The 144,179-nt window shown below is 43.3% G+C and overlaps 2 protein-coding genes and 1 long non-coding RNA gene across 10 annotated transcripts in view; 1 reads left to right on the plus strand and 2 right to left on the minus strand.

Moving 5' to 3' along the window:
- Positions 1 to 1,079: 1,079 nt before the first annotated feature.
- Positions 1,080 to 83,629, minus strand: LOC141173674 (uncharacterized). Of its 2 annotated transcripts, none has more exons than XR_012252653.1 (3): positions 83,416 to 83,629; positions 81,593 to 81,901; positions 1,080 to 8,580 (listed from the first exon to the last, which is right to left on the minus strand). It is a non-coding gene; the product is annotated as an uncharacterized lncRNA (long non-coding RNA). The 2 variants fall into 2 exon arrangements; XR_012252654.1 differs by lacking the exons at positions 81,593 to 81,901; positions 83,416 to 83,629 and adding exons at positions 26,761 to 26,942; positions 29,231 to 29,353.
- LOC141173673 (fatty acid desaturase 2-like) lies at positions 29,301 to 62,258 on the plus strand. Of its 4 annotated transcripts, none has more exons than XM_073657991.1 (13): positions 29,301 to 29,453; positions 30,194 to 30,468; positions 37,602 to 37,712; positions 46,461 to 46,658; positions 46,779 to 46,880; positions 48,085 to 48,210; positions 48,382 to 48,442; positions 48,813 to 48,889; positions 52,391 to 52,488; positions 56,793 to 56,889; positions 57,044 to 57,123; positions 58,534 to 58,659; positions 62,105 to 62,258. In XM_073657991.1, the coding sequence occupies exons 2-13, from the start codon at positions 30,259 to 30,261 to the stop codon at positions 62,154 to 62,156; spliced, it is 1,338 nt and encodes a 445-aa protein (XP_073514092.1). In that variant the 5' UTR covers positions 29,301 to 29,453; positions 30,194 to 30,258; the 3' UTR covers positions 62,157 to 62,258. The 4 variants fall into 4 exon arrangements, with proteins under 4 accessions (XP_073514092.1, XP_073514093.1, XP_073514094.1 ...); XM_073657992.1 differs by lacking the exon at positions 29,301 to 29,453 and adding an exon at positions 29,493 to 29,590; XM_073657993.1 differs by lacking the exon at positions 29,301 to 29,453 and adding an exon at positions 29,567 to 29,685.
- A 17,261-nt stretch (positions 83,630 to 100,890) lies between the features above and the next one.
- Positions 100,891 to 144,179, minus strand: part of RAB3IL1 (RAB3A interacting protein like 1) — a 47,204-nt gene continuing 3,915 nt past the window's right edge. The window contains exons 3-12 of one of the 4 annotated variants that reach the window (XM_073659419.1): positions 130,111 to 130,206; positions 129,228 to 129,305; positions 128,920 to 129,129; positions 126,280 to 126,402; positions 123,013 to 123,141; positions 119,194 to 119,306; positions 118,921 to 118,944; positions 112,913 to 113,012; positions 104,122 to 104,188; positions 100,891 to 101,918 (exon numbers count right to left, since the gene is read on the minus strand). In XM_073659419.1, coding sequence (XP_073515520.1) covers positions 101,836 to 101,918; positions 104,122 to 104,188; positions 112,913 to 113,012; positions 118,921 to 118,944; positions 119,194 to 119,306; positions 123,013 to 123,141; positions 126,280 to 126,402; positions 128,920 to 129,129; positions 129,228 to 129,305; positions 130,111 to 130,206 — 1,023 coding nt within the window. In that variant the 3' untranslated portion in view covers positions 100,891 to 101,835. The remainder of the gene's footprint in view (positions 101,919 to 104,121; positions 104,189 to 112,912; positions 113,013 to 118,920; positions 118,945 to 119,193; positions 119,307 to 123,012; positions 123,142 to 126,279; positions 126,403 to 128,919; positions 129,130 to 129,227; positions 129,306 to 130,110; positions 130,207 to 144,179) is intronic. The other 3 variants (XM_073659420.1, XM_073659421.1, XM_073659422.1) reach the window with 3 other exon arrangements.

The following is a 144,179-nucleotide window of genomic DNA, read 5'->3' on the forward strand; positions in this document are numbered from 1 at the left end:
AAGCTCCAAGAGAAATTAGACACAGCCAGCTGGTTTGTGGATTATGGAGGCTCAGGTGTCTTCAAACATCTGAACATAACACACGAGAACATTAATAAAAGCAATTAGCAGCTCGAGGATAAACATGACAATCACAGCTATTAACTAGAGATTACAATGTAAAGAGTCTGCACTGCACCACTCAATGTATGGAATTAATGTATCAAGGCAGTGCTGCTAATATGGGCTCATTGCGCAGAAAGGCTGGGTGCTGGGATAATGCCTATTTTATTACCCTAAAGGGAACCTGTACTGCCAAAAAGCGCTATTACCCTGCAGACGTGGGGTTAATCTGCAGGTTAATAAAGTTCTAAAGCCTTTTGCTCACCGCTCTGAAGACTCAGCTACAGGGGGGAAATACACTTTATTCCTCTCGGTAGCCTCAAGTCACCGCTCAGTACATAGCGAGTGTCAGTTATAACCACACCCCAGCATGGATTGACAGCCGTCTCAGCAGTGCATCAGTACAGAGCTGGCTGTCAGTCAGTGCCAGTCCGTTATTACAGCCACCGCTCACTATGTACCAAGTGGTGACTGAAGCTAAACCGGCAGCGCCTCGATGACTGAAAGCTGGAGGCTGCTGGGAGGAAAAAAGTTAGTTTCCTCTTGGTAGCTCGGTCTTCAATGCAGTGTCCACAAGGCTTTAGAACACTATTAACCTTCAGATTAACCCCATGTCTGCAGGATAATAGCATTTTTTGTCATGACTGGTCCCTTTTAAGCTCACCAGCAAAATGGGACGCTATACATGCATCTTCCAAATTTGCCAGTCATGAGCCAACTCCACCCTTCTTTTTGGGGGGCATCACCAGGGATCTGGCACTTGTGGCTTGTGCCAACTACAAAATTAGATTGCTTTATGTGGGGAGCTGTTTATTACTCACTGTATGGTGGTTTTATTTGAGTACTGTATGGTGGTACTTACTTGGCATTGTGTGATGTCCAAAGAACACCACAAGAAAGATTCAAGTACGGCACAGCAGACGAGAAGACTGAAACAAAACTCCGGCTTTATTATGTACAAAGGAATTATATGCCGGGAGATGAAAATAACAATATTTACAATAACGATATTATCAACATGAACATAGGAAGATATAGCTGGAGCGAGTCACAAACTATGCCCCAGCTATGGCAATGAAAGCTCAGAACAAACAGTGCAAAACCAGTTTCACAAATTACTCTGAGCTAATCCCCTATCTGGCTTTCCGCTATTTGGACCACGCTGCTACAGCGTCTTAGCTACAGAAAACTACACTAAACCCTAACACAGTTCACATCGATGGCTCACTCACACATGTGCAGATCAAGCGCAGAAGGCGGCCGCTGCTTGTTTCTGGTGGGAAAGAGCTGGATGAATTCACTTGAGTCCTTTTCTTGTATACAGGATCTATTTCTTGCAGCCAGCAGGCAAACCTTGCTTCACTCTCACAGAAATGGCTGACATGCTGTGTTATGTGTTATCTCAGGTCCTCAGTCTCCAGGGAAAACGGTCTTCAAGAAAAGGATAAATTCCTCTACTCATTGACACAGTCCCAAACAACAAATCTTGCTATAGTCCGTAATCTTCTCTTTCCATAGATTAACAGTGTCTTCTTTATAGTCTCTGCTGATCAGAGAAGCTGTCAGCGTCTCCTTGTTACCTCAGACACACACATCCACAGGAGGTCTCTACTTACTGGTTCTTCTCTCTCTCTCAGCACATACCAACCACAGCAGGGGGAGGCGACTAGTCCAAACACAAGACTCAGAGGGGAGCATGATGCCTTAAAGTCACAGTGTATTCAATGTCCAGTAAGGGCCGATCCCCTACAGTGGCGCAACCACTTGTGCGCTGTTCAGTATTTGCAGTGACTGGTGGTGGTGGCCCTTCACAGCATTTTGTACTGAAAGGAAGTTTTTTGTTCAGTGTAATGCTTTTTTATTTGGACACAATATTGTATCATGCAATTAATTTGGCACTGTACAATATGGTTATTTCTACGCAGTATGATAGTACAGTAAATTAATAGCGGGCGGGTGGTAACAGATAATTGTGTGCAGGGCACCAGTCAGCACCGGAGTCATTGGCCATCAACTTTTGAATTAACTAAAAGCTTCTCATGTTTGATTCAGGCAAAATTAAAGGCCTGGAGTTTTCTAGGAATGTTACGGTAAGAGGGTGTATAGAGATATGTGTGTTGGTGATGACTGTGAGTGGAGGCCACTGTTAGAACCCTCCTGTTTGTTTTTTTTCTTCTTGTGTTTTGCGGTCAAGTGACCATCTGCCTTTATATTCCAGCTCCACCCTTTTGGCTGTGCTGGACTTCAGTTTCGTTTGACTGTTTCTCTAGCCAACTGCTTCGGTGCCTATCTCTGTCAGTTCGCTTGGTCCTTCTGGGACCTCTGGGACCTTTTGTCAGTTTGTCTTTTGTGTTCTGCAACAACTTCTCTGTTTAGGAGGTGTCCCATTTTTGTTCCAGTCCTTAGTTCTTTTAGGGACCCCTCCCCTTATGCTATAGGTCTTTGTTCAGACTAGCCGAGGACTAAGGCGGGTCTGTTCGCTAGGAACAGGCAGCCCGCTACATCGTAGGGATTCAGCTTAGTCTTACTGTAGGGACAGCTTTCCCCTTCTTTCCTTAGTTCATGTTGCAGATCATAACAGCCACACCTGTAACGATGACATCTGACCACTAGATGTCAGTGACACTCACTGTTGATCTAAATTTTATTAAGTGTTAACAAAACAATACTTGAATAATTTTATGAATGCTGCGATGCAAATAATAGACAAACTGTGCAGTGAAAATGCAAGTTTGCTGCTTGAGTTATAAAATACTTTCACTGCATCATTGCTCTGCCACTCAAGCTGAGGATGGATAAAGTCTGTTTGGTGGAGAGGGGTTGGGTTGCCAGACAGACGGAGCTGGGATGTGACACGTGTGGTCTGGGAGCTCCTGGAGGATGAGAAAAAAAGGAAGGTCCGGAGTAGGCGAACCTGGTTCCCCCTTGGAGTGCAGCGGTTTCGTGCTCCTGTGATTGGTGACATCTGGGACAATAATCCTCTATTTCTGTTCAGTGAAGAGCGCGGGGAAGTGCAACAGTGGGATAACATTGAAAAGAACCGGCCATCTTCTGAAGTGTGACACGGCGCCCGCGGAGGGTAAAGCACCCTATGTTTTAAACAAGGATGGGAATTGAATGTGGTTGTTTATTTTATATGTTATTCTTGTTAGGTGAACTTGGGCTGTAATCCGCCTCGCTGTACAGCTGAATTTGGTCATATTGGGATCCCAGAAATTTATTGATTGGGAATAGTATTAAGATTGTGAACCAGGAGAAAATACACATATTACGGCTTCCCCTTAGGAACTAGCCCTGTTTAAGAAAAATAAAACATAATTCTTTTGTACGAGTTGTTGGATTAAAAATGTTACTGTTTATTTTATTCACTTTTCTTCCCCATACAAACAGGGGCGAGTTTTGTTACAATGAATCTTGTTATTGTTTTACCACCGTTTTTCTTTTAAAGCTCATCTGTCCTGTCAGTGGCATCACTGTATCAAAATTGAATCTTACCCCCATCGTTAGTAGTCGGGGCCTTTTACATTATCAAGATGTAATAATTTTCTAGAACAAGCATGTCCAAACTTCCAGTCCTCCAAATCATCCAAAATGCAAAACATTGCAGAAACACTGCAGACTGTTTCTTATATTACCAAATTGTTATCATTAGAAAGAGCACACATAGAGAAAAGAATCATAAAAAAATGCTTTCTCTGCATAATACTGTATAATCTTTATGATAGCCAAGTCCATTATGTAATGTTCCTGACTTTACAAAGCTCCAGAGTTACCCATGCACACATTCAGTATTTGGTCAGTATTTTACCTCAGTATTTGTAAGTCAAAACCAGGAGTGGGTGATAAATACAGAAGTGGTGACGTGTTTCTATTATACTTTTCCTCTGATTGTTCCTCTCCTGGTTTTGGTTTACAAATACGGATGTAAAATACTGACCAAATATTGAACGTGTGAAGTAAAAACGCAGTAAAAAAAATTTTTCAACATGACAACAACGGGCCACATATTTATCATGCTTCTGTGAGCAGCCTGTATGGCCTAAATGTTCTACCATAGCCTGCAGCATCTTCCAGACTTGTCACATCTGGGTTATTGGTCCACAATTACAAAGGCTGCTGCCAGCAGAGGATCTTGATGATTTGCCCAAGTGAATTCAGCACGACAGAACATTTCTTGGACATCCATTAATAACTTGATTGATAACAGCCAAAGTGTCTAAGTACAGGGATTTCTGAGGGTGTTCATACTCCATACTGAATAAATTAAGATGTTTAGAAAATGTTGTTTCCATTTCTTCATTAATAGGACATCCTAGAATGTTAGAGTTGGAGGGGACCTCCTGGGTCACCGTGTCCATCCCCCTGCTCAATGCAGTAACATGTCTATCCATCCTGTGATTTCCATAATTCCACAACTTTTCCTTCTCGGTGTTGCAATTTGTTTGTTGAGGAGTGTATAATGTTTCATTGAACACATTGTAATAATAATAATAATAATCTAATATATAAAGCTGAATGTGTGTGTGTATGTATGTATGTATGTGTGTATGTCCGGGATTGGCATCTGCACCGTCGCAGCTACAGCCACAAAATTTTGCACAGTCACACGTCTGGACCCCGAGAGCGTCATAGGCTATGTTGTGAGGCGAAATTTTAACCCTGCGCATTCCAATTCACCAAACAATTTTGCCCCTATCTACATCATGGGGAAAAAGGAAAAGGAAAAGTGTTGGAGGCAAATTGACAGCTGGCACATGTGAACAAGGGAGAATTAAAGAATGAGAGCGATGGCGCCAAAGAGTATATACCGTACAGTTGCTAAGGTGGGACCCCGACATGGGATACTCATACTCACAACACACGGGGATATGAACACACACACAAAATGCGCCACACACTACCACGTGCTTGAACACATATACCACCCTCAGCACACACAAAACTCATCTCACAAAGATTTATCAGGCTGACAATAGCAACCAATCACAGCTCTGCTTCTATTTTGCTACAGTTAATTAATCTGGGTTTTCAAACAGAAACTTTCAAAAATGATTAATCTCATCACAAAATCACATATTTATGGTGAGACGCAGTGCTGGATGTATTCAGTTGCATGGCAAAAAAGAGGCCTTCCTCACGCCCACATCTTGATTTGGCTGAAGCAAAAAATACAGCCTACCGAAATTGACAATATCATCAGTGCCGAATTGCCAGACCCTCAGATTGACCCATTGCTGTTTGACACCATCACAAGAAACATGATCCATGGTCCGTGTGGGAGTCTGAACAAAAATTCTCCCTGTATGATTGATGGCAGGTGTTCAAAGCATTACCCACGATCCCTGGTCCAAGAAACCCAAACAGGACAAGATGGATATCCAGTCTACCGAAGAAGAAAGCCAGGGGATGGTGGTTTCATAGCAAAGCTCAAAATGCGTGTTGGATCATCACTCCAAGAGATAGAAATTGACAACAGGTGGGTAGTGCCTTACAACCCTTTGCTCTCAAAAATCTTCCAGGCCCACATAAATGTCAAATCTTGCCACTCTGTGAAATCAATCAAGTATATCTGCAAATATGTCCACAAAGGAAGTGATCAAGCAGTTTTTGAACTCCAGAAAAATGGACCTATTATTATTGATGAAGTGGAGGCATTCCAGATGGGCAGGTACATAAGCAGCAATGAAGCTGTTTGGAGAATACTAGGATTCTCCATTCATGAGCGCTACCCACCAGCACTTGGAAAATGGACAGAGAATTTACTTTAACCCAGCAAACTTGCAGCAGCAGCTCCTAACACCACCTAAGACCACCCTCTTGCCATTTTTTGAGCTGTGTCAACAAGACCCTTTTGCAAAAACTATTCTCTACTGTGATTTACCAAAGTACTACACTTGGAATGCCTCCAGAAAACACTGGAACGGAGGAAACGGGGGCTTGATATTGAAGGCTATCCAGGGGTGAAAGCAACTGATACTCTTGGTCGCGTCTACACAGTTCATCCGTCAAAAGCAGAGTGCTTCTACTTGCGCATGTTACTTCATGCTGTCAAAGGCCTTACATCATTTTCTGACCTGAAGACCGTCAGAGGCCATGTGTGTGAAACATTCAGGGAAGCTTGCCAAAGAAAAGGACTTTTGGAAAATGATGGACACTGGGACATGACCCTCAGTGAAGCAGCTGCCACACAAACCCCAAAGGGACTAAGACACCTCTTTGCTATTATTCTAACAACCTGTAGCATTTCAAATCCTCTTGAGATTTGGACAAAGTACAAAACTGATCTCAGTGAGGACATCCTCATGCAGATTAGAAGGGAAAATCCATCAACTTCACTGAGGAAATGTTCAATGAAACTTTAATGCTCCTTGAAGATCAGTGCATAGCAATGTCAGGAAAAGCCTTACAGTTGCTTGGTTTGCCTGCTCCAATAAGAAATCCTGAAGGCATCCAAATGTGTAGGTAGATTTTCCTAGAAACAAACTACAATATTGATGAACTGACAGCATTTGTGTCTCAGAACGAGCCAATATTGGTACCAGATCAAAGGGACACCTATAACTACATTTTAAGTTTCAGTGAAACCAACAAAGGTGGGATTGTCTTCCTTGATGCTCCAGGTGGAACAGGAAAGACATTTGTAATCAACTTGCTCCTGGCAAAATTTCAACAACAAAAAAAGATTGCACTTGCATTGGCATCTTCTGGAATTGCAGCTACGCTTTTAAAAGGTGTCAGGACAGCACATTCGACATTCAAACTACCACTTAACCTGTCTCATAGTGACAGCACCGTGTGTAATATTGCCAAGGGATCAGGACTGGCCAAATTGCTTTAAAAATGCAGTGCCATCATTTGGGATGAATGCACCATGTCACACAAAAGGGCTCTGGAAGCAGTGGGCAGTCTGCTGCAAGACCTGCGTAGCAGCAAATACATCATGGGAGGAGTAGCTGTTGTTTTGGCAGGTGACTTCCGCCAAACACTACCTGTTATTCCAAGATCAACCCCTGCAGACGAACTGAATGGCTGTCTCAAAGCATCGTACCTTTGGAGAAAAGTAAAGAAAATGTCACTGAACACAAACATGAGGGTCTACATGACAGGCGATGTTTCTGCTGGACTGTTTTCGAGCCAGCTGTTCACTATTGGAGATGGCAAGGAACCAGTAAACTCAACCACTGGACAGATCACCATCCTAAGCAACTTTTGTTGCATTGTGACCTCCAGTGAGGAGTTGAAAGCAAAGGTTTTTCCAAACATTCAACTCCACTTCAAAAATTCTGGCTGGCTGTGTGAAAGGGCTATTCTAGCTCCCAAAAATGACAGTGTCAACAAGATCAATCTTCAAATTCTAAATCTCCTTCCAGGTGTGTGCACAACCTACAAGTCAGTGGATACAGTAATAGACCCTGCTCAAGCATTATTTTATCCAACTGAGTTCCTCAATTCCTTGGAGCCACAAGGACTTCCTCCTCACAACCTCTTTCTAAAACCTGGAGCACCAATTCTGCTATTGAGAAATTTGGATCCACCAAAGCTGTGTAATGGAACAAGACTCTTGATTAAGAACCTGTTTCCTCATGTAATTGAGGCAACCATTTTGACAGGATGTGCCACAGGAGAAGATGTTTTCATTCCAACAATTCCTCTCATTCCATCTGATTTGCCTTTTGATTTTAAACGCCTCCAGTTTCCTGTTCGACTGGCATTTGCTATGTCCATCAACAAGGCTCAGGGACAGTCCTTGAAAGTAGTTGGAATCGATTTACAATCTCCATGCTTTTCTCATGGTCAACTTTATGTAGCCTGTTCAAGAGTTGGAACAGCCAAAAATCTGTTTGTGTTTGCACCTGAAGGAAGAACTAAGAATGTCGTTTATCAAAAGGCTCTCGAATAAGGAGTAGAAGAGTAGAAGATTACTTCACATTACTTGGCCAATTTAGTTAAATCTGTGTGGAATATCTCTGGTGTTGAAATATATGTTGTGAAATGCTTCTATTAGCTTAGTTTTTGCCTTTTAATAATTACATTTCTATCTATTTGTTTTGTGGTTTTTGCGTGGAGAATACATTTTTGTTAACACATTCTATTTTGCTAACAGCAGTTATTAACCCGGGCGAAGCCGGGTAGTACAGCTAGTAATAATATAAAATACATACAATCTTGCTGAGCTTTACATATCGTGAAGTAATTTCGGTAACTAATGCTGACATAGGTTTGCATTGTACCTCTGCGGCTCAGTCCAAAGAACAACTGTAGCCATGTTAATATGCAGCGCTGCTCCCTGCTTCAGATCTTTTTCCCTTTCACCCACTTGGCCCTTGTAGCTGGTCCGTCAGAAGCTAGAGGGCGACGTGGCTAGCCGAGATACAAAGGATCGCTGATAGAATGTCCATGGGAAGTTAACCCGCAGTTCTGGGTATCCGCGCTCAGACATTTTATGGGCTTCACATAGAATTCTGTCTTTGTGGACCTCTGTGATAAAATATGAAGAATGTGTTATATTTAATTCAATATATGGAAGGTGGCCAAAAATAAAACAATATAACAATAAAATAACATTTTTTTTAACCATCTCAGTCTGCACAGCGTTAACATTTATATACAGGGCAGTTCTCATGGTAAGTCCTAATTACTCCATTGAATTTACAATTCACTGGATTTGGGTATTTAAAGGGTTTCTCCACTGCTTCTATATTGATGATCTATCCTTGGGATAAGATCGGTGGGTGTCTGACAGCTGTTATCGCCCCCAGCGGCAAGATGAGAGCAGTGTTTATGTTGTGTAGTGGCTGCTCCTGGGTACAGCAGATCAGATCTTATTAGAACTGCCAGAAGTATTAACACCTGATTTATGACTGTGATGAATTTCGCATACCCTGTATTAAATATTAACATTATATTTAAGGGGTTTTCTGATATAGAAAACCCATTTTCACATACCCTATTATGAAATTGTGACCCTTCTGTCTACAATGAGTAATTACAACGGGCATCGCTTCATCTGGAGGACTCAACCCATTGTACATTGCATGAATTGATGATGTCCCCACTGATTTTCATGGCTTCTGTGGAATACTTTATTTTACATGGGGTGTGGTTGCAGGGGATTTTAATATGATATCTTCTGCAGGACTTCCTGTGATTAGTTTATTATGGTGTGATCCTTAAAAAAAAAAAGTGGACAACCCTTCAGTTTTTCAAAGACTAAGAGTTACCTGCTACCCACAGTAGAGAGGATGACTTAGTGATCACTGGAGGTCTGAGCACTGGGGTATTGATCGGAGGACGGGGTACTGAATGGATCGGAGATCGAGCATGTGCGACCCAGCGACTTCCAGAAAGAGCCAAGTACAGTGCCCCACCGATTTTTTGGGGGGAGAGGCATTTTTGAATCAGTGGGGCTCAAAGCATTTGGACCTACTTTAAATCTTGGTAAAACCCCTTTTAGGAAATTAGGCTTAGACAAGTATCTAATATATCTTTTACAATTGACCATATATAATACCAGTTGTCACTTTATTTAAAGAGTAATTCTACTTTTTGTGTCATAAATCAATAATACACATGGAAATAAGCAACTTTGTAATATATCTTATCAGAGAAATCTACTTCTTTTTCCCCCTGGACAGACATTCATTCTCAATTCATGGGTAAAATCTGTGTTCAGTGAAAACAAATATTCACATTACTGAGAGAGGAGATGGCAGTTGGTGCTTTTAAAATTCTATGCACTAGAGGCAGGCAAAAGCAAGTTCAATAGAATGTTAAAAGCACCATCATCTTCTATCTCAGTAATGGGAAAATCTGTACTCACTGAAGATACATTTTACCCATGACTTGAGAATTTTGAGAATGAATGATCAGTCCAGGAGGAGAAAGAAGCCGATTTCTGTGATAAGATACATTACAAAGTTTTTTTTTTATTTCACACGTACTATTGATTTATGGACAAAAAAAAATAAAACAACAGTTGCCCTTTAAGAAGAATTTTATTTTCAAGAGTTAATTTTAATATTTTTTATAAATTACAGAGCAGCAGGATTTCATGTAATCTGAAGTCGTCCTGACACTTTGTCAGTGAGGTGGTGACGACTTCTCATACTTATCACTTAGACAAGGAAGATGGGTGTCTGCAATGATCAGACTCTGCAGTTTCTATTTAAAATAAACCAGCATCTCCAGATTAGTTTTATTATTAATATCAACTTTTTATCTCACACTTAAAGTTTCCTTTCAGCACATTTGACGCCAAAGACCAATAAAACAAACCAGGTCCATCTACATGCATAGTAACACTCTGACCTCTGGCATGTTCTTAGAAACTTTTATTGGTCGAATCCTTAAAGTGACATTGCACCTCTGGTTTTGACAACTCCTTTTTTCATATTGTAGATCACCACCATATAAACTGATCTCAGGGGGTCTCATTATCTGGAGCCCCTGTTTTCAAATATTAGCAAGCCTTTGTGGAAAACAAAATAGCACAACAACCATTAAAGAGTAACCATCATTTTATTTATTTATTATAAATCAATAGTACACATGAAAATAAGAAACTTTCTATTATATCTTATTAGAGAAATCTGCTTCTATATCCTCCTAGACTGATCAGTTATTGTCAATATTCTTAATTCACTGGTAAAATGTGACTTCAGTGAGTACAGATTTTCCTATTACTGAGATAGGAGATGACAGTTGGTGCTCATAAACTTCTATGGAGAACTGTAACTGTCATTTCAGGAGAACTTGCAGCAGAAAGTCTGTCGGCCTCTAGCTCCTCCCCTCTCCATAGAATGTTAAAAGCACCAACTGCCATCTCATATTTCAGTAATGGGAACATCTGTCTTCCCTGAAAATGGATTAAACCTGTGAATTGAGCACCAAAGATTAATCCAGGAGGAGAAAGAAGCAGATTTCCTTGATAAGATATAATATAAAGTTGCTTACTTTCATGCATACTATTGATTTGTAAAATTCCAATTAAAATGAAGGTTAGGCTTTAAAGCTGATAGGTATCAAGTGATTTCTATAGACTCCTATGTTCCTGATATTAGCACATGGAGTATGGAGACACCTCTTATTCAGGGATTATACCATTCTACATAGCAGCTGTATATTTTCATGACCTTCAGAGCAGTATTCAAAAATTAAACTAGCATTTGTACAATTCTGTATGTAAGCCACATAATTACAAGGCTTAAAAACCGTGGGCACACACTGAAAGATACTGGCTCATCCTTTTGGGTAAACCTATGCCAGACTAATAACTAGGATACTGTATATAGGTGATGTTTATAGCCTATAATTGGGTCACTGCAATCAGCTAAGACTTCAAGAACCACAGAATCCTTATATTGTTCCAAGAGAGGCCCCGCAACAGCTAAAGGAGGGGCGATTGCTCTTTGACCCATTAATTTAGAGGCTTCTTTAGGGTATTTTGCCAGTAACAAGTAAGAATCACAAACTACTGAAGTTTAATTACTTTGCTACATTTTTTTTGTGATATTATTTATCTTGGAGCCAGGCTTAGGCCACATGCACATAGCAATATATTCAGGATCCAAGAGCCATAAAAATCATTAACCATTGTTTGCCTTTAATTTTATAAGGAGACACAACAAAGGTTTTAACATGGAGGCACCACACCATGGCACATAGTAGGAATAGCCATGTGCATGAGGCTTTAACCCCTTAACCCCCGAGGGTGGTTTGCACGTTAATGACCAGGCCAATTTTTACAATTCTGACCACTGTCACTTTATGAGGTAATTACTCTGGAACGCTTCAACGGATCCCCCTGATTCTGAGACTGTTTTTTCGTGACATATTGTACTTCATGATTGTGGTAAAATTTCTTCGATATCACTTGTGTTTATTTGTGAAAAAAATGGAAATTTGGCGAAAATTTTGCAATTTTCAAAATTTGAATTTTTATGCCCTTAAATCAGAGAGATATGTCACACAAAAGAGTTAATAAATAACATTTCCCACATGTCTACTTTACATCAGCACAATTTTGGAACCAAAATTTTTTTTTGTTAGGGAGCTATAAGGGTTAAAAGTTGACCAGCGATTTCTCATTTTTCCAACAAAATTTACAAAACCATTTTTTTAGGGACCACATCACATTTGAAGTCATTTTCAGGGGTCTTTATGACAGAAAATACCCAAAAGTGACACCACTCTCAAAACTGCACCCCTCAAGGTGCTCAAAACCACATTCAATAAGTTTAACCCTTCAGGTGCTTCACAGGAATTTTTGGAATGTGGAAGAAAAAAATGAACATTTAACTTTTTTCACAAAAATGTTACTTTAGACCGAATTTTTTTTATTTTCACAGGGGTAACAAAAAAAAACGGACCCCAAAATTTGTTGCGCAATTTCCTCTGGGCACGCAGATACCCCATATGTGGGGAAAAAACACTGTTTGGGCGCACGGCAGGGCTCGGAAGGGAAGGAGCGCCATTTGACTTTTTGATTGTAAAATTTGCTTGAATAATTAGCGGACGCCATGTTGCGTTTGGAGAGCCCCTGTGTGCCCAAACATTGGAGCTCCCCCACAAGTGACCCCATTTTGGAAACTAGACCCCCCAAGGCACCTATCTAGATGCATAGTGAGCACTTGGAACCCCCGGGTGCTTCACAAATTGATTCGTAAAAATTTTTACGAATCAATTTGTGAAGCATCTAGGGGTTCCAAGTGCTCACTATGCATCTAGATAGGTGCCTTGGGGGGGTCTAGTTTCCAAAATGGGGTCACTTGTGGGGGAGCTCCAATGTTTGGGCACACAGGGACTCTCCAAATGCAACATGGTGTCCGCTAACAAATTGAATGGAAAATCGGCTCAATTTGTAAGCGGACACCATGTTGCGTTTGGAGAGCCCCTGTGTGCCCAAACATTGGAGCTCCCCCACAAGTGACCCCATTTTGGAAACTAGACCCCCCAAGGCACCTATCTAGATGCATAGTGAGCACTTGGAACCCCCAGGTGCTTCACAAATTGATTCGTAAAAATGAAAAAGTGTTTTTTTTCACTTTTTCATTTTTACGAATCAATTTGTGAAGCACCTAAGGGTTCCAAGTGCTCACTATGCATCTAGATAGGTGCCTTGGGGGGTCTAGTTTCCAAAATGGGGTCACTTGTGGGGGAGCTCCAATGTTTGGGCACACAGGGGCTCTCCAAACGCAACATGGCGTCCGCTAACAATTTGAGCCGATTTTCCATTCAATTTGTTAGCGGACACCATGTCGCATTTGGAGAGCCCCTGATGTGCCTAAACAGTGGAGCTCCCCCACAAGTGACCCCATTTTGGAAACTATACCCCTCAAGGATTTTATAAAGGTGTATAGTGAACATTTTGAACCCAGAGGTACGACACATAATTTGATAAAATTAGGTCAGCATATTGAATAAGTTGTCATTAGTCTTGAGCGCAAGTGCTTGCTACTTGAGTTTGCATCAGGTACTCAGGTATGCACCATGTACTGCGTATGCTCGAGTGACATGCTCGAGTCCACGCCGGGATGTTTCACGGTTATTAGACACCCAAAAAAAAACATGCGGGGATCGCTCGTGCATGGCAGGCAATCCCCGCAAAGTTTTTTGGGCCGTGAAGCATATGGGGCGGAGACTCGAGCATGTCACTCAAATACCCACGATACTCAATGCATACCAGAACACCCGATGCAAACTCAAGTAGCGAGCACTTGCACTCAACACTAGTCGCCATATCGTCATCTTTTTTTTCTCTGATCGCCTGCATGGCACAGGAATGCAGCACCATCCCTGTGTCATGCAGGCTGTCAGTGCTGGACAGGGAGAAGATTGTTTGGAGATGCACTGCGCATGTCCAAACAATCTTACTGCTGTCTGGTGACCCGGATGTTGTCATGACGACATCGGGTCGTCATGGCAACATCCTGGAAGCCACGGCAGTCAGCGCTGGAAGCCGGAAGAGGAGGTGAGTATCTGCGATCACCTCCCCTTGCCACCGCAATGCTGCGATCGACTTCGATCGCAGCATCGCGGGGGTTAATGTGCTGGGAGCGGTGCGTGACCGCTCCCTGCAGATAGTACCGGGTGTCAGCTGTGACAATCAGCTGACACCCGGCGGTGATCGCGCCTGCACAGCCTGTGTGCGCGCGCGATCGCCATGACGTACTAATACGGGTCTGGCTCTTAAGTCCCAGGGCACAGACGCGTATTAGTACGTCAAATGTTGTTAAGGGGTTAAAGAGAAACTGTCATTTTAACTTTTATTTCATAAATCAATAGCTCACATGAAAATAAGCAACTTTGTAATATATCTTATCAGAGAAATCTGCTTCTTTCTTCTCCTGGATTGATCTTTCCGTCTCAATTTATCAGTAAATTCTTTAAAATCTGTATATAGTGAAGACAGATTTTTCTCATTACTAAGATAGGAGATGACAGTTGGTGCTTTTAAATTTCTATGGAGAGGAGGGAGGAGCTAGAAGTTCTCCTGGGATGACAGTTACAGTTCCCAAAGACCCAACTGTCATGTCCGATCTCAGTAATGGGAAAGTCTGTATTCACTGAAGACACATTTTACCCGTGAACTGAGAATTTTGGGAATGAAAGATCAGTCCAGGAGGAGAAAGAAACATATTTCTCTAATAAGATACAGTATATTACACAATGTCTTATTTTCACCCATACAATTGACTAATAGAAACTAATGTAAACAATATTTACTATTTAAAATCACCATGCACATTAAATTGGGCTGAACCTAACATTTTTCATTGGATTTGCTGACCATTTAGTCTGCATGGGGCCTTCTGTCTCTTCCCTAACAAAGGATGTCAGGGAATAAGTGGATCAGGTATACTGAATTTCTCCAAAACTGTTTTCTCAGGTAACAGAGGATCCTGACAGCGGCTTACATCTCTTTTCAAATTGAAAACACAATAACCCCTTAACGACTGGCGTAACACATTTTTACGGCATCAGTTAAGGGTACTTCATAGAATCATAGAATCATAGAATGGTAGAGTTGGAAGGGACCTCCTGGGTCATCTGGTCCAACCCCCTGCTCAAAGCAGGATTCACTAAATCATCTCAGACAGATGTCTGTCCAGCCCATGGGCGTACCCACCATGGGGCAGCTGCCCCCCCCTAGAAGCAGGCACGCAGGCCGCACACCAGGGCCGGCGTCAGCACCCGGCGCACCCGGGCAAATGCCGGAGTCCTGAGCAGGTGGGGGGGGGGGCCCTCACCGTCAGCGCCTGCTTCCCCCCGCTTGCTCGGGGCCCCGGCACCCGGCACAATACTTACCCTCCCCGTGCCTCCGCAGCAGCTCTCGCATCCTCCGCGGCTGCTGCACTGTGACGTCTCAGGTCAGAGGGTGCGGTGACGTCTTTACACCGCGGTCTCTCCTGAGCCGTCACAGCGCAGACCGGGAAGACGCCGGCGACGCTGGAGTCCGGAGCAGCGGTAACAGGTGAGGAGTGAGGTGAGTATTTGATTTTTTTTTTTTTATTAATTTATTATATGGAGGCCTGTGGCAATATAAGGGAGGGGGGTGAGGTGGAGGTGTGTGACATCCTGCATGGGGCATTATAAGGGGGGGGTGACATCCTGCATGGGGCATTATAGGGGGGGTGACATCCTGCATGGGGCATTATAAGGGAGGGGGGGTGACATCCTGCATGGGGCATTATAAGGGAGGGGGGGGTGACATCCTGCATGGGGCATTATAAGGAAGGGGGGGTGTCATCCTGCATGGGGCATTATAAGGTGGGGTGACATCCTACATGGGGCATTATATGGGGGGGAACAGCCTGCATGGGGCATTATGTGGGGGGAACAGCCTGCATGGGGCTTTATGTGGGGGGAACAGCCTGCGTGGGGCATTATGTGGGGGGGAACAGACTGCATGAGGCATTATGTGTGGGGAACAGCCTGCATGGAGCGTTATATGGGGGCCAGTATTCTGTATCGAGCGTTATATGGGGGCCAGTATTCTGTATGGAGCGTTATATGGGGCCAGTATCCTGCATGGAGCGTTATATGGGGGCCAGTATCCTGCATGGAGCATTATATGGGGGCCAGTATCCTGCATGGAGCGTTATATGGGGGCCAGTATCCTGTATGGAGTGTTATATGGGGGCCAGTATCCTGTATGGAGTGTTATATGGGGGCCAGTATCCTGTATGGAGTGTTATATGGGGGCCAGTATTCCGTATGGAGCGTTATATGGGGGCCAGTATCCTGTATGGAGTGTTATATGGGGGCCAGTATTCCGTATGGAGCGTTATATGGGGGTCAGTATTCTGTATGGAGCATTTTATGGGGGCCAGTATTCTGTATGGAGCATTATATGGGGGCCAGTATCCTGTATGGAGTGTTATATGGGGGCCAGTATTCTGTATGGAGCGTTATATGGGGGCCAGTATTCTGTATGGAGCATTATATGGGGGCCAGTATCCTGTATGGAGCGTTATATGGGAGCCAGTATTCTGTATGGAGCGTTATATGGGGGCCAGTATTCTGTATGGCGCGTTATATGGGGGGGCAGTATCCTGCATGGAGAGTTATATGGGGGCCAGTATCCTGCCTGGAGCATTATATGGGGGCCAGTATTCTGTATGGAACGTTATATGGGGGCCAGTATCCTGTATGGAGCATTATATGGGAGCCAGTATTCTGTATTGAGCGTTATATGGGGCCAGTATCCTGTATGGAGCGTTATATGGGAGCCAGTATTCTGTATTGAGCGTTATATGGGGCCAGTATCCTGTATGGAGCGTTATATGGGGACCAGTATCCTGTATGGGGCATTTTATGGTGGCCAGTATACTGTGTGGAGCGATTCGCCGGTTTCTGAGCTATTGTGGAATGTACAATAGATATCACTCATGTAATGTAAGAAGTGAAATCTTTGCATTGTACTATACATATATTTCTCTTCGGTATCTGTGACCATGGCTTGCCCCCCCCCTAGTTTTGATCCTGGGTACGCCCATGGTCCAGCCTCTGTTTGAAGACTTCCATTGAAGGGGAACTCACCACCTCTCGTGGCCACCTGTTCCACTCATTAATCACCCTAACTGTCAAAAAGTTTTTTCTAATATCTAATCTGTGTCTCTTCCCATTCAGTTTCATTCCATTGCTTCTAGTCATTCCTTGTGCAAATGAGAATAAAGATGATCCTTCAACAATGTGACAGCCCTTGAGATATTTGTAGACAGCTAGACTTATGCTTCACGCTGCTCTTTCACAGCGCTGAGGAATAAGTGAATAGCACCACCCGGCAGCGGCGATTCCCACGGGTGTCAGCTGTCGGTAACAGCTGACACCCTGCAGTATCGGCCCTGTCTGGTTTCGATGCCGATCGAGGCCGATTAACCCCTTAAATACCGCTGTAAATCGCGACAGCACTATTTAAGTGGTTACTATGGGGTCGCAAGACCCCCTTAGTAACCATTGGACTTCCGCGGGTCCCAATGGTTACTGTAGTACCCTGAGATCATGTGATGATCCCAGGGTACGGTGGCCTGTGAGGTCCAGTAATAAGCTGGATCTCACAGGCACAGTCAGGCTGAGTCAGTGACTCACTGACAGGTCTCATGCACTGCAGTACAGGAGTACTGCGGTGTATGATACCAGCAATCAAAGTGAAAATGACACCACATGTCCCACAGTGGGATTTAGTGAAAAAGTAAAAACAAAGTGTAATAAAATATGTAAAAAAGTAAAAAAAAAAAAGCACAACCAAATTACTAAAATCCGTTTTGCTGCTCAAAATGCAGCGTTTGTGATAAAACAAAAATAAACAAAAAAATGTACGTATAATTGGTATCGACACGTCCAGAATGACCCGCTCTATAAAACTGTCATGGTATTTATTCCGTTTGGCGAATGTTGTAAAGAAAAAAAGAACACTCCAAAAATGTCGCTTTTTCATCATACTGACTCACAAAAAAGTAAATAAAAAGTGATTATATAAATAAACAGACCAAACCGCAAAAAAACAAGCCATAATATGGTTCATTCAGAAAAAAAATGAAAAAGTTACATATCTCAGAATGACAATGCAAAATCAATTTTTTTTTTGTAAAATACTGTTTTTAGTGTGTAAAAATAGCAATGCATAAAACATACAGTGCCTACAAGTAGTATTCAACCCCCTGCAGATTTAGCTGGTTGACACATGCGGAATTGACTTGGCATTGTGACATTTGTACTGTAGATCAGCCTGGAAGTGGGAAATGCACTGCAGCTAATTTTTATTTTTTTTTTAAAACGTTAAAAGTTAATTCAGAGTGTCATTTATTATTCAACCCCTCAAACCACAAGAATTCTGTTTGGTCCCCCTAAAGTATTAAGAAGTAGTTCAGGCACCAAGAATAATGAGCTTCACATGTGTGGATTAAAGATCTCTTTTGCCAGCCTTTTCTGACTATTTAAGACCCTCCCCAAACTTGTGAACAGCACTCAGACATGGTCAACATGGGAAAGACAAAGGAGCATTCCAAGGCCATCAGAGACAAGATCGTGGAGGGTCACAAGGCTGGCAAGGGGTACAAAACCCTTTTCAAGGAGTTGGGCCTACCTGTCTCCACTGTTGGGAGCATCATCCGTAAGTGGAAGGCTTATGGAACTACTGTTAGCCTTCCACGGCCTGGACAGCCTTTGAAAGTGTCCTCCCGTGCCGAGGCCAGGCTTGTCCGAAGAGTCAAAGCTAACCCAAGGACAACAAGGAAGGAGCTCCGGGAAGATCTCATGGCAGTGGGGACATTGGTTTCAGTCAATACCATAAGTAACGTACTCCACCGCAATGGTCTCCGTTCCAGACGAGCCCGTAAGGTACCTTTACTTTCAAAGCGTCATGTCAAGGCTCGTCTACAGTTTGCTCATGATCACTTGGAGGACTCTGAGACAGACTGGTTCAAGGTTCTATGGTCTGATGAGACCAAGATCGAGATCTTTGGTGCCAACCACACACGTGACGTTTGGAGACTGGATGGCACTGCATACAACCCCAAGAATACCATCCCTACAGTCAAGCATGGTGGTGGCAGCATCATGCTGTGGGGCTGTTTCTCAGCCAAGGGGCCTGGCCATCTGGTCCGCATCCATGGGAAGATGGATAGCACGGCCTACCTGGAGATTTTGGCCAAGAACCTCCGCTCCTCCATCAAGGATCTTAAGATGGGTCGTAATTTCATCTTCCAACAAGACAACGACCCAAAGCACACAGCCAAGAAAACCAAGGCCTGGTTCAAGAGGGAAAAAGTCAAGGTGTTGGAGTGGCCTAGTCAGTCTCCTGACCTTAACCCAATTGAAAACTTGTGGAAGGAGCTCAAGAATAAAGTCCACATGAGACACCCAAAGAACCTAGATAACTTGGAGAAGATCTGCATGGAGGAGTGGGCCAAGATAACTCCACAGACCTGTGCCGGCCTGATCAGGTCTTATAAAAGACGATCATTAGCTGTAATTGCAAACAAGGGTTATTCCACAAAATATTAAACATAGGGGTTGTATAATAATTGACCCACACTTTTATGTTTAAAATTTAATAAAATTCAACTGAGCAACATAACTTTTTGGTTTGTAAGATTTATGCTTCATAAAACCTACTCTCGTTTGCAGTTTGAAGGCTCTAACTTATTTGCATCTTATCAAACCAGCTAAATCTGCAGGGGGTTGAATACTACTTGTAGGCACTGTATATATAAATCTGGTATTGCTGTAATCGTACCGACCCGACAAACAAATCGGTCTTATCACTTTTACCACACGGTGAACAGCGCAAAAAATAAAAACAATAACTGAATTGTTGTTTTTTTTTGATTCTGTGTCTGAAAAATCTTAATAAAAAGCGATCAAAAATTACTATATGCCCCAAAATGGTACCAAAAATCTGCAACTCGTCCCGCAAAAAATAAACCTTCATACAGCTCTGTTCACCAAAAAAATAAATAAGTTACAGCCCTCAGAATATAGTGACGAAAAAAACGACTTTTTATATAAAAAAAAAACATTTTTACTGTGTGATTGCAGCAAAACCTAAAACAAACATATAAATTTGGTATCGCTGTAATCGCATCGACCCGAAGATTAAATCCGCCTTATCACTTACACCGCACGGTGAACAGCAAAAAAAATAAAAATAAGGACTATTCTCGTACTGCTGTCTATTTGTTTATTTTGCCTCCAAAATTCCCCAAAACCGCAATTCAGACAAAACCCCAGATGGAACCACTCACTTACGAGGCCGATGGAGTCACTTTGGACTGGTCTCTGTTCCGGTGGTGTCCCGTCATTTTAGGCTTTTTTTAGCACACAAGTGTGGGTGACCACAGATCTGTGCATGCCTAAAAAGATGGAGACCACTGGAGCAGACGTCAAACAGACTCCAAAGTGTCCCCATCTGCCTCATTACGGTGGGTGGTTCCGTCAGGGGTTTCGTCTGAATCACATTTTTGTGAGATTTACACCGAAACCCCAACGTAAGTGCTCAGCGTAGACTGGCCATCCAGTCTTATTCTGGAAGCAATCGAAAATGATGTACCCCAAAATGTTACTAATAAAACCCCTAATTTATCCCACACAAAACCAGCCCCTTCTCAGGTTCGTCATCTGTCACTGGAACTATAGGGGGTCCCACGTTACTGATAGAACAAAGACTCTGGAAAAGCGACGGCTCCCACCCCCTCAAATAAAATCTAGTGAATTCTGCGCTCCCAAATTCAAATGTCCCCCTCTTTCTAAGCCCCACTGTTCCTAAACCGCAGTAAGTAGTCACATGTTTGGCATTATTGTAGAGGAGAGAGAGCACTTAACAATTTACGGGGTGTGTGTCACCAGGAGAAATGTATGGGTCTCTACAATATATGGGGGTACAATGTATGGGCACTAAACTGGCATATTTGGAATTCTCCAGGATAAAGCCCGGCGTGGATGTTACATAATAGTCACTGAAGCAGTAGATGAATTCATTGAGATGTGTAATTTCTACGATGGGGTCACTTTTCATTTTTTTCTGCTGTTCTGGCACCTTCGGGGCTCCACAAATGTCACTGACAAACTATTCTATCAAAATCTGTGCTCCAAAAGTCAAATAGTGCTCCTTCCTTCTCAGCCCTGACGTGTGGCCTAACAGTAATTTCTGATGACATATGGAGCATTTTTGCGTTCGGGAGAAATAGCATGACAAATTATGGGGGTCTGTTTTCTTCGATTATCCATTGTAAAAATTACAAATTTGGGCATAAAACTACATTTTCGTGAAAAAAATTAACATTTTCAATATGATGACCTAATGTCATCAAATTCTGTGTAGTACCTCTGGGTTCAAAATGCTCACTGTACCCCTGGATAAAATCCTTGAGTGGTCTAGTTTCCAAAATAGGGTAATTGTCGGGGTTTTCGCTGTTTAGGCATATCAGGGGCTCTCCAAATGTGACATGACGCCTGCAGACCATTCCATCAAAGTCTACTTTCCAAATGTCACTCCTTCCTTTCCAAGCCCTGCTGTGCACCCAAACAATAGTTTTCCCCTACATATGGGGTATCTCCATACTCAGGAGCAACTGCACAACAAATTTTGGGGTCCATTTTCTCCTGTTACCCTTATGAAAATAAAAAAAATTGGGGCTAAAAGTTAATTTTTGTGGTAAAAATGTGATTTTTTTATTTTCACTGCTCTACTTTATAAACTTTTGTGAAGCACCTGGGGGTTCAAGGTGTTCACCAGATATCTAGATACATTCCTCGAGGGGTCTAGTTTCCAAAATGGTGGGAACTTGTGGGGGTTTCCACTGTTTAGGGACATCAGGGGCTCTCCAACCGCAACATGGCATCCGCTCTCAATTCCAGCCATTTTTTGCATTCAAAAAGTCAAACAATGCTCCTTTCCTTCCGAACCTTGCACCCAAACAGTGGTTTTACCCTACATATGGGGTATTAGCGTACTCAGAAGAAATTGCACAACAAATTTTGGCGTCCATTTTCTCCTGTTACCATTGTGAAAATAAAAAAAAATGGGGCTCAAAGTACATTTTTGTGAAGAAAAATGTGATTTTTAATTTTCACGACTCTACGTTATAAACTCCTGTGAAGCACCTGGCGGTTCAAGGTTCTCACCACACATCTAGATAGATTCCTTTAGGGATCTAATTTCCAAATTGGGGTCACTTGTGGGGGGGTTTCCACTGTTTAGGAACATCAGGGGCTCTCCAAACGTAACATGGCATCCGCTCTCGATTCAAGTCAATTTTGTGTTCAAAAAGTCAAACGGTGCTTCTTCCCTTCCAAGTTCTGCCATGTGCCCAAACAGTGGTTTTCCCACACATATAGGGTATAAACTTACTCAGGATAAATTGCACAACAAATTTCATGGTCCACTTTCTCTCGTTACCCTTGTGAAAATAAAAAAATTTGGGTCTGAAGTAAACATTTTGTGAAAAAAGCTTAAATGTTCATTTTTTCCTTCCACGTTGCTTCAGTTCCTGTGAAGCATGTGAAGGGTTAATAAACTTCTTGAATGTGGTTTTGAGCACCTTGTGGGGTGTAGTTTTTAGAATGGTATCACTTTTGGGTATTTTCTGTCTGATAGACCTCTAAAAGTCACTTCAAATGTGACGTGGTCCGTTAAAAAATGATTTTGTAAATTTTGTTGGAAAAATGAGAAATCCCAGGTCAACTATTAACCCTTATAACTTCCTACCAAAAAAATGTTGTTTCAAAAATTGTGCTAATCTAAAATAGACATGTGGGAAATGTTATTTATTACCTATTTGTGTGACATATCTCTCTGATTTAAGGGCATAAGAATTCAAAGTTTGAAAATTGCAAGTTTCAAAATTTTCTCCAAATTTCCATTATTTTCACAATTAAACGCAAGTCATATTGAAGAAATTTTACCACTATCATGGAGTACAATATGTCACGCAAAAACAATCTCAGAATCAGTGGGATTCGTTGAAACGTTCCAGAGTCATTACCTCATAAAGTGACACTGGTCAGAATTGTAAAATTTGGCTTGAACATTAAGGACATAATTGGCTCGGTCACTAAGAGGTTAAAGCTCGGCTCATTTGTATGGGGAAGTTAGGAAAGATAGCTGATGAGACTGTTCAGATCACTGGAGGACACAGGCCTTGTTCACACCCTGCGTTCCCAATTTGTTTTTGCTGCAATCCAAAAGTGTGTTTTTGGAAAAACCTGGCAAAAAAAAGCATAATCAATGCATCATGTGAACAATGCTTAAACAGCATAATATGGCCTATATTGGAGTCAGAATGAGAGCGGAATACATATGTATACTGTATACAAGGAACACCTTCCTAAGATGTTTCTAGGAAAGAATTTTTGTGATTTTACATGATAAGATTTGATACTATTCTGGACAATAGCGATGTCGTTCTGTGTGGATCCATATTAGAGCAGTGAAAATTCAGGATTATTATTGGAAACTTCTGTAGTATACTGCCTAGCGCAAATGGAAATGTGGCTTGAATTGTACAATGTAACGGTCAACCAAATTTCACTCTATAGTGCAAGAAATATACGGTTGAAACCAGAAATGTACATACACTATATAAAAAGACACGTATCCATGTATTTCTCTAAGTTTACATATATTTCTTTAGTATTTGGTACCATTGCCCTTAAACTGAATGACTTGGGTCAGACGTTTGGGATATCCTTCCACAAAGCTTCTCACAATAGTTGGTCGGAATTTGGGCCCATTCCTCCTGACAAAACTGGTGTAACTGATCTAGGTTTGTAGGTCGCCTTGCTCGCACCTGCCTTTTCAGCTTTGCCCATACATTTTCAATAGGATTGAGATCAAGGCTTTGTGATGGCCACTTCAAAACATTGACTTTGTTATCCTTAAGCCACTGTGTTACCATTTTGGCAGTATGCTTCGGGTCATTGTCCATTTAGAAGACCTATTTCCACCCAAGCTTTTACTTCCTGGCTGATGTCCTGAGATGTTGCTTCAGTATTTACACATAATCTTCTTTTCTGATGATGCCATCTATTTTGTGAAGTCCTTCCTGCAGCAAAACAAACTCACGCCGCTGCCACCCCCGTGTTTCACAGTTGGGATGGTGTTCTTAGGTTCCAAGCTTCTCCCTTTTTCCTCCAAACATAACGATGGTCATTATGCCCAAAAAGTTAAATTTTAGTTTCATCAGACCACAGGACATGTCTCCAAAAATTAAGGTTTTTGTTCCTGTGTGCATTTGCAAACATTAATCTGGCTTTTTTACGTTTCTTTTGGAGTAATGGCTTTTTCCTGGCAGAGTGAACTTTCAGCCGATGTTGATACAGTACTCGTTTCACTGTGGATATTGACACAATCTTGCCAGCTTCTGCCATCATCTTCACAAGGTCTTTTGCTTTTGTCTTTGGGTTGATATGCATATGTCGGACCAAAGCACGTTCATCTCTGGGACACAGAACCTGTCTCCTTCCTTAGTGGTATGATGGATGGACATTCCTATCTTGTTTGTAGTTGTGCATAATTGTTTGTACAGATGAACGAGGCACCTTCAGATATCTTGAAATTGTACCCAAGGATGAGCCAGACTTGCGCAAGTCCATAATTCTCTTCCTGATATCTTGGCTGATTTCTTTAGACTTTCCCATGATGCTACATATAGAAGCAGTGTGTTTCAGGTGTGCATTAAAATACATCCACAGGTGTGTCTCTAATTAACTCAGAAGTTGCCACAAAGAAGCTTCCAAACACATGACATCATCATATGGGCATTCCAGAATTGTTTAAAGGCATAGTAATCTTAGTGTATGTAAACTTTTGACTTTGCAGTAATTAATAAAAAATGCCTTAAAACATTCTCTCTCTCTCATTATTCTGGCATTTGGCAAATATTAAAAATTATGGTAATCCTAATTGACCTAAAACGCAAAGGTTTATTCTGATTTCATGTCAGATATTGAGAAAAACATGTGTAGCGCCCCGAGGGTTCGGTCGCTACAGAGGTATTGCATCTCACCCAGAGGTGTGATATCTCACTTCCAGGTAAGAATGGAGTGTGGCTCAGGACCCTAACACCCACATGCACTACACCACATTTCCGGGGGACAGGGCGACAATGAGTGAGCACAACTGTCCCTGTCCCTGGCTAGAGTGGGGGGAGGGAACACCTAGAAAGGGGGAACCCAGTAGTGTGTGGGTGGGGAGAGTAGATCCAGGGTGCACTGTATAGAGGAGTATATAAGGTGGGCACCATCTTAGAGTGAGTGAGAGAAAAGAAAGCAGAGAGCAGAGAGAGAAGGAGGCTGGGAGCAGAGGCTCAGCATGGGCTCTGCTCCACAGGCAGGCCAAGTCTTAAGGCCTGGGCCTGGAGGAGAACGAAGGAAGGGAGAAGAACGGAGGAAGCTCTAGGAGAAGACTGAAGGGACCCCAGGGATGTGGACCGGCCAGCCGCCACCGCACGCCCGCCGCTACAAGAGTAGGGGGGTCAGGTCAAGAAAAGGGAACCGGATCCCTCATCTAGTGGAGGAGAGCAACTACCCTCAGCTAGCAACCGGAGGCCGTGGCATTGTACATGCACGGCCCCTCATTACACCCGTTAGGAAGGCACCATATAGGACCCAGGGAAACGGAACATACGTTTGCCCGCCAAGGCCCGAGGCAGCTGGACAGAAACGTGGTCAATTGTGGGGTACGACAGGCCAGAGAAAGGACACACGAAGGGGATCCTGAAAAGCACTCCAAAGGTGCCTGGGAGTTGGCCGAGCCCCTCACCTGGTGAGCACAGCACGACGTGGGCAGCCATCATCTGCAGAAGTGGCTTGGAGTGTAAAACTGTGAGTAAAGACCCTGAACTGCATCACTGGACTCTGAGTCATTACTGATGCTCCCGCGCACCATCACCCCCACCATCTGTACTCCCTGCCCTGAGGCTATACTCCTCCCGTGGGGAGTTATACTACCCCCTGCTGCGCACACAACATCAGACTCAGCGGTCTGCCCGCAGCGGCGGTTATCAGTGACCGCAATCCACGGGTGGCGTAGTCGGCCATTTAAGTATTACAAGAACCAAAGAGAGAGATCCGCCACTGGTTTGACCACCCTGAGCCACGGGACCGGGTCGCCGCCACGGAGACTACAACCCCCAGCGTTGCACAGAGACTCGGTTCCGGGTATTCCCCTACACACACACGGCCCAGGGGGCGCGTCACATGCATATGTGTCTTTTTATATACTGTATGTAAACTTCTGTTTTCAACTGTAGTGTACATTGATTTCTACAGTCAGTTACATTGGGTTATACATATCTGATATCTGCGACCAGATGCATTGTATGGTTAAACATGACCTGTCACCAGGTCAAAAGTAGGCAGTTTTTGCACTTATTTTATTCCCCCTATTTCTCTGAGTTTGCTGTTTGTTTGTTTTTTCTTTTTTTTTTCTTAAATCCACCATATGGTTCCAGAGATATGGGCCTTTTATTTAATGCTAATTTAGTATAGCCCTATAGTATAATGGTCCCCCCAAAGCCCTCATATAGTCTGATGTTCCCCTAAAGCACCAATACAGCATGATGTTCCCCCACATCCCCCGTACAGTATGACGTTCCCCCACTGCCCTAGTACAGTATGTTGGTCCCCCACAACCCACAAAAAAACCTTTACACTCACCTAATCCAGCTGCAGCCTGTCTCATCTTCTGTTTTGCAGTGAACGTAGTGCAGTGATGTCATCATGCTGAACGACATCCCCAGTGTCACAATTGATGCAGCCCACGGCCAGACCGGTCCATCTGGCATTTCCAAATTTGTTCGATGGCCGGTCTGGCAATGCCATTAAACAGCAATGAAAAACTGTACACACAAATAAATAGCAGCATTATAGAAACCATACACAGACAGTGCCTTGAACAAGTATTCATAGAACTTTTTCACATTTTTTCATGTTACACCCACAAACTTTAATAAATTTTTGGGGGATTTTATATGATATACCAACACAAAGTAGCAAGTATTTGTGAAGTGAAAAGGAAATGATACATGGTTTTCTAATTATTTAAAAAATATAAATCTGAAAAAGGTGACATGCATTTGAATTCAACCCCCTGTAGTTTGATACCCCTAAATACAATCCTATTGCCTCCAGAAGTCACATAATTAAACTGATTCCACCTGTGTGTAATTTATTATCAGTATAATTACAGATGTTCTGTGAAGGCATCAGAGGTTTGTTTGAGAACATTAGGGATAAAACTGTATCATAAAAACCAAGGAAAAGACCAGACAGGTCAGGGATAAAGTTGGGGAGAAGAGTAAAGCAGGGTTAGGTTATAAAAAAAATAGCCCAAGCTGTGAACATGTCACGGAACACTGTTCAATCCATCATTTAAAAATGGAAGGAGTACGGCACAACTGCCAACCTAACAATACATGGCGTCCGCCTAAACTGACAGCCCAAGCAAGGAGAGCACTAATTAGAGAAGCAGCCAAGGGGCCCATAGTCACTCTGGAGGAGCTGCAGAGATCCACAGCTCAGTGGGGAGAATCTGTCCACAGGACGACTATTACTCATATACTCCACCAATCTGACCTTTATGCCTTTATAGAAGAGTGATAAGAAGAAAGCCTTTTTGGAAAACAAGCCATAAGAAGTCCCATTTGCAGTGTGCAAAAAGCCATGTACGGGACACAGCGAACATGTGGAAGAAGGTGCTCTGTCCAGATGAGACCAAAGTACAACTTTTTGGGCTATATACAGAATGCTATGTGTGGAGGAAAACTAACATTACACATTGCCCTGAAAACACCATTCTCACCATCCGACAGGGTGGTGGCAACATTATGTTGTGGGGAGGCTTTTCTTCAGCAGGGACAGGGAAGCTGGTCAGAATTGACGTGAAGCTGGATGGAGCTAAATACAGGGCAATCCTGGAGTAAACCTGTTAGAGGCTGCAAAGACATGAGACTGGGGCACAGGTTCACCTTCCAGCAGGACAATGGCCCTAAACATCTTGCCAGAGCTACAATGGATGGTATAGATCAAAGCATATTCGTCTGTGAATGGCCCAGTCACAGTCCAGACCTACATCCCATTGAGAATCTGTGACAAGACTTGAAAATTGCTGTTCACAGACACCTCCATCCAATCTCCACCCAATTTTGAGCAAGAGTGCAAAAAATGGGCAAAAATGTCACCTCTATATGTGCAAAACTGGTAGAGACAGACCCCAAAAGACTGCAGCATTGCAATGAAAGATGGTCCTACAAAGCATTGACCCATGGGGGCTGAATACAAATGCACAGCTTTATATTTTTTAAATATTTAGAAGACCATGTATAACTTCACAAATACTTGCCTCTTTCTGTTGCTATATCACATAAAATCCAAATAAAGTATATTTAAGTTTGTGGGTGTAACGTGAAAAAAATTGGAAAAATTCACGAGGTATGAATACTTTTTGGAGGTATTATATACAGTGTAAATATCTGGGAATGGCCCATGAACCAATTCCCTAACATGGTTGCAGAATGTAACCATTATAAGCATCTGCTGCTGGATCTACAGGTCAGTGATAGAGAATTGGATGTCCTCACTATTGTTCAGTTCAGTTATTGGACTACTCCTGAAGTAAAGCTTCAGATATATTTGTTATGCTCATTTAAATGACCACTTCCAGCTCATTTAAAAAGTTGCCAGAGTGTCCAGTGTCTATAAAGTAGCCGATAAGTGTGTACAGGGCTGTGCAGGCCAGTGAGTGCTGGCTGCAGGGGTTATGTGCCCTGCTACAGTGTAGCTGACCCTGACTGACAGATCCCCCTCCGACCTCTGCATCTCCTGAGATAACCTGCTCTGGCATCTGTCTGCACTGTGCAATCTGAGCTGGCCCTCTAGCGCCCCCTACCACATTCAGTAGTATTGCACCCTGCACTGTCTCGCTTCCCTGTAATTTCTGAATTTCCATCAGCAGATGCACATTAACCCCTTATATTCCTATGGCAGACAGTGCCCCCCCCCCCCCTCATCACTGTCTCCTGAGCCTCTCTGCACTGACTAAGCCTCCCTTCCTTCTCTCCCCCCTTGCTCAGGTTGTCGGGGGTGTAATCTGTCTCCCCCCTCCAGCTAAAAAGGATAATTCCCTCACGTCCTCCAGCTTCGAAAGATCCACCAGGGCCAATGACTGGTAGGCTGCCCCTGGTCCCCGGGCTGTGATTGGTCCTCCTCCTCTGCTGATTGCCCTGGAAACCCTAAACAGGGGAGAGGAGGGGAGAGGAGGGGGAGGCTGCTGCGGGAGGAGGGAGAGGTGGGGACTGCCTGCAGCCGGCTACATGTGGAGCTGCCGGGGCTGAGAGCAGCAGGAGCCTCTGGTGAGTAGTAGCAGCAGGTGGAGGACAGGGGGGGACAAAGAGGCAAAGGGTAATAATGGGGGAGGGGGGTCAGGGGCAAGTGACAGAGGAGATGGAATATACAGGGGAGCCAGGCAGAGCAGTGACAGAGGATACAGGTGACACATATATGGGCTGTAATATAGAGGATATCACTGTAATATAAAGACTACAGGTGTTGTATAACATGCACTGGATATCACTTATGTAAAAGGTGAAGAAGTATAATATATCCTAGATAGTATGTAACTAATACTGAGCGTACAATGTAACACTATAGGTGCAGTATACCATCTATAGATACAGGGGCTATAGGTGTACGAGATAATATTCCTAAAATATGATGTGACGGTAAAATACAGAGTATACAGGTAAAATACAGAGTATATAGGTAAAATACAGAGTATACAGGTAAACTACAGAGTATACAGCTGTACTGTGCAGAGAGCAGGCACATAACACGGAGCACAGTACGGAGATACACGGACACCGCTGTAATGTAACAATGTGCTGGTGACAATACAAAACCGTAAATATTTACGGAAACATAATAAACAGCCAGTAATGTAAAGTGTCCTGCAATGGAGGAGCCCCGGACACTGTATACCTGCAATATAGATGATACAGGTGTGATACCCGAGCCACAGGGAAAGAGACAGGACAAGAGGCAAGGAGGACAGAAGGAGACTCAGGAGGATCTGCTAATACTTCTCATCCCACAGAGTGAAGAGGAGGCGGAGGAGGAGAGGGCAGGTTGGCACCAAGTGCCCCTCAGCGAGGATCTACCATGGGTAAGGGGGGGCAGAATGGAGAGGGCTGCAGCTCTGGATGTGTCAAGTCGGAGCCCCGATACTCCTGGGAAGAGGTGCAGAAACACAACACCAAGACCGACAAATGGCTGGTGATAGACCGCAAGGTGTACAACATCACTAACTGGGTGAAGAGGCATCCGGGGGGCCTGAGGGTCATCAGCCACTATGCCGGGGAGGACGCATCGGTGAGTGACCACCCTGACCGAGCCACCAAGCTGACACTTCTATGTACAGGACTGGCCAGCTGACATATGGCCTGCTATATAGTCTAATCACTATAATCTATTATCTATTCATCATTATCTATCTAATGTCTATATTGTATCTATCTATTATCTCCTATTTATCTATCTATCTATCTATCTACTGTCTATATCATATCTATCTATTATCTAGCCATCTATCTACGTATTATCTATCTAATGTCTATATTGTATCTATTTATATATTATCTCCTATTTATTATCTATTATCTATCTACTGTCTATATTATACCTAGCTATTATCTATCTATCTATCGAATGTCTCTATTCTGTCTATCTATGTATTATCTAGCTATCTAATGTCTATATTGTATCTATCTATTATCTCCTACTTATTATCTATGTATCTAACGGTTATATTCTATCTATCTATCTATCTATCTATCTATTATCTTTTACTTATTATCTATCTATCTATTATCTCCTACTTATTATCTATCTATCTAATCTATCTACTGTCTATATTATATCTATTATCTATCTATTTATCTATCTAATGTCTATATTATATCTATCTAATATCTATCTAGCTTATATCTATATTCTATCTATCTATCCATCTGATATCTATATTCTATCTGTCTATCTATCTATCTATCTATCTATCTATCTATCTATCTATCCATCCATCCATCACAGTTTCCCTGACATTTTTACCTCTACAGTGCTGCATCAGTTCTGTACACCCTCACATTATACTTTGCAAGTCAAATTTCTCTGAGGAGTCTCCATTGTGATGTATAGGAGTTTCCTAGTTCATCTTCATGTTGAGGATGTTTTTTTTTTACATATAATTTATTACATCCATTCCATGATATCACCAGCAGGACAGCTCTCCTATCTCTCTGCATTGTCTTTTGTCTCTTACTGCATTGTGCCTGGTTTGGTAATATCACTTGTACTTGTTTTTGCTGGTAGAACTTATTTTCTAACATGACTATAATCTGCAAATAAAATCAAACTAACCAAATAACTATTTTGACTTTGAAGCTAGAAAATAGAATTGTCTGTGTGTAAATCTGCACTGCTAACAATAGGCTAGGAACCATAAATATCAAGAATCTCTCAAAATTTTGAAGAATCTAATTTGTATCACCAGTAGTTAGTTATCTGACCATACAAATATCAGATAAATTTAACATTTCAACAAAGGAAAAGATGAGTGGAAGAAACAAATTTTATACAATAAAATTAATGCTTGATCGTGCATATATGAAGAAAAGGTTATACCATTTTTCCCAGATATAGCACCTCACTTGTCTATAGGTTGTATGGTGCACAGATTAATGGATATACTACTGATTTTCAAACCACAGCATGCTCCAAATGTCATGGATTTGTTCCATGTTCACCACAGATTTCACCCCTTAGCATTCTATACATGTGGATTTTGTTGCAGATTTCTTGTCATTTCTGAAATGTAAATCTCTGTTGTATGTGAACATGGTCAATGTCGCACTGTTGTATGAGATTTGGCTTAAAAGATTTGCAGGGAGAGCAGTTGGGGTAATTTGCACTAGAGAGATATCCAGTAATCACTGAGTGTCGGTCATTGTTTCTTCATTATGGAATTATATTCTTATTTACTGTCAAGAAGTAAATATATTTACACAAATTGTAAATGTTTGCATACCTTTGTTAAAGTAAAATGAATTATAAAAAAAAATTACACCTTAAAAATGTTAAGCATTACTTGACAACCCCTTCTTAAAGGCTAACATATCCCAGAAAAACATATACTTAGTGTCAGACTGTGGTGCCAAGGACTCATCAGTAACACTGACTCTGGAGGCCCACTGCTCAGCTACATAATAATCTTTTATTTTATTTATTTATTAATCTTTTTATTTATATAGCGCCAACATATTCCGCAAATATTACATTACCCTCATTCACAAATTTACTTCTGCTTCTATATAATAATAAAATGGGTAGTTTGTTAAAGAGTTTAGAGTTTAATTTTGCTCCAGTTGTTCTCCTAAGCAATTCCTTTTTTTATCAAATCTGTTATACTGTCCCATAATTATGAGCCTTTGCTCACACTCTGGGGGTGTATCTTTAGACTGCTCTGCATTATTACATCGTGAGCAGCACCATTTTGGCAAAAAACATGAAGAGTACCACCAAATAAAAAGTCTCATATCTATGAGACAGTATAACGGATTTATTAAAAAAAAATACTCAGGGGAGCAGCAGGAATAAAATAAGAGCAAAAGCTGGCCACTTTTGACCTGGTGACAGGTTCTCTTTAAATGAATGATGAGATGCTGACCTTGTACATATTGAATCAAGTATATCAAGTGGTAACTCTTGCTCATATAAGAGGGCAGGGGGGCCTATTCCTGCAAAGGGGCCCTGAGGGGGATTTACCTGTTCCCATGTGGGCCAATTTATATACTCACCTGACTGATGCCACTCCTGCAATGTTGGCGATATGTCCCCCAGCGATCTCATGACATTGTTTATATCATGTGACCGCTGCAGCCTACCAGTAGCCACTGATTAGGTGCAGCGTTCACAGTTGCTTTTGGAGAACAGTGAACGGAGCTCTAGCAATGTTACATGACCACCTGGAGACACAATGCCGACATTACAGGAGTGGTGCCAGTCCGGGAGGTGAGTATGGGTTTTACTATTTAAATTGGGGCACCTTAGCATTTAAGAAGCGGTTGTCCAGTATTGAACAACCAGTTCAAATAGAAAAATAAATCCAAAAAAGTTCTTCAGTTGTCATAATTTGTCAAAATGGTAAAAAAAACTCGAGGAGATTTCTCATTTTATACAATTATGGCTCACTTGCTTAGTTGTTTCTGTGACTTCAATAGGCTTTAGTGAAAATGGAAATCCCTTACCTCCCAACTATGAGACATATTTCTGTGGATATGTCATAAATGAAGCTAGATGACAGCCAATGCTAAGCTATAGCCATAGGATATGCCAAAAATGTCTGATAGGTGTGGGCCGGATCCTATCTCTCTCTCCATAATCAGGTCTCCCGTCTCCATGCTACCTGGTGATGCAGTCGCTGCACTTGATTAGTTGCTCTGTTGTATATAAAACTCCAATGGAAGACAATGGAGAGAGACTCATATGAGCTGCACCTCTCCACTGTCTGCGGTCCCAGCACTACACAGAGTGGTGGGAGTTGTTCCGTCATTTATCAGACTTTTATAGTATATCTTGTGGTTTACCATAAATGCCTAAGATGGGAATAACACTTTAACAATTTGCTTGTGCGCAATCATAAGCAGATTTGATGTTTTGGATTCTGGAAAAGTTGTGGAAAGCTCTTCGACAGGTTATATTAATTGTAATATAGCTTTTTAAAGGGGTTTGCCAGGACTATTTGATTTTTTTACTATGGGCTTAAGAACTATCAGGCAGGAAGTTGCTAACTACCTTCGTCTTCTTCCAAGTGCAGGTTTCTGAGTGCACACAGCGGTCACAGAAAACTTCTGCTGGCGATTCTGCAGCTTCCGCTGATGTAACGTGGACAGATCAGCGGCTTCTCTTTTCCCTCTGCTCTATTGATGGGGCATGACTGCCGGTGTCATGCTGATTGAAAGCCGACTCCCCGCTGCCTAACTGCAGGAAGCCAGCGGTCAGTCAGAATGACATCGGCAGAGCAGCCCAAAAGAGGAAGAGCTGCTCTGTTGACGTGAAGCAGCAGAATTGCCGGCAGGATTGGTCCGTGACTGATCTGAGATGGCGCCCGGTAGAACAGGCTGGTAGTTAACAACTTTCCTGTTTATTCATTCTTAGGCCCATAGTAAAAAAAAAATCAAATAGTCCTAGATAACCTCTTTAAGAAACACACAATTTCAGTGGCATAATTTGAAGCTCATGTGCTCCAATGCAAATTCCCCAATGAGGACCCCAACTATCATGGGTCATTATTAGTACTGGATTTCCTAATTGGCCCACTGAACTCCTCTAGGCTCTAGGACTTGGATGTGACTGCAATCCCTGCACCCATTATAATTACGCCCTGCATACAATGAATCCTATGAATCATTTGTGAATCATCCACAGCTCATAAAATACAAAATAATGTAAAACAAATAGAAAATTCTTATAACTTTGCTCAGAATCACATGTTGGCCTTCCTATCATTCATGGATTGTTTGCCCATCAGAGGCAGCATGTAATATGTAGGAGGAAGCATTGGTCCATGAAATGTTACATTGTATCTATTTTATTTTTAGTGTGCAAATTACATCTGCTGGTTTGGTGTGCTGAAGTCAGTGCAGTGCTGTATAATTAGTAATGACTGCCGGTTATTGTGCCGGGTACTGTAAAACATTTATGAGCTCAGCAGCATCGATTATGTATTTATACAGTACATATGAAATTTCTTTCCCTAGACACATGTCTAATTCTTAAGGTGTTTGGGGCAGTAAACTTTAAAGCAAAAAAAAAAAAAAAAAAAATATATATATATATATATATATATATATATATGTGTGTATATACTATATATATTTAAATATATCATATAATGCAAAGAAGCATTGGGTCAATTTTACTGGTGTACCAGGATCTCAGATTCCATATTCTTCAATGACATATACAGATCTAGCTTGATCTCAAAATATATCTTATCTATCTAAACCTTTTCCATCTATCTATCTAAAATGTATCTTTTCTTTGGAAGTTATGGCACAGACGTTTCATAAATATGGCCATCGGCTCTAGTGCTAAATTTCCTTTTATCAAAGGAAATCAGTCAGCAGGATCAGCCCTCCTAAACCGTCTATATGAAGATATAGGTCATAGAAAACTGAATAAAATGATACCTTGATATTTGCGATCTGTTGTCTTTTTCCAGAGAAATACACATTTTTCTCAATATGTAAATGAGCTGTTAAAATCTATGGGCCGGATATAGATCTCCCCGAAGAATCTGCCTCCGGACCTTATTGTAAATGAAAGGGGATGTTACCAGTATGAGACATGTAATGACTGACAGTCTGCTCTGCTGATCTACATGTCTCACACTGGTAACGCTCCCTTTCATTTAAACTAATCTCAGATTCTCAGAGAGATCTATGTCCGACCCATAGATCTTAACAGCTCATTTACATATTGAGAAAAATGTGGGTTCCTCTGGAATAAGACATCGGATCGCAAATATCAAGGTATCATTTTATTCAAATTTCTATGCTGTACATGCTCATATGAATGGATGAGGAGGATTGATCCTACTGACAGGTTCCCTTTAAGATTTGTGAGATCATGAAAAAAATCCAAACTCCCATCAGAGTATTAGATCCACATGTGAAGTCACTCTAAGCCCTGACATGTCCATATTTTCACTTGACTGAATAATGTGACATACACACATTTACTGGCCAGCAGTTAGTATTTGGATGTGCTTGGATCTGAGAATATGCATATTCTAGGAGTAAGACCTGTGCCACAACGGGGGGCTTGTAAGCTCTGTGGTTTGGTATAGACAGCTGGCGTTACCAGCATGTGGACAAGGTCTGTCCTGGGGAGTGCCCCTGACTGTGGCTCATTGAGGACAACGGCTGCGGAGAACTGCAAGGGCGAGGTTACTCTAGTTCATAGCAGCGCAGGCAACTAAAGATCAGTTTCTGGAGGGGAAACCAGAGGGAAGACTGAAGAGAAGATTATAAAATCAATAGAGCTTCATTGTGTTGAATAATATTATACAACTGCAAAGAACACAAACCAATAGCAATAAACAAGAAACAATACATGACGGAATTAAAATGCACTGCCTCACTGTATCCTGAACAATGACAGATGACAAAGGACTTCAGCTCGAGCACAACCAAATCTGATGTTTGTTACGTCCTACCCATGTAGCGCCAAGTAGATTTCTCCCAATGTACCTTGTGTCACCATTTTATTAAATTAAGTAATGATAAGTACTGAGCAGTGCTTGTCCGTACAGGAGATGTATGGAGAGGTGTAGGGATACAATTTTATGTGGGGGTCTCTTGACGATAAGTGAGTTCAGGATTCTGTTTGCTACTGTGCACAGAGCGCACATCTATTGGTCTCAGGAATAATATCTTTAAATAATTTCTGCTAGGAAGAATGAACATCGTATGTTCCGTTATTGATTTGCATTGACATGATTATGAGGTTTTTTTTGACCATGTTAGATGGTAATATACTAATGGTAATATTATATACTAGATGCTATGATAAGGATGTCCCTGTATGTTCTAAAAATTTATTTATGACATAGCGCACACTGTATGTAAATTACTGTTCAATTGTCATCCAGGTGGTCCCGCTATCCTGGGAAGTCTGGTCTCTAAACATGCTTTTCCAGGTTTGATTGACTTCTCACAGGAACTGGCTTCTAATGACATATTTCAGCCTGTGGGAGACGCCATTGAGGAAAGGCAATGCATGACTCCTCTGGATAGGGACACCACCTAGATTTATTTAATTATCTTACTCACTAAGGGCACAGTCAGACTGCCTTACAATTGGAACAGAAATCGGACTGGCCAGCGGCTCTACCCACCCAAGCCTGACAGCTGCATGGAAATGTATGAAGCTGTCACGCTCAGGTCCGTAGAGTCTCCGGCCAGTCCATGCATTGAGGTTCGATCTTGGTCTGATTTATACGGCCATCTGCTCACTTATATAGCGCCATCATATTTCACAGCGCTTTACAGACATCATCATCACTGTCCCCATTGGGGCTCACAATCTACATGAATGGTAATTTACATACAGAGTGCTCAATGTTTTAAATTTATGTCCAAATTATTTAGGGTATCTTTGTAATGCTATAACCATCCAGTACAGGCGCCTAGAAACTTGTGAATGGTTCCCATTAACGCACTGGTGAACACAGGCAGAAAAGGGCCCTTGTGATTGAACAATATATGGGTCCTTTGCAGTCCTAGAACTCCTCATAATGCACAATTCTACCTGTTTTAGAGGTGGAGATGGGCCCCTTACCTCTTGGGCCCCTGTTGCACCAATGATATGTCCGTCTTTGCCTTAACATTTTTATTAGGATTTATCCATCATATTAATTATATTTATCTGATTTATTTCTTGTTTAGGAAGCTTTCCAAGCTTTTCATCCAGATCTTACTTTTGTGAGAAAATTTCTTAAGCCTCTGTATGTTGGCGAACTAGAAGAGAATGAGCCCAGTCAGGACCGAGGGAAAAATGTGAGTATGTAAGAGATTTATCAGATGATTCACTATATCATTATTTACCAAGTGCTTCACTGCATTGATTAAAGCTACAGGAGAGATTTCCAGAAAGTCTGCGGCATACCCTCTAATACCTATAAAATCCAGTAAGACCAATGACAGCAAAAAGCAGCAGCAAAAGGAAATGGGAAGGAACATGACTTCAGGATTAGCCTACGAAGGATTTACCATGGAGAAATGTAGCACCCTGAGGACTCGGCTGCTACAGGGGTATTGCACCTCGACCCAGAGGTGTGGTATTCCACTCCCGGGTAAGGATGGAGTGTGGAACTGAGCTTAGTAGGCTGCATGCACTACATACATCCCATTTCCGGGGGACAGAACAACGGTACTCCCACCAGTATATGTGCAGGTACGACAGCGTCTGTCCCTGGCTGGAGTGGGAGGGGGGTGGAACATCCCAGTAGTGTAGGGGCAGATAGGGGGAGTAGTCTGGGTAAAGCTAGGAGCCCATTGGGTGCTGGTCACCTGGGTTCACACATAGAGGGAGTATATAAGGTGGGCACCATCTTAGGACAGGGTCGAGTTCAGCCTGAGGAGAAGCAGAGCAGAGGAGCTCAGCCAGGAGGGCTGACAGGGAGCTGTGGCTCCGGCTGGGCCCAGCTCCAGGAGCAAGGCCTGCAGACAGAGAGAGAGAGGAGTAAGAAGGACCCAGAGAGAAAGACAGAGGGAACCCCAAGAACCCAGAAACAGACCAGAAAGGGTGAAGGGTTGGCAGAAAAGGGCACCGGATCCCAAGCTGGCAGAGGCAGAAGTAACCCTTAACCAGGAACCGGAGGTCGTGGTCAAGTTTTGCCACGACCCTCACCATATCCACCAGGAAGGCACACCACGAGTAGGGCCAGGGAAGCCAGAGAAGGTTCAACCACTAAGAGGCCCGAGGGAGCCAGACAAAGGTGGATCCCTGGTGGGGACGGCCAGGAGAAAGAGAGTGAGAGGGAAGCTCAGGACCACGCTCCGGAACTGCCTGGGGGTTAGCCGAGTCCAGGACCTGGTGGACGCAGCACGGCTCGGGTGGTCACTCAAGGCCAGAGTGACTGAGAGAACACCAGTGAGTAAAAACCCTGAAACTGCATCTCCTGACTCTGACTCTTCTTACTGCACCGTCACAACCCTCATCATCTACACCTGCTGCCCTGAGGCCATACCTCTCCCGTTGGGGGTTATACCATCACTGCTGCACATATACCACCGGCCTCAGCGGACTGCTCTGCAGCGGCGGCTTCAAAGCCGCACTCAACGGGTGGCGTAGTCAATCAAATTAACATCTACTGCCATAGACTGCCACTTAGTTTGACACCCTGGGCACGGACCGGGTCACCGCCACAAGGACTACTACCCCCATACAGATCCGGCTCCGGGTATCCCTTGAACACGGCCCAGGGGGCGCGTCAACTTTTGGCGTAGTCGGCAGGATAACGTGCCCGCAACCACCGGGTACTGCGTGCCTGAAGAAAAGTTCACATTTACCTCAAAAAGAAGTCTCCCGCCAATTCCGGAGGGTCCCCGCCATCGGACGCCATGTCGGATCGTTTCCCGCCGTTTGCCCGCCATCTGCAGTCTTTTCCCGCCATCCACAGAGTTTCCCGCCATTGGGAAGCGGTTCCCGCCATCTGAGAAGATTTCCCGCCCTGGCAGAGCGTACGCCATTATGGGCGTGCCAGAGGATGGCAAGAGGCCACCTCCCATCGTGGGCCAGGACCAAGAATGGCGCCAAAAACGAAGACCGCCCCCACCAGCAGAGACTGCAATGATTGAGATGTCCATCAGCGTGGGGGGTCTGCCCCTGGAACTGACAATCACCACGTTGCCCCAGGACCGCCCTCAATGGGGGCGGATACAGAACAAAACAGAGAAGATGGGTGCAGCCTGGAGGAGTCTGGAGAAGCCGTACCCGGCGATGGAGGGAGAGTCAGGCAGCACCGACCCTGTGGTCAGGAGCCTGTTGCAAGCTACCACTCCACAAGACCTGGTGGAGATCCTGGCACAGCTCCCCCGAGACCGGGAGCGTGCACAGACCGCGCTGGAGGGCCTCGCACGGAGGATGGCCCAGGTGCAGCGAGAAACGCTGACGGAGTGGAGCAGGGAGATGGCCCAGCAGGCTGGAACCTGCCAGCGAAGCACACCACCCGCAACGAGGAGCACGCCTGCCCCTGAAGAGGATGCAGAAGGGACGGAGGCCGGAGACGACGCCGCAGAGGGAGCTGAAGAGACGGAGGTAAGTAAAGGGGACGTCACTACCCCAAGCCCGGCCACCGTAAGCCTACCCCCGCTCCCCGTCGCAGAGCCTGAAATCCCACCGATCGTGCCCGTTGCCGCACCGCTACCGCTCCAGACTAGGCCTCAAGCAGGAGCCGCGGCCACGCCTCTTGCGACGTCACGCGCCTCAACCCTGAGCGCGGCCAAGCAGGAGACGCCACCGGCCTGGTCGCAGGGCCGAGTACCCCCGGGCGCCGCAGTACCAACAGCGCCCTCTGCCGAGCCACCGGCCTGGTCGCAAGGTCAAGTAAACCTGGGCGCCGCTACCACCACCGCGCCCTCAACTTCCACTGTGCCGCACCTGGGTGAGGACTTGTTTGCCCAGCACACTTGCCCGGATGGGCAGCCCTTTGTGTGGCCACCGGAGTACCACCATCCCCGACTCCGGAAAGAAAGACCCCTGGATGAGCCCCTGATCCCGGCTCCGGCGCCCGCCAAGATCACCCCACTCTCGTTGGAGGAAGCGCAGTTTGCGTGGGACCCCACTGGAGGAGACCTCATCGGGTTCACTCAAGAGACCCGGGCGGCCGCAGCCCAGCGAGCAGAGTGCTGCCGGCAGCAATTAAAGGTTTTCGACCGGGAACGACGAGAGAGACGGGTCCGCGAGGAGCGGCTGCAAGTAAAGAGTGCAGAACAAAAGAGCCGGACCCGAAGGAACCCCCGTGCAGCCCACGGTCCCCGTGCCACCGGGACTGTAATTAAATTCCAACTGCAGCACGGTTGGGGCTTCATCAGAGATCATCACACCCCCGGCGACGTCTTCGTGACCAGAAGAGATGTCGAGTCCCACCTACCGGAGGGACACAGAGGTCGTGACCTTTACCTGGGTGATGAGGTCACCTTTACCCGGCACCAATGTGCCAAAGGACCCTATGCCCTTCATGTACACCGGCTGACAGAGGAAGAGCTGAGGTGTCAGGAGGAGCAAGAGGACCCGGACGGGTCTGAAGGGTACACGGAGGAAGTATTAGGAGGACGCCGCTACTAAAGTACGGTAAATGGAACTGTAAAATAGTTACCCGTCAGGGTACAGGAACTGTTACCATTATAGTCCCCGTTGGGACCAGAAAATTAAACTGTTACCCGTATGTCCCTTTATCCCACTGGCCGAGGACTGAGAGCGGTCATTCTTTCCTCATCCCACTGGCCGAGGACTGAGAGCGGCCACCTCCCCTTGTATATAGTTGCGCTTTCTAAAGCGCCCCCTACTGGTTTTATAAGGAACTGTGTTTTTTCCAGAAGAGACTGTTGCACTTTACCCGGTCACAAGTTGCACCGTGGCCGGAGGAACAAGAATGTTTATAATGAAAAGTTTTATATGAAGAGTTTATTGCTGCTGATAATATATATAGTGTTTTATATGTTTATGATGTTTTGAAAAAAATTGTATGTTTTTGGAATGTTTATTCTTTTACAGCCCGAGGACGTGCTGTGATTTACCAGGGGGGAATGTAGCACCCTGAGGACTCGGCTGCTACAGGGGTATTGCACCTCGACCCAGAGGTGTAGTATTCCACTCCCGGGTAAGGATGGAGTGTGGAACTGAGCTTAGTAGGCTGCATGCACTACATAATCCCATTTCCGGGGGACAGAACAACGGTACTCCCACCAGTATATGTGCAGGTACGACAGCGTCTGTCCCTGGCTGGAGTGGGAGGGGGGTGGAACATCCCAGTAGTGTAGGGGCAGATAGGGGGAGTAGTCTGGGTAAAGCTAGGAGCCCATTGGGTGCTGGTCACCTGGGTTCACACATAGAGGGAGTATATAAGGTGGGCACCATCTTAGGACAGGGTCGAGTTCAGCCTGAGGAGAAGCAGAGCAGAGGAGCTCAGCCAGGAGGGCTGACAGGGAGCTGTGGCTCCGGCTGGGCCCAGCTCCAGGAGCAAGGCCTGCAGAGAGAGAGAGAGAGGAGTAAGAAGGACCCAGAGAGAAAGACAGAGGGAACCCCAAGAACCCAGAAACAGACCAGAAAGGGTGAAGGTTTGGCAGAAAAGGGCACCGGATCCCAAGCTGGCAGAGGCAGAAGTAACCCTTAACCAGGAACCGGAGGTCGTGGTCAAGTTTTGCCACGACCCTCACCATATCCACCAGGAAGGCACACCACGAGTAGGGCCAGGGAAGCCAGAGAAGGTTCAACCACTAAGAGGCCCGAGGGAGCCGGACAAAGGTGGATCCCTGGTGGGGACGGCCAGGAGAAAGAGAGTGAGAGGGAAGCTCAGGACCACGCTCCGGAACTGCCTGGGGGTTAGCCGAGTCCAGGACCTGGTGGACGCAGCACGGCTCGGGTGGTCACTCAAGGCCAGAGTGACTGAGAGAACACCAGTGAGTAAAAACCCTGAAACTGCATCTCCTGACTCTGACTCTTCTTACTGCACCGTCACAACCCTCATCATCTACACCTGCTGCCCTGAGGCCATACCTCTCCCGTTGGGGGTTATACCATCACTGCTGCACATATACCACCGGCCTCAGCGGACTGCTCTGCAGCGGCGGCTTCAAAGCCGCACTCAACGGGTGGCGTAGTCAATCAAATTAACATCTACTGCCATAGACTGCCACTTAGTTTGACACCCTGGGCACGGACCGGGTCACCGCCACAAGGACTACTACCCCCATACAGATCCGGCTCCGGGTATCCCTTGAACACGGCCCAGGGGGCGCGTCAGAAACATAAGTCTGCAGGGGAGCTGTAAACACAAAGAAAGCATGTAAAGAGGTTGTCCTGGCTTCTGATATTGATGACTTATCCTTAGGATCATCAATAACGGATGGGTGGGGGTTGACCCTTGATCAGCTGTTTTCAGCTCTGGCGGTGGTCAGATGTAAACTGTGAACAGAACTAGAACAAATCCTGATCCATTCACTGTGTAGTGGCCATTACTGAAAATTGCAGCTCAGCTCCTATTCACTTCAAAAGGAGCCAAGCTGCAATTCTCATCTCAATGGCTGGACTGTTCTGGCTACTTTCTTGGTTTACATCCAGCTGCCACCCGAGCTGAAGACAACCATCTATTTTGTTCTATTTGAAGCTGATCCAGTAAGCAAAAAACTGATCCATTTCAAATGAAAGAAAAACTGATGACTATTTAACGGATCTGTTGTCCATAGACTTCAATATTAAAAAAAAACAGATCCAGTTGAAATCAGTTTTTTTTAGCTGGACAAAAAAGTTGTGTCTGCACAACTTTTTTGTTAACGAATTGCTGCCAGATCCATTCTGATGATTACCGGACATGTGAACATAGCCTTACAAATATGTGTATTCTCTGAGGTAACTTTTTATTGCAGACCTGGTAGTCTTTAATGCTATCATGCACCATACTGGTAAGTGTCCGCTGGGCATGGCCAAGCTAGGATAGTGCCCTCTTTCTTGCAAGTAATCTCTTCCCAATAGTTCTCCTTTCATCTTGATTGACCAGTCTATTGTTCTTTTACATCTTCATTCTTTGCACTGAAATCCTGCCCCTGTGCCGTACATTCTGGGGCAGTGCATGTCAGGAACTTTCCATGTTCTTTTACTGAGAACAATTTTTTACTGAGCGCAAAATAGACACCTGACAGCACAGCGCAAGGTGGCATTAAAGCTGATGTTCTCCACTATTCTACCGCTATGAACATTAACACCAGTATTTATCCAATTCTTTTTAAGCTGTGGTAGTGGTTAGGGAGGCTAAAGTCTTCTGACAGCCGTCCTTTACCGTGTCCGTACATATAAACTCCAGTGGTTGATTCTTCCTGCACTTCACGTAGGATTCTAAAACACAAAAGCTAGAATGGACAAACCCCAAGCCATGTCCAATGCAATGAAGCATACAGCAGGTATTACTTCTGTGAAGTGCTCATTGTCTAGTATACTGTTCCCCAACTCCAGTCCTCAAGGCCCACCAACAGATCACGTTTTCAGGATTTCCTTAGTATTACACAAGTGATAATTCCATCTCCTGTGCAATACTGAGAAAATCCAGAAAACACGACCTGTTGGTGGCTCTTGAGGACCAGAGTTGAGGAACCCTTCTAATGTGTGTTCACCTTTCAGTGTTTAGTTGGATTTGTTTTTGGTTGTCTATTGAAGTCATTACATTAAAGGCGTGTTCCACACCTAATACTAACTGATTATGCTCATCATCTTGGGACGGGCAGTGTCCTCTATTAGTCCTATACATGCCATGTTGGAACTTAAAGGGTTTATCCAGGACTATTTATTTTTTTACTAAAGGTCTAACAAGCAGGTAGTTGTGAACTACCTGTCTGTTCTACACGGCACCAGTTCAGGGCGCTCACCGACTGCTCCTACAGGTGATTCAGCTGCTCCACATCAACAGAGCAGCTCTTCTTCTTCTGGGCTGCTCTGTCGATGGGGCGTGATTTCCGGAGTCATGCTGATTGACAGTCGGTTCCCCGCAGTTAGGTGGCAGGGAGCCAAGTGTCAATTAGCATGACGTCAGCATTCACACCCAGTAAACAGAGCGGAAGAAAATCCGCTGCTCTGTCAACATGACATCAGTGGAAACCGCTGAATCTCCTACAGGAGCGGTCTGCGCCGGCAGAGATCTGCGCCGGACACAACAGGCAAGTAGTTAGCAACTACCTGCCTGTTAGTTCTTAGGCCCGCACCAATAAAAATTATATAGTCCGCTATAACCCTTTCAACCTAGTGAAAGTTGTTTAAGTGGAATTTTTCATGTTTTTGGTTGGGATGGGTTGTATTTTTGTGCTGTTGGCGTTTGTGGTGAAAATTCCTATAAAAAGATTATAAATGATTCTAGAAATAAACAAATAGCTCAATATTGAGACCACAATGGGAGGATGAATGGCACCGCAGAGGTAGCAAAGGGTTGATGGAAAAGCGTATTGTGCAATTGGGTAATGTAATCTTCTGTCTCCATTATTGATGCACTGATATTGTTCTAGGGCATATAAATGGCACTCAGGGCTCCTCTATTATTAATACCATTCTTAGTCTGCTTTATTCTCTGGACATTGCTGAAATGCAATGGTTTACTGCAAATCTGTCATAATTGTATGGATTGCTCTAATCTGTGGGAACCAATGCCGATATTTCAGGCACCATTTCCATATCATCTACACTTTTTGCTCTTTTCTATATTTAGGATATGTTAAAGTGTTATTTCCATTTTCATAAATGGGTAATGTCAGATAGTGTAAAAACAAACACTTTTGCAATTTACTGCTACTTACAATGTTCAGCCATTCTTGAGATAGTAACACATTTCTTTTCTGTTGGTTAAAACGTGTTGCCCAGAGATCGGCCATTGCAGTTAAACAGGAGAACGCGTGCAGCGCTTCCAAGCTCTTTGCTATTGAGCTTGTAAGAATTGCTTAGAAGCTGGCCAGGATCGCTGAAGTGCACTGTAACCTCCTAATCCTGGTCAACTTCAGCACAGTGCTTACAAATTAAACAGCAGAGGTGGTCGGTCTCCTAAGCAATGAGTTGTAAAAAAAAATTAGTGTTAATATCTCAAGAACGGCTGCAAATTTTAATAAGCAGTAACTTGCAACGTGTTTGATTTTACAAGCACTATCCGACAATATCCATCTATGAAGATGGGAATAACCCTTGAATGAATAATAAATGGTATTATTATACCAAGGTACAATTCTGATTTTATTCGTGGCCAAGTCACTGGCAGATTGAGATGTTCTTAATAGTCAATGTATAACCTTACTCAATGGCGAACATAAAAGGGAAGGTGCTCATAACAAAGGTCAGATGAGCCTAACCATTATATGGTGGGGTATTCACTCAATAACAGAGGATGGGACCATGCAGGGCTAGGACCCCACTCTTTTGAAGGGCCTTATAGTAACTATGTGGTCTGTCTTGATTGTGCATATGTACTTATATAATATGTAGTGTTTTATAAATACCCGAGTAATTAGGGAGCTGATGACCAATGTTAAATCATGGCCCATTCGAAAAAGAAGAGCTGAAATCACTGATAAAAAAAAGTTGTTGTTAACAAGACAGTGAAATGGAATTCTGACGCGTTTCAACCCTCCGGTCTTAAATGTAAGAATTCATTTGAATAAAGTGGATTATTTTTTTATTGGAGATTTCAGCTTTTCTTTTTTCGAATGAGCTATATTGTTTGCCTTAGTCAACGGGCTTGTTGAATTTCCGAAGCCCTATGTGGTGGTGGAGAGACCATATTTGTGAGCTAATCTTTTCCCTTTTGTTAAATCATGGCACCATGGTAGCTCATTCCTTCTTCTTTCACTGAAATTCTAGATCTTACTTGCACTCACTTCAAGTAGCCTTGTGTCTCCCCACTCCAAAAAGTCATCCTGTACAAATGCGTTAATTGACTTTCTATACCATTGGTCCTAATATGTGAGTAATATAGGCTGACTACATTGGATGGCGGTTACCTGCTCTCATGGTAAGCGTCATTGAACGCGCTCTCACCTTTTACCTTCACACAGGCTCAGCAAGTTGGGGACTTTGAAAAACTACGAAAGACAGCAGAAGAAATGGACCTCTTTAATGCCAGTTGGGTATTTTTCGGCCTTTACCTAGCACATATCCTGGCTGTAGAGTTTCTTGCCTGGGCTACTGTCAGCTATCTTGGTACAGGGTGGATACCAACCTTAATCACCATTCTACTGCTTACTGTTTCTCAGGTGAGCTAGTAAGATTGCCCTACTCATTAGTAACCCGCTTCTCCGCAGTGTATTGTATCGTATGCATTATTATAATGGAGCATAGATCTTCAGACTTTTACTTTAACCTTTTCCATACAGGCCCAGGCTGGATGGTTGCAGCATGATTTTGGACACCTATCTGTCTTCAGAAAATCAAAATGGAACCACATTGGCCACAAGTTTGTCATTGGCCATTTAAAGGTGATGTCATAAGGCTCATGCTATTTGATATCAGATCTATGGGGTTAAGCTTTTCAGTTATTGCCTTTATAGCCTTCTCTGTAATGCTTCCTTTACTCCGTGGCGCTGCAAGGAAATCGAACACTTACTGCCATACTGTCCCACAAATTACGGCCGTTATTATAATATGTCAGGATGTCAGCACGCCATCTTTTCAGCGTAAAACCATCCATCCGTTCTTAATCATGGTTATATCCACTCCAAATCATGCCGATAGTATCAGGTACTCCGGATAATGCCTGTAGATAAAGAGATTGTTCTATGGTCTGTATTCAGGAGTGCACCGCTCCTCTGCCTCCTGGCTTCCTGCTTGGCCGGTGACGGTGCACTCCTGAAGATTGATGGTTTGGGTCAGTAGCTGGGGTGAACCGAGACTGTACAAAAAGAGTATAAAGGCCCTTTGCAGTCCAAGAGCTCATCATAATGCACAATTACGATTGCTGTTGAAGTGGTAGTGCACCCCCTTACCTCTTGGGTCCCTATGCGTCTGCAGAGGTTGCACCTATGCTATGTCTTCCCCTGGTCAGCGGCATGACTGATCTACTAATACAAACTGTGAGCTCTCAGATACTGCTAGTAGGGGCAGCTTTTCAATTCCTGCAAAACAGAACACTGTTGAAGTTAATGCTTTGATGTTGAGATGAGCAATCCAAAGCGCGTTGATCTGGTTTGGTATCCAGTCCAGTCCTCTGTGGTTACCAGTCTTCACTTCTGTGCGTGGCATCCTAGGCCTTATACCCTGTGTGCCTCTGGGGTATTATGGCATGGTGCATATCCTGATATTGCAGTGCCCAGTAAGCCCCAGCTGTGTCCAGAATGCCACGCTGAGAAGTTAAGGCCAGCGGCTCCACGGAGGATCAGAGGAGCAGCATAAATCAAATTGCTCATCTCCACTTTAATGCTGATGTGACTGAATGAAGCTGCAAGCATTTTACATTGACAGGACGGAGTGCTGGACATTTTTTTTCTTTCATTGTTACATGCACTCATGTGACTGTGCAACTATCATTGGCGAGGAATATGTTGCACGTGGAGGGAGCTGGTAACACGTGGACTTTGCATATAAGACTGTATGAATGCCTGGTCCATGACATTAGTCCAAAATGAATACATGGACGGAGACTTGTTCTTGCTTCCCAGCTCATTTGGGTCCATCTGTCTGCAGGGAGCATCAGCAAACTGGTGGAACCATCGCCATTTCCAGCATCACGCCAAGCCTAACATCTTCAGCAAGGATCCAGACGTCAACATGGTACATATTTTCGTGCTTGGAGAAACACAGCCAGTGGAGGTATGAGACTTTTCCAACCATAAGTATCGTTCTAGCATTATATACCTGTCCCACTGATAAACTTCATATAATGTACAGGTGCACAATGACTATATGAATTAATGCATAGAAAGTAGCAGTCTACTGTCGGTCTATGCACATATTGTGTAAATCCATTCCTTTTCTTTGCAGTATGGCAAGAAGAAGATAAAGTTCCTGCCCTACAATTACCAACATCAGTACTTCTTTCTCAGTGAGTAATTGGATTTATAATGGGATTATTGGTTTATGTAGGACTACAGGTTAAAATACACAAGTGTCACAAGGAGAGCAAATCCTTTTTGTATGTTCTGCCCTATATCCCCCTGGAAAGTGACCGCTGGAATCTGAACTTGTCCTAGATTTTATAACACATCTACAGCTGTAAGAAAATGGAAGGTGCAAATGGATAAAACTGTAAAATATATGTTAATCCATGTGGTGCCGATTCATGATTAATCATGCATAATAATATTTAGACTAGATATTGCCAAAAAGTGCAGCAGAATCTGATGATAAAGAAGGATTATTATTATTATAACACAGTATGACAGCAGCAGTAATGTGTCTTTTTTCTCTTGCAGTTTTTCCTCCACTTTTGATACCACTGTACTTCACAGTGCAGATTGTGAAGACGATGATATCTCGCAAGGACTGGGTGGTAAGTATCTTCATTACTACAGAACATAACCAATTATAATTTATATACTTATATATATACACTTATAAAAATAAACAAACAATAAGTTAAGAAAAGTATAAAAGGCCTTGAAGTGATCTTTAGGATATGCGCACATGATGTCTTTTAAATTCGGGCGAGTTCGAGGAGTTTTTTAAGTGTAGCCTACGTCAGTAAGCGACTTCTTTTTTTGCAGCATCTTTAAAATGTTACAAAGGATACCAGTAGGGATGAGTGGACCCGTGGAAGTTCGGGTTCTGGTATCCAACTCAAAGTTCAGTCCAAAGTTCGGTTTGGGTACCAGAACTGTACCCAAACTTAAACATGAACCCGAACCCCATTGAAAACAATGGAGAGCCGAAGTTTGGATCTGGAAAAAAAAATTCTCTCTATCTCTCTCTCTGCAACGCACTTCCCCCAGAACTCTGAAATTTGCAACGGACTTCCGGGAGAAGTCCATGTTCGGCGTTTAGCGCCGGAGGACACTAACTGTCCAGTATGAATCCCGAACTTTTAAGTTAGGGTTCGCTCATATCTAAACACCCTGCATATTCAGTCTTTTTGGGTTCCACACAGGTTCCTTCAAGTTTCAAGCAGAATATGTCAGAAAAACGTTCAGATCAATTCTTTTAACTGCTTGCATCTTTTGAAACGTGAAGAGGTTAAAAGACAATGAAAAGACTGAATATATGAATAGCAGGTCGTTTAGACATAGAAATGTACATGTTTAATCTCTCGAGTGTTTTTAGGGCACTTTTTCAGGCAGATTTCAGAGCGGACCCTCCTGACAAACATCATGTGCACATACCCTAACTTTTTCTTCGTTTTTAAAAGTTTTAGGCTCAAACCGTGAGAGATTGTGGTGACATGTCTCTTTCTGATTGTTGACGTATCGTCACTGACACCTCTTATGAATTTCACATGACCATCTTCATCCGTGCGCACATTGCTGCTTTTCATTTACAATACACTGTAAATGGTGATTTGAAAAAGATCTTTGTGACTCAAATAACATACAGGAAATTAGAATCAGAAAAGTTAGAATCTCTTAGTGGTTCAATTTCAGACTTTGGGCCTATATCTTCAATCCATCATAAAATATACCTTAGAAGAAGTATATTAATTCTAGAAATATTTACTTAACATTTCCTGCCAAATTACTTTGACCCATAATTATCAATGTGATCTTGTTTTTTTGTGGTTTATTTTACTCCAAAATCAATGTGAAAACAAGAGCGGAACCAGCTCTGACTGCCACATGTGCGGTGGTTTCACCCGGCAGGGTTGTGCTCCACTTGCAGCATATATGAACTTTACATCCAGTGGAAGAAAATAAGCTGCACTCACCCCGGATGCGGTGACATGTTAGCGCGCTCGGTGGGAATTGAGTATACAGGCAGCTTTAACAAGACGGCCGCTTCACCCTGTAACTAGCGCTTCATGTGGCCTCCTCCAAAATAATGTCTGATCTGCTGCGGAACACATTTATCACTCATTTGCTCCATAAAACTGCAGTGACACATTAGCATGGCCATTTAGACACATTCATGAATGCAATTTTTTAAATATTTGGTGAGCAGGTTAAAAACTAAAGAAAAGTCTCTAAACATATTTAAGAATACAACAATTGGATCAACACGTGCAACATTTTGATTCATTTGTCGCAAAGAACTGCAACGTTGACTCCAATAAAACTGACTTTAAAAATGCCGCACATGATAAATTCTCCTTATTTAATTCTAGAATAATATGAATTTTCTATGACACTTTTATGTATTATATGGGCCATGTTGTGCACAGTCAGGGACTGTTCTTGTTGTTCAGAGTAGCCAGTCAGATTCTAGCCCATATTTAAGATGCCTTTTTTTAGAAGGAAAGCTGCTGCCTGATTTTTTGCAATGATCAACTCCTCCACTTTTTTATACTTGTTTGGATGAATCGCTCCCAATCAACTTCAGGAACTACTAATGTGCATTTTGTGGGACTGTTGTCAACCAGTGTATTATCTGGTTATTACAGCCTTAGTTTGGAGGAATTTCCTTGGACCAGGGGTTAAGAATAATAGAATATTTATTTCACTGTTCTGCAATATGACCAATTTCAACAGTCCTATTTTTGTCCAATTAAAGAGGTTACAAACCATTTATCACCTCTTCACTGGATAGGTCATTAATGGGAATATGTCAGCATGTTTCCATGTAATCCAAGAGCAGCATGATGTAGGGGCAAAGACCCTGATTAAAGTGATGTGTCACTTGCTAAGCTGCTTGCTGTCATTTTGATACAATCAATGTTTTCTCTGCTGCAGATCTAGCAGAGCTCTGAATGCTGAGCTGTGTATAACCCGACGCACACCACTGATTGGTAGCTTATTGAGTACACTGTGCATTGACAGAAAGCTGCCAATCAGTGGTGGGGGCGGGGTTACATAGAACAGTAGACTAGGAGGCACAAGATACCTAGTCCTGCAGTTATAATCTCCTGCTGATAAAACACTGATTTAATTGAAACGACAACACACATCCTAGTAAGTGATACATCGCTGAAATCAGGCTCTCAGTCCCGACAGCATGATGCTCTCAGATTACATAACAAAAACCTGCTGACAGATTCCTTTTAAAGTCTGATCACTGGGTTTCCCACCATTGAGACCTTATTCATCACTAGAGGCTCCAACTTCCCAGTTAGTCTTCAGAATACAGTGTTTTTCTGCTTTTGTTGGCCATGTAGACTTTGAATGGAGTGCGCATATGTGATTACCACTTCATTCAGTTATGCAGTGTGAAGGGACTGGGGACCTTTAATTTAGTGGTCAGTGGGGTCCAAGACATTTATCTGTGAATAGGTGACCAGTGGTTTTCCTACCCTACCCTACCCTGCTGTTAGAACCCCCCCCTTCCTAAGTCATTTATATGACTTTGTAGCTTTTTAAAAGATAAGTCAGTCGCTCCCATTATGATCCCAAAGAACTGCTCCAGCAGCTAAGAAGTCACAATTTGATGCTGTGTCTGGAAGTTCATTGGGGCGTGACCATGCACTTCTAGCTCCTCAGCCTCATACTGTATTTCCCACCCTTCAGTATCCTCCCCTAGGTGATTGTCAGGTCAGTGGCTGTGTACCAGAGCAAATGACCTGTCAATCACCTGGGGGACGTGCTGCTAGGTAGGAAATAAAGTGTGAGGCTGAGGAGCGAGAAGTGCATGGTCACGCTCCAATGGACTTCCAGGAGAAAACAGCAAATTGTGATTTCTCATTGCTGTACCAGTGCTTTGGGGTCATAAAAGGATCAACTGACTAAGCACAGGGCTACACAATCATATTAATTGTTTGGAGGGGAAGGGGTTGAGGGTGGTAAAGTTTCTAACAGGTTCCCTTTAAAAAAAACAGATCTATTTTCCTAACCTGATTTTGACAAATTCATGGATATGTAGAGAAGTTAATCATATTGGGTAAACTCTTCCTAATATTTCACCTGTTTTGCAGGATATGGCTTGGTCAATTTCTTATTACATTCGGTATTTCTATACATTTGTTCCTTTCTATGGAATTTTGGGATCCATCGCCTTGCTTAATGCTGTCAGGTAAGCAGATTGTATGACCTTGCACACATGTCATCCTGACCCCAGTCCTATCGTGTTTAATGAAGTTATTACAGTTATCAGTGAAACTTTCCCAACTTCGTCTAATGCAAGGCTATAAAATGTGATAAAGAGCAGCAAATGATAAGAGCCAGAAATGCTCACATCGTATGATCTTTGGAGAGAATGAGTCTCGTAGGCTGAGTAATTAAAGCTCTGCTTTCAGAGAACTTTCCCAAGTTTTCTAAGTTTGTAGTTACTAAGTTACCAATTCTATCAAAAGTCCCAAATTGATATGACAATTAATATCCAATAAATAATAAAGTTTGTCAGCCAGCTTCATTCATTCATTCATTCTACTTCTGATTTGTGCTTCTTGTGACGTCTTGAGTCGGGGAAGTCAAGGAGTTTGAGCTTAAGAGCCGGGAGGGTACGCCATTAACAGAGGCAAGAGACAAAGGCGTAGTAAGGTCACAGCTCAGAGTCATTATTCCAAGGTCTGAGTGCGTCAAGGCAAAAGGGGTAATACAAATGGGTAGTCAAAAGGCAAAACCAAGGTCCTGCAATAAAGATCAGAATATCAGAGTTCAGAGCACAGAGCAAACGCGCCACTGAGCTGAAAGCTACAACTGGCAATAGTCGCAGCATAGTCAGCCAGCTAAATGGCCATGCAATCACACTGAAAGGGCAACACCTGGAGGATCTCCAGCAGGCTCGGCCAAATTAGGCTGCAAAAAAATCCCATATGCAAAACTGACAAACCTGCATGCCTCTGCAAACTACAGAACTGGCGAGCTGTCACTCACAGTGCCGACAACCCAGCACACCCTTTCAATCCATAGGACAGCTGAGATGTCACTCACGGCATCCCTAGGACACAGTGAGCGGCAGGATAGTGACACTTCTGATACGGTTCTGCTTGGTCTCTATATTTTGCAGTCAAGTGGCTCTACACATCCATTATATCCACTATAAATTCATGCTCAAAACCTATAACTCTGCCCTTCATCTGGCCAAACAATCCTACTTCACCAACCTCATCACTTCAATGTCCAACAATCCAAAACGACTTTTCGAAACCTTAAACTCCCTCCTGAAACCTAAAGCACAGGCCCCCACCACCAACCTCAGCGGGGAGGATCTGGCCACTTATTTCTTTGAAAAAATCAACCATATCCATCAGGACATCTCAGCCCAATCTCCTCAGTGCCTGGATCCCCTTCCCTGCCGCACTTCAAGCTCACTAGCCATCTTTGAGCCTGTCACAGAAGAAGAAGTTACCCAGCTCCTCGCTTCTTCTCGGCCTACAACCTGCAACAGTGACCCCATTCCTTCACATCTCCTGCAGTCCCTCTCACTGGTGGTCACCACTCACCTGACTAAAATATTTAACCTCTCTCTTTCTTCAGGTATCTTTCCCTCCCCATTTAAACACGCCATCATAACCCCTTTACTTAAAAAGCCATCCCTGGACCAGAACTGCGCTGCTAACTACAGACCAGTATCTAATCTTCCTTTCATCTCTAAACTCCTGGAACGCTTGGTCCAATCCCGTCTAATCCGCTATTTCTCAGATAACTCTCTCCTCGACCCTCTACAATCTGGTTTCCGCTCCTTACACTCCACTGAAACTGCCCTCACTAAAGTCTCTAACGATTTACTAACAGCCAAATCCAAAGGTCACTGCTCCCTGCTGAATCTCCTGGATCTCTCTGCAGCATTTGACACTGTGGATCACCAGCTCCTCCTCACTATGCTCCGCTCTATAGGCCTCAAGGAAACCGTTCTCTCCTGGTTCTCCTCCTACCTCTCTGACCGCTCCTTCACTGTATCTTTTGCCGGCTCCTCTTCCCCTCCTCATCCCCTTACTATCGGGGTTCCGCAGGGCTCAGTCCTAGGCCCCTTCCTCTTCTCTCTATACACTGCCCCTATTAGACAAACAATCAGCAGATTTGGGTTCCAGTATCATCTTTATGCTGACGACACCCAATTATACACTTCTTCCCCTGACATCACCCCTACCCTAATACAAAATACCAAGGATTGTTTGTCTGCTGTGTCTAGCATCACGTCCTCCCTCTATCTTAAATGGAATCTCTCCAAAACTGAATTTCTTGTGTTTCCCCCCTCTACTAACCTAACTCTACCTAACATCAAAATTACCTTGGAGGGGTCAACCATAACTCCCAAGCAGCACGCCCGCTGCCTTGGGGTCATATTCGACACTAACCTTTCCTTTACTCCCTATATCCGATCACTCACTCGCTCTTGTCACCTGCATCTTAAAAACATCTCCAGAATCCGATCTTTTCTCACTTTGGAAACTGCTAAAACTCTTACCAAAATTTCCCCTCTCCAATCTGTCCTGAATGCGGCAGCCAGGGTCGTATTTCTGTCCAGCCGCTTCACCGATGCCTCCACCTTGTGCCAGTCATTACACTGGTTACCCATTCACTACAGGGTCCAATATAAGCTCATTGCTCTCACCCATAAGGCTCTCCACAGTTCTGCACCACCTTATATCGCCTCTCTAATCTCAGTCTATCGTCCTACATGTGCCCTCCGTTCCACAAATGACGAACATCCCCCATAATCCGAACCTCGCACCTCCGTCTCCAAGACTTCTCTCGTGCTGCGCCAGTTCTCTGGAATGCTCTACCCAAGACGATCCGATTGATGCCTAGCCCCGATGTCTTCAAGCGCGCTTTAAAAACCCATCTCTTTAAACAAGCCTACCATCTCAAATACCCAGTAAACTAACTTTCCCCTGTTCCCTCCTAAATACTATTCAGAATCTGCCCCCCACTGTTCATCTGTCTCTACACCCTCCATGCAAACGATAACTGCACTCGGTAATTGAGTATTGCACTTGAACATACAGGCTGATGACCGGTTCATACAGCTTTATATGATAATCCCGACTTATTATAATTGCCTGACCTGAAATAACAAGCATTTTCCACCTATTGTGTCCCCCCATTTCCTTGTAGAATGTAAGCTTGCGAGCAGGGACCTCACTCCTGATGTAACTGTTAAACTGTCTCACCTTGTATTGAATTTATTGTTTGTACATGTCCCCGCTTAATTGTAAAGTGCTGCGGAATATGTTGGCGCTATATAAATAAAAATTATTATTATTATTATAAGAGTTAATAGTCCAACTTTACCTACTAGCAGAATGTTATGGCCACCAGTGCTGATTTCTGCACTGCTCTGGTATCTCGGTCATGTGGCCATAAAGTGTAAGTTGATATATTAATATAACAAGGCTTTTATGGAATATTGGCTGCAGAGCTGATGATAGGATGTAAAGTTTAGATTTTGATTTTCGCCAAGACCAAGGGTGCACTAGTAGAGATTCGTCTCTGGGGGCGTTGACTTTTTCTCCTGTATGATATTGACTACTGATAAGCAGGAAGTATATTGGAAAAAAGTAACAAGCCCCCCAGAGAAAATTAGAACTGACTTTCTCTGTATGAATGAGGTAATGACACACAGCCCTGCTCTCTTCACTGATCTCTGCATATGTTGTGTAGAGTACACCAAAGCTGTGTGTCATTACAAACACCTCTCACAACTTTCGTTTCACAGAAGCCAGTGTGGGGGAAAGAGAGTAGAGCAGAACTGTGTGCCATTACAATCTCTTCTTGCAGCTCTTCTCTCACAGCGCTGTCAGCTCTACTTCCTCTCTCCCTACACTGAAAGCGCAGTGAGATGAGAGCTGCAGATGCAGAGGAGTTTGTAATGACAAGCACATCTGCTCCCCTCCCCACTTCCACTTGTAATCATTGTAGGTTCCTGCAGTGAACAGAGCAGGGCTGTGTGTTATTACTTGTTTCACACAGAGAAAGACAGTTTTTTTCTGCTGTGAAAAGTAGTGTGGCAGGAAAATGGCTGCTTAAAATACCCATATTTTCACCACGTTTTTGATAGCATTTTGATAGCATTTTTTTCCCATTCATTTGAGTGGGTGAAAAACACTGTAAAAACGCTGAAAGAATTGACATGCTGCAGATTTTAAAATCGCTTTGAAAGTTCAAATATGCAAGAAAACAATTAGGCAGCATCTACATGAGATTTTAGAAATCTCAGTCACTTTGCTAGTACTGTAAAACGTTGCGTATTTTCAGCAGTAAAAACACAACACGTGACCAAGCCCTAAGAAACGTCAATGTAAGTAAATGTCCCCCATCTCTTTACTATAGAGAAACATACAACCTCACGACGCAGAGATTACTATGGTTTAATTCTATTCCCCTTTAGGAATAAAATGTATGATAATTAATATTTCTCTTGACTGTTTGTAGGTTTTTAGAATCCCATTGGTTTGTCTGGGTCACGCAGATGAATCACATTCCTATGGAGATTGACAATGAAAAATACAGAGATTGGCTGGAGAGTCAGGTGAGAGGCAGCCTGCTTATAACTGACTTATAGTCTATAGCCACATTACGATCTCTGTATCTTCATTTTTACAACCAACACCCTGTAAGGGCGATGAGAGAGGGGAGCGGAGATACCTGTAGGAGTCTAACTGTAGATCTTTCCATCACCACAGCTGGCGGCAACATGCAACATTGAGCCCTCCTTCTTCAACGACTGGTTCAGTGGACACCTCAACTTTCAGATTGAACATCAGTGAGTAGACCAGTATTATGTGATTATCACTATCATATTCATCAGTGTTTTCCCATCTGTGATTTTTCAAGTTTTGCAAAACTACAACTCCCAGAGTGTCTTTAGCACGCCGTGTCAGGGATGGTGTAACAAAGCGATAAAGCCATTTCTTCCTAAAAAAAAATTAAACCCGATTCCCAATTAAAGGGAATGATGGGCTATCAGGACGTGAATCAGGTTCTTATGTTACATGTATTGTTATTGTTTTTTTATTTTTAGTTTCCAGATCACTACCTTTAATTTTCAAACTGCACACTAGGCTTAAAGGGAACCTATCAGCAGGTTTTGGACCTGACATCTATGAAAAGTCCTGTTTTGTTGATGATATCCCTACCTTTGTTTTTTATAAGTCCGTGTCTCCATTTTACAGAAATCCATCGGTGAATGCTTATGCAAATGAGCTGCAAGTGCAGGGGGCTAGGCCATGCACTTACAGTTCTCTGACTTCTCTCCTCCTTTCCCCACCCACTGCCGGCCTCCTGTCAGTGACTGACAGATCACTCTTCTCTGTACCCTTTCTTCTCCGTGTAGTTCAAGCACCGTTTTTCCCGGGGTTGGCGCATGTTCAGTAAGGTCTTCAAGACTTTGCGAGCACTGGACTATCGATCTGCGCATGGCCACCCCCGGAAATTAAGCTGTTTGCGTTAGATCTCGGGCAGTGGAGCAGATCATACAGAAGACTGACTTTTCAATCAAAGATAGGAGACCATCAGCAAGGCATGGAAATGAGGGAGTGCTGGAGAAGTATAGGGCCAATCCCCATGCATTTATGTCTTATTTTCTTTAAAAAATTGCCAATAGGTTTCTATAAAACAAAAAGGTGGACTTATAAAACAAAGGTATGGACGTAATAAACATTACAAGGACTTTACATAAATGACGTTTATTAGGGGTCCAAAAGTCTGCTGACAGGTTACCTTCAATACTAGATTTGCACTTCATGCACAGATGCCTTTTCAGCAGTCTCATTATCATTACAGGCACGGTTACAATGAAAGATAACCACCTCCTCATATAGATGACACAGGATCACACCCCTCATCACAATAGGTGATGGTCATAGCTCACCTCCACTCCCTCCCTGCAGAATGCCCTTTGCTCAGATCAGAGCATGAGCAGAAAATACTTTTTTAGATGTCAGTAGGGTCTGATCCAGTCTATTGCTGCCTATGAAGAGAACAGGAAGTTTGTCTAATATTAGTGTGAAATTGCAAGCTTTTTTAATGATATAGATAAGGATATTATTAAAAATAATTAAATTTATGATGACTCGTTCAATTTAACCAATGACCATGCCTATGTACTTTTATCGTAATACTGGTATATACTTTTTAGCACAATTTGCCATTGTGTGTTTTTTTCCCTTCCTAGTCTGTTCCCCACCATGCCTCGCCACAACTATTACAAGATCGCTCCCCTCGTGCGTTCTTTGTGTAAGAAGTATAATGTCAGCTATGAGGAGAAGTCGCTATATAACGCAATGTGCGATGTTGTTGGGTAAGACTCATTCCTGATCATACAATCTCTATACTACCCCTCAAGGAATTCTCCATGACTATATAATCAGTATATCCTGTAGGGTTTCTACACGCTCTGCTGTGGTTGAGGTAGGCACAGGAAGCTGTTTCAGTAAAATGTCCAGGCTGGTTTATTAAAACCTCAGCTCAGCTCAGCATAACCAAACAACAGACAGCTTTTTCTGGTACAGAGTGAAATCAGAAAGTAAATAGTTCATACAGTAGTGCAGGTTCATCTGCTTAGGTTAGTGTTCAGCTCTCGAGTGCTTTAACACGAGCACAGCTCTGGAGATCTCATCTCCAGAGACACCAGACTCTGAATGAGTCTAAAGGCTCCACATTTAACTTCTGGACCACACCCTGAAGTGGAGATATGGTGAACAACCTCTCACCCACTCTTCAGCTGTTCACAAAAACCCAGCCCTTAATATGACCAATTAACCCCTCTCAGCACATAGTATGCTGGAGCATTTTTTCAGGTTCATATCACTGATGCTAACATCCTGAGTGACACATATCTCCCCTCCAGTATTTTACCAGTGACAGTCTTACAATCGATAGAGCACACATACGTCTAGTCCTTCAACTTACTGGTATATCTTCTAGTAAGGTTTGCTTCCTTGGTGCTGATACCATCCTGATGTAATCTTTGTAGAATTCATTGAGGTACAGTCATATGAAAAAGTTTGGGCACCCCTATTAATCTTAAGCTTAATGTTTTATAAAAATTGGTGTTTTTGCAACAGCTATTTCAGTTTGATATATGTAATAACTGTTGGACACAGTAATGTTTCTGCCTTGAAATGAGGTTTATTGTACTAACTGAAAATGTGCAATCTGCATTCAAACAAAATTTGACAGGTGCATAAGTATGGGCACCCCACCAGAAAAGTGACATTAATATTTAGTAGATCCTCCTTTTGCAAAAATAACAGCCTCTAGTCGCTTCCTGTAGCTTTTAATGAGTTCCTGGATGAAGGTATTTTTGACCATTCCTCTTTACAAAATAATTCCAGTTCAGTAAAGTTTGATGGTCGCCGAGCATGGACAGCCCTCTTCAAATGATCCCACAGATGTTCAATGATATTCAGGTCTGGGGACTGGGATGGCCATTCCAGAACATTGTAATTGTTCCTCTGCATGAATGCCTGAGTAGATTTGGAGTGGTGTTTTGGATCATTGTCTTGCTGAAAGATCCATTCCCTGCGTAACTTCAACTTTATCACTGATTCTTGAACATTATTGTCAAGAATCTGCTGATACTGAGTGGAATCCATGCGTCCCTCAACTTTAACAAGATTCCCAGTGCCGGCATTGGCCTCACAGCCCCAAAGCATGATGGAACCTCCACCAAATTTTACTGTGGGAAGCAAGTGTTTTTCTTGGAATGCTGTGTTTTTTTGCCGCCATGCATAACGCCTTTTTGTATGACCAAACAACTCAATCTTGGTTTCATCAGTCCACAGGACCTTCTTCCAAAAATAAATTGGCTTCTCCAAATGTGCTTTTGCATACCTCAGCCGACTCTGTTTGTGGCGTGCTTGCAGAAACGGCTTCTTTCGCATCACTCTCCCATACAGCTTCTCCTTGTGCAAAGTGCGTTGTATAGTTGACCGATGCACAGTGACACCATCTGCAGCAAGTTGATGCTGCAGCTCACTGGAGGTGGTCTGAGGATTGTCCTTGACTGATCTCACCATTCTTCTTCTCTGCCTTTCTGATGTTTTTATTGGCCTGCCACTTCTGGCCTTAACAAGAACTGTCCCTGTGTTCTTCCATTTCCTTACTATGTTCCTCACAGTGGAAACTGACAGGTTAAATCTCTGAGACAGCTTTTTGTATCCTTCCCCTGAACAACTATGTTGAATAATCTTTGTTTTCAGATCATTTGACAGTTGTTTTGAGGAGCCCATGATGCCACTCTTCAGAGGAGATTCAAACAGGAGAACAACTTGCAAGTGGCCACTTTAAGTAGCTTTTCTCATGATTGCATACACCTGGCTATGAAATTCAAAGCTCAATGAGGTTACAAAACCAAAAAAAGTGCTTTAGTAAGTCAATAAAAAGTAGTAGGAGTATTTAAAACAAGAAAATGATAAGGGTGCCCATACTTATGCACCTGTCAAATTTTGTTTGAATGCAGATTGCACATTTTCTGTTAGCACAATAAACCTCATTTCAAGGCAGAAACATTACTGTGTCCAACAGTTATTACATATATCAAACTGAAATAGCTGTTGCAAAAACACAAATTTTTATAAAACATTAAGCTTAAGATTAATAGGGGTGCCCAAACTTTTTCATATGACTGTATAAGTGGTGTTATGGATATATTTAAGAGGATATGCGCAAAATGCATTATTGACATACATGTTCCATATTACGTAAAGCTGATCCATACAAGCCAGCACTGCCTCCTTTAAAGATGTTATCCCAAGGACAACATTTATCACCTACTCACAGGGTGGGTAATAAATTTAGGATTGCTGGGGGTCCAACTGATCACAAGAACAGTGGTCCTATGTGCCTCATATGAATGGACCATGACCACCATTCCATTCACTATTGGGAGTGATGGTCTCGTATGTGTGCTACTATTCATGTAGACCTTTAGAAGTGAATGGAGAAGTGCTCACACACGTACACTGCTGGTCCATTCACAGAGGGGATATGGGACCTCCATTTACGTAACCAGCATTCTGACCCGAGCAACCACACATTTATCACCTATCCTGATCGTAGGATAACCCCTTCAAGCTATGGTGATTGAGAGCAGCATGTGTAGTCGAATTCTTGGAGGAGAAATCCACTTACAATGTATCTGACAAATCATATTAGGAAAGGGTTGTGAGATCAGATCCCATCAAATCAATAGAGCACCATAGATTTCAGAAGCAATGAGCCTGATTTATCCTTATCAATTTATTGAAGTCACTTTTCTTTTGTTGTTCTGTGGTATTTGCTAATGTTTTTTGGCACAAAATTCAAACAAAAATATTTTTTTTCTTTAACCAGTTTTTGTGACTTTTTAGCACAAAAAGTCACATATCCTTTAAAAAGTCACAAAAATGTGCTGATTTAAAAAGTCCTCCAGGAACTTTACTCCAAAGGGGGACTGGAGTTAGATGCACAAAATAAATTACATGAGTTTGTGTAAAACACATAGATAAGCAAAGTTGACATGAAAAAATAAAAAAAGAATTAAAAAAGAAAGACAACTTAAAAAGTGGCGCAAAGCGTCTAGGGAATAAGACACAAATAATAAAGCCACTAAAAAGCAGAAACCGCAATGATGAATCGGGGCCATTGTGGTCAGAACATTTGTGAAGAATAGGTTTTCAGTGTTTAGAATACACAAACAATATAGGTATAAGTTTTATCTATTTCTATAATTTTTATATCACCTGATTTCTCCTTTCTTTTAGATCTCTAAGAAAGTCGGGCGAGCTGTGGTTAGATGCCTACCTCCACAAGTGACTGAGTGCTGGATTCTCTCTGTCCAGGAGGGTCGCTGATAATAACACAATTCACATCTATATTTGTTATATTTAGGTTTGTAATAAACTGCCTCAAATTTAAGGTGAGGGAGATTCTGTGTGTTTTTACCGTCTTTACTGCCTGGATGATGTAGTCCATTGGAGTCTGATATCTTTCAGACTGCCCTGGCACTGATGTGGTTAACGGTAAAACTTGTCTACATTTCGGCCTTAACTTTAAATGGCTTTTGTGTGCTACTCTAAGAGATACAATAAAAAAGTTGAGAATGATGACACCTTTCATCATTCCGTGTTTTCCAGTGTGCTGATTGCACGATATCTTTGTAAATAAATGACTATTGTTGAACCCTGTAGTCCCACCATATAGCACAAAGAGAGGCTTGGTGATATTTTTATATCAAATCTCCATAAAGAATCTAAAAAAAGAAATGGAGATATTTAGGGATTTTGAGGAAAGTATAATGAAAAGACAGAGTAAGTGCATACTTCAATAAGGAAGAGCGAAGCAAGTTTAACAGTCATGAGATGTAGCATGTGGACGCTTAGAAAATTGACTGACGATAGTGGGTTGACAAAGAAAGACAATGGACGGATGTTAAGAAAAAGAAAAGACAATGGATGATTGTCCAATAAGTTGAGTGATAGCTACCAATGTCCATAATTTATTGGTTTACTTCAGAAAATCTTAAAAAGAATTAAATTGTATCACAACTTAAGTCTAGATTTACCGGCTTCACCTTTCTTTTACGTTTCATATGACACGCAGCCCTAAAGGACTATTGTGCCATTGACAATAGAATCGTAGGAAGAACTGGTTTCTTTTTACTTCTGGGACCTTGCCGTGTGGATAGTGTCTATTACATGGAAACATAGATAGATACAGAAATTGCCTCCCCCTTGTTTAACCTTCTGTGCCTCTTGACCGAGAAACAAAGTCAAGTCTTAATAGTTAGAACAGGATAAGTGGCCCTACTAGAAGAAGTAAGTCATCTTTATACAAAGTCCGCAGTTAAAATTGTTCTCCAGAATGGTTTTAAAGAATGGATTTTCTTTTTAGAAGTAAATATTACTTTGGAATTTCCAGATCAGCTTTAAGAACTAAGTTACAATCTACCAAATTAACATTTTTGTCATTTTTCATTTCAATTCTTCTTTAAAAATGGTTTCTTCTGCCACCAGACCTAACTAAGGTAACTAAGGTTACAGGAAGTTAATGGAGAATTTACTTGTATAATATACACCACTGTTTTTTTGTGCCCCATTGTTTACCCCATTAACTTTAAACAATGGAGACAATATTTTTAATGGCTGAACAAAAAATTAGAAAAAATGATGTAAAAATGACAGCAATAAAGAGAAATGGTCTAATGGTAAGGCAGCCGGTGTTAGCGTTGTATTGATGGAGTACAAGTTTCCATAAATTAGTCCAGTATTTTTCCAACACTAAACCTATTTGGCTACATTCTCATGAGCTGACACATGTTATCATGGCTCTGAGGTCTTGTATTATTAAGCTTGCAACACTTGTGACTTTTTTTCCAGATTGGTCACTTCCCAATTTCCTGTCTTTGGAACCTATAGGTTTAACATTGAAATGTTGATGTTCCTTAGTCTGACGTTATGATGTATTAATTTAACAAGAATATAGATCAGGCTGACTTCATGTACTTGGTAACCTTTCATCTTCCAGAGGTTAAAGCTTGACCAATGACCAATAATGTGCACTTGACTAGCGCCTTCTCTATGGAGGTCTATGCCTTTTTTCATATGGTGCTCTTACATAATTGTTAAGAATCTGGACATGGAATTTGTAGATTCTATGTGTTGAGATAGAATAGAGAAGCCCATGTATCATAGTTTTATGTAGCATCAAAGTGGTAGCAAAGTCTTCCTTCGCTCGGTACCTAATCTGGCCATGCGCTAGTTGGCCGCATCTAGGGGACACATCCCACCGGCGCCCCTCCACAGATACATCTCTGTGATACATTGAATCAATGTATTATTTAAGGATCAATATCTGGTTGTGTGTTGGTGAGTGGCACAGAGATTTGTATGCCACCGTATTACGTTAGCATTGACTTTGATGTAGACATATCAGACTTGCTCTGATCAGATGCACTTATTTTAATGACTGATAGAATTAGTCCCAGAAAATCCGACTGAATACATTTTTGGATCCAATGTGTATAAGGAGACTGTAGAGCATTATATTACCCTAGGAATGTACAGCAGTATATTAATCCTAGTAAATGAATGTCTCATTATAAGATATGATCTGTTTTATCAATTTTTTTGTGTTATTTTCAGATTTTTTCATGCTCTTTCATTTGGTCCAAAACATCTACTTTTCTGTTCACAGAACATTTCTGACTCTCTAGTGAAATTGAATGTCATTTCTTCTGTTTCTTCAGAAAAGTTTCAATGAATTCTTTAGTATGCTGGCGACGAGAATGTACAGTAGTTCTTTGTATAGCAGCTATTCTTGAGTGAAATATTATATTTGCTGATTTATTCAGGCTGTGTTACTGGAATCAGTAGAGAAGAAAACATTTTCAGAAAAAATAACATTGTCTCCGTGTCATTTCTTTGTCTGTTATTTATAGATACAGTTGTAACATGTGGGCAGAAACACACAGAACTGAAAAGTAGGTGGTCGGTGCATGAGGCCCTCTTAATTGTAGCTGCCCGCTGGCACCAGTCCTATCCCACTGAGACAACCCACTGGTGGCCTCCATGGCACAAAACACTTTGACAGATTGGGTGCAATCATTTGCTATGGGCCACAACTTCACTGTGCTACATTTCATGAATAAGACCCAGTATGACACAAGTAGTAACACAACATTTATGTGCTGAAATAAACAACCAAACAGCTATTAGCTTTTGTCGGTCAGTGGTCATGGTCATCACAAAGGTCAACAAAGTTTTGCATATCTACAGAAGTAGCATTCACATCCAGACCCCCAATGCCTGAGCAGATCCAATACCCCATTGCTAGATAAAGAGAAACTACTAATTTATATGGTGCATGGTTACAGATTTTGCATTGCAGGTCTGGGACTTGCAATCTGTCTAGCAGCAAATACTGTATGTTGTATTTCCACACTTATTATTATCCTTTGCTTATATAGCGCCATCATATTCTGCAGCATTTTACATACATTATCATTACTGTCCCCATTGGAGATCACAATCTAGATTCCCTATCAGTATATCTTTGTAGTGTTGGGGGAAAACTCATGCCAACATGGGGAGAACATGCAAACTCCTTGCAGATGTTGTCCTTGAGAGATACAAACCCTGGACCCCAGTGCTAACCACTGAGCCACGGTACAATGCTAACCACTGAGCCACTGTGCAGTGCTAACCAGTGAGACACTGTACAGTACTAACCATTGTGCCACCATACAGTGCTAAGCACTAAGCCACTGTACAGTGCTAACTACCAAGCCACTGTACAGTGCTAATCACTGTGCCACCATACAGTGCTAACCACTCAGCCACTGTACAGTGCTAACCACTGAGGCGCTGTACAGTGCTAACCACTGAGTCACTGTATAGTGCTAACCATTGCGCCACAATACAGTGCTAAGCACTAAGCCACCGTACAGTGCTAACCACTGACCAACTGTGCAGTGCTAACCACTGACCAACTGTGCAGTGCTAACCACTAAGCCACCGTATAGCGCTAACCACTAAACCACTGTACAGTGCTAAGCACTGAGCCATCATACAGTGCTAACCACTGAGCCACCGTCCTGCCCTACAGCACAACAGTGCCCATACAGTAACCAACTTACAGTATCCAATCAAACAGCATCAAAGTCAAATTTCACCCCAAGTCACCAGCTGCACAACTGATTTTTAGACGTTCTATGCATGGTCTGGCACAGGAAGGTCCGCTGAAGATTGCAAAGTTAAAAAAGCCAAAAAATCATCCAGTTTTATCCTAACATCCTCTAATGTTGATCCTTTGAAAGGCAGAACTCTTTATGAGGATGAAGACATTTTTCCTCATCTTAGGAAAAAAATCCTTCTCTACTCTAATTATAGTTATCGGAATAAATCCCTGAAGCAAAGTCCCAGCTCTAATAATCTACTTCCATAACTAGTAACATTTGTGCACTAAAGAAAGTTATTTAATTTCTATTGTAACTTTTTATAACATTTTATCATTACAACGTCTTTAGTTAGAGTGTAATATACTCTCACTGCTTTTACAGTAAAGAATCCCAGTCTGTGTTGATGTAGACGCTTCCTTTACTCTAGCCTCCTGGTTTTAGCTACAGTAGATGATTACACAAACCTCTGTATTGATCTTTAATATACATCGTTATTAGATCACTGCTCAGCCAAACTATTTTTTTTATAAAACAACCCAGTTTTGTTACTGTTTTTGGATACTATGGTAAACCGATTATAGTATTTACATAGTAACATAGTTTTTTTAAGGTTGAAGGAAGACTAAGTCCATCTAGTTCAACCCATAGCCTAACTTGTTGATCCAGAGGAAGGCAAAAAAAACCCATGTGGCAAACACTAAGCTCCACATTGGGGAAAAAAATTCCTTCCCGACTCCATACGACAATCAGACTAGTTCCCTGGATCAACGCCCTATCAAGGAATCTAGTATTTATAACCAGCAATATTATACTTTTCAAGAAAGGCATCCATACCCTTCTTAAATTTTAGTAGTGAATCACTCATTACAACATCATGCGGCAGAGAGTTCCATAGTCTCACTGCTCTTACAGTAAAGAATCCGCGCCTGTGATTATGATTAAACTTTCTTTCCTCCAGACGTAGAAGATGCCCCCTTGTCGCCGTCTCAGGCCTCAGAGTAAAAATATCAGTAGAAAGGTCTTTGTACTGTCCCCTCATATACTTGTACATAGTAATAAGATCACCCCTAAGCCTTCGTTTTTCCACAGTAAATAACCCCAAGTGTAATAACCTGTCTTGGTATTGCAGACCCCCCAGTCCTCTAATAACCTTGGTCGCTCTTCTCTGCACCCGCTCTAGTTCAGCTCTGTCTTTCTTATACACCGGAGACCAGAACTGTACACAGTATTCTAAGTGTGGTCGCACTAATGACTTGTATAGAGGTAAAATTATGTTCTCCTCATGAGCATCTATGGCTCTTTAATGCATCCCATTATTTTATTTGCCTTTGCAGCAGCTGCCTGCACTGGCCACTAAACGTGAGATTGTCGTCCACCAATACACCCAGGTCTTTTTCAGTTACAGTTTTGCCCAGTGTTTTACAATTAAGCATATAATTATACATTTTATTTCCTCTGCCCAAGTGCATTACCTTACATTTATCCCCATTAAAGCTCATTTGCCATTTATCAGCCCAAGTTTCTAGTTTACATAGATCCTCCTGTAATATAAAATTGTCCTCCTCTGTATTGATTACCCTGCAGAGTTTAGTGTCATCTGCAAATATTGAAATATTACTCTGTATGCCCCCTACAAGGTCATTAATAAATATGTTAAAAAGAAGGGGGCCCAATACTGACCCCTGTGGTACCCCACTGTTAACTGAGACCCAGTCTGAGTGTTTTCCATTAATAACCACCCTTTGTTTCCTATCACTGAGCCAATTCTTAACCCACATACATATATTTTCCCCTATCCCCATTGTTCTCATTTTATGTATCAACCTTTTGTGTGGAACCGTATCAAAAGCTTTTGAAAAGTCCATATACACAACATCCACTGCATTTCCTTGGTCCAGTCCAGAACTTTGATAACACTTTTTTTTGCCAAACACCAGCTGTGAGAGAATGACCATGGAGGTTCCCAAAAGCAAAACCCTTTACAATCAGGCTCTCGATGGAGGAACAGTATAAGAAAGGGTTGCCCAAAAGCTTGTATTCCAATTTCTAGCCCAACCCTATTGTACCCAACAGCAAAAAATGACTAGAAACCACCCTTTTTCATGTACAACTGTTTATAGTTCATCTTTCCCCCACAATTCCCTAATTTTTTTGCTGACTCAACACTTATACAAGGGGAAGGAATATAAGAAGTTGTGAGGTAGGAATAGCGCCAACATATTCTGACTTGCCGTATAGAGGTTGTCAAAAGCTACTGTCCCTAATGCATTGTCTAACAATCTATCTTCCCTATCTCCGTATACGAGGGAGGATTACATAGGAATCTAAGAAATCAGTCTGTATTAGGACTATGGGAAAAAAACAAGGAACACCCGCACAAATATAAGGGGATTTTATAAACTCTGAGCAGATGGTGCCCTTGGTTGGCTTCATACCCAGGAAACTATACTGCAGTACAATACTGATGCCACAATGTAACCCATGTGTGATGAACCTGTAGCCGCCATCTTGGTAATGATAAATCATATCCAGGGATGGCCACACTTCAGCAGCCCCCACCCTTGGGACCTTCTGTTAAAACGTCAACTAGATAGTTTCCCCCCATCCAGGCTCCTGTAAGATAAGAAGCCTACTTAACACTTGAATGCTAGGAGCTTCAAAGACTTCGAGAGGAAACACAGCCAGCAGGGGGGGGTGCTTCGTCTATCTGTACCTGACCATTTGTCCCATAGGACTAGTTTCTTTGTCTGTCACAAGCATGGAGGCATAAGATATAGAAACATGAATAGTACACGCATGTTGCGTGGGATGGGCCAATAAAAAAATATCACGGCGTCCCGGAGCCATTGCGCACACAAGCCTCCGCGGTAGACGTTTGTACGTGCTCTGGAAGCCAAGATATAGCGCGGAGCCATTCCTGAGGACCGTATGGTATCATAATTGATATCAAAAGGTCGGTTACGGCGGCCCGAATCCATGGGAACCCCTGGGGGTATCATGAGACCATCCCAGAAGAAGTTATTGGGTTCCATAGAATTTGGGCTTCTGATCGAAGTTAGACCTGAGGGTGGAGACTGAGCCAGCTGACCTCACCAGCAGTGGGCGGGACGGGGCAGGTAAGATAGCAGGACAGACAAGAGACAAGTCAGTCTTGACCCAAGAGTGGGGTGCTGAACATCTGAGCACCAGCTGAGGCCACCAAGGGGAGGAGCAGTTTGACCATGCGGTGGTAGGCCTCAGCCTGTAACAAAGAACCGTGCCTGCGACCGCAGAATCCTCTCCCTGCGTCACAAGAAAATCAAGAAACCGGTAACTGATATGCTGTGGTGATTCTGTGTGTTGTATTCCATTGTTGTATAGTTTAGCCTGACCTTATACCTGTGTATATTTAGTTGTATATCGTGTATCTAGTGTATTATTATAATCAATTACCTCAAGTAATTGTGGGCCTGCCTTTTATTCTGCATAACGAACGCACGTCCGTGTGAGCTCGGCTCAAGCCAAAACGCTACCCAGGGTTGGTTCCTGACCCGATATAGGCCCATTCACGGACTGGGCGTATATCTAAAATAGGGACTGGTGGCAGCATACCAACTGGGGATTGGGGAAGGCTGGTAGTGACGGTCGGAGGTTCAGATATATATATTCCTGGCGCGGCCAAGGAAGATATATATACCGCCCTCACTACAGAGGGCCCCGATACCCAGTAGGTTACAGGACAGTCTCCCTGGCGACCGCTTATCCTAGGTGCAGTTCCTTGACTGACCTGAGGCTAAGAGGGCGCTAGCGAGTTGTGCTGTGTAGTGACGTTACGGTTTAGTGACGTTGAAGGGATAACACACTACCGTGTTCCCTGCGCGGGTTGCAGCTACCTGGCACTACTTTCTCTAGGTGCAGTACCTTGACTGACCTGAGAGGTAAGGGGGCGCCAGAGAGCTGCACCCACCGGCCGGCTTTCATCACATTGGTGGCAGCGGTGGGATTGCAGAATAATAGTGTTGTGGGACCCCTACTCCCAGGCACTAAAGACTGCCAGTGGTAACTTCCACTGCTGGAGTCTTAAGGTCAGCCCAACGTTAGACGGTCAGGCTAAAAGTATAACAAGGTGTGTGCAAACTCAGGGTTGCAGCGGTGTCGGTTACCAAGATGGCAGACGGCACCAGGAGCAAGACCCTGCAGGAGGCTAATGCTACGGTCCGTGTGGCAGGAGGGGAGGACATTGTTACTCATGGCGAGGAGGAGTCCAGCCCGGGCACCTCAGGGAGCCAGTCCCCAGTATACGGTCCCGCAGTGGGCTGCCCACCACCTACCCAGCCCAGCCTGTCCAGATCACAAGCCCTTTTACAAGCGGCTATGGCAAGTCTCCAGTCTCATGGCGATGCCGTCTACAAAACCCTCCTGGCAGCATCAGAGAAGGCAGCGGAGGAGGAGCGCGAAGCTGCGGAGCGCCGGGAGGCTGCGGAGCGTGCAGAGCGGGCTGCAGAGCGCCGGGAGGCTGCGGAGCGTGCAGAGCGAGCTGCGGAGCGCCAGCACCAACTGGACCTGGCCCAGCGGGGGCTTCCGCTAGAGCAACCAACCCATCAGGAGACCAAGTCGTCCAAAGTCCGAGCTGAGGACTTCCCTCTACTGGAGAAGGATGGGGACCTGGACTCCTTTCTGGTGGCATTTGAACGGACCTGTCTTCAGCACCATCTGGCCCGGGATCAGTGGGCCAGATACCTGACCCCCCGTTTGAGGGGTAAGTCCCTGGATGCCTTGGGGGACTTACCTGCCGGGGAGGTACAGAACTACGACTGCATCAAGCGGGCCCTGATCCGGCAGTACAACCTCACTCCCGAGTCGTACCGCCAGAAGTTCCGGAGCCTGCTGCGTGGCCCCAAGGACACCTGGACCGATCATATGCGGGCGCTGTTGAGAGCCGCAGAGCACTGGACCTCGGGTCTAGCGCTTACTACCCGCCAGGAGGTCCAGGAACTGTTCGTCACGGAGCAGTTCTTGTGGAACTGCCCAGAGGACCTCCGACAGTTCCTCCGTGACCGAAAACCAACAGGGGCTTCTGCTACAGCGGCCCTGGCAGACGAGTATGCCAATAACAGGGCGCCTGAGCTGAAGAAGTCTGCCAGCAGCACCTGGAGAGGGGGTAAGCCCAGTCATGCCCCTGTTTCCCCGGCCCCTAGAACACAAGGGGTGTATCCCCCTGTTGCCCTCTCCAGGCAAGGACCAGACGTAAGACGTTGTCATCTATGCAACAAACCAGGACACTTTAGGGCTGAGTGTCCCCAGCGCCAAAAGACCCCATCCCAGTCCCAGAGAGCGCCCAATGTTTTGTGTGTGGGAGGGGGTGGTGGTAGGTCCCTGGACAACATCCAACCCGTCACCATAGGCCGTTCTGCGGTCATGGGACTGCGGGACACGGGCGCTGAACGAACACTGGTACGGCCTGAGGTGGTGTCCCCCCAGGACTTGGTACCAGGAAAGACTCTTTCCGTCTCCGGGGTTGGAGGCGTGGAGCCGGCACTTCCCGTTGCCATGGTGTATTTGGACTGGGGTGCCGGAAGGGGGATGCGGGAGGTGGGAGTAACGCCAAATATTCCCGCAAATGTTTTATTAGGGACCGACTTGGGGCGTCTAGTATCGCAGTATGTACCCTCTGAACCCCCAAGTTCGGCCCCCCAAGAGTGTATTGATTTGTCTGCTGCTAATGCCAACCATGTTGTATGTAGTGTGTGTCCTGCTGAGGAGGAGGGAGTGAAACCTGAGGGTAACACCTGCACAGACACAACACAAACAGGGTTAGTGAAAGCAGGTGGGGATGCCCGCAGAGGTGCTCAGCCGGCGTGCCGTGACCTCTTGTCCTCCGGTGAGGGAGGGGGCGGGCAGGATTCTGTAGAGGGAAGCTCAGGGATGGAGAGGGGGGCAGCTACCGGCAGTGTAGGGCTCCCAGGGGTATCCAGGCTGCTGAGTATAGGCCCACTGCAGGGGGAGGAACAGGCCATGGGAGGTGGGGGTGTCCCAAGAGAGGAGCCGCCAGGTAAGACCCCAGGGCAGGAGTTCCCCACATCCGAGATGTCCAAAGGCCTAGGAAGCCTGCCTGATCGGGCGGCTTGGTCAGAAACAGAGGGGAAGCAGGCACTACCCACGGTCACAGCGGTCATAGCCGCTGTCACCAGGAGTGGGAGCGCCGGAGCCCAAGGAGCCTTGCAGAGGTCCGACGGCTTCCCCACTTCTGACCAAGTGTCTGCCGGGTCAGACAGCGGCCAGGTGACATGCCCGGAGGGGCTGACAGAGGATGTGGCAGTTTCGTCGATTCTGGCCACATCAAGTCAGGAATTTCAGGCTGCGTTGGAAGCAGACGACAGCCTGAAAGCTCTCAAGGAACAGGCGGCACAGCCTCCCATGGAGTCAGACTGCGAGCGTGTGGTCTGGGACCAGGGACGGCTGTACCGGGTAACGGTCCAGCAGGGTTCACCGGAGGCGTGGCCCAGGGACCGACAGTTAGTGGTACCCTATCCGTTCAGGGCAGAATTGTTGCGGATCGCACACGAGATTCCGATGGCCGGACACCTAGGGATCGCTAAAACCAAGGCCAGGATAGCTCAGCATTTCTACTGGCCTGGGATGGGAGCCGCGGTGGGTGCCTACTGCCGTTCGTGTGACACCTGTCAGAGGGTGGGGAAGGCGGGGCCGCGCCCCAAAGCCCCACTGGTAACTCTGCCAATCATCGAAGAGCCTTTCTCGAGGGTTGCTGTGGATCTTATTGGACCTCTGTCCACTCCCAGCCACTCCGGGAAATGCTTCATACTCACGGTAGTGGACTATGCCACCCGGTACCCGGAAGCGGTAGCTTTGTCGTCCATTCGGGCCGACAAGGTGGCTACCGCCTTACTGGAGATCTTCTCCAGAGTGGGTTTCCCCCAAGGAATGCTCACCGACCGAGGGACCCAGTTCATGTCGCGGCTGATGGAGTCCCTCTGTAAGCAAATGCAGGTGCAACATCTGGTGGCCAGCCCGTATCACCCACAGACTAATGGCCTGTGTGAGCGGTTCAATGGCACCTTAAAGCAGATGCTTAAGATGTTGGTCGACTCCCACGGGAGAGACTGGGAGCGTTACCTCCCACACCTCCTATTTGCTTACCGGGAGGTTCCGCAGGCCTCAACGGGGTTCTCCCCCTTTGAGCTCCTGTACGGGCGACGGGTACGGGGCCCCCTGGCTCTGGTGAAGGAAGCATGGGAAGGGGATTTGGCCACCCCCGAGGTGTCGGTCATCGAGTATGTCGTGCGCCACCGGGACAGGATGATGGCCTTGGCAAAGCTGGTGCAGGACAATATGGCCCAGGCCCAGGCCGACCAGAAGCGGTGGTACGACCAGAATGCTTGTGAGAGGACCTACCAGGTGGGTCAAAAGGTGTGGGTACTGGTCCCCGTACCACAGAACAAGCTTCAGGCAGCCTGGGAAGGTCCCTACTTCGTGCACCAGAAACTCAATGCCGTCACCTATCTGGTCACCCTGGATCACGCCCGTGGAAGGAGGAAGGCCTTCCACGTGAACATGATGAAGGCTCATCATGAGCGGGAAGCGACTGCCCACCCAGTGTGCAACCTTCCCGAGGAAGGAGAGGTAGAAACCCTCCTGGATCTGCTCACCCAAGCCAAGGCGGGTGGGTCCATCGAGGATGTGGGGGTTGGCCACCAGCTCACGGAGGACCAACGGTCCCAGCTGGGGACCACCCTGCACCCCTTCCGGGGGCTGTTCAGCAGCCTGCCCGGAAGGACTGAGATGGCTGTCCACGACGTGGACACTGGCGATCACCCGCCGATCCGGCGTTCAGCATATCGGGTCTCTTTCGAGGTGCAGGGAAACATGCGCCAAGAGATAGACGAGATGCTGAAGCTGGGGGTGATCCAGGCATCCAGCAGCGCGTGGGCCTCGCCTGTAGTCCTCGTACCAAAGAAGGACCGAACTACACGGTTCTGCGTGGACTACCGGGGGCTCAACGCTGTAACGGCCACCGATGCGTTCCCCATACCACGCATCGATGACCTGCTCGATCGGATGGCCGGGGCTAAGTACCTGACCATCATGGATCTGAGCCGGGGGTACTGGCAGATTCCTCTGACCCCCGCGGCAAGGGAACGCTCTGCCTTTATCACCCCTTTTGGACTGTACGAGTCCACAGTGATGCCATTCGGCATGAAGAATGCCCCTGCCACTTTTCAGCGGATGGTCAATACGCTGCTTGAGGGACTTGAAGGGTACGCGGCTGCGTACTTGGACGATATTGCAGTCTTCAGTCCCACTTGGGAGGATCACCTAGAGCACCTGCGGCAGGTGCTCGGTCGGATCCACCGGGCAGGCTTGACCATCAAGCCGGAAAAGTGCCAGCTGGGCATGAGTGAGGTCCTCTACCTGGGTCACCGGGTAGGCGGGGGGGTTCTGAAGCCAGAACCGAGGAAAGTGGATGCCATCGCATCCTGGCCCACTCCTAGGACCAAAAAGCAGGTGATGTCCTTCTTGGGGACCGCCGGGTACTATAGGAGGTTCGTCCCACACTATAGCACCCTGGCCAAGCCCCTGACGGACCTCACCAAGAAGAAGCTGCCCGTCGCAGTCGACTGGACAGTCGCCTGCGAGACAGCTTTCGGGGCACTCAAGGCCGCCCTAAGTAGCTCCCCTGTACTGCAAGCTGCCGACTTCGACCGGCCGTTTGTGGTACAGACCGACGCCAGTGACTTTGGCCTCGGTGCTGTGCTAAGTCAGGTCAACACGACAGGCCAGGAACATCCTGTCTTGTACCTGAGCAGGAAGCTACTGCCCCGGGAGGTGGCTTACTCCACGGTGGAAAAAGAATGCCTGGCAATTGTATGGGCCCTGCAGCGTCTGCAGCCCTACTTGTACGGGAGCCATTTCACCGTGGAGACGGACCACAACCCCCTCAGCTGGTTACACACGGTCTCTGGGTCGAATGGCAGGTTGCTACGCTGGAGCCTCGCTCTCCAGCAGTACCACTTCTCCATTCGCCACAGAAGAGGCCGTGACCACGGTAACGCTGACGGGTTATCCCGGCAAGGGGAGGGTGCAGAAGGACGCACGGGGGAACACAGGAATGTGCTACCCCCTCGCGCCCTCGTATAGGGGGAGGTGTGATGAACCTGTAGCCGCCATCTTGGTAATGATAAATCATATCCAGGGATGGCCACACTTCAGCAGCCCCCACCCTTGGGACCTTCTGTTAAAACGTCAACTAGATAGTTTCCCCCCATCCAGGCTCCTGTAAGATAAGAAGCCTACTTAACACTTGAATGCTAGGAGCTTCAAAGACTTCGAGAGGAAACACAGCCAGCAGGGGGGGGTGCTTCGTCTATCTGTACCTGACCATTTGTCCCATAGGACTAGTTTCTTTGTCTGTCACAAGCATGGAGGCATAAGATATAGAAACATGAATAGTACACGCATGTTGCGTGGGATGGGCCAATAAAAAAATATCACGGCGTCCCGGAGCCATTGCGCACACAAGCCTCCGCGGTAGACGTTTGTACGTGCTCTGGAAGCCAAGATATAGCGCGGAGCCATTCCTGAGGACCGTATGGTATCATAATTGATATCAAAAGGTCGGTTACGGCGGCCCGAATCCATGGGAACCCCTGGGGGTATCATGAGACCATCCCAGAAGAAGTTATTGGGTTCCATAGAATTTGGGCTTCTGATCGAAGTTAGACCTGAGGGTGGAGACTGAGCCAGCTGACCTCACCAGCAGTGGGCGGGACGGGGCAGGTAAGATAGCAGGACAGACAAGAGACAAGTCAGTCTTGACCCAAGAGTGGGGTGCTGAACATCTGAGCACCAGCTGAGGCCACCAAGGGGAGGAGCAGTTTGACCATGCGGTGGTAGGCCTCAGCCTGTAACAAAGAACCGTGCCTGCGACCGCAGAATCCTCTCCCTGCGTCACAAGAAAATCAAGAAACCGGTAACTGATATGCTGTGGTGATTCTGTGTGTTGTATTCCATTGTTGTATAGTTTAGCCTGACCTTATACCTGTGTATATTTAGTTGTATATCGTGTATCTAGTGTATTATTATAATCAATTACCTCAAGTAATTGTGGGCCTGCCTTTTATTCTGCATAACGAACGCACGTCCGTGTGAGCTCGGCTCAAGCCAAAACGCTACCCAGGGTTGGTTCCTGACCCGATATAGGCCCATTCACGGACTGGGCGTATATCTAAAATAGGGACTGGTGGCAGCATACCAACTGGGGATTGGGGAAGGCTGGTAGTGACGGTCGGAGGTTCAGATATATATATTCCTGGCGCGGCCAAGGAAGATATATATACCGCCCTCACTACAGAGGGCCCCGATACCCAGTAGGTTACAGGACAGTCTCCCTGGCGACCGCTTATCCTAGGTGCAGTTCCTTGACTGACCTGAGGCTAAGAGGGCGCTAGCGAGTTGTGCTGTGTAGTGACGTTACGGTTTAGTGACGTTGAAGGGATAACACACTACCGTGTTCCCTGCGCGGGTTGCAGCTACCTGGCACTACTTTCTCTAGGTGCAGTACCTTGACTGACCTGAGAGGTAAGGGGGCGCCAGAGAGCTGCACCCACCGGCCGGCTTTCATCACACCATGCCATATGGTTAAAGGGGTAGTCAACTGCTGAGGAAGAAAGCCAGCTCGCTCACCATAACATGAAGAGTCCAGTATGCAGGGAACAAACTTCTGACAGGCATGAAGATCATGGAAAAATTGAGGTTCCATGTTCTGCTAAAGTTAATTAAAAATTCATCTTTGTTCAATAATTTAAAAATTCATAATAGTGTGCAGGGGACAGAGGAAACACAAAGGCAACGCGTTTCAAATGCAGTCCGGTGTTCTCTCTTAAAGTCCGATGGGAAAGTTTTCCCATCAGTCCTATATTAAACGTGAATAAAACCAGAATGAATTAAAACTGACCTGATATATTATTTAGGAATAGGAAACAGACAAAAAAATATATGGGAAAGGATGAAAAACCAGTGTGAACATACTAAAAACATGCAAATAGAAATGATCATACAAAAAATATACAGTAAAAATGATATAAAATGACTAGAACATTAATAATGAAACATGATGTTTCAACGCAAATTTAGCTTCATCAGGAAATCGAATTCCAAGATTAAATATCCTAAAAAGTTTCTTGAGTTATCAATAGCTTCTTAATATATCTTGCTGGAATGGGTTCCTTAACCCTTTCTATACAGAAGGTTTGAAAACATGATAGCTGTCGTTGATGGTCAAAAATAAAATGTTTGTCAGCAGATGAAATACGTCTATTGGTGCTATCATTATTGGAAATGTCGCTTACATGTTTGGTAAGGCGTATTTTTAATTTACGGCTAATGCATCCAATGTAAAATAATTGGCAGGAGGTGCATCGAATAGAAAATACGACATTTTTGGAGTTACAGTTCATACATTGATTAAATTGGTTTGACTTTGAGTTGTGATGATTACAAAATGTATTATAAGTAGTGATGAGCGAGTATGTTCTGTTAACCCTTTCGGCAAGCATGCTCAGGTGCTCACCGAGTATCTTCAGCGTGCTCGGGTGTTATGTTTTGAGTCACTCGGTACTCATGATTTGCGACTGACAGCTTTAATACATGTGAGGAATGCCTAAGGAACAGGCATTCCTCACACGTATTAAAGCTGTCAAACAGTCGCAAATCATGGACACACAGTGACTCAAACATAATACCCGGGCATGCTGAAGATACTCGGAAAACACCTGATCATGCTCATAAATCTCGAGTAACGAGCATGCCCGTTCAACATTAATTATAGGGAATTGCATAATTTTAAGTTTTGCACCGTCCAGCTCCACATTTAAAGAAGCCTTTATAATTAAAGGGGTTGTCCAGTCAAAAGTGATAAGTCTGCAGTCACTCTGTGTGACTACAGACTTATGAATCCCCCCAGCACACGCACTGTGGTCTGCGTGGATTCGCCGATTTCAGACCCGGGAGCGGAGAGTATGTATGAGTTATACATACCCCCGGCCAGTCACCGCTGCGTGCAGTCTAATTTCCATGGACTCATAAAATGAAAAAGATGAAGACATTTTTTTCTCCATCTTTTCCTCATCCGAGATTGTCGGATCACATTATGCTGACACTCTGATCAAACGCTGATCAGAATTTGACCGGAGTCTGGTTTGTATAATCTGTCCGATTCTCTTGGATGAGAGAATACACAGTCGCCTGTACCTAGCCTTCGACGGATTCCTCAAAAACACAGTTAACAATATCTCACAACTGTGATCAACTGTAATCTGAAATAGGGTGGGGGCAGTGTTCAATTTCCCAGCAGCACCCCCGCAGGGAATGTGAGGAATTGCATTTTTCCTAATATTATCAGTAGGCCATCTGTAATGCACACATATGAGTAGCGACTCTGAGCTTTGGAAAATTGATTTTGGTTACAAGCAGGGAACCACCCTCGATTTACTCTAAACTAGACAACACTTTTAAAACTTCTGTTAATATCTGATGGCCCAAAAATATTAGCTACCATGCATGCCAATTTTTTTAATTTTTCACAAATAATAAGTAAAGCAAGGAAATTCCAATACCTGTAGCTTCATTTTATAAACCATATATCTCCAGCGCTTGTGCCTGTTTATACCCAAAGAAATCAGCTGTTGTCATACACGGGGAGCATTAAATTAGAAAATTCACGGAAAACGTATTAGATGTGGGTATGGTAAATATAGTATATGTACAGTGGGGAAAAAAAGTATTTAGTCAGCCAGCAATTGTGCAAGTTCTCCCACTTAATAAGATGAGAGAGGCCTGTAATTGACATCATAGGTAGACCTCAACTATGAGAGACAAAATGAGAAAACAAATCCTGAAAATCACATTGTCTGATGTGGAAAGAATTTTTTTTCACATTTTGGTGGAAAATAAGTGTTTGGCCAATTACAAACAAGCAAGATTTCTGGCTCTCACAGACCTGTAACTTCTTCTTTAAGAGGCTCCTCTGTCCTCCACTCATTACCTGTAGTACTGGCAACTGTTTGAACTTGTTATCAGTATAAAAGACACCTGTCCGCAACCTCAGTCACACTCCAAACTCCACCATGGTGAAGACCAAAGAGCTGTCGAAGGAGAACAGAAACAAAATTGTAGCCCTGCACCAGGCTGGGAAGACTGAATCTGCAATAGGCAAGCGGCTTGGTGTGAAGAAATCAACTGTGGGAGCAATAATTAGAGAATGGAACACATACAAGACCACTGATAATCTCCCTCGATCTGGGGCTCCACACAAGATCTAACCCCGTGGGGTTAAAATGATCTCAAGAACGGTGAGCAAAAATCCCAGAACAACACGGGGGGACCTAGTGAATGACCTGCAGAGAGCTGGGACCAACGTTACACAGGCTACCATCAGCAACACACTACGCCAGCAAGGACTCAGGTCCTGCAGTGCCAGACGTGTTCCCCTGCTTAAGCCATTACATGTCCGGGCCCGTCTGAAGTTTGTTAGAGAGCATTTGGATTATCCAGAAGAGTATTGGGAGAATGTCATATGGTCAGATGAAACCAAAGTAGAAGTGTTTGGTAGAAACACAACTCATCGTGTTTGGAGGAGAAAGAATGCTGAGTTGCATCCAAAGAACACCATACCTACTGTGAAGCATGGGGGTGGCAACATCATGCTTTGGGGCTGGTTCTCTGCCAAGGGACCAAGACGACTGATCCATGTACATGAAAGAATGAATGGGGCCATGTATTGTGAGATTTTGAGTGCAAACCTCCTTCTATCAGAAAGGGCATTGAAGATGAAACGTGGCTGGGTCTTTCAGCATGACAATGATCCCAAGCACACCGCCAGGGCAACGAAGGAGTGGCTTCGTAAGAAGAGTTTCAAGGTCCTGGAGTGGCCTAGCCAGTCTCCAGATCTAATCCCTATAGAAAACCTTTGGAGGAAGTTGAAAGTCCATGTTGCCCAGCGACAGCCCCAAAACATCACTGCTCTAGAGGAGATCTGCATGGAGGAATGGCCCAACATACCAGCAACAGTGTGTGCCAACCTTGTGAAGACTTACAGAAAACGTTTGACCTCTGTCATTGCCAACAAAGGATATATAACAAAGTATTGAGATGAACTTTTGTAATTGACCAAATACTTATTTTCCACCAAAATTAAAAAAAAATTCTTTCCAAATCAGACAATGTTATTTTCAGGATTAGGTTCCTCATTTTGTCTCTCATAGTTGAGGTCTACCTATGATGTCAATTACAGGCCTCTCTCATCTTTTTAAGTGGGAGAACTTGCACAATTGCTGGCTGACTAAATACTTTTTTTCCCCACTGTAGTCAGTGTTGTACTCTGTATAATAATTCGATGGCTGTATATAAAGGGGCATAGCATTAAAAGCGTATATAGAATATAGTGATATGACAGTAAAATGTCTGTCCAAAAACTAAAATATAGCATGTACAAATAACAAATTCCAAAATTCAATCCAAATGTCAACTTATAACATACCATTATTGTAAAAGAGAGAAACTGATCGGACAATCAAGACCCCAGGACTGCTAAACTGTAATAGATAAATATATAATAAATATATCATAAGCCAGGACATAACCGTCATAAATGTACACTGACCTATACCTCTTATGTCATTCAGTGATGAATGCTGATTTATGACGGTTATGTCCTGGCATATACAGATGTATGGTATCTCTATATTTCTATTACAGTTTGGGTGATCAGTGTTAGTGGGGCAACGGCTGATTGCTTTTATTTCTTTGGACATAAATAGGCACAAGCACAGGAAATATATGTTTTATATACTGAAGTGTCATACATTGGTGTTTCCTTGATGTGCTTCCTTAGTGTGTGCCTGCAGCTGTGCAGTAGGGTAATAGCGCTGGGTATTTATTACATAACATTTGTACAAATTAGTAGTAATTGTGCCATTTGGGACTGAATGATAATTGCATTGTGTACGTTTACGGTAAATCTGTCCAGAGGACAACTTTCCCTCACCTGACCAGCATTCTCATTTTTTTCATTATTAAAGGGAATCTGTCAGCAGGTTTTTGCTATGTAATCTGAGAGCAGTATTATGAAGGGACAGAGAACTTGATTCCAGTGATGTATCACTTACTGGGCTGTGTTTTGCGGTTTCAATTCAATCAGTGTTTTATCAGCAGGAGATTATCACTACAGGACAACTGGCTTTGTGTTCTCAGTCCAACCTCACCACCAGCACTGATTAGCAGCTCTGTCACTATACAATGTACACAAAAAGCTGTAGTGTGGGCTGGTTATACACAGCGCAACAACTGAGCTCTGCTAGATCTGTAGCAGAGAAAACTGTCACTCTATCAGAACTGCTGCACTCAGTAAACTAAGTGACACATCACTGGAATCAGGGTCTCTGTCACTACCTCATGCTACTGTCAGATTACACAAAAATTTGCTGACAAATTCCCTTTAAAGGGAGTTTGTCTCCACATTTGAGCTATCTAACCTATTTATATGGGCGCACAGGTCATAGAGTGCTGAAAAAAATCCTACCTGTATGTTTCACATAAGGTGCCTTGTTGTGGATGAATCAGCTTTTATCACTTTATGTAACTGACCTCTTCCAGGCTATGAGGAGGACATTGCCTGGAAGATAACTCTGCCTCCGCACTTCATTACACTATGTATCGCCTCCCACAGTGTCACTTGGTCCCGGTGATGCCACTTTGTCCGGAAATTTCACACCTGTACATTCCATCTCCCATCATTGCTGTTCAGTGTTCCGCTCTTCTATGGGCACTGGCTTCACGTTGCTTCTGCGCAGGTGCCGGCGAGTCACTGGTACTTCCACTCCCAATGTTTCTGCGCATCAGAGAACACTGTTAAGCGTTAGAATTAGTAATGAGCGAGCATGCTCGTTACTCGAGCTGTCAAACAGTCGCAAATCATGCACACAGAGTGACTCAAACATAAGACCCGAGCACGCTGAAGATACTCGGCGAGCACCCAAGCATGCTCGCCGAAAGGGTTGACAGACCATACTCGCTCATCACTAGCTAGAATCCCTAAAATAGCAAACAGCGCAGGTTCTCACCCTCCCGGGTCCAGCGCCAGCTCCCCACCACTGCTTTGGTCTCGGTCTTTTGATTGCAGCAGTCACTTTGACAGCGCAGATCACAGCTGCAGCCAATTACTGAGCTCATTTCACTTGTGCTGTCTACCTCAGTAATTGTCTACAGCCATGATGTGCACTGTCAACCTGATGTCAGCAATGCTGCAAAAGTACAGAGAGTGGCAGGGAGCTGGCGCCGGACCCGGGGAGGATGAGAACCTGCCCTGTTTGTTATTATAGGTGGAAACCCCCTTTAAGGTTATGGGGTATACACTATGAGATATTGGTCTTCCTTTTCACATGCCCACCGGAAGAAGCAAGTGGGCGAAACGCGCGTTGGGGTGAAGGGGAACAGCGTTCTGCTCTGGGTCCCAGATCTTCTTTCCTTGACTTGCTTTCCTGGTAATATCTCCATATCAGGTATATATATTTTTCACCTTTACCTTTTGTCTCTGGCACCATCATGACTATTATAGCTATATGGTTGGTTGGACATAATTTGTGTGGATCTATGTATATGAGCCTAAGATCCCATATTATATTATATAATATTACCAACATCATTTAGCGCTATTATTGGTTAGGGCAATGCTGGGGAACAAGTTATAAGGGAGCTTAATACATTATATTATATTAGGCTATCTATATTGGTGACCCTCTATTACTTTTGGATCCTTTGCTGAGAATCTGTCCCTCTTACTGGGCACTTTGTTTTTTAACTATGTAGTTTTTTTATATTGTATGTTCTAATTTTATTGATTGATGAAATAAAATGAATTGTTTTTTATAGTTTTCTCAGCACTGTTAATATAGGGCAGTAACGGTTGATTGTGGCTATGGGATATTGGTCTTCCTTTCCAGGTCATATTACTGGTATAAATAAAAGGACTCCCAGTGATCTGGAATGTACCAACTAAGGTTACGTTCACACGTTCAGTATTTGGTCAGTATTTCACATCAGTATTTGTAAGCCAAAACCAGGAGTGGGTGATAAATACAGAAGTGGTGACGTGTTTCTATTATACTTTTCCTCTGATTGTTCCTCACCTAGTTTTGGCTACAAATACTGATGTAAAATACTGACCAAAAACTGAAGGTGTGAACATGGCCGAATAGAAAGAAATTAGAAATGGACATGAGCAGTGGTCATGGTGTAATAGAAATGAATGAGGGGATTGCATTATTGGCCCACAGGACAAACCAATGGAGATCACATCCGCAGCTACATACAATCAGTATCATGCACAGGATGGATTATTCTCACTGATGCCAGCACGTCGACCGCCTCCACAGTCCCAGCGCGCTATTTTCTGTGTGAAAATCTCGGAGGGGCACAGCCAGCCTCAGCAGCCCACGCTGACTTGTCAGATCTGTGGGAAAACATGGAGCAGGCTCCCTCATCACCAGCTGTTGTCATGGAAACAGGATGCAGCGCCAATTCCCGGAGTGATGAGGATGCTAAATCAGGAGCTGTCTCTCTATGCCGGTCCTACATTAGCATGTGGGCCTGACGCCGCGCTATATTTATAGCCTCCACAGTCGTGAGGTGGAGAACTCACTGATTCTGATTCTCATCAGGTGCTGAAAATTACAAGAGTCCAATGTGGGACGACTAATGGCCCCTAATATATGGTGGACATCCCAAAGAGGGGACCATTGTAAACCATGGATTCCAACAAGATAACTTACAGGATACAGTGGGGGGACATTTATCATTGTGTTTTTCGACAAAAGTTTTGTGCAAATTGCAACATTTCATTATCATTAAAGTCAAAGCCAAATTTATCAATGCTTTAAACCATTTATTCCTCCAATATTTAGCACCAAAAACTAAAAAATGATGATCAGTGAGGGCGTGGTTAACCTTTATTGGTGAATTTATGATTGCATTTCTACATCAAAGTCGCATATTTAGACAGGTCAAAGCCATCTTAAAAATGGCTGGCACCTGTTCACACTAAAGATATGCTGGTCAGTTTTTTACTATATTTTAATCAGTTCTACTTGCCCTGACATTGTAGGCTCATAGCCCAGTAGAGACATGTTTGCCCATGTACCTGTAGGCACATAGTCCAAGAGTGGCATATTTAGTAGGATAGGACCCATCAGAAGGTCGAACCTTGCCGTGGTTGATGGGCATACATGAAATGGCCAATTTGTGCGCTAAGAACCTTCATTTTTGTAAGTACATTTCATTGAGTGACAACACAGTCTAGATTTAATGTTCCCAGTGTCTTCATATATTTTGACCCTTATAGAGTGCTGTTGTCCTTTTTTATTTTGTATATCTTAAAAAAGGCAACGGAACAAATACATGCTGCTGCTATAGTTGGTGCGAATTAAATCGCAAGGCCCCCTTCTTTGGCCACGCCAGTAATCAGGTGCTCTGCACGGGAGCCCTAAGAACTGTCTCTAAACTGACCACATCCCCGGCTCTTCTTTTGATCAGCCGGCCTGGTGCAACGTCACTAAGATGATGTCATGCCAGGCCAGCCAATCAAAAGAAAAGTCGCAGCCGCCATTGGGTAAAAAAACAACTCACACGGCTCCTGTCCAGTGGTCACAGATTACTGACGTGTATGTTAGAATCATAGAATGTTAGAGTTGGAGGGGACCTCCTAGGTCATTTGGTCCAACCCCCTGCTCAATGCAGAACTCACTAAACCATCTCAGACAGATGTCTGTCCAGCCTCTGTTTGAAGACTTCCATTGAAGGAGAACTTACCACCTCTCGTGGCCGCCTGTTCCACTCATTGATCATCCTCACTGTCAAAAAGTTTTTTCTAATACAGTGGGGGAAATAATTATTTGATCCCTTGCTGTTTTTGCAAGTTTGCCCACTGACAAAGACATGAACAGTCTATAATTTTAAGGGTAGGTTAATTTTAACATTGAGAGATAGAATATCCCCCCAAAAAATCAAGAAAATCATATTGTATAAAATAGATAATTTTTTTTACATTTTACAGTGAGAAATAAGTATTTGATCCCCTACAAACCATTATGAGTTCTGGCTCCTACAGACCAGTTAGACGCTCATAATCAACTTTACCTGCATTAAAGACAGCTGTTTTACATAGTCACCTGTATAAAAGACTCCTGTCCACAGACTCATTTAATCAGTCAGACTCTAACCTCTACAACATGGGAAAGACCAAAGAGCTTTCTAAGGATATCAGGGACAAGATCATAGACCTGCACAAAGCTGGAATGGGCTACAAAACCATAAGCAAGACGTTGGGTGAGAAGGAGACAACTGTTGGTGCAATAGTAAAAAAATGGAAGAAATACAAAATGACTGTCAATCGACATCGATCTGGGGCACCATGCAAAATCTCACCTCGTGGGGTATCCTTGATCATGAGGAAAGTGAGAGATCAGCCTAAAACTACACGGGGGGAACTTGTTAATGATCTCAAGGCAGCTGGGACCACAGTCACCAAGAAAACCATTGGTAACACATTACGCCTTAAAGGTTTAAAGTCCTGCAGTGCCCGCAAGGTCCACCTGCTCAAGAAGGCACATGTGCAGGCCTATCTGAAGTTTGCCAATGAACACCTGGATGATTCTGTGAGTTATTGAGAGAAGGTGCTGTGGTCAGATGAGACAAAAATTGAGCCCTTTGGCATTAACTCAACTCGCCATGTTTGGAGAAAGAAGAAGGATGAGTACAACCCTAAGAACATCGTTCCAACCGTGAAGCATGGTGGGGGAAACATTATACTTTGGGGTGCTTTTCTGCAAAGGGGACATGACAACTGCACCGTACTGAAGGGAAGATGGATGGGGTCATGTATCGCGAGATTTTGGCCAACAACCTCCTTCCCTCATTAAGAGCATTGAAGATGGGTCATGGCTGGGTCTTCCAGCAAGACAATGACCCAAAACATACAGCCAAGGCAACAAAGGAGTGGCTGAAAAAGACGCACAGTAAGGTCATGGAGTGGCCTAGCCAATCTCCAGATCTTAATCCCATAGAAAACTTATAGAGGGAGTTGAAGCTCCGAGTTGCCAAGCGACAGCCTCAAAATCTTAATGATTTAGAGATGATCTGCAAAGAGGAGTGGACCAAAATTCCTCCTGACATGTGCGCAACCCTCATCATCAACTACAAAAAACGTCTGACTGCTGTGTTTGCCAACAAGAGTTTTGCCGCCAAGTATTAAGTGTCATTGGCCAGAGCTATCAAATACTTATTTCTCACTACAAAATGCAAAAAAAATTATCTAATTTATATAATGTGATTTTCTTGATTTTTTGGGATATATTCTGTCTCTCAATGTTAAAATTAACCAACCCTTAAAATTATAGACTGTTCATGTCTTTGTCAGTGAGCAAACTTACAAAAACAGCAAGGGATCAAATACTTATTTCCCCCACTGTATCTAATTTGTATTTTCTCCCTTTCAGTTCCATTCCATTGCTTCTCGTGTTTCCATGAGCAAATGAGAATAAAGCTGTTCCCTCTACAGTGTGACAGCCCTTGAGAAATTTGTAGACAGCTATTAAGTCTCCTCACAGTCTCCTCTTTTGCAAGCTAAATATTCCCAAATCCTCTAACCATTCTAAGGTCTGTGAGATGGGAATCATGAAATTAAAAATGAATCCCCTACTTATACTGTATGTCCTGAAGTGTCAAAACATAAATGAATAGATACTAACACTATGCAACAGCACTCTACAAACATTATATACATGATTTGTACTATATCCACATACATATATTATGTTCCACACATTTGATCAAACTATGTCACCCCATCTACCATTGACAAAGTAAAAACTCACATTTCGCCATGCCCAGGCCTCATGTCAACTGGAGAAACACTGGATCCAGCAATACTTTGCTCTACATAAATCTTGGGAAGATGAGTGTGTGGGGGGAATGACCCTGGAGGTAACTACTTCTTCCATTGCACACAGCAAAAAATATAGACCTAGGCCAGCACTAAATGTAATAAGAAATAAATAAGCAGGTGCAAGCATGCTGTTGCCCAGATCACATTGAGACCATGGCCAAGGCATAAAAGAGAGAGATGAGTCTTTTGCATTAGGGTCCCATCTAAAAGAGGTCACTTTGTTGTTTGCAGATGGGCTCAAATAGTTTGATCAAATGTGTGCTAAGAACCACGTGTTTTTACGTATGTACCATTAGTTGAAGTTATGTAAGTAATGTTTCGAGAGTGATTCTGCATAGGTTTGTATTTATTTATTCTTAAAAAAACAAATGTAGGTAGAGAGTCTTTAAGGAGAGGAGACAGACTTAAGAATCCTTTGTCAAGCAAAAAAAAGGCTTGATAAAAGTAATTGCTATAATATGTCCCCATTCTTAGCATTCCCTAATGCCACATGTCATATTCATGTCTAGAAGAAAAGTGACCTTTGCTAAATTTCAACTTCATCACCAGGTCAATAAACTGTAAAAGGCGGCAGAGATCCAGATAAGGTCAGTAGAAGAAGAAATATTGCCAATTAATACAACTGGCCAAGTACAACAGTGACTATTAACTCCTATGTCTCCTACTACTGCATTCTAGTAATTTTTAATTGCTTCACTGTATCAAAAATAATAAAAATAAGCAATTTTTCAAAAAGTCTTGGTCAATTTTTTTGTTTAATTTTGCATCTACAGCTCCAATGCAGACCTACAGATGGCAAAAATACTGATAAGTTAGAGATGAGCGAATAAATTCGCAGGACCCTGGTCCAACGGTCACATCAATATTCTGTGGTAGGCAGACAGGAGTCCGGCAAACCGCCTCCTATCTACCAGAATCCTCAGTGTCTCTTCTGGTTTGAGATATACAGTACAGACCAAAAGTTTGGACACACCTTCTCATTTAAAGATTTTTCTGTATTTTCATGACTTTGAAAATTATACATTCACACTGAAGGCATCAAAACTATGAATTAACACATGTGGAATTATATACTTAACAAAAAAGTGTGAAACAACTGAAAATATGTCTTATATTCTAGGTTCTTCAAAGTAGCCACCTTTTGCTTTGATGACTGCTTTGCACACTCTTGGCATTCTCTTGATGAGCTTCAAGAGGTAGTCACCGGAAATGGTCTTCCAACAATCTTGAAGGAGTTCCCAGAGATGCTTAGCACTTGTTGGCCCTTTTGCCTTCACTCTGCGATCCAGCTCACCTCAAACCATCTCGATTGGGTTCAGGTCTGGTGACTGTGGAGGCCAGGTCATCTGGCGTAGCACCCCATCACTCTCCTTCTTGGTCAAATAGCCCTTACACAGCCTGGAGGTGTGTTTGGGGTCATTGTCCTGTTGAAAAATAAATGATGGTCCAACTAAACGCAAACCGGATGGAATAGCATGGCGCTGCGTGATGCTGTGGTAGCCATGCTGGTTCAGTATGCCTTCAATTTTGAATAAATCCCCAACAGTGTCACCAGCAAAGCACCCCCACACCATCACACCTCCACGTCCATGCTTCACGGTGGGAACCAGGCATGTAGAGTCTATCCGTTCACCTTTTCTGCGTCGCACAAAGACACGGTGGTTGGAACCAAAGATCTCAAATTTGGACTCATCAGACCAAAGCACAGATTTCCACTGGTCTAATGTCCATTCCTTGTGTTCTTTAGCCCAAACAAGTCTCTTCTGCTTGTTGCCTGTCCGTAGCAGTGGTTTCCTAGCAGCTATTTTACCATGAAGGCCTGCTGCACAAAGTCTCCTCTTAACAGTTGTTGAAGAGATGTGTCTGCTGCTAGAACTCTGTGTGGCATTGACCTGGTCTCTAATCTGAGCTGCTGTTAACCTGCGATTTCTGAGGCTGGTGACTCAGATAAACTTATCCTCAGAAGCAGAGGTGACTCTTGGTCTTCCTTTCCTGGGGCGGTCCTCATGTGAGACAGTTTCTTTGTAGCGCTTGATGGTTTTTGCAACTGCACTTGGGGACACTTTCAAAGTTTTCCCAATTTTTTAGACTGACTGACCTTCATTTCTTAAAGTAATGATGGCCACTCGTTTTTCTTTACTTAGCTGCTTTTTTCTTGCCATAATACAAATTCTGACAGCCTATTCAGTAGGACTATCAGCTGTGTATCCACCTGACTTCTGCACAACACAACTGATGGTCCCAATGACTCACCCCCTGGGCCATGGGGTACTCGAAACTGGGTCTTCTGGTGTACGATGCTGATGGGGGTAGTAGTGGCAACCCGATCCCGTGGCTCAGGGTGGTCAGACCAATGTTGTGGCAGTCTATTTATAGATTTGTGAATGTCCGACTACGCCACCCGTGGATTGCGGTCAGAGATAACCGCCGCTGCGAGACAGACCGCTGAGGCTGGTGTTGGGGTGCAGCACAGGGGTAGGATAACTCCCCACGGGAAGAGTGTAGCCTCAGGGCAGTGTAGGTGGATGCTGGGGGTGATGGTGCCGGCACAGCAGAAATCACACTGAGTCCAATGATGCAGTCCAGGGTCTTTTATTTACAGTTGTTATCCAAGTCACTTCTGTCAGCAAGGACTGCCCGAGCCGCGCTGCGTCCACCAGGTGAGGAGCTCGGTCAACCCCCAGGCAATTCAGGAGTATGGCACAGGACCTCCTTCCGTCCTTTCTCTGGCCTCTCGTGCCCTAACAGTGTCCTGACTTCTGTCCGGCTACCGCGGACCGTGTCGGGTAAGCGTTGGCCTTCACTTCCCGCTATCCTATATGGTGCCTTCCTAGCAGGTTTAGCGGGCGGTCGCACCAATAAATGGTCACAACCTCCGGTTCTTGGCTGAGGGTAGATTCGCCTCCACCAACTTAGGGATCCGGTACCTTTCCACAGCCTGACCCTTCCACCCGGTATAATGGGGTATGCAACGGTTGCTGACCGTTCTGCACCCTTAGGGTCCCTTCTGCCTTCTTGTTTCTGGAGCCCTTCCACTCCTCTGTCTCTTCTCCTTCCTTCCTTCTCCTTCTCCTCTTTGGCCCCAGCCTTCTCTCTAGGCCTGCCTCGTGGAGCCAAGCTCAGCCTGAGCCGCTGCTCCCTGTCGGTTCTCTCTCCCTTCTGCTCTGACTGAACTACTCCTCCTACTACTCTACTACTACTCACTGACTTAAGATGGCTCCCACCTTTTATCTGCTTCTCTGTGTCTGAGCTCAGGTGACCTGCACCCAATGAGCTCCTTCCTGTGCTCCAGCAACTGACCCCTTTCTGCTCCTACACCACTGGGTTCTCTTCCCCCCTCCCCACTCCAGCCAGGGACATGGTTAGTTGTGCCCGCAGCTGGGAGCACCGTCGAGCTGTCCCCCGGAAATGGGGTGTGTGTGTGTGTGCAGCTAACTGAGCCCTGGTCCACACTCCATCCTTACCTGGGAGTGGAATATCTCACCTCTGGATGAGGTGCAATACCCCTGTGGCAACCGAGCCCTCGGGGCGCCACACCAACCCCATTTATAAGGCAAGAAATCCCACTTATTAAACCTGACAGGGCACACCTGTGAAGTGAAAACCATTTCCGGTGACTACCTCTTGAAGCTCATCAAGAGAATGCCAAGAGTGTGCAAAGCAGTCATCAAAGCAAAAGGTGGCTACTTTGAAGAACCTAGAATATAAGACATATTTTCAGTTGTTTCACACTTTTTTGTTAAGTATATAATTCCACATGTGTTAATTCATAGTTTTGATGCCTTCAGTGTGAATGTACAATTTTCATAGTCATGAAAATACAGAAAAATCTTTAAATGAGAAGGTGTGTCCAAACTTTTGGTCTGTACTGTATATGCATACGCAAACACGATCCTCAACATTGCAATTGTAACACCAAGAAGGAAAAGTCATGGAATTAATGAAATTGCAGGATCAATAGACATGTTAATAATATGGAAATAATGGAAAAATGAAAATCAAATTTTCAAAACTTCTCGATTTATTCAGCATCGAGTATAAGCACCACATACAGGACGTGAAAGTGTCTCAAGAGCCATTTTTAAACACAGCAACACCAGGCCGCAAGTTGCAAGGTCTAAATGTGCTACCATAGCCTGCAGAGTCTCAGGACTTTTCTCTGTCAAGTCATTGATCGGTATTTGCAAAATGGAGCTGACCGCAGTGGACCTTGATGATTTGGCAAAGTGCAATCATTGTGGCAAAACAGACAAACATTAGTTACTTCACTGATAGCAGCCAGGGCGTATAAATGCAGGGATTTCTGCGTGTGGCACTCATACACTATATTGACTACATTGAGATCTTTTTAAAATTTTGTTTCCATCTTTCCATCATTTGCCTATCATTAACATGTCTATCCATCCCGTGATTTCCATAATTCCACAATTTTTCCTTCTTGGTTTTGCAATTTTTATGAATAAAAACCACTAAGTTAAGGTAAGAAAATACCATCAATCTGATTGAGTTTAATAGGAATACTATCTTGGCCTTCAAAGATAACGTGCAATTCCATCTATCGGTTGGGGACATTCTGCCCTTTATATTTAGGAACACATGGCAGTGAATGTAACCATGGAACTTTGATCCCAGTAGTCAGGCAGCAGTGAGACGAGGACAGACTCACGGCCGAGCTATGGTGTGATGTGTATTAAAGTCCAACATCCAACTCGCAACTTAGGCTAGAGTCTCCGTTATCAGCTGGATCTTTCTCTCTTCATCACTGTGTCAAGGGGAACAGAGTTTTCTCCTTAGATACATATGTTATGAATGACCGTATCGCACACTGACAAACATCCAGAGAGCAGACTTCAGCAGAATCAGATTGCCAGCAGTCTCGTCTTTGCATGCACTGTACTTACATCTGTGTGGACCTCGGCACCCTGTACTGTCCACCTCCACGTTCCTCCACGTACCTCTCTGTGTACTGATCTGCACAGCAACGTTCTGTGTATTGGACACAACATTGATTTTCGTTTTCATGGTGTTCATATATGGTGGATTATTATCATCCAAAAAGTATGGCTTACATATACAGTGGTGTGAAAAAGTGTTTGGTCCTTCCTGATTTCTTATTCTTTTGCATGTTTGTCACACTGAAATGTTTCAGATCACAAAACAAATTTAAATATTAGACAAAGATATCACAAGTAATCACAAAATGCAGTTTTTAAATGAAGGTCTTTATTATCAAGGGAAAAAGAAATCCAAATGAACTTTTAGTTGCTCTTTATGGGGAGAAATAGAAGACATCAGCACTTTGATGTTTTAAATTTTACGCTATTTATGTGCAGCACAAATAAAGTGTTATCTTTTCTCTGTGCATCAGTACAATTCCAGGGATACCAAATTCACATATTATTTATTTCTGTTTTATTGCTTCTGTGCAATAAATACATTGTTTGAAAAAAGTAATTTGTTTTCATGCCCCAATATTCTGAGACCAATGACACGGTATGAAGACCTATTTTTTGTATGACAAGATGTATTTTTCATTAGCATCATTTTGTTGTACATTTGACTTTTTGATCACTTTTAATTACACTTTTGATGAGGTGGTACGAATGAGAAAACAGCAATTCTGGATATGTTTTTGTTTTTTTCTGACACTGTGAACTCAATATAATTGACATTATTCTGCAAGTCCCATTTTTGATGGAACACGTTGTTGTGTTCACTGATGCCTTTGGTCACTTTTTATCACATTTTTTTGTGATGTGGGTTGAACAAAAAAACAGCAATTCAGGCATGATTTTTTTCCCTCTTTTTCACAACATTCATCATGCCGGAGAAATAATGATATAGTTTTATATTATGCGCCAATACTATGAGTTTAAAACCCAATTCATACCTTTTTGTTACGTTTTACTACTTTTGCATAAAAAAATAACTTTTTAAAGAATATACTGTATATCCCGACTCTCTCCCATACACAGGATCGCTCACTCTGCCCAGCACTCCTGTGTTCTTTATGAGAGAGTCGCTGCCAGACATGTCTGCCAGCGGCTTATCTCTTAGAAAGCAAAAGATCCAAAATGAGTCCAAAACTAGTCATGCCATCATCTGTTGGGGGACAGTCAAGAGACCCCATAAATACATTAGACTATTGCATGAGCATAAGGATATCGGCGGGTTTGTCCAACATTAGTCTAATGTTTTGGGGGGCTTTATGTGTCTGACTACTATAGCATTCATTTGTCCAGTCTGCAGTGTGGTGATCTCTGCAGACCACATCTGTAGTATCTGACCTCTATGTGATCACTATATTCAGTCTCAGTATGGTGGTAATATTCACTGACAGTATGTTAATCATTTTGGTGATCCTATAATTTGTGCCTAGGTCAGTGGGAGCTGTAAGTAAAGTTCTGTATGCGCCCACTACCCAAAGGCAGGGTTTGATATCATAGTGCCCAGATCTGTTGGCATCTCTAGGAAAGAACTCTGCCTCTGTTTCATGTCAGCTCCACTTTTTCTAGGCACCTTCATAATTGGACATTGACTATAACAGGCCAACAATGCGGCCCCTGAGGTTCAGAGTGATGAATCCTTGCCCATAGGACATGGGTAGAAAATCGTAGCAAAATGCCAGCAAAGAATTTCCAGAAATTAGTTGCCTATCTAGACTCCAGCAGTAGAATGATTATAACTTATTTAGTTATTACAACTCGATCACTCAATTAATATGTAAAAAATTGCAAAATGTCTATTTATATTTTGTTTGGGTAGTTCCAAGTAAAAGATACAAAAAGCCAAACAAATATTTTCAACAAAAATGTGGTTTCGAAAAAATGGTATAATGGTATCTGTCTGGTCAGAGGATATTGATGACCTATTCTCAGGATAGATCATCAAAATCAGATCGGTGGGGGTCCGAAACCAGGTACTCCCACTGATCAGCTTTTATTTGCTCCAGCAGTGACCGGATGTAAACACATGCAATAGAGCTGCAAAGTGCAGCTGCATTCAATGTGTAGCGGCAGCAGTAGAGCACTGCAGAGCAGCTCCTAATCAGAAGTGACTGCTACACATTGAATGGATCCGTTCCATGTGTTTATCCAGCTGCTGCCAGAGCAAATCAACTAATCAGTGGGATAGTGACCACCACTAATCTGATATTGATCAATGAATTTTGTAATATCTAATAATTTTTTTTGTAGATTTATTGTGCAAATTAAAAAAATAAATCTCTGGTTGCTGGCTATAGGTGATCATAATATTCTTATTATGTGTCAATATTTAGTAGCAACATGTGTTCTATACACCACAAAGTAAGAAAGAGGAAATAGTACAAAAAGGCATTAAGATATATCAGCAGAAGATAGATTTTTCATTGGCTGATTAGGACCACAAGTGAAACTTTAGGTTAAAAGGTACAGTTACACTGACACCTTGTGGAAATCTACAGAACTGCTGCCTGTCACCTATTACCAAAAATCGTAATGGAAAATGATGGAAAAGTCTTGTAAATGTAAACTGTGAGTTGAACAATAATAATAAATAGACATGAGAATGGTTTGCTGTACAGAAATCATTTAATGTCATTTCATAGATCAATATACACATGTACTAATTTACCACTTCATGTTGTATAATACTGGTTAGTAACGCCCCCAATAGGGTGCTCTGCAGCATAACATCATAACATTACCCTTCTCCTCCCCTTTGTTACGACACATTACGGCTGTGTGGTACACATAGAAAACACACTCACGTAGGAGTATAATGGACAGTTTTCAGACATTACAACATGAATATGTCATTTGTAAAATAAAGAGGTTGTGCTTTGTCCCCAGTCACAATAATATCCTGTGAGTTTGCAGGGACTATGATTTGTGCCAGCAAGTAGCCCCAGAATGGCATGTCAGATTACTAAAAGACGTGCTATAGAAATAGCACTACAAGTACAAGGATACACACAGGTGCAAGTTCTCATAACATAGAGGCGAGTGCACTATGGCTGTTCAGCTGCTGTTAGCTATAAGCCTTCACACTTGGCATGCTGAGATTAGTAGTTCTACTACTGCTGAAGGCCATTGTTTGTCCATGCTTCTCTTCATTCAATAGATTAGCTCATATATTAAGTTCTGTAAGCGGGTGCTGGGCTATAAGCACCATGGATGAGTGAGTCCCTAGGGCTAAGGCAGGCCCAGGAGAGAGATGTCACAAGTACAAGACATTGTGCCTCATTTATTGAAATTGTCTAAAAGACAAACTGTCTTAGCGACCAATCAAAGTTCAGCTTTCATTTTTTATAATGCTCTGGTAAAATGAAAGCTGCTCTGTGATTGGTTGCTATGAGCAACATAGATATATATTTTTCTTTTAGACCCCAGTAACTGAATAGCTTTGGAGGGGTAAAATGTGTAGTGTACAGGGAAATATATCCCAACCATTAGTCTCTCCCAGGCCGAGGTGCCTAAGGGGGCCTGCGGGGCCCTCCGCCATGTGAGAAGACACCGGTATAATAAATATTGCATAGTAGGTGAGGGGCTTTAATTGGTGCCTCAGTCACTGTCAGGGGAACGTCCCAAGATTGGGAGCAAAACGAACATAGTGAAACCTTTTATTACAAGGTCACTAATTCATTTAAATGAGAGTCATGTAATGTTACATTTCCTACGGCCGCCCCTGGCTTCACAGCTGAGAACCAAGGGGGAAGTGAACGGCGCTGGACAACTCCTTTAAGGCCTCGGCCCCACTATCAGTATTTGGTCAGTATTCGGTCAGTATTTTTTCTCCGGAGTGGGAGCCAAAACCAGGCGAGGAACAATCAGAGAAAAGGTATCATAGAAACAAGTCACCAATTCTGCATTTATCACCCACTCCTGGTTTTGGCTCCCACTCCTGAGAAAAAATACTGACCGAATACTGACCAAATACTGATAGTCAGTGGGGGTCCGGGTGATGACACCCACACAGATCGCTCAGATCACTTGTTTGATGTGCGTTGTTCAGGCAGCTGGAGCGCACAAGGGGTATGGGGGCTCAATAACAAGTCTATGAGGCAATGCTTCATCCTGTGTACTGGCCCACAGACCTTATACAGAGCACCGCTCTGGGCTCACACAATCAGCCGAGGGTCACACGACTGTTTTCTCTCCATCTAAGAAAATCGGTCCGATTATGCTAATTAAATTCTGATCAGAGTGGGATCCAATTTTCTCGGAGGTGGAGAGAAAAAAAAAAAAAGTTTTTCCACTGTCTCCATTATGTCAGTCCTTGAAAATCGGACCACACTTTTATTCTTTTCACCAGCCCATAGACATAAATGGGTGAGTAACATCTGATTCTCACAGGCATATCGTGCATGCTGCATTTTTTTTTCAGACCACTCGGTCTAAGGAAAAAATCGGACATGTGCACAACCCCATAGAATAACATGGGTATGAGTGCTATAAGTCAAGACCACAGATAGCACTCGTCCGATTGAAACGGTTGTCCGCACGAGCCCTTAGGAGCCGGGGTCTCCTGACTCCTGAGCAGCACATCATACAAATGTTTTAAGTGATTGGTGGGGGTCTCAGGATCCGGACGCCCCACAGATCTATTGGGTGTTTTAGCACTTATTACATAGCTAACAAAAAAAAGTGTAAATACTCTTCAGAGGTGATTTCCATTCACTGACAGCGAGGAGAGATCTTGAACTTTGGTCTGGGCAGACTTATTATAGACAAGAACATTTACTTCCTATAACTGTATTATATCTACATGCTAATTACTAACATTTCAGCATTGCCCTAAACAGCAGAATGGTCAGGGATAGAGATGAGCAAACCCGAATTGTAAAGTTTGGGGTTTGTACCGGAGACCTAGTGTCCGGTGCTGAACTCCGAACATGGACTTCTCCTGGAAGTCAGTCTTACAGTTCGGGAGTCTGGAGAGGAAGAGAGTGAGAGGGTGAGAAAGAGAAACTGAGAGAGAGAGAGAAGGAGAGAGAGACAGAGAGAGGGAGAGAAAGAGGGAGAGAAGGAGAGAGAGACAGAGAGAGGGAGAGAGAGAGAGAAAGGGGGAGATAGTGCGAGCGAGAGAGGGGTAAAGAGAGTGGAAGATAGAGAGGGAGAGAGAGAGACAAAGAGGGAGAGAGAGAGACAGAGAGAAAGAGGGAGAGAGAGAAAGAGAGAGAGAGAGAAAGAGGGAGAGAGACAGAGAGAGAAAGAGAGAGAGAAAGAGGGAGAGAGAGAGAAAGAGGGAGAGAGAGAGAAAGAGGGAGAGAAAGAGGGAGAGAGAGAAAGAGGGAGAGAGAGAGACAGAGAGAAAGAGAGAGAGAGAAAGAGTGAGAGAGAGAGAAAGAGGGAGAGAGAGAGACAGAGAGAAAGAGGGAGAGAGAGAGACAGAGAGAAAGAGAGAGAGAGAGAAAGAGGGAGAGAGAGAAAGAGGGAGAGAGAGAGGTATTTTCTAGCTCTAAAGTTCGGGTCACCATTGATTTCTATGGGGTTCAAGTTCAAGTTCTGATACCCGAACTGAACTTTGTACTAAAGTTCGGTGGAACCAGACGAACCCAAACTTCCACGGGTCTGCTTGTCCCTAGTCAGGGGATTTGGTTCTGCCCTTGATGTCAAACCAATGCCTCCTCATCACTCTCAGAAACAGGGGACGCTTCGAAGGAACAGCTTGAGGTAGATCAGCTGAGGGCGACCACTGCAGAAAATGTGTATTATTACATAGTGTTCCTTCAAATGAATAGGCAATCATGTAATATGTGACCATGTAGAATCCAAGAGTGTCCCTCTATCAGGGCTCATATATATCCCTGAGTGATGGATGTTCCACCATAGTCTTGACATGGAGATTGGTTGTCCATATTGGACAACCCCTTTAAGCATTAGCAATTTCCAGATATAGAGATAATACCTGTTGGTAAACTCTCAGATTCAGTTTATCCCTAAAAAATTTCCCAGGGTGACCAGTGACCATTTTCACCTGCTATCATTTTTTAGTGTCTCCTATAGGAACCTCACTTATTGTGGGGCACCATTGTAAATCTGTTAGCTAGTTATGATTTCGTGACCACAATAACATATAGTTGACATTTACATTATGTCCAACAATGTTACTCCATTATGTACAATACTGAGTCCTAAAAACATCATTAAAAAAATAAAATACTACATTTAAGACTAACGAGATGGAGACTGCATTACTTTTCTGTGCTGGTTGGATATTGGGAAAAGGGTTTTCAACACTAGTATAAAAATATTTTCTTTTAAGAAAGTCACAGTGAATAGCAGAAAGCTGGTGTGTATACGGACTGCAGCGAGGGTGATTGACTTGTGTGCTGAGGATCATTGTTACATCTCTGTAAAAAGGAAAAAAAGCAAAAACAAAGGGGAATTAATCTGGCCCAAGATGTGAAAAGAGAGTTTGTCAGCCACTGGGCAACTGTCAATAACATATTATAATTTCTCACCTAATAAAACTTGACTAGGTGGCCCTTTAAAAGTAGAGGATGGTTGATTAGTGATGCCAAAAAGTCCATGGTCATAGGCCAAGAAACCCAAGAACCATAAATCATATGAAGAAGTCAAATATGGGATGAAGAAGTTTCATGGGATATTACATACCTATCCTTAGGACAAACAATCATATTACAGTATATTACAGGGGTCTGGCTCCCAGATCCTCCCCTATTCAATTTGGTACTGATGACCCTTTTTAAGGACTAGAAATAGGATAATCAATAATAAAGTCCTGTAGACCCCTTTAAAGAGTTGTTCCTATTCTTTAGAATTTATCACCTATCCATATAGGATATATTGCTGATTGGTGGAAGTTCAGCAGTTGGATTCCCCTCCAATCCCAAGAACAGGCCTCTCTGAATGGAGCGCTGACCAGGGATAAGCACCATGGCTCCGCTCAGTCTCTATAGGACTGCCGAAAAAGCCAAGCACTGGTCTCAGCTATCTGCAGCAGTCCCATATACAATCAATGGAGAAGCACTGACTTAAATATATAAATGCAGCTATTTTACCAAATGTGATTGAACCTCAGTCAAGAATTGACCCTAGGATTGGGTATTTATGACCGAGTGAACGTGGCCAAAGGCTTCTATTGATGATTTTTTTCCATTTTGCATTGTTTTGATCATCATCATCAAATGAGAACTCATTATGAGTATGGAGTGGATTGGCCTAAGATTAAGTCTTTGAAAACCAGAGTAAAAAATACCCACAAATGCTCAAAACTGTCTTTGCCATTAATAAATTAGACAGAAAAGAAGGATGTAGATTCTACTGACGTTGGCGGCACACAAGAGGGTCTGAAAATCTGTGGTGATGTAAATTAGTTTTTTCAGTTTAATATCGGGTTCAGACAGTGAAACTAAACTGTGGCGAATTGTGGCCATGACTAGCTCGGTGTGCATGTCCACAAAGCGGATGAGTGCAGGAGCTGCCTGCTATTTAGATGCGATTTTTCCACGCAGACCATCAGTCCATGTGGAAAATAGTCCATGTGTAAAGGGTATAATGGGTCCGTTTGCTCTCTATGGACCTTCCTTGGTGAACAAAGACAGCACACAACCAGATAATATGCTCATCCAAACGAGGCCTTAGGCTACATTCACAAATCAGTGGGCCGTGATCCAAGTATGGACCGAAATGCTCAGACTTACTCCAGGTTCCCTGAGCTGAACTCAACAGCCTTATAGATGCCGATGTGGCTGCTCAGTTTGCGTTAGGAGACCCAGCGGCCAGTACGTTGTGGTCTGTACTTGGACCACGACACATTGATGTGTGAATATGGCCCAATTTCTAGTCTTGTCCAATAGTTCAGTGGAAGAAACAAGTGTGGAATGTAGAGATTCCAATTTTATCAGATGCCAGAATAACTGACATTTACTGTATACCATAAAACCATACACTGTTAAGCCTAGTACTGGTCCTAAGGGAGTGGAGCACAACACAATAAATTAAAGACCTCGTGATTCAGGCTACGCCCATCGGGCCCAGCACTATGCATAACACAGTGTATCATTATTTTTTCTTTTTGTACAATTTTTTATTTTACATTTTTGGAATAGCTGCAAATCAAATACTATTGCAGATTTTTAAATGGAAGATTGGACTATACAACTGTTAAGTCCTTTGAACAGTTACAGTGGTTTTCCCATGAACAAAGTACATTTTAATCAAATGATCTTAAAATAAAAATAAGTTCCAAAATTGGATGTGCTAAAAATAATGTTCCTGTGCTGAGATAATCTTATAAATGTGCCCCTGCTGTGTACTGTGTAATGGTCATGGGAAGGAAGGCCGATGGCCTACAGAAGATGAGCCATACTCAAATTTATAAATATAGCAAAATACTTTGTTGATGCAATAACATACAGGTGAGGTAGATAGGGTACATATAAAAAGAAGCACTGGTGGACAACACCGAAGCACACGGCGGAACTAATCATAACATGTATATAGATAGCCCACAATCATGATCACTATGCAATTAAGGTGTTACATACAGACCCCTGTATATTCAGTACGTGCTTAGCACCTAGCGATCACCTAAAGGCTTATCCTATATTAATAACAATCTATAAGGTATGAGAAAATTTACCTAAGAGGAAGGCATTCTGCTGAAACGCGCGTCTGGGTGGAGCTCCGGCGGTTCCTGCAGCACCACGGTCCCTGATTGTCTTAGGTAAATTTTCTCACACCTTATGGATTGTTATTAATATAGGATAAGCCTTTAGGTGATCGCTAGGTGCTATGCACATACTGAGTATACACGGGTGTGTATGTAACACCTTAATTGCATAGTGATCATGATTGTGGCCCATCTATATACATGTTATGATTAGTTCCGCCGTGTGCTTCTTTTTATAAGTACCCTATTTACCTCACCTGTATGTTATTGCATCAATAAAGTAGTTTGCTATATTTATAAATTTGAGTATGGCTCATCTTCTTTTGGCCATCAGCCTTCCTTTCTCTGTAATATAATATGATGAACCAATCACATATCAAGTCCTAGGTAAACAGTACTAAATATGGGTTACAATATCCTGATGATTACATTGAGTGTACTGGTTTTTTTCTGCAAGCTCCCTGTGTAATGGCTGTGTCTGACCGTACAGGAACATGGTCTGATCATACCACAGCTCCTGGGCAGGGGAGGAGAAAAAGAATATACAGACAGGACAGCAGGGGATCACAGCTGATTCTTTCTGTGAGGTAAAACATTTCCCTGCCTGTTTAAAAACAAGCGGCGCAGGAACATTTTTTTAACACATCCAATAGTGTAACTTATTTTTATTCCAAGCTCCATAGATTAAAATGTACTTTATTCGAGGGACAAACCCGGTAAGATCATGATGCTATTTTCTAGATGACAGGGAAAGCAGCATAATGTAAGGTATTGCCACTATAATATAGTTGTATCATATACAGCCCTCATTTCTAGCTTATAAAGTACCATGTGATATACACAGGGCCACTTACTAACAGAGAAGTAATAGTGGACAACCCAAAGCAACCAATCAGAAGTTAGACTTAATCTTTCTTGTGCAAATTCCAACATTGAGAGCAGATATGTAATTAGCTGCTGTGGGTTTGCGCACATTACAATATATTCAGGATATCTGTAAAGTGACTAATTCTATTTCCATTTCATGTTTCATCTCCAGATTGGTTGAGTTTTGTACCATGTAGGAAGGGATAACACACAGTTCACACAGATGCAGTTGTGTTTTCACAAGCGCACACTCATGCCTCCCATTTTACTTGACCCGCAGCAGCAGTTTGGTGATTTATTTAAGTGTTGTTCTGGTGGTTCAGGTCCTGTTGACACCATTAGGACTCGTTGGGATAGAACCCAAGTTTTGCAGATGACATCTCACGCCGGAGCCTCATGATTTCCCAGAATATCAGCTCCGCTGCACAAGTGGAGAAAAGGAGCCTTAAAATCTGTTTCATGGAATGAACCAACAACAACAAAAGCAACACAGCTAACAGCTATTGGAAATGAGAACTTTAATTATGTATAATAGTAAGGTTCCGTTCACACGCAGCTGAAAACCGCAACAGCCCTGTGCGGTCTTTCCACTATTTTCCTGCACAATTGCTGTATTTTACAAGGAAACTGCAGATTATGTTGGAGAAAATCAGTTCCATTTATCTAAATAGAATTGTTGCAGATGAATGGGACAGTTGTAGAATTTTCCGCAACAAAATCTGGAGCAAATATGCAACATGTGAACTTAGCCTTAGGGTAAGTTAACATGTTGCATATTTGGTTTGGGGTTCAGTACGTAATTTGCAGGCAGAAAATCCATAGTGTAATATACATGTTGCTGAAAATTTCTGTGCAGAAACTGAAATGTGCAGATGTAAAACTTGTAGCATGTCAATTCTTTGGGCTTGGATTTCATTTTGCAATAAAGACGGTGAAATCTGCAGCAATTCCACAACAAAATCTGCTGCAAAATTTGCATGTAACAAATACGTTAAGTGTGAACTTACACTTAGGCCACGTTCATACGTTCAGTATTTGGTCAGTATTTTACATCAGTATTTGTAGCCAAAACCAGGAGTGGGTGATAAATACAGAAGTGGTGACGTGTTTCTATTATACTTTTCCTTTCATTGTTCCACTCCTGATTTTGGCTTACAAATAAGTGATGTAAAATACTGACCAAATACTGAATGTGTGAACGTGGCCTTAGAGTGTGAGTTATGTAACAGATGCATATGAGGCTTCATGCAGACGTCTGTGAATTGCATGCATGTTGTACATGGATAAAATACGTGCTCATTATGGTCTATGTGAGATGTCAGTTTTTGATCTGAGTAAAGGCAGGTGCAGACAACTGTGTATTTTCTCATCTGAGAGAATCCGGACAATTATGCAAATGACACTGATCAAATTCTGATCATAGTGTATTCAGATTCTCTTAGATGAGGAGAAGATGGAGAAAAAATGTTCTCCATTCTGTCAGTCAGTGTGAATCGAACTGCACTCAGAGGTCATCCAAGGTTTCCCGTGCACACATAGACTTGCATGGACGAGTGCGAACCGAATATTGGATCAAACTTGGGCAATCAGCGATTTATTTCCCTGGTCTGGCTCTGTATGATGAAAAAAATTGGACATGTGCACTGCCCTATAGAATAATATTGGTCTGAGTGTGATCTGATGATTTATCGGATCGCACATTGACAACAAATACGCTCCTCTGCATCTGCCATAACAAATAAAAATGGCCCATACAAGTCAATTGTCCGTGAAAAATCACCGGCAGCACACATTGCCATCCATGTGCTATCCTTCTGCTGTCCATTTTTAACATTCCAATGTTTAGGAAAAGCTTAACAATTTATTTTTTTATATGAGAAAATCACTGATGGTAAAAACTGACACGCTGACCAAATACAGATCAGATCAAAAACAAATAGGATCGAAAAAAAGATGAAAATGAAACAGTTTTTTTCTTGTGTATCAGAAAAACCACTGCTGTCTGAACGAGGCCTTAGGTAATTGCTTGTTATGCAGTTCTTCAATATACAAGTGAGGAGTGCAAGTCTTCGGTCTGATCACATGTGTTTTTGCAACAGTTTTTCCGCTTCAAACACCATAGTGGTAGCAGGTAAAGCACTGCATGCAATATGCTCATTTTTGCCTCATTTTTACATGCGTTTTTTAATTGTTTTTACTTGCGTTTTTCTCCCATTCCTCTGCAAAAACGCTGAAAGAATTGACATGCTGCGTCTTGGCAAATAGTGCAGAATACGTGCAAAAAAAAAAAAAAGCACCTTGTGCATAAGGTTTCAGAAATTCCAATTTTTAAACCTTATGCTGCACATTTTACACACTAACTATGCTGCATAAAATAAGCAACAAAAACGCCACGTGTGAACATACCCTTACAGTGCATTGGGAACTAAGCAACTTACTGCTCTCAGTTCTCCAATGACAATTCATCACTGGATCTTCATCATAGACGACACGAGCATCTTTACTGTGCTCAGCTCGTCCTGTTATGTTCTTGTTCCTTATGTAGCTAATGATGTCTATTCACAGATCACACAAACTGCACTGAAGACTGTAAAGTATCTGGAGCATAAGACAAGACTACTTACTGTCCTGGCGTACCAGACCTTGCTGTATGTAACGGATGTAAGTGAAGAAATTGCAGACTGCTGTTATCTGTAGGGGAGAGAAAGCCCATGTGAGGAACAAGGCAGTAAAACATAAACAGGTGCATTGCCCCATCTATAGCAGCCTGGGGTGAAAAATTATAAAGTCAAGTACTTAGATCTAGACTTATTGCAATACTGACCAAATACTGATAGTGGGGCCGTGATCTTATTCTATAACTCACTATACACTCTTTTTGAGAAGATGGATATTCTTCATCTGTATTCTGCCAGCACTATAAGTGCTGCAACTCTCCTCTCACTTTCCAGCATTCATTGCCACATTATTGTCATTGTTATGCCTGTATGAAGTGTGACAGACAGGAGAGCAGGAACAGACAGACAAAGACCCTCCTGTAATCCATCTCTGTGTCTCTGCTGCTAGAGACGAATTAATAACAGGTGGTCAGCAGGGCTCAGACAACATAGTTTTAAATTAAAGTGATTTGCAAATTGCCTGTTTATCACATTACATATCAAGTGAGATCACTGTGGTCTGAAAGAACAATTTCCACTTAATATGAACTGGATATACTGTAATTTCTTCATGAACAGTGGCATGCAGAGTGCTGATGGCTAAGGAAAAGCTTGGGTACTAGGCTGGGACCAGAGAACTGCAAACTACATCTTAAGTATCTGATGGTAATTAATAAGTCTGTATATAACAAAAAACCATGGGGCCAATTCATCGAAGCTTTGATGCCAAAAAAAGTGGCATAAAAGCTTTGAAAAGTCACCAAATTTTAGCACAACACAGAGCTGTGCAAAAGTTTTTGGACTTTTGCCGTTTTCAAGCCAGTTTTGAATCAGCTGTGATGAAATGGGCAGAGCGGGGGAGAAGCCATGGCTGGACAGAGCGTCACCACGCCTGCCGCTCCAACTCATAAAAAGTGCGCTACCTGATGAAGAAAGGTGAGTGGACTGCGAATAGTTAATTACCTTTATTAGAATTCCTCAATTCACAAACCGGTTTTCGGATCCGGAGTGGAGCCTTCGCCAGGGGTCTGTACAATGTGAGCGCTAGGCGCTGTTTAAATAGCAGATTTGGTGGTAAAAATAGGTATAAGTTTACAAAAATATTTTCTTTATATAAATATTGGCTAAAAATACTGAAGGAGTTCATATTAAATACATTATAGTACAATTAAATTAATTGTATTTAAAAATTACATAAAAATTGATTATTGTTATACAGGTTAAAATCTATTATTATCGCTGCATTATTAGAAGGTCATTTGGTTTCAATATAAGAAAAAAATGAAAATTCAAGTGTCCATTCTTTATTAATGTTGCTATATTTTTCGGAAATTGTAGTTAATAATATGTAACAATTTGTATCATTATAGTAGCCAATCTGATGTAGTTCTTCTTTGATCCAGCAGGTGCCCTCATTCCCCCATCAGCACAGAATGGATCGGTCATTTAATTTAGCGCACTGTTTCCCAAACACCAGTCCTCAGGGCCCCAACACATCATGTTTTCAGGATTTCCCTAGTATTGCACAGTTGAGAGAACTTGTGCCAATTTCTGATGCCTTCATAATAATTCCATAACCTGTGTAATACTAAGGAAATCCTGAAAATATGACGTGTTGGGGACCGTGAGGACTGGAGTTTGGGAAACTCTGATTTAGACCAAAAGGACGTAATGTTTCAAGCTTGTATATCCAGAAGATCTTTCTCTTTTTTAGTAGGTTAAATCTGTTTTGTGTGAATTTGGGTATCATGGATATAGGTTTTTTTGTGGTTAGGATCAGGGCTGGGAGAAGGGGTAGGAAGGGTAGGCACCAGCCTAGGGCCCTACCTCTTGCCTACCCAAGGGGTACTTTGGAAAAAATTGCTGAATGTCTGCGACCAGCCGATACATTCCTCTGGCCACAGGCTTTTAGCACAGTGACGGCCAGGATGCGGGCACACAGGGGACCAGTGTCACTCACTAACACTGCTCACCCCTCTCTCTGCCTGTGTCCCAGCCGTCACTCCCTCCTTGTATTCTCGTCATTACGACGCAAATACAACTTATGTGATCCTGCCAGGACAGTAGCAGAGGAGCTGAAATCAGACCCTGCTCCCCCAGGAACTCCAGTACAACGCAGCCCACTTCTGGCCTGCGCCCTGTTGGAGGCGGCGCACGCAGGGACATCGGATGGCACAATGCAGTGACTTCATTGTGCCATCTAGTGCCCACTGCTGAACAGGATAGAAGAGGAGACTGTGGATGGGGAGTCTGGATTAGGGTAGTCTATTTTTTTTATTAATTCTTATATTATTTGGCCATGAATTGGGGGCTGTGCAGGGGCTATGAAATTAGTGGCTGTGCAGGAGGCCATGAAATTAGGGGCTGTGCAGGAGGCCATGAAATTAGGGGCTGTGGAGGAGGCCATAAAATTAGGGGCTGTGCAGGAGGCCATGAAATTAGGGGCTGTGCAGGAGGCCATGAAATTAGTGGCTGTGCAGGAGGCCATGAAATTAGGGGCTGTGGAGGAGGCCATAAAATTAGGGGCTGTGCAGGAGGCCATGAAATTAGGGGCTGTGCAGGAGGCCATGAAATTAGGAGGTGTGCAGGGGGGCATGAAATGAGAGGCTGTGCTTGGGATAATTAAATGATGGGCTGTGTGGGGGTCCATGAAATGATGGGCTGTGCGATGAAGGGGGGGTCTGACAGCAAATGAAGAGCTGTGCAGGGGACAGCAGAGTATATGAGGGGCTGCGGTGACGATACTGTATATGGGACTGTGGTGGACATTATACTAGGAGCTGTGGTGACCATACTGGATAGCGGGCTGTGGTGGATATCATACTTGGTGGTGTGCTGTCGAGACCATAATACTGTATGGGATGTGCGGGGCTGTGGTGACCATACTATATATTTGTTTTTTTTTTGTGGATATCATACCATTTGAATGGCTTTGGTGACCATCATAATGTGTAGGGGGACAGTATGATGTGTGGTTAAAGTTTGAAGAGGGTAGCATGCTGGGCAGTGCATAGTGTGAAGAGGGGGCACAGAATGGATATGGAGATGGAACAGTGTGAAATAGAGGCACAGTATGGAGAGAGATTAGAATGGTGTGGGGGAGACAGTGTGGAGATATAGAAAGTGTAATGAAAAATTATAGCCCCCTCTCTAATTTTCCAGTATACATCCAATATCTTCACACTGTCTCCCCAGCCATGCTAACCTCTCTCCATACTGTGCCCCTATTTTACACTGTCATGTTATAGGCCATGGATCATAATGGTGGACGATGTGGCATTTATAGCTGATATTGATAGACAGTGTGGTGGTTATAGCTCATTAAGGCGGAAAGTGTGGAGGCCATATACCATAGGAGGCTTATTTATGGTACAGTATGGACAGATATTTTTATGCAGAGGGCATTTTAATAAGACCGTTTGGGGATGTGCTGCAAAAGTCATCATCGCATCTCGACAAGATAGAGGTGAAACGAATGTTAGAACCCTCCTGTTTGTTTTTTTCCATCTTGTGTTTTGCGGTCACGTGACCATCTGCCTATATATTCCAGCTTCACCCTTTTGGCTGTGCTGGACTTCAGTGTTGTTTGACTGTTTTGCTAGCCAGGTGCTTCTGTGCCTATCTCTGTCAGTTTGCTTGGTCCTTCTGGGACCTCTAGTACCTTTTTGTCAGTTTATCTTTTTGTGTTCTGCAACAACCTTCCCTGTTCAGGAAGTGTCCCATTTTTGTTCCAGTCCTTAGTTCTTTTAGGGACCCCTTCCTTTATGCTATAGGTCTTCGTTCAGACTAGCCAAGGACTAAGGCGGGTCTGTTCGCAAGGAACAGGCAGCCCGCTACATCGTAGGGATTCAGCTTAGTCTTACTGTAGGGATAGCTTTCCCCTTTCTTTGCTTAGTACTTGTTGCAGATCATAACAATGAAAGGGACAACTCCAGAGAAGATGTAATTTATAAGGTACCTGGACGTACGGTAAATGTTTATTTGTGATACTAGCTGCGTTTCATCAGTCCTGTGGTTCATTTATGGTCCGTAGTCTGAGGATGGCTGGTAACAACAACTCCCTGTATCTCCTTACCATTGTTGAGGACATACTGGGAGTTTTGGGGTTGTAGGTTCATGCAATACAATTGTTTATTGGCCGACGTGACATTACAATTGATCGTTGTAGTAAGCTTGGTTCTTGTATTCAAGTACTTATGGTTCTGGTGATGTATTCATTTAGTGATGGTGGTTCTGGTGACGTAATCATGTACTGATAATGAGTCTGTTGATGTATTCATGTACTGATGGTCATTCTAGTGATGCATACATTTACTAATGTTGGCTCTGGTGACGTATTCATGCACTGATGGAGGTTGCGATGACGTATCTATTTTCTGATGATGTTTCTGGTTTCATATTAAGGTACTATTAATAGTTCTGATACACTAATTATGATTATGTACTGATGATGATTTTGGTTTTGTATTCATGTTCTGATGATGGTTCTGGTGATAGATATAATCACCAGAATCATCATCACTACAAGAACACATCACTAGAGCCATCAGAAGTACATGAATAAAGCACCAGAACAACCATCACTACATGAATATGTCACCACAACTGGAATATGTCACCAGAACCACCTTAAGTACATGAATACACCTCCAGAGCCACTATCAGTTTTGTGCCAGCTGTATTTGTCGCATGACGGACGCAAAAACTATCAAACGTATAATGCTGGACACCGTGATTAAAACTAAACAGCCACATTATAGTTAAGCTATATTAGCTTCTATGAGTTTGACATAAAAAATATAGGACATCAGGGATGAATATCGTTATTTTTCCCCCGTATTGTGTAAATGGTCCAAGAAAAATGAATGATTCTAGATCTTTAAAATCGCACTCCCTGTTAAGTCACATCCCTAAAGTACAACACTTTTTTTTACTTTTGCTGAAATTTTTTGGTGAAAAAGGTAACAATTCTAGTTGAAGTGGTCGTCAGATCTTGTTACCTAACTCATCGGTGGGTGAGGACAATAAGGGTGCTGTTACCTTAATCTCTGATCCATTCATTTGCTTTGGGGTGGGGTCGCCATTGGCTTCATCTGCCTAGGCCACAAAAATACCTTGTCAGGTTAGGATATAAAAAGGTGCTGTGTCTTGATAAACTGTGTTGCATAAATGTATTTTTTATATTAGATCTGTGTTTGTTGAGTCTATTGTGGAGCATTTGCATTCTTCTCCCTACCTGTTTTTACAGCAGCATGTTATTGGATAAATGACATATTTGGATTAACAGTTTAATTTCTGTTTGATAGTGAAGGTTTCTTTAGTGCGTTGAGGGGTAAATGTTTTTACATTATTACAGATGGCATTGCAACATCGACATCTAAGGGTATTTTATTTAAAACAAATTTGTGTTGTTTTGTGAAGCTTGGATGGATGTTTTTTTACTTTGCTGGGTGCTAATACATTTTTTCAGTCTTGGCGCTCTTCTAAATATGATAGATGGTGGGATTGTGGTTTTTTTTAGAAAAGGGTCATTGTGGAGTAGATTCCATTTCCAAGCAATTTGCATATTTGTGTATGGGAACTGTTATAGGTAGTGATAAGACTGAGTTTGAATAGATTTGAGTTGCTGATATTCTTTTTAGTGTTGTAGATACAAACAATTTGGCTGACTTGTTTGTTTTTTTCAAAGGCATGTATTATCAGTTTGTATGGATATTCATTTTCTATCAACCAATTTTTCAGGATCTTTGCTTGTTCGTTGAAGATTTCCGTGTCTGTGCAGTTGTTCCGAATTCTTTTGAATTGGCTGAAGGGAATATTTTTTAGCCATTTTTTGTGGTGACAGCTAGTGTAATGTAGATAGCTGTGGACGTCAATGCTTTTAAAGAAAGTTTTCGTTGTAATACTGCGGTTCCTTGTGCAGATGGATACATTCAGGAATTCGATAGATTCTTTTTGAATATTTGGGATCAGTTGGATACCCCATTCATTTTGTTGATCTCTTTACAAAAGTTAATAACCATAAAGATATTTGTGAAAGCTGGTGCTACTTTTGTGCCCATCACAGTGCCTATGCGTTAGTAATAGGTGGCGTTGTCATAGGTGAAATTGCTATTTTCTAAAATGAATTTTAGAACCCAAGAACCCAACCAAAAATACACCCCACCAAAAGATACAGAATATCTGTACATGATTATTAAAAACCTAAAGGAACAGAAATTATTCTCATCGACAAATCTAATGCGGTGTCACAACGATAACACGCACGCCTTTTCAGCACCATCCTACTCACTGCGTTCACTGCTCTGTTCCTCCCTGTATCAGGACATCTTGCTGAGCTCCCTCTTGCAGCATTCCCGGCATTTGTGCATCTTAATGTGGCTGGAGATTCTCCACCTAAATATAGGGAGGCAAGGACAGACTCTGCAGGAATTTAACCCTCGGTGTCCTGCCGAGTCCTGCTTTCCTGGCCTATCACCTGCCAGCAGGGAATATATTAGACAGCTCCTCCCCCCACACCTTGCCTGAACTTAGGTTCCTAGTTGCAGTGCGTCTCTTGTATCCTGTCAAGATGTTTGTTTGTTTTGACTCTCGTGTCACTGACCCGGCCTCTCCGCTCCTGATCCCGGCTTCGTATTTTGACCCTGTGCTGCCGGCCCCAACCTCAGACTTTCCGACCACGTCTCTGTCTTTGCTCTCGGTGCCTCGCATTTGTGCCTCTGACCCGTTTGTCATCTGCTGTAGGTCCAGGCACTGCCCTGGAGTGGCACCTGGTGACTACCCTACCGGCACAAGCCTATCCTCACCATCAGAAGCTCTAGTGAAGACCAGGTAGTCAGTTAATCACACTCCTCCAGGGTAAGCCTGGTCTGTGGCGCAGTGGGTCCACACCCACCACCGTCACATGTTGGATGCAAAGTCACGGTCCAGTTCCTACAATCACACAACAACCAATATACCAACAAATATTTTTTATTCCACTTCCCCACCCACACCAAACCCCTTACGCCTCACCAAACCTTATAACATGCTGCTGTAACTAACAATATGAAGAGAGAAGAACACAAGCGCTCCACAATAGATTCAACAAACACAGATCTAATATAAAAAATAAATTTATGCAACACAGTTTACCAATAATACACTGCACATTTTTTCACTCCAACCACAAAAATCCCATATCCATAATACTTATAGTTCAAATACCCAAAGGCACAGAAAACAGATTAAACCTGTTAAAAAGGAGATATCTTCTGGATATGCAAACCTGAAACATTACGTCCTTTCATACGACCTTACATCTAAATGAAATGACCAATACATTCTGTTCTGATGGAGGAATGATGATACCTGCTGGATTAAAGAAGAACTACATCTAATTGGCTACTATCTGTTAATTTTTGGTTATTTGTATACATAGGCCATCTGACGACGCACTCCACTCATCAGCCTCTGGCGGTTTTAACCACAGCAGGATCCTACTTACCCATATAAATATAGACTATCAGCCCAGGAGAGGAATCACATTAGGTTAGGTTCCCAGCAAAGAGAATCGCCTTATGGCGGCTAATGGGTTTACATAAATTGGTCAATTTATGCGCTAAATATTTTCATTTTTTACTATTTTCTAGAGCAGTAATGCTATTCAAATTTCATATATTTCATGTTTGCATGCCATAGCAGTACAGAATGCAGCTTTATTTGTTAGTTATATATGGAGATGGCTACTCTTAGTTTGCACCTGTACACACCAGTTTTCTGTTTGGAAGTGACTGTCAGTCTTTTGTTATTTATATATAGGCTCTCTGGCTAGCACTCCACCCATCAGCCTGTGGTGGTTTTAATCACAGCAGGATCCTCATATAACTGTTAGCTTCTGCCTAGGACAGGATTCACATTAGGATAGGTTCCCAGCAAAAAGAGTCGCCTTACCATGGCTACCGGGTACACATGAATTGGCCAATTCATGCGCTAAGTATTCTCGTTTTTTTCCTATTTCCTAGAACAGTAATGTAATTCAGATTTCAGATATTTCATATTTCTATGCTATAGCGCCACAGAGTGCAACTTTATCTGTTGGCTACTATACAAACTGATACAAATTACTAACTACAATTTCCTAAAAAAGATAGCAACAATAATTATGAATGGACACTTGAATTTCCATTTCTTCTATTACATTAATTCTCCCTACAATTATTTTGAAACCAAATGACCTTCTAATGATGCAGCGATAATACTATAGAGTTTAACCTGTATAACGATTATCTATTTTTATGTAATTTTTTAAAATACAATTAATTGAATTGTACTATGATGAATTTAATATGAATTCCTTTAGTATTTTTAGCCAATATTTATGCATAGAAAATATTTTGTAAGCTGATACCTGTTTTTACTGCCAAAGCTGCTATGTAAAAAGCGCCTAGCACTCACCTTGTACAGACACTTGACGAAGGCTCCACTCCGGTTTGTGGATTGAAAAATTCTAATAAAGGTAATTAACTATTCGCATTGTACTCACCTTTCTTCATCACTCCGCCGCTGTACAGATCACTTAATGAATTCGACGCCTCGTACTCCAGCAAGACTGGCATAACGCCAGTGCTCACTACTCCAGTCTTAATGAATCTGCCCATAAATGTTTAATAAAGAAATGCAAAAGTGGTCACAAGATTCCAATAGTTTGCACTTTACTGTGCTTTACAGAGTTAGCGAACAAGGATGGAAGTGCACCCTTCCTTTATCCAGCACTTACCCTGTACCGGCAGGAGGGTGAGATAAAGTAATAATTCCCAGAGTCTCCCAGCTTAATGCGGTGGCGGCATGAACGTGACAAACCACTGAGTGCACATTTCCTAAAATGAAATAGATCAGCAGAAATGTAAGATTCTAGATATGTGTTATATCAACCAATCAGAATGCAGTGTTTTTTAGGAGAAACTTTAATGCCCGGATATTTTTTTTTCCATTGACATTGCCAGATGCAGGTTGTATTTTTATGGGATGAGTTTTAGTTTTGAATGACACCATTCATTTTACCATACAATGTACTGAAAAACAGGAAAAAATATCCAACTGGAAAGAAATAATGCAATTCCGCCATTGTTTTTTGAGTTTTGTTTTTACAGGGTTCATTGTATAGTAAAAAAAAAATTACCATATACATGATTCTCCGGGTCAGTACGATTGTAGCGATACCAAATTTGTAAAGTTATTTTTTTTTTAAGTTGTGAAAAAAATCTGAATTTTCCAAAACAAAACATTTTAGTTTGCGTCGCTATTTTTTGAGATGTAATATTTTTATTTTTCTGTCAATTAAGCTGCAAAGGGCTTGTTTTTCTACGGGACGAGATGACTGTTTTATTCATACCTATTTGGAATACATAATACATTTTAATCACTTTTTCTGGAATTTTTTTGAGGGAGGCGTGGTGACCCAAAAACAGCAATTCTGCTGTTTTGAGTTTTTTTCTTTACTGTATCTACCATATGGGTTATTAATTTTATATCTTAATAGACCAGACTTTTATGGATGCGGCGATACCAAATCTGTTTATTTTTTAATGTCTTTAGTGTTAATGGAGCAAAATAGGGGGTGAATTGAATTTGTATTTTTTTTTTATATTTTTAAAAATCTTTTTTTTCTCCCTTCTCTCTGTGTTAGGGTGCAGTCAGTCGGCCATATTACTCTCGTGAGGATCGCATCGCAGTGATTGAACTGGCCGGCACCTCTCCTGACCTGAACACGACAGCATGTATTTCTATGCCGCTGTCACGTTCAGGTCAGGAGAGCCGCTGGTAAGTCCGTGCACTGCGATGCGATCCTCGTGGGAGTAATATGGTCATATGACTGCACCCTTAATGATAGCAGCAAAGAGGGTGTTGTTCTCAGATCTGCAGTGGGAAAGGAATGAAGTAACTAAAGACTTATGGAAATCAGAGAAAACAGGCTATAGACAAGGAGAAAAGCACATGGAGAGGAAATAAGTGCAGTATAAGCAAATGAGAGCAGCAGTGCCCTTTACACACAGAGCTCAAATCCAGCATATAATATTACAGTATGGCAGTATGTAGTTAAAATTGCTGTCACCTATGAAGCTCACCCTGTGGCTGAGTTTCACAGAAATACCAAGATGACAGTGATGGGGTTCTTCAATAGGTCCAGGTCATCGTGGGGGGCCATAGGAAACGATGCACGTGAGCAATGGCAATTATGCCATTTAAACGACGCTGTCAGTGACTGACAGCGACACTTAAATGGTTAACAGCAGCAACTGGAGCTCCACTGCTGCTGTTAGACAAAGATGCTGACTATGTAATATAGCTGGTACCAGCTGCATGTGGAGAAATCTCAGCTCCTGAGCTCCCTTCACATACAGGCCACCCTGCAATGATACATACTGTATGTACATCATATTGCGTGAATAGGTTAGAGAATACGTAGCTTATCATTTCTAGTGTCACGACAATGACTCCTAATATATACCGATTATACTAAGGGCGGATTTATTAATTGGTCATGAATTAAAAGAAATGTCCACAGACTTTTAATACTTTAAACAGTCACTTTGATCTAATGTCTTTAGTTAGTCTTAAAGTGAATGTATGCCTGGCTTAGCATCATGTCATTTTTAGGTTTAACATTATGTGCAGCCATCTCCTCTCATCCTATAAAGCAGGGGTCGGTGCACAACCTTTTCTGCTCTGAGGGCTACATTGTCATATACAATCGCTCCCAAGGGTCGCATTAAAAACATAGAGGTTACGATCATCTGAGACATCTCCAGCATATCAAAATTATATGCCATAAATGCCTGATAGATCGAAGTCCAGAAAGTGGAACCTGTATCTATGGGAATAAAAGGTGTGCCCTTTACCCACACAAAGCACTTAGGAGAGGGGAAGGCCATACATGACTGTGGCTCTCCCCATTGTAAACTTAAATGCCATGAACTACGATGTAGACATAATAGATGGCCCCTTGTAAAACCCATTTACATCTTTCTGGAGTAACACATAGGGCTAGGGATCGAAGATGTCATTTTTATTGACACATTTTAGGATAGATATGACATTTGGGATAGATGTGACTTTGTATTTTTTAGAAAAGTGTGGCAACAGAAAAACAACAATTCTGGTGTTTCAATTTTTTTTCTTTTCGGCGTTTAAAGGCAATCTGTCAGCAGGTTTTTGCTACCTCATCTGAGAGCAGCTTTATGTAGAGGCAGAGACCCTGATTCCAGCGATGTATCACTTAGTTTACTGGGTGCAGAAGTTCTGACACAGTCAGAGTTTTTAGATGTAGCATGTAGCAGAGCTCAGAAAGCTAACAACAGCCACATCGGGCTTTCTGTGTACATTGTCTCTTGAGAATGAGCTGCTTTTCAGAGGAGGGGGCTTGCTTGATCTAGCAGGTGCTTGAGCTGTAGTCCAGGCAGTGATAATATCCAGGTGATAAAACCTTCACTGTAAGTAAACAACAGCACACAGCCTGATAAGTGACACATCCCTGATTTCTGTGTTTCAGCCCCTATCTCCTGCTGTCTTTAGATTACATAACAAACACTTGCTGACAGATTCCCTTTAACACACAGTTTAAATAATTTTATAATTTGATAGATTGGATTTTTTTGGTAACACAACAATACCAAATATTTAAAAAAAATGTTTAACTCTTTAATATTGAGGAAAATGGGGAGTGATTTAAACATATATATGTGTGTGTATGTATATATAAATTACATATACAGTTATATGAAAAAGTTTGGGCACCCCTATTAATCTTAAGCTTATTGTTTTATAAAAATTGGTGTTTTTGCAACAGCTATTTCAGTTTGATATATGTAATAACTGTTGGACGCAGTAATGTTTCTGCCTTGAAATGAGGTTTATTGTACTAACAGAAAATGTGCAATCTGCATTCAAACAAAATTTGACAGGTGCATACGTATGGGCACCTCACCAGAAAAGTGACATTAATATTTAGTAGATCCTCCTTTTGCAAAAATAACAGCCTATAGTCGCTTCCTGTAGCTTTTAATGAGTTCCTGGATCATGGATGAAGGTATTTTTGACCATTCCTCTTTACAAAACAATTCCAGTTCAGTTAAGTTTGATGGTCGCCGAGCATGGACAGCCCTCTTCAAATGATCCCACAGATATTCAATGATATTCAGGTCTGGAGACTGGGATGGCCATTCCAGAACATTGTAATTGTTCCTCTGCATGAATGCCTGAGTAGATTTGGAGCGGTGTTTTGGATCATTGTCTTGCTGAAAGATCCATCCCCTGCGTAACTTCAACTTTATCACTGATTCTTGAACATTATTGTCAAGAATCTGCTGATACTGAGTGGAATCCATGCATCCCTCAACTTTAATAAGATTCCCGGTGCCGGCATTGGCCACACAGCCCCAAAGCATGATGGAACCTCCACCAAATTTTACTGTGGGTAGCAAGTGTTTTTCTTGGAATGCTGTGTTTTTTTGACGCCATGCATAACGCCTTTTTGTATCACCAAACAACTCAATCTTGGTTTCATCAGTCCACAGGACCTTCTTCCAAAAAGAAATTGGCTTCTCCAAATGTGCTTTTGCATACCTCAGTCGACTCTGTTTGTGGTGTGTGTGCAGAAACGGCTTCTTTCGCATCACTCTCCCATACAGCTTCTCCTTGTGCAAAGTGCGTTGTATAGTTGACGGATGCACAGTGACACCATCTGCAGCAAGTTGATGCTGCAGCTCTCTGGAGGAGGTCTGAGGATTGTCCTTGACTGATCTCACCATTCTTCTTCTCTGCCTTTCTGATGTTTTTCTTGGCCTGCCACTTCTGGCCTTAACAAGAACTGTCCCTGTGTTCTTCCATTTCCTTACTATGTTCCTCACAGTGGAAACTGACAGGTTAAATCTCTGAGACAGCTTTTTGTATCCTTCCCCTGAACAACTATGTTGAATAATCTTTGTTTTCAGCTCATTTGACAATTGTTTTGAGGAGCCCATGATGCCACTCTTCAGAGGAGATTCAAACAGGAGAACAACTTGCAAGTGGCCACTTTAAGTAGCTTTTCTCATGATTGCATACACCTGGCTCTGAAGTTCAAAGCTCAATGAGGTTACAAAACCAAAAAAAGTGCTTTAGTAAGTCAGTAAAAAGTAGGTAGGAGTATTTAAAACAAGAAAATGATAAGGGTGCCCATACTTATGCACCTGTCAAATTTTGTTTGAATGCAGATTGCACATTTTCTGTTAGCACAATAAACCTCATTTCAAGGCAGAAACATTACTGTGTCCAACAGTTATTACATATATCAAACTGAAATAGCTGTTGCAAAAACACCAATTTTTATAAAACATTAAGCTTAAGATTAATAGGGGTGCCCAAACTTTTTCATATAACTGTATATATATATATATATATATATATTTATTTTTTTTTAAAACATTTTTTACTTCACTTTAGTCCCCTTAGGGGACTTGAACCTGTAAAATTGTTTGATTGCTCATACTACATACAGCAATACCACAGTGCTGCAGAATATAGTGAAATCTCAGTTCGTCTTAGAAGCTCAGTCTATTCAGTCCATGGCTAAGCCTCTCAGGAGGACTAACATGGCAGTTATGGAAACTGGCTGCCATGGTGCCCTTTGGCTCCCTGTAATTGCCATTGAATTACCACTTAAAAGCCACTGTCAGTGATTAACAGAGTCATCTAAATGGCTAATAGCAGCAATATAGGAGCTCACTTATGGGGCTGCAGCCCCTGAGCCCACTCTGTACACCCCATAACCGGTATGTAAAATCAAGGGTAGTTGTGGTTTTACGCAGTTAATCAGCACTGAATTTTGACCTATTTAAATGTGTATGAATAATTTGTTTAGCACAACAACATGATTGTTTCATACCAATGGAGATTGATGGGTCAGTTGAGAAATTTTTTGGATATTGTTTCACATCAGATAATTATTCTCGATCCTAAATGATTCACATTTCTCTGACAATGGTTCTCTCTGGAGTGTTGGGATTTGGGTTTAGGGTGGGTTAGGGAACTGAAGTTGAGATACTTTGTTCATGTTTTATACTATGGAATTACTATGTCATTTATGTTATTTGAAAGATGGAAAATTTGTATCTGGAGTTTTTCAATAAAAATGATTTGATTAAAAAAAAGAAAAACATCACATTTAATGTCAGCAATGAGAAAACACATGGGAAACTCTTTTGACATGAAGTAAACAATATTGATAGCATTAATTATTACATTTACAGTGATATGTTCTTTGGATTTTAGTCATGGTATTAACCATCAATCTAGCAGTTACCCTGACCATACAATTTAGATACAAGCATTTGGCTGACGGCTATATCTACCGCCTGCACTATACACATGGACGCTGTGCTTCGCCATGTAATGTGTTCTCTATGGGGAGAGCGTCTTTAGCTGACTTTAGACTGGGGCAAATACATCTGTATTATCGAAAAAGAAAAAGGGGAACCTATGCTGGGGCCTCCAACTAGTAGTTCCCCCAAATGTATCCCAGCAGCAAAACAAAACTGGTTAATCAAATCAGCAATGCCTTCATAGCAATAGAAGATTGTCTAATGCCAGGAGCATGCATGTTATCTGGGACAGCATACGCAGAGAAGTACAAATTAGTGTTGCACCTTATTAGTTCTTTAGTTATTGGAGTAGAAACAATCAAAAAAGCCATTCACTTATTAACACAGCTCATCAGTGGATTAACACAAGGTTCCTTTCTGAACTTACATTAAAACCTCCACCCGACTCCCACTGAAAGGAAAAACAGAAAGACAAAAATATGGCAGACGACATGAATAAAATATAGTGGCCCCAACATGATACAGAGTCAAAAGCATAACTACAGGAGATGCAGAGGGGGCACCTGGGCCCTGGGGTAGTCCGAAAGCCTCTCTGCCACATAAGACGACACCAGTAAATTACAGATATTACAGGTTACACTGCGGTGCAGAGCATTGTATTTTTCTCTTCAGCATTGTTCAGTTTCTTCTATGTATTTACCTGGGTCCTCCACGTTCTACAGCTGATGCTTTCACAACGGGTAGAGTCGGCTGCGTCACAGGCTCTACTGATAAAGTGTTATCTTCTACAGCAATGAGAACCTGCTCCGACAGCTGTGAAATGGAAAAAAGACGTCAATAAATGATAATGGTAGTCTGCACATGCCCTTATGAAGGTATGTGAAAATTTACTAATTCTGTCTAAGGCCTCCTTCACACGTCCGTATATAACCGGTACCAGAAAAAAACAGTACTGGTGTCATCAGTGTTTTTCTGGCATGGCTAAAGAAAAATAAATTGCACAGCTTCACCTATACTTTGCAATGTTAAACACGTAGAGAGCATGTACAGCACACGGACATGGAAACAGACACGTGCACACCAGCATAGATTATAATGGATTCATGAGGCATCTGTGAAAAAAATTAAGGCCTAATAGACAGCATAAACTTTGACCAGAAAGTGATGTACAATAAAAATTATATTGTGGCACCGTGTTAGCCAGAAAAATCGATGTAAATACTTTTATGCCCAAAAATGACAAAAAGTATTCTCGGAGTGATACCTTTATTGGTTAACCAGAAAAAGTATATATATGTTAGCAAGCTTTCAGAGCACAGGGGCACAGAGGCGCCTTCTTCAGACGGGATTACACTTGAATTAATAAGACAAGAGCAGAACATTTAAGAGATATTACAACAGGACATTTGCTAATGAGGTGGAAGGGGTGAACCATTTGTAAACCTTCCTGAAGAAGGAGCCCATGTGATCTGAAAGCTTGCAAATATATACACTGCTCAAAAAAATGAAGGGAACACTCAAATAACACATCCTAGATCTGAATGAATGAAATATTCTCATTGAATACTTTGTTCTGTACAAAGCTGAATGTGCTGACCACAAAATCACACAAAAATAATCAATGGAAATCAAATTTATTAACCAATGGAGGCCTGGATTTGGAGTCACCCCCAAAATTAAAGTGGAAAAACACACTACAGGCTGATCCAACTTTGATGTAATGTCCTTAAAACAAGTCAAAATGAGGCTCAGTATTGTGTGTGGCCTCCACGTGCCTGTATGACCTCCCTGCAACGCCTGGGCATGCTCCTGATGAGGTTGCGGATGGTCTCCTGTGGGATCTCCTCCCTGACCTGGACTAAAGCATCCGCCAACTCCTGGACAGTCTGTGGTGTTGGTGGATGGAGCGAGACATGATGTCCCATATGTGCTCAATCGCATTCAGATCTGGGGAACGGGCGGACCAGTCCATAGCTTCAATGCCTTCATCTTGCAGGAACTGCTGACACTCCAGCCACACGAGGTCTGGCATTGTCCTGCATTAGGAGGAACCCAGGGCCAACCGCACCAGCATATGGTCTCACAAGGGGTCTGAGGATCTCATCTCGGTACCTAATGGCTGTCAGGCTACCTCTGACGAGCACATGGAGGGCTGTGCAGCCCTCCAAAGAAATGCCACCCCACACCATTACTGACCCACTGCCAAACCGGTCATGCTGAAGGATGTTGCAGGCAGCAGATCGCTCTCCACGGCGTCTCCAGACTCTGTCATGTCTGTCACATTTGTTCAGTGTGAACCTGCTTTCATCTGTGATGAGCACAGGGCGCCAGTGACGACTTTGCCAATCCTGGTGTTTTGTGGCAAATGCCAAGAGTCCTGCACGGTGTTGGGCTGTGAGCACAACCCCCATCTGTGGACGTCTGGCCCTCATACCACCCTCATGGAGGCAGTTTCTAACCGTTTGTGCAGACACATGCACATTTGTGGCCTGCTGGAGGTCATTTTGCAGGGCTCTGGCAGTGCTCCTCCTGTTCCTCCTTGCACAAAGGAGGAGGTAGCGGTCATGCTGCTGTGTTGTTGCCCTCCTACGGCCCCTTCCACGTCTCCTGGTGTACTGGCCTGTCTTCTGGTAGCGCCTCCAGCCTCTGCACACTACGCTGACAGACACAGCAAACCTTCTTGCCACAGCTCGCATTGATGTGCCATCCTGGATGAGCTGCACTACTTGAGCGACTTCTGTGGGTTGTAGAGTCCGTCTCATGCTACCACGAGTGTGAAAGCACAACCAACATTCAAAAGTGACCAAAACATCAGCCAGAAAGCATTGGTACTGAGATGTGGTCTGTGGTCCCCATCTGGAGAACCACACCTTTATTGAGGGTGTCTTGATAATTGCCAATAATTTCCATCTATTGTCTTCCATTTGCACAACAGCATGTGAAATTGATTGTCAACCAGTGTTGCTTCCTAAGTGGACAGTTTGATTTGACAGAAGTTTGATTTACTTGGAGTTATATTCTGTTGTTTAAGTGTTCCCTTTAAGTTTTTGAGCAGTGTATATATGTTTTTTTCTGGTTAGCCAATAAAGGTATCACTCCGAGAATACTTTTGTCATTTTTGGGCATATGAGTGTTTACATCGACCAAAAAGTGACAAATTAATCACATACTGTGCATTAGATATGGCACATCTTGCATGGAGTTAGACACTTTACTATTGCTTATGCCAACTTTTGGTTAATAATAATTTTTATTTTTATTGTGCCAACATATTCCACAGCAATTTACAATTAAGGGGGACATATGCAGACAATAAAGATAATACAAAGTAACACAGTTCAACAGTTACATGAGTAGTGAGGGCCCTGCTGCTTGCAAGCTTACAATCCATAAGGAAATAGGGGGATGAGTAAAAAGTGCTTGTCATGTATGGTCCAGCCATCAGTATAATAATTAAAGGTTATTATATAAAGCTGGATGATCCAGTTATCAGCCACAATCTGTCAGTACAGTTACCAAGTGCTATTGGGGGCACAGAGGATATGGAGACAAATGAAAAAGTGGGACCCCATTCTGAGGAAAATTTAGGAAGGATGAACAGGGGAGACATAGATTAGTGAAGTGAGGTAGGCCTGTCTAAAGAGATGTGTTTTTAGAGCATGCTTAAAAATGTAGGGCCAAGTATTACTTGGTTTGTCTAAGGTAATGCATTCCAGAGAACTGGTGCAGCACGAGAGAAGTCTTGGTTATCTTAAGCTTGTGAGGTAAAGCGACTTGCTTGGCTGGATGCGGAGGTAGACAAGTAACACTGTCTCTTTAAATTTCGGGTTAGTTTATTAAACTTCATAAACTAATCTGCAGTCCATAAAGAAAAAACACAGCCCATTCGACATAAAGGCAAAACAAGATATCTAAGTTGCAACATAGTCCGTATATTGGACGATGTCCAGCCACTCAGGGTTAGTCGCTCACAATTCAGTCCAACACATGCAAGCTCCTTCCTGGAGCAGGTTTTTCAGACTCTGAACACCTCCTGAGTCAAAAGGCTGGCTATTTAATTAGCCCTAAAATACGCCATGGAGTGGAGATAGGGTGGATAGCTTCCCTCCCAGCACTTAGCCATCCACCTGTAAAGCATGCCCTTGTAAACCTGGCTATTAACCCTCTCTGCACCTAATGTGCAGGAGAAACTTCTATGTTTTACATCACTGAAGCCAATAGTCTCAGTGACAGATATCTCCCCTCCAGTATTCTGCCAGTGACTTTGTCACACTTGCCATACACATGCAGTAACTATCAGCCAAATGTCATCAGGCTGACAGCTCCTATAATATTGTAGAATAGTAAGATGGCATATATTATAAAAAAAAAAAAAAAAAAAAATCGGGAAGAAAATGTACTGTCGAGACCAGTTGAAAATGTACTGTCGAGACAAGTCTTACACATGTATCGTGCTATTTCATCTCATTTGCACTGGGTGGGACATAGGACGGCATTTGGTTTCAAAATCTGCACTCACCTCTTTTTTTGCAAAGTCCAAGCATGGATTAATATCTTCTTGGTAAATACGGGACAGAAAGGGACAGCTTTTGTCAAGTGTTGGGTTCTCCTTCCACTCCATATACTCTGAGTATAGTATGGTGTCCACCTGAAGCAGCAGCACAAAGGATCAATGTGAATTACTATGAATTGATTACTGTTTTTGTAGAGTGACAACATAGAAGTAGTTTAAAGCAGCCAACTTTATTTCTGTTAACGATTACGCTTTCCTTTACCCAGAGTATATTCAGTTTGCTATCCTAACCCTATATCTAAGTATCATGACAAAAGGCAGAGAGGCCGGTTGGCTATGCACCTACTTTAAGAACTAGTCCAAACCAAAACACCCCAGTGGTAGGTCTGTTACCCGAGTCCAATTTGTGACTATCTATGGAGACTAGACATAGTTGGGTTGATGATGAAAAGTTGTAATAAAACTCTGTTTGCCGTTTTAAAACATATTGTATGTAATAAATTATGCAAATTTCAAGAAATCATATCTTGTTCATAGTAGGAAAAAATATTAATTTTGTATTTACTCTCATTCCCCCAGAAGAAGGAACATCAAAATGCACATTGGGATGGATGATCATCATCCTCTGTTCTGCGTTCATAGGTTTTTCTGTTTACTTGTGTAGGTGCCTTTGTGGGTCATTTATCAAATACGGTCTCTATGTAAGTCAGATCTGTGCTTGTTATTATATATGTGTTGAATACATAGATACATGCTTGGCATGTATTACACATATTGGCCACAGACACTTTAACTGGTATAAAAATATTATATATTTACTGATTTATAAGTATAATGGATAGTTATGATATATATGTAAAGCTTGCTTTGCAGACTGTGTGTCTGCATGTTCTTAAAGGGTATATGTCAACAGATTTTTGATATTTAATCTGAGAGGAGCATAATATAGGGCACAAGAGCCTGTTTACAGGAATGTGTCACTTATTAGGCTGTGTGCTGCAGTTTCAATACAATCAGTATTTTATCAGCAGGAGATTATCACTACAGGACTAAGTCTCACGTGCCAGGCAGTCAGGCTAATCTGTGTAACCCCGCCCCCACCACTGATTGGCAGCTAGCTAACAATTTACACAAGAAGTTGCCAGTCAGGGGTGTGGGCGGAGATATACACAGTCCAAAATTATTAGCTCTGCTACATCTACATCAGACAAACAAGGATTCTATCAAAATTACACCAAACAGTCCAGTAATTGAAACGTTCTTTGGAATCAGGCTTTCTTGCCCTACATTATGCTGCTCTCAGATTATATAGCAAAAACCAGCCAACAGATTCCCTTTAATACGATATGATATAAGTTTCAAGTAATAAAGGAAAATTATTATCTTATACTAATTTCTTGGTGTAAACTCTTATTCTTATACAGTAGGTAGTTGATTCATATATTTCTTAGTGAAAAAAGGGCTTTTTAATAATTGTAGATGAAAAAAGCAGCAATGATGTTCACAAAGAAACCATTAAGGATCATAAGTTGTCTTAAATTGTAAAACTCGTTCAGATGTGATCAGTTAAAGAAAGGTAAATGGCCTAGCTGATCATATTCAGATAGTTATTTTACCGTGACAGAGAGGGGCCAGAAGACAGTGGTGTCTGATTTCACGTACTCCTGCACTGATTAGAAGCACTTCACCATCGTACTAAACAGTGAAGGTTTCTGCTAGCCGTGCAAGGGTTAATTTGTTCAATTGTGGGCTCCTGGAGCTTTCCTGCTTTGGTGGTCTCAGCTGTTCAGTGTTGGCCAACTCCCCTCTGCTATATATACTGGCCTCTGGCAATCTGGGATTGCCAGTGTTAGTTCATACTGCCTGGTTCTGGAGTTGGAGGTGTTGGTTGTTGAAGGTGGCGTTTGGAAAGTGGTTCAGAAGACTGCTGCTTGGTAATTTGTCTGTGTGCATGTCCTCATCCTCTCCTATTTCATTTCTCTTTCCTTTACTTCTGTATGATTGGTATTTTCATTTATCCCTGTATGTCTTCCCTTGATAATCTGGTTTGTGTATTCTTAAGCACTACAACTCCCAACTTCCCTGGGTGGGAGAGGGGCACAGATAAGGGCTGATTTAGGAGCTCGGCAAGGCATGTGGCCCCGGCGTCTTCACCATCAGAAGTAATCCGGGGAGCAGGGATAGCTAAGACGCCACTAGCTTTAGGATAGGGAAGAATCCCCTAGCCCCAGGATATTCTGCTATAGTGCTGTGACGGGTATTGTGCATACCAGGTGAGGTGTTAACTTTAGAGTGGCTTCCAGATTGATCAACCATAGAAATAAAATGTGTAAAAGGGGTCTATTGAAACACCAGTAAAAAATTGTAATGTTTTATTGTGGAGCACAAATACAAATAATAGCAATGTCTTAGTTTACAAGCCTGAGTGGGAAATTCTGCCGTGTGCTCCACAATAAAGCATTAGACATTTTTTTAGTGGTACCTGTGGACCTTTCTTGCATATTGGACTAGTAGAACATATTCTTCACAAATAGAACTTGCATGGTTCCCCGTTATATAGTTAGCATGACGCCCTTTATGCCTGGTCAGGATACAACAGTCCAGATGGATAACCAGAAGTGGCCAGGTTTGTAAAAAGAGGACTCAACAGGTACTAAAATAGGGATGGTTCATGACCGGATGGGTAATACATGAGGTACTGAGTTATAGTTTCCATCTAATCAAATCAGCCATAAAGAGCAAAATTTGCACCCGAAAAATTATACCACTTGCCATTGGTGCTCAGCACCTGTACATTGGAACTATTTAAAAGCAAACTCAATCTTGGCTTTTTTTCCTAGAAATTAAATAAGTAGCGAGGTCTTTATATAATGTAGGCACATAGAAAAATGAAGTATTAAAATACTATTTTAAAAGTTTTTTAGAGTTTAAAAAAAGCAATGGGTTGAGATTTAGATGCGTTTGAACTCTGATATTTGATTTTTTTCCCCATATTGTCATATTTTTTTATTAAAGTTCCATAAATAAAATACCAATAAAGAAAGAAATTACAATTAAATTCGTATAATAAGTATCTTTCTTGAGAAACAAGTCAACAATATAAGTAGTCTAAATACTCCAGTGGAGTGATCTAAAAAAAAGTTATCAGATACTTGTGTCTGTATATTTCCTCTGAACTTTCTATAGAATTAAATATTAGAATATTGGGGTCAGAAGATGTAGGTTTTACTACTGGTCTTCATAGACAGTGACTTAACACACAAGGGACAGTACCTGGCGAGAGGAAGTAGAAGAGGAGTCATCGGAGAGAGGCCATCCCGGCTCGTAGGTTATATGGACAACCTTCCCCGGGACAATACAAAGAAGCAATGAAAGAAGAGATGGTACTGCAGATAACTGAGAGATAAGAGGAAGGAAAGGAAGAAGATAGAAGACTGGTGAGCCACACAACAACACAGAGACACAACTGAAGAAATTCTCAAAAGATGAAGATGGAAAAACATGGTGAAAAAAGTGAAGAAATGTAAATTAAATTCTAACTTGAATATTTGGAAAATTCTAAATCTGTCCCTTTATCGAGATAATATTCCCCATCTATTATCCCAAACAAAGAGCCATCTACTAAAACTGTAGCACTGTATCACGTGGATTACCATTCACTTCAATGGCAACTTGTAATGCTATATTTTTCCTACGAGTCTAACGAAAAATTCTTGTAGCGAGAAAAATAGCATTTAGTCATCTGAAACAATCCTTCTGTGGGGTGAAAACTCACAACCAGTACATTCAAAATTCCTATCACTAAATCATCATTCAGGACACTAGATGACCCAATTTATTCCATAAGAACATTAAAGAACTTCTGTCCCGGCATCCCAGGTATACAGACAAGATCCATACAGTGTATATGAGCACCCTATATTAGGACCTTTAATGACTGGATTAAAGTATAATTATGTGGACCAAAAACAAATATATATAACTGGCACAATCAGCAGTCATCTTCTACAAGTCTTCTGCATCTGGTGATCATTATAGAATTGTTTCTGGATGGTTATTAAGAAAATATTCCATCTTGTGCTCAGCCACTCTTCAAAATAGGGCCACTAACCACCTATCTGATCCAATGTTTTAAAGTAAAGACATTAAAGACCTCATAAAACCTTGTACATAGAAACTAACCGGACTAAGAAAAGCAACCAATCACTTCACTCATCATTTAGGAATATGGGGCCAAGAATCCGCTTGGTTGCTATAAGACCTTTATGTCCTTACTATCACTCTCCTCACTGGTTACTCCATAGGATATTTTATAACATGCACCATCCCCTTACGATTGGCTGCAGTAAGGAAAACAATAGCATTAAAGATGGATAGAAAAGTAAAGGTTTAAGGATAAAGAAAAGGAACAAATTAAAGTTGCACTAAACCAAAAGTCTAAAAAGTGCCAAAAGTATCATTTACACATATTAATGTTTCTATGAATTACCTACTAAACTAGGAAAGGAAGGGACAAGTTTTTGGACTTTTTGTTAATAACATTTGAAGCATGATATGGTCGATCTCAGGATTATAATATTATATTAAAGAGCATGGCAAGTGACAATAACACTTGAGGTTTAGTGGAAAACTACAGTAATGTTTACTGAAGAACAAGAATAGATGAGTAGGTAGTAGATGCTGAAGAGGGAGATGATGTGGCACAATGTGTAGAACTGGTATTAATGAAGCTGGGAAAAAGATAATGAATGACTTGACACAAAGAAGAGTCAATGGAGAGAAAGAAAAGAGTTAGAAGAATTGGAAGAGACTGGAGATAATTGATTTCCTGCGCACACAATAGTCTGCAGCTCCCACTCTACAGTGAGGAGAAGACAAGGAAAAGTGTGATCTTGTAATAGACTATGTCTGAGTGTCCGTCTCCAGTAGACGTATATGCCCGGAAATGATGCACGTTCGCTCTGTCGGCACCTTTATAGTCTATGCTATGGTCCAGTCGGAGCAAACATCCGAATCCCGTTTTGCAGGGGGTTCGGACGTAAGCCCCAACGGGGCCATTAAACAGGTACCTAAACGCAATGTGAAAGCACCTGATATCCAGAGGAACGTGAACCAGGGTAGTGAAAAAATTGTTTATTGGACAACGCGTTTTGGAGTTGGTTTGACTCCTTCATCGACTCTGACTCCAAAATGCGTTGTCCAATAAAGTATATTTTCACTACCCTGGTTCAAGTTCCTTTGGATATCGAATTTCCCCCAAAACCAACCACAACAAACCAACTGTACCCAAACCGAACCTTTCCACTCCTTCTTCTCACCCGTTCGCATCCAAGAGTCTCCAGGTTTGGCTGGTGGACTAGCAAGCCTATCCAAACCTCATTCACGCTGTGTGCAGTATTGTGTATGTCCATGCACAAGTCTTCCAGGTGAGCCATTTTTTCCACTTAATGATCTCTCACTCACATGGAGTGAGACTCACACTATGGAGCTCTTCTTTTCTTTTTGTTAAACTCTACAGTGAGATCATTTTTCTTGTTTTGCACCATATTTAATACTGTTGTCCTCTTATGTAGCAAAAGAAGGGGGTAACAACAGAGCCGAGTTGTAACTGCAACTTCCATATCACTATAGTAATTGCACTGGTGTATACATAATGGTCTGTTCCACCATGACCCTGATAATCTATACTAGTGGCATGGCTAGTACCTGGCACCAGTGGCATGGCGTCTGCTGTGACTACCACATTCAAATGCGCCCCATGGTACCCCAGATATCCTCAGCATCTACCATCACCCTTGCTGGTCAAAACAATGATTTTGTCCATTTACAAACAATAGTTATCACTAGAGTTGGTATTTTGGTGAAAAACACTATATATCAAAGCACCAGGTCACTAGATATATTTTGTCTCACCTCTTTGGCCTCGGTGTTGATTGGCTGGTTGGGAGGAGGAAGTGGCATGGCAGCGGCACAACCTGTACTCTTATTCCGAGCATGACCCTGGCGTAGCACATTTTTTGATGGACTTTGTAGTTGAGGATGTAGATCACGGTTTGGAGAAGATGGAGTGGAGGTGATGACAAGAGTCTTCAAAGCTGTGACTTCAGCCTGCAGCATGTCAATCTGACAAAACAAATCAAATATAAGAAAGAGGAAAAAGGAAAAAGGCATAAAAGGTATGGTGTGAATAACGCACAGGTAGTCGGCCAATCAGTAGTTACCTTCCCATGGGCCTCCCGTAGCTGTTTCTCAGAAGCAGCCTGCTTGATATTAGCATCACGCACCATTTTGTGAGCCTCCTGCAAAAAAGAAGAAATGGAAGTGACATTCTTTGAAAATATATATATATATATATATATATATATATATATAGAATCAGGCCAAACATAGATACATAAGACAGGTCCATTAATACAGCTCAGTTTTGTACAGATTTATAATTTGCCTTCCATTTTATTGGTTCTGACCTTTACTGTATCTCTGATTTTATTTATGGAGAAATATCGAAAATTCTGTAGGGTTCACAAACTTTCAAGAACCACTGTATAGAGATAGTTACGTTTATTTTTTTTTTATTTTGAAATGCAGATTTTATTCTTGTGTCAAAAAACTGAAAATTGTCCTGAAAGCGAAATCAATAAAGAACTAAAATAAAATATCAGTTTACAACATCAGTTGCAAATGAGGACAAGAAAGATGTGAGAAATGGATTTTCACGTTTTTCAAATTTGAAGAAAATGTGAGATCCACATGTCAAGCAGGACGTGCACAAGTCATGGGTGGAATGTAATGAAGGAGGATGTTAAAGTTTAAGTTGTTTTCCAGGAACACAGGAAGGGAATATTCACAGCTGTGGCTATTTATTGGGCCAGGTTTACAGCAATGAACATGGACGACTTCTATGTCACTTTGGCACACGGTGAAGACCCATTTTGCCCAAGATGCAGCCACAAACCTTGTTAACATGTAAAATAGCATCACAGATATTGCAGCTATAAAGCATACAGTAACATTTCTGCTACTTCATATACTAAAATGAAATTCTGAATCACTCATTGGTTGAAGTATGAACCTGTGAAGAATTAATAAATCATCCAGCCGTACCTCAAATAGACTAGCCGTCAGCTCCTCCAGCTCCTGTTCCAGCTGCTCTCGAACTTTTGACAATCTCTCACATTCCTCATCTCTCAGCTTTAACTCCTGAAAAGGGGATATAAGATTCCTAAAAAAGCCGGTAGGTAGATATGGACTCTGTGCTCTTTTGCGATCATCATCTTTTTTATGTATTTATTACATTTATTTAACTTTTTTGAAAATAATGTTTGCTATACACAAAACCACTCTTCTTAAAAATGAAAAACAAACTTTGGAAGAAGTCCTTGTTGTCTCCATTTTCATGGTAAGGGTAGCTACACAAAACCAATTTCTCCCCATCCAAGAAAAACGCTCTGATTCTTCTGATCAGAGTTGATTAAAGTGGCATTGTTTTTTTTCAAACATGGAGAGAAAAAAATAACTGTTTCCACCTTCTCCATTCTGTCGGTCCGTGAAAATCGGACCCCCCCTTGGATGTCATCATTTTTCATGGACCCATAGATTTGCATTGATGATTTTGATCCGACCCTCAGATTAAAATCGGACATATCTCTGATTTGTTTCGCAGACCACTCAGTCCGAGGAAAAAAATCGTACATGTGCAGAGCCCCATAGAATATCATAGTGATGTCTGTGAAAAACAAGGATAGCACTCATATGACAAAATCGGTCGTGTGTGTAACATGGCGTGGGCGGTAGCCGCAGGTGAGGCACTTGTCTTCAGCGCCTCAGCACGTTACAGTACATGAAAGTATGGGTCCTGGCTGGGTGTGTGGACTTGTATTGTGAGGGCCTTACTCCCATGCAGGCCGGATGTAACCGATGTTGCTGGTTTGCCAGGACCAGATTTTTCACAGTTCAATGAGGGAGACCACCATTCAAAAATAAACTACTGAATGTCAACTTGGTAAGGGTTATATACAAGCAATAGCGGGTAGAAAGTCTCATGGACGTTTCCTTTACAGTATTAAGCATTTTTTCCACACAGTATCCTTCCTCCGTAGTTTACTCTAGGGCTCTCTATGTCTACTGTTTCTCTCTACTTCGCCACAACCCAGCTCTAAGTCTACAGTCCTGATTCACAAGTCTCCTTCACTTGCTCAGTGGTTCTGCGTCCAATTTCTTCCACTACTGGCGCCCTGGATCTACTGCTCGGAACACTTCTCTAGTCCCCATCTTCCAGTCCTACTAAGGCCCATTAAATTCTGAGTTACAAGCTCTAGGTCTCTTGGCTAGGCGTCCTCTCCTAGGACCCATCTCCAGAAGGCCACTCTGTCTCGTCAGTCACTTTTCTTTAGGATCCTGCTATCCCTCCTTTCTCTGTCTCCTCTCACTCAGGGTCACTCTTTACTTGACGCACTGCTCACTTCGTATTCCAAACCCTATCTGTCTATCAGGAAGCAGTCACTTTCCCTAACACTAGCCCCTCCCACTGTGGGCTAGTCCCAAACATTAGCTCTATCTTACCCTATCGTCAAGTATCTAATTTCCTAATAATTTAAACTAGGGTGTCCCTAAAGTCTGGACACAGGAATTCTCATTAACTTTTTTTTTTCTTCCACAGATTAAATATGGCTTTGTCCCCTTGACTTCTTTGTCTGGAGTATGCTAAAGGAGAAAGTGTACTCAATGAAAATCACAGATGTAACACACTTGATTGAACACATTAAGAATGAATGTGCTAAAATTGATGGCAATGTGGATTTATTACATTTATTACATCGCAAATGATGGAAAGCATATTGAAGAAATTATTTAATATTTCAATTGAATAAAATGTTGTTAATAAATTTCATTTCTTGAAAATATGTATTTTTGCCTATGTGTCCAGACTTTAGGGACACCCTGTACATTAGACAATATTCACACATAGCTGTAGTGTGGTGTGCAGCCAACTAAAGCGCAGCAAATGCACATGCATTTTACAGCAAATAGCCATGGCTTTAGCCTTGCAGTATTCACATGTGAATAAAACCAATGTGTTTCACATATAAAAATAGTAAAAGACATGCGGTTTTGCTATACAGCAATTGGCTGCTCATCACATTAAGAGACATGTCCACCTTTAAAATGTCCCTTCATCGTGGTCACAGAAGAAAGATGAGTTACCCCTTCATACCGCCACTTAGGGGTAGGTTCGGACTGGCCGGCGGCTCTCCCGACCCAAGCGTGACAGCGGCATAGAAATACTTGTGGTCATGCTCGGGTCGGAAGAGCCGCCGGGAAGTCCGAGCATTGTGTTGCGATCCCCGTCCGAACTATAAGTTCGTCTGACTCTCCCCTTAGCAGTTATCATTCCTGAACCGTACCTCAGCCAAGCATGCATAGTCATTTCTATGAAGGCGTGAACTCAACACAGTCAGTATTCAGATATTACTGGATCACTAAGGGTATGTTCACACAATGCTTTTTTTGCAGCATGAAAAAAGCAGAGTGTTGGCATGAAAAATGCTGAATACATTCTGCACTTTTTGTATTCGTTTTTCATGCGTTTTTGATGCTTTTTTTATACATTCAATAGAATGGGTAAAAAAAACATCAAAAACGCTGAAAGAATTGACATTCTGCGGTTTAAAAGAAAGCATCAACAACTTAAAAAACGCAAGGAAAAAAAAACAAAGAAAGTGAATGAGATTTTCAAAATCTTATTTATTTTGCAGCTTCTGTAATAGGCTGCATAAAAATGAATGGAAAAACAAAGCAAAAACACAATGTGTGATCAAACCCTTAGTGATCCTGGACTTAAAGGGGTGTATTAGAGAAAAAACAAGGGAAGTAGGGGATTCATAGTTCCATATCAAACAAACAGATATCTGACCCCTAATGATGTGTGCAAAGTATGGGTAGGGGAACACAGTAAGGTTGTTTTTATTCTGATGACTTATCCTAATTCTGTTAGTACATTAAAACCAGTAGTTTACTGCATGACTGGACAATGGGTGAAAAGTCATCACTATCCAATCACCGATTCTCATCCTGCTGCTAGGGTATATGCCGTATATGTGCTTACAGCTGCAGAATATTGTACTGAACTCATATTTTGTGTCTAGATATGTATAATGTACATAAACCCTAACTATTGTTCTAATAAGAGCCACACAGCAAGGCTCAAATTCCCATACAGCAAAGCTCAAAGCCCCATACAGCAAGGCTTAAATTCCCATACAGCAAAGCTCAAAGCCCCATACAGCAAGGCTCAAATTCCCATACAGCAAAGCTCAAAGCCCCATACAGCAAGGCTCAAATTCCCATACAGCAAAGCTCAAAGCCCCATACAGCAAAGCTCAAAGTCCCATACAACAAAGCTCACAGCCCCATACAGGAAGGCTCAAAGCCCCATACAGCAAGGCTCAAAGCCCCATACAGCAAGGCTCAAAGCCCCATACAGCAAAGCTCAAAGCCCCATACAGCAAAGCTCAAAGACCCATACAGCAAGGCTCAAAGCCCCATACAGCAAAGCTCAAATCCCCATACAGGAAGGCTCAAAGCCCCATGCAGCAAGGCTCAAAGCACCATACAGCAAGGCTCAAAGCCCCATATAGAAGGCTCAAAGCCCCATACAGCAAAGCTCAAAGCCCCATATAGAAGGCTCAAAGCCCCATACAGCAAAGCTCAAAGCCCCATACAGCAAAGCTCAAAGCCCCATATAGAAGGCTCAAAGCCCCATACAGCAAGACTCAAAGCCCCATACAGCAAAGCTCAAAGCTCCATATAGAAGGCTCAAAGCCCCATACAGCAAAGCTCAAAGCCCCATACAGCAAAGCTCAAAGCCCCATACAGCAAAGCTCAAAGCCCCATATAGAAGGCTCAAAGCCCCATACAGCAAAGCTCAAAGCCCCATACAGCAAGGCTCAAAGCCCCATAGAGCAAAGCTCAAAGCCCCATATAGAAGGCTAAAAGCCCCATACAGCAAGGATCAAAGCCCCATATAGAAGGCTCAAAGCCCCATAAAGCAAAGCTCAAAGCCCATACAGCAAAGCTCAAAGCCCCATATAGCAAAGCTCAAAGCCCCATACCGCAAAGCTCAAAGCCCATACAGCAAAGCTCAAAGCCCATACAGCAAAGCTAAAAGCCCATACAGCAAAGCTCAAAGCCCAAAACAGCAAAGCTCAAAGCCCATACAGCAAAGCTCAAAGCCCATACAGCAAGGCTCAAAGCCCCATACAGGAAGGCTCAAAGCCCCATACAGAAAAGCTCAAACAGCAAGACTCAAAACCCCATACAGCAAGGCTCAAAGCCCCATACAGCAAGGCTCAAAGCCCCATACAGCAAGGCTCAAAGCTCCAAATAGGAGGCTCAAAGCCCCATACAGCAAAGCTCAAAGCCCATATAGCAAAGCTCAAAGCCCATACAGCAAAGCTCAAAGCCCCATATAGAAGGCTCAAAGCCCCATACATAAAAGCTCAAAGCCCATACAGCAAAGCTCAAAGCCCCATGCAGCAAAGCTCAAAGCCCATACAGCAAAGCTCAAAGCCCCATACAGCAAGGCTCAAATTCCCATACAGCAAGGCTCAAAGCCCCATACAGCAAAGCTCAAAGCCCCATACAGCAAAGCTCAAAGCCCCACATAGCAAGGCTCAAAGCCCCATACAGCAAAGCTCAAAGACCCATACAGCAAAGCTCAAAGCCCATACAGCAAAGCTCAAAGCCCCATAAAGAAGGCTCAAAGCCCCATACAGCAAAGCTCAAAGCCCCATACAGCAAAGCTCAAAGCCCCACATAGCAAGGCTCAAAGCCTCATACAGCAATGCTCAAAGCCCCATACAGCAAAGCTCAAAGCCCCATTCAGCAAAGCTCAAAGCCCCATATAGAAGGCTCAAAGCCCCATACAGCAAGGCTCAAAGCCCCATACAGCAAAGCTCAAAGCCAATACAGCAAAGCTCAAAGCCCATACAGCAAAGCTCAAATCCCCATATAGAAGGCTCAAAGCCCCATACAGCAAGACTCAAAGCCCCATACAGCAAAGCTCAAAGCCCCATACAGCAAAGCTCAAAGCCCCATACAGCAAAGCTCAAAGCTCCATATAGAAGGCTCAAAGCTCCATACAGCAAGGCTCAAAGCCCCATACAGCAAAGCTCAAAGCCCCATATAGAAGGCTCAAAGCCCCATACAGCAAAGCTCAAAGCCCCATACAGCAAAGCTCAAAGCTCCATACAAAAAAGCTCAAAGCCCATACAGCAAAGCTCAAAGCCCCCTATAGAAGGCTCAAAGCCCCATACATCAAAGCTCAAAGCCCATACAGCAAGGCTCAAAGCCCCATACAGCAAAGCTCAAAGCCCCGTACAGCAAAGCTCAAAGCCCCACATAGCAAGGCTCAAAGCCCCATACAGCAAAGCTCAAAGACCCATACAGCAAAGCTCAAAGCCCATACAGCAAAGCTCAAAGCCCCATAAAGAAGGCTCAAAGCCCCATACAGCAAAGCTCAAAGCCCCATACAGCAAGGCTCAAAGCCCCACATAGCAAGGCTCAAAGCCTCATACAGCAATGCTCAAAGCCCCATACAGCAAAGCTCAAAGCCCCATTCAGCAAAGCTCAAAGCCCCATATAGAAGGCTCAAAGCCCCATACAGCAAAGCTCAAAGCCCCATACAGCAAAGCTCAAAGCCCCATACAGCAAGGCTCAAAGCCCCATACAGCAAAGCTCAAAGCCCATACAGCAAAGCTCAAAGCCCCATATAGAAGGCTCAAAGCCCCATACAGCAAGGTTCAAAGCCCCATACAGCAAAGCTCAAAGCCCCATATAGAAGGCTCAAAGCCCCATACAGCAAAGCTCAAAGCCCCATACAGCAAAGCTCAAAGCTCCATACAACAAAGCTCAAAGCCCATACAGCAAAGCTCAAAGCCCCATATAGAAGGCTCAAAGCCCCATACATCAAAGCTCAAAGCCCATACAGCAAAGCTCAAAGCCCCATGCAGCAAAGCTCAAAGCCCCATGCAGCAAAGCTCAAAGCCCATACAGCAAAGCTCAAAGCCCCATAAAGCAAGGCTCAAATTCCCATACAGCAAGGCTCAAAGCCCCATACAGCAAAGCTCAAAGCCCCATACAGCAAAGCTCAAAGCCCCACATAGCAAGGCTCAAAGCCCCATACAGCAAAGCTCAAAGACCCATACAGCAAAGCTCAAAGCCCATACAGCAAAGCTCAAAGCCCCATACAGCAAGGCTCAAAGCCCCACATAGCAAGGCTCAAAGCCTCATACAGCAATGCTCAAAGCCTCATACAGCAAAGCTCAAAGCCCCATTCAGCAAAGCTCAAAGCCCCATATAGAAGGCTCAAAGCCCCATACAGCAAAGCTCAAAGCCCCATACAGCAAGGCTCAAAGCCCCATACAGCAAGGCTCAAAGCCCATACAGCAAAGCTCAAAGCCCCATATAGAAGGCTCAAAGCCCCACACAGCAAGGCTCAAAGCCCCATACAGCAAAGCTCAAAGCCCCATATAGAAGGCTCAAAGCCCCATACAGCAAAGCTCAAAGCCCATACAGCAAAGCTCAAAGCCCATACAGCAAAGCTCAAAGCCCCATATAGAAGGCTCAAAGCCCCACACAGCAAGGCTCAAAGCCCCATACAGCAAAGCTCAAAGCCCCATATAGAAGGCTCAAAGCCCCATACAGCAAAGCTCAAAGCCCCATACAGCAAAGCTCAAAGCTCCATACAACAAAGCTCAAAGCCCATACAGCAAAGCTCAAAGCCCCATATAGAAGGCTCAAAGCCCCATACAGCAAGGCTCAAAGCCCCATATAGAAGGCTCAAAGCCCCATACAGCAAAGCTCAAAACCCATACAGCAAAGCTCAAAGCCCCATACAGCAAAGCTCAAAGCCCATACAGCAAAGCTCAAAGCCCCATACAGCAAAGCTCAAAGCCCATACAGCAAAGCTCAAAGCCCCATACAGCAAAGCTCAAAGCCCCATACAGCAAAGCTCAAAGCCCATACAGCAAAGCTCAAAGCCCCATACAGGAAGGCTCAAAGACCCATACAGCAAAGCTCAAACAGCAAGGCTCAAAGCCCCATACAGCAAGGCTCAAAGCCCCATACAGCAAGGCTCAAAGCCCCATATAGAAGGCTCAAAGCCCCATACAGCAAAGCTCAAAGCCCCATACAGCAAGGCTCAAAGCCCCATACAGCAAGGCTCAAAGCCCCATATAGAAGGCTCAAAGCCCCATACAGCAAAGCTCAAAGCCCCATACAGCAAGGCTCAAAGCCCCATACAGCAAGGCTCAAAGCCCCATACAGCAAAGCTCAAAGCCCATACAGCAAAGCTCAAAGCCCATACAGCAAAGCTCAAAGCCCCATATAGAAGGCTCAAAGCCCCACACAGCAAGGCTCAAAGCCCCATACAGCAAAGCTCAAAGCCCCATATAGAAGGCTCAAAGCCCCATACAGCAAAGCTCAAAGCCCCATACAGCAAAGCTCCATACAACAAAGCTCAAAGCCCATACAGCAAAGCTCAAAGCCCCATATAGAAGGCTCAAAGCCCCATACAGCAAGGCTCAAAGCCCCATATAGAAGGCTCAAAGCCCCATACAGCAAAGCTCAAAACCCATACAGCAAAGCTCAAAGCCCCATACAGCAAAGCTCAAAGCCCATACAGCAAAGCTCAAAGCCCCATACAGCAAAGCTCAAAGCCCATACAGCAAAGCTCAAAGCCCCATACAGCAAAGCTCAAAGCCCCATACAGCAAAGCTCAAAGCCCATACAGCAAAGCTCAAAGCACCATACAGGAAGGCTCAAAGACCCATACAGCAAAGCTCAAACAGCAAGGCTCAAAGCCCCATACAGCAAGGCTCAAAGCCCCATACAGCAAGGCTCAAAGCCCCATATAGAAGGCTCAAAGCCCATACAGCAAAGCTCAAAGCCCCATACAGCAAAGCTCAAAGCCCAATACAGCAAAGCTCAAAGCCCAATACAGCAAAGCTCAAAGCCCATACAGCAAAGCTCAAAGCCCAATATAGAAGGCTCAAAGCCCCATACAGCAAGGCTCAAAGCCCCATATAGAAGGCTCAAAGCCCCATACAGGAAAGCTCAAAGCCCATACAGCAAGGCTCAAAGCCCCATACAGCAAAGCTCAAAGCCCACACAGCAAAGCTCAAAGCCCCATACAGCAAAGCTCAAAGCCCATACAGCAAAGCTCAAAGCCCCATACGGCAAAGCTCAAAGCCCATACAGCAAAGCTCAAAGCCCATATAGCAAAGCTCAAAGCCCCATACAGCAAGGCTCAAAGCCCCATACAGGAAGGCTCAAAGCCCCATACAGCAAGGCTCAAAGCCCCATACAGCAAGGCTCAAAGCCCCATATAGAAGACTCAAAGCCCCATACAGCAAAGCTCAAAGCCCATACAGCAAAGCTCAAAGCCCCATACAGCAAAGCTCAAAGCCCCATACAGCAAAGCTCAAAGCACATACAGTAAAGCTCAAAGCCCCATACAGCAAGGCCCAAGTTCCCATACAGCAAAGCTCAAAGCCCCATGCAGCAAGGCTCAAAGCCCCATGCAGCAAAGCTCAAAGCCCCATACAGCAAAGCTCAAAGCCCATACAGCAAAGCTCAAAGCCCCATACAGCAAAGCTCAAAGCCCATACAGCAAAGCTCAAAGCCCCATACAGCAAAGCTCAAAGCCCGATACAGCAAAGCTCAAAGCCCCATACAGCAAAGCTCAAAGCCCATACAGCAAAGCTCAAAGCCCCATACAGCAAAGCTCAAAGCCCCATACAGGAAGGCTCAAAGCCCCATACAGCAAAGCTCAAACAGCAAGGCTGAAAGCCCCATACAGCAAGGCTCAAAGCCCCATATAGAAGGCTCAAAGCCCCATACAGCAAAGCTCAAAGCCCTTACAGCAAAGCTCAAAGCCCCATACAGCAAAGCTCAAAGCCCCATACAGCAAAGCTCAAAGCCCCATACAGCAAAGCTCAAAGCCCATACAGCAAAGCTCAAAGCCCCATATAGAAGGCTCAAAGCCCCATACAGCAAGGCTCAAAGCCCCATATAGAAGGCTCAAAGCCCCATACAGCAAAGCTCAAAGCCCATAAAGCAAGGCTCAAAGCCCCAAACAGCAAAGCTCAAAGCCCATACAGCAAAGCTCAAAGCCCCATACAGCAAAGCTCAAAGCCCATACAGCAAAGCTCAAAGCCCCATACGGCAAAGCTCAAAGCCCCATACGGCAAAGCTCAAAGCCCATACAGCAAAGCTCAAAGCCCATACAGCAAAGCTCAAAGCCCCATACAGCAAGGCTCAAAGCCCCATACAGGAAGGCTCAAAGCCCCATACAGGAAGGCTCAAAGCCCCATACAGCAAGGCTCAAAGCCCGATATAGAAGGCTCAAAGCCCCATACAGCAAAGCTCAAAGCCCATACAGCAAAGCTCAAAGCCCCATACAGCAAAGCTCAAAGCACATACAGCAAAGCTCAAAGCCCCATACAGCAAGGCTCAAGTTCCCATACAGCAAAGCTCAAAGCCCCATGCAGCAAGGCTCAAAGCCCCATACAGCAAGGCTCAAAGCCCCATATAGAAGGCTCAAAGCCCCATACAGCAAAGCTCAAAGCCCCATACAGGAAGGCTCAAAGCCCCATATAGAAGGCTCAAAGCCCCATATAGAAGGCTCAAAGCCCCATACAGCAAGGCTCAAAGCCCCATATAGAAGGCTCAAAGCCCCATACAGCAAAGCTCAAAGCCCATATAGCAAAGCTCAAAGCCTATACAGCAAAGCTCAAAGCCCCATACAGCAAAGCTCAAAGCCCCATACAGCAAATCTCAAAGCCCCATACAGCAAAGCTCAAAGCCCCATCCAGCAAAGCTCAAAGCCCCATCCAGCTAAGCTCAAAGCCCCATACAGCAAAGCTCAAAGTCCATACAGCAAAGCTCAAAGCCCCATACAGCAAAGCTCAAAGCCCCATACAGCGAAGCTCAAAGCTCCATACAGCAAAGCTCAAAGCCCATACAGCAAAGCTCAAAGCCCCATACAGCAAGGCTCAAAGCCCCATACAGCAAAGCTCAAAGCCCCATACAGCAAAGCTCAAAGCCCCATACAGCAAAGCTCAAAGCCCAATACAGCAAAGCTCAAAGCCCATACAGCAAAGCTCAAAGCCCCATATAGAAGGCTCAAAGCCCCATACAGCAAGGCTCAAAGCCCCATATAGAAGGCTCAAAGCCCCATACAGCAAAGCTCAAAGCCCATACAGCAAAGCTCAAAGCCCCATATAGCAAAGCTCAAAGCCCATACAGCAAAGCTCAAAGCCCATACAGCAAAGCTCAAAGCCCCATACAGCAAAGCTCAAAGCCCCATACAGGAAGGCTCAAAGCCCCATATAGAAGGCTCAAAGCCCCATATAGAAGGCTCAAAGCCCCATACAGCAAAGCTCAAAGCCCCATACAGGAAGGCTCAAAGCCCCATATAGAAGGCTCAAAGCCCCATATAGAAGACTCAAAGCCCCATACAGCAAGGCTCAAAGCCCCATATAGAAGGCTCAAAGCCCCATACAGCAAAGCTCAAAGCCCATACAGCAAAGCTCAAAGCCCCATACAGCAAAGCTCAAAGCCCATACAGCAAAGCTCAAAGCCCCATACAGCAAAGCTCAAAGCCCCATACAGCAAAGCTCAAAGCCCCATACAGCAAAGCTCAAAGCCCCATCCAGCAAAGCTCAAAGCCCCATCCAGCAAAGCTCAAAGTCCATACAGCAAAGCTCAAAGCCCCATACAGCAAAGCTCAAAGCCCCATACAGCAAGGCTCAAAGCCCCATACAGGAAGGCTCAAAGCCCCATACAGCAAGGCTCAAAGCCCCATATAGAAGGCTCAAAGCCCCATACAGCAAAGCTCAAAGCCCATACAGCAAAGCTCAAAGCCCCATACAGCAAAGTTCAAAGCACATACAGCAAAGCTCAAAGCCCCATACAGCAAGGCTCAAGTTCCCATACAGCAAAGCTCAAAGCCCCATGCAGCAAGGCTCAAAGCCCCATACAGCAAGGCTCAAAGCCCCATATAGAAGGCTCAAAGCCCCATACAGCAAAGCTCAAAGCCCCATACAGGAAGGCTCAAAGCCCCATATAGAAGGCTCAAAGCCCCATATAGAAGGCTCAAAGCCCCATACAGCAAGGCTCAAAGCCCCATATAGAAGGCTCAAAGCCCCATACAGCAAAGCTCAAAGCCCATATAGCAAAGCTCAAAGCCTATACAGCAAAGCTCAAAGCCCCATACAGCAAAGCTCAAAGCCCCATACAGCAAAGCTCAAAGCCCCATACAGCAAAGCTCAAAGCCCCATCCAGCAAAGCTCAAAGCCCCATCCAGCTAAGCTCAAAGCCCCATACAGCAAAGCTCAAAGTCCATACAGCAAAGCTCAAAGCCCCATACAGCAAAGCTCAAAGCCCCATACAGCAAAGCTCAAAGCTCCATACAGCAAAGCTCAAAGCCCATACAGCAAAGCTCAAAGCCCCATACAGCAAGGCTCAAAGCCCCATACAGCAAAGCTCAAAGCCCCATACAGCAAAGCTCAAAGCCCCATACAGCAAAGCTCAAAGCCCCATACAGCAAAGCTCAAAGCCCCTATAGAAGGCTCAAAGCCCCATACAGCAAAGCTCAAAGCCCAATACAGCAAAGCTCAAAGCCCATACAGCAAAGCTCAAAGCCCCATACAGCAAAGCTCAAATCTCCATATAGAAGGCTCAAAGCCCCATACAGCAAGGCTCAAAGCCCCATATAGAAGGCTCAAAGCCCCATACAGCAAAGCTCAAAGCCCATACAGCAAAGCTCAAAGCCCCATATAGCAAAGCTCAAAGCCCATACAGCAAAGCTCAAAGCCCATACAGCAAAGCTCAAAGCCCCATACAGCAAAGCTCAAAGCCACATACAGGAAGGCTCAAAGCCCCATATAGAAGGCTCAAAGCCCCATATAGAAGGCTCAAAGCCCCATACAGCAAAGCTCAAAGCCCCATACAGGAAGGCTCAAAGCCCCATATAGAAGGCTCAAAGCCCCATATAGAAGACTCAAAGCCCCATACAGCAAGGCTCAAAGCCCCATATAGAAGGCTCAAAGCCCCATACAGCAAAGCTCAAAGCCCATACAGCAAAGCTCAAAGCCCCATACAGCAAGGCTCAAGTTCCCATACAGCAAAGCTCAAAGCCCCATGCAGCAAGGCTCAAAGCCCCATATAGAAGGCTCAAAGCCCCATACAGCAAAGCTCAAAGCCCCATACAGGAAGGCTCAAAGCCCCATATAGAAGGCTCAAAGCCCCATATAGAAGGCTCAAAGCCCCATACAGCAAGGCTCAAAGCCCCATATAGAAGGCTCAAAGCCCCATACAGCAAAGCTCAAAGCCCATATAGCAAAGCTCAAAGCCTATACAGCAAAGCTCAAAGCCCCATACAGCAAAGTTCAAAGCCCCATACAGCAAAGCTCAAAGCCCCATACAGCAAAGCTCAAAGCCCCATCCAGCAAAGCTCAAAGCCCCATCCAGCTAAGCTCAAAGCCCCATACAGCAAAGCTCAAAGTCCATACAGCAAAGCTCAAAGCCCCATACAGCAAAGCTCAAAGCCCCATACAGCAAAGCTCAAAGCTCCATACAGCAAAGCTCAAAGCCCATACAGCAAAGCTCAAAGCCCCATACAGCAAGGCTCAAAGCCCCATACAGCAAAGCTCAAAGCCCCATACAGCAAAGCTCAAAGCCCCATACAGCAAAGCTCAAAGACCCATACAGCAAAGCTCAAAGCCCCATACAGCAAAGCTCAAAGCCCCATATAGAAGGCTCAAAGCCCCATACAGCAAAGCTCAAAGCCCAATACAGCAAAGCTCAAAGCCCATACAGCAAAGCTCAAAGCCCCATACAGCAAAGCTCAAAGCCCCATATAGAAGGCTCAAAGCCCCATACAGCAAGGCTCAAAGCCCCATATAGAAGGCTCAAAGCCCCATACAGCAAAGCTCAAAGCCCATACAGCAAAGCTCAAAGCCCCATATAGCAAAGCTCAAAGCCCATACAGCAAAGCTCAAAGCCCATACAGCAAAGCTCAAAGCCCCATACAGCAAAGCTCAAAGCCACATACAGGAAGGCTCAAAGCCCCATATAGAAGGCTCAAAGCCCCATATAGAAGGCTCAAAGCCCCATACAGCAAAGCTCAAAGCCCCATACAGGAAGGCTCAAAGCCCCATATAGAAGGCTCAAAGCCCCATATAGAAGACTCAAAGCCCCATACAGCAAGGCTCAAAGCCCCATATAGAAGGCTCAAAGCCTCATACAGCAAAGCTCAAAGCCCATACAGCAAAGCTCAAAGCCCCATACAGCAAAGCTCAAAGCCCATACAGCAAAGCTCAAAGCCCCATACAGCAAGGCTCAAAGCCCCATACAGCAAAGCTCAAAGCCCCATACAGCAAAGCTCAAAGCCCCATACAGCAAAGCTCAAAGCCCCATCCAGCAAAGCTCAAAGCCCCATCCAGCAAAGCTCAAAGTCCATACAGCAAAGCTCAAAGCCCCATACAGCAAAGCTCAAAGCCCCATACAGCAAAGCTCAAAGCCCCATACAGCAAAGCTCAAAGCCCCATACAGCAAAGCTCAAAGCCCCATACAGCAAAGCTCAAAGCCCCATACAGCAAAGCTCAAAGTCCATACAGCAAAGCTCAAAGCCCCATACACCAAAGCTCAAAGTCCATACAGCAAAGCTCAAAGCCCCATACAGCAAGGCTCAAAGCCCCATATAGAAGGCTCAAAGCCCCATACAGCAAATCTTAAAGTCCCATACAGCAAGGCTCAAAGCCCCATACAGCAAAGCTAAAAGTCCCATATAGAAGGCTCAAAGCCCCATACAGCAAAGCTCAAAGCCCCATACAGCAAAGCTCAAAGCCCCATATAGAAGGCTCAAAGCCCATACAGCAAAGCTCAAAGCCCCATATAGAAGGCTCAAAGCCCCATACAGCAAAGCTCAAAGCCCCATATAGAAGGCTCAAAGCCGTACTGGAGATGGGATCCAATCTATGTACATTCTGCTATATGGGATATACATTACAGGTATTGTACAGGATAAGAAAACGTGGCAGCATTAAAAAACAGCATCACACTTTTTCCAGGTTGTGTGGTATCGCTGCTCAACCCAGTTACTTTCAATG

Source organism: Phyllobates terribilis, unplaced genomic scaffold, assembly GCF_046119375.1.
Source record: "Phyllobates terribilis strain yellow unplaced genomic scaffold, ASM4611937v1 Scaffold_13__5_contigs__length_258822181, whole genome shotgun sequence".
In the NCBI taxonomy this organism is placed as follows: domain Eukaryota; kingdom Metazoa; phylum Chordata; class Amphibia; order Anura; family Dendrobatidae; genus Phyllobates; species Phyllobates terribilis.

Bases quoted from the DNA above. Each gene is read 5' to 3' on its own strand.
- LOC141173673 (XM_073657991.1), top strand. From the start codon at position 30,259: ATGGGTAAGGGGGGGCAGAATGGAGAGGGCTGCAGCTCTGGATGTGTC. The intron at 48,211-48,381 runs GTATGAGACTTT...TTTTCTTTGCAG, and splicing joins GAGAAACACAGCCAGTGGAG to TATGGCAAGAAGAAGATAAA. The intron at 48,890-52,390 runs GTAAGTATCTTC...CCTGTTTTGCAG, and splicing joins TATCTCGCAAGGACTGGGTG to GATATGGCTTGGTCAATTTC.